At 41.7% G+C, this 136,969-nt stretch overlaps 19 protein-coding genes, 1 long non-coding RNA gene, 1 other non-coding gene and 2 pseudogenes across 36 annotated transcripts in view; 13 read left to right on the top strand and 10 right to left on the bottom strand.

Annotated features, from left to right (window-relative positions):
* The window catches only part of LOC115741562 (UDP-glycosyltransferase 87A1-like), a 1,938-nt gene extending 179 nt beyond the window's left edge, over positions 1–1,759 (top strand). The window contains exons 1-2 of the mRNA XM_030675533.2: positions 1–483; positions 764–1,759. The exon at positions 1–483 is cut by the window's left edge and continues 179 nt beyond it. Of these exons, the coding sequence (XP_030531393.1) occupies positions 1–483; positions 764–1,653 (1,373 nt within the window). The 3' untranslated portion in view covers positions 1,654–1,759. The remainder of the gene's footprint in view (positions 484–763) is intronic.
* Positions 1,760–5,204: 3,445 nt separating this feature from the next.
* LOC115741561 (LRR receptor-like serine/threonine-protein kinase FEI 2) lies at positions 5,205–10,287 on the top strand. 2 transcript variants are annotated; one of them, XR_004015480.2, is made up of 13 exons: positions 5,205–5,550; positions 5,888–6,020; positions 6,122–6,193; positions 6,278–6,349; positions 6,453–6,524; positions 6,675–6,746; positions 6,846–6,917; positions 7,449–7,555; positions 7,669–7,842; positions 7,923–8,255; positions 8,428–8,679; positions 9,466–9,621; positions 9,735–9,876. XR_004015480.2 is itself a non-coding variant. In XM_030675532.2 (13 exons), exons 1-13 carry the CDS (start codon positions 5,469–5,471, stop codon positions 9,957–9,959), a joined length of 1,800 nt encoding a protein of 599 aa, XP_030531392.1. In that variant the 5' UTR covers positions 5,209–5,468; the 3' UTR covers positions 9,960–10,287. The 2 variants fall into 2 exon arrangements, 1 of the variants encoding a protein (XP_030531392.1); XM_030675532.2 differs by having other exon boundaries at positions 5,209–5,550; positions 9,488–9,621; positions 9,735–10,287.
* Positions 10,288–14,718: 4,431 nt separating this feature from the next.
* LOC115741609 ((+)-cis,trans-nepetalactol synthase NEPS2-like) lies at positions 14,719–15,614 on the top strand. Its single transcript, XM_030675596.2, has one exon. The coding sequence runs from the start codon at positions 14,771–14,773 to the stop codon at positions 15,560–15,562; it is 792 nt and encodes a 263-aa protein (XP_030531456.2). The 5' UTR covers positions 14,719–14,770; the 3' UTR covers positions 15,563–15,614.
* Positions 15,615–17,170: 1,556 nt separating this feature from the next.
* LOC115733071 lies at positions 17,171–20,058 on the top strand (annotated as a pseudogene).
* Positions 20,059–23,024: 2,966 nt separating this feature from the next.
* LOC125312492 ((+)-cis,cis-nepetalactol synthase NEPS3-like) lies at positions 23,025–35,119 on the top strand. Its single transcript, XM_048281423.1, has 3 exons — positions 23,025–23,812; positions 33,026–33,034; positions 35,051–35,119. The coding sequence occupies exon 1, from the start codon at positions 23,025–23,027 to the stop codon at positions 23,799–23,801; it is 777 nt and encodes a 258-aa protein (XP_048137380.1). The 3' UTR covers positions 23,802–23,812; positions 33,026–33,034; positions 35,051–35,119.
* Positions 24,906–25,242, top strand: LOC125315668 ((+)-cis,trans-nepetalactol synthase NEPS2-like). The gene has a single exon (XM_048281424.1). It carries the CDS (start codon positions 24,907–24,909, stop codon positions 25,210–25,212), a length of 306 nt encoding a protein of 101 aa, XP_048137381.1. The 5' UTR covers position 24,906; the 3' UTR covers positions 25,213–25,242.
* Positions 34,179–35,058, top strand: LOC115730839 ((+)-cis,cis-nepetalactol synthase NEPS3-like). The gene has a single exon (XM_030661458.2). The coding sequence runs from the start codon at positions 34,236–34,238 to the stop codon at positions 35,010–35,012; it is 777 nt and encodes a 258-aa protein (XP_030517318.1). The 5' UTR covers positions 34,179–34,235; the 3' UTR covers positions 35,013–35,058.
* A 4,995-nt stretch (positions 35,120–40,114) lies between the features above and the next one.
* On the bottom strand, positions 40,115–41,074 carry LOC115730837. Its single transcript, XM_048280633.1, has 3 exons — positions 40,421–41,074; positions 40,260–40,344; positions 40,115–40,165 (listed from the first exon to the last, which is right to left on the bottom strand). The coding sequence occupies exons 1-3, from the start codon at positions 40,810–40,812 to the stop codon at positions 40,115–40,117; spliced, it is 528 nt and encodes a 175-aa protein (XP_048136590.1). The 5' UTR covers positions 40,813–41,074.
* A 1,903-nt stretch (positions 41,075–42,977) lies between these two features.
* Positions 42,978–43,854, top strand: LOC115730838 (annotated as a pseudogene).
* An 8,989-nt stretch (positions 43,855–52,843) lies between these two features.
* Positions 52,844–53,683, top strand: LOC115741476 ((-)-isopiperitenol/(-)-carveol dehydrogenase, mitochondrial-like). Its single transcript, XM_030675402.2, has one exon. It carries the CDS (start codon positions 52,907–52,909, stop codon positions 53,681–53,683), a length of 777 nt encoding a protein of 258 aa, XP_030531262.1. The 5' UTR covers positions 52,844–52,906.
* A 4,130-nt stretch (positions 53,684–57,813) lies between these two features.
* On the top strand, positions 57,814–61,328 carry LOC115741477. The gene is made up of 5 exons (XM_030675404.2): positions 57,814–58,218; positions 59,126–59,259; positions 60,278–60,425; positions 60,529–60,635; positions 60,992–61,328. Exons 1-5 carry the CDS (start codon positions 57,912–57,914, stop codon positions 61,031–61,033), a joined length of 738 nt encoding a protein of 245 aa, XP_030531264.1. The 5' UTR covers positions 57,814–57,911; the 3' UTR covers positions 61,034–61,328.
* A 2,875-nt stretch (positions 61,329–64,203) lies between these two features.
* On the bottom strand, positions 64,204–66,232 carry LOC115741475 (homeobox-leucine zipper protein HAT5-like). Its single transcript, XM_030675400.2, has 3 exons — positions 65,634–66,232; positions 64,965–65,359; positions 64,204–64,863 (listed from the first exon to the last, which is right to left on the bottom strand). The coding sequence occupies exons 1-3, from the start codon at positions 65,746–65,748 to the stop codon at positions 64,426–64,428; spliced, it is 948 nt and encodes a 315-aa protein (XP_030531260.1). The 5' UTR covers positions 65,749–66,232; the 3' UTR covers positions 64,204–64,425.
* Positions 66,233–80,622: 14,390 nt separating this feature from the next.
* Positions 80,623–83,502, bottom strand: LOC115741470. Its single transcript, XR_004015472.2, has 5 exons — positions 83,366–83,502; positions 82,241–82,389; positions 82,064–82,159; positions 80,972–81,343; positions 80,623–80,857 (listed from the first exon to the last, which is right to left on the bottom strand). It is a non-coding gene; the product is annotated as an uncharacterized LOC115741470 (long non-coding RNA).
* Positions 81,247–84,881, top strand: LOC115741464 (protein NRT1/ PTR FAMILY 4.6-like). Of its 5 annotated transcripts, none has more exons than XM_048281204.1 (5): positions 81,247–81,370; positions 82,064–82,114; positions 82,212–82,429; positions 83,396–83,772; positions 83,866–84,881. In XM_048281204.1, exons 1-5 carry the CDS (start codon positions 81,339–81,341, stop codon positions 84,814–84,816), a joined length of 1,629 nt encoding a protein of 542 aa, XP_048137161.1. In that variant the 5' UTR covers positions 81,247–81,338; the 3' UTR covers positions 84,817–84,881. The 5 variants fall into 5 exon arrangements, with proteins under 5 accessions (XP_048137161.1, XP_048137160.1, XP_048137159.1 ...); XM_048281203.1 differs by having other exon boundaries at positions 83,332–83,772; XM_048281202.1 differs by lacking the exon at positions 81,247–81,370 and adding an exon at positions 81,821–81,861 and having other exon boundaries at positions 82,012–82,114.
* A 490-nt stretch (positions 84,882–85,371) lies between these two features.
* Positions 85,372–85,444, top strand: TRNAA-AGC. The gene has a single exon. It is a non-coding gene; the product is annotated as a tRNA-Ala (tRNA).
* Positions 85,445–85,641: 197 nt separating this feature from the next.
* Positions 85,642–86,565, bottom strand: LOC115741469. Its single transcript, XM_030675391.2, has 2 exons — positions 86,273–86,565; positions 85,642–86,152 (listed from the first exon to the last, which is right to left on the bottom strand). The coding sequence occupies exons 1-2, from the start codon at positions 86,411–86,413 to the stop codon at positions 85,709–85,711; spliced, it is 585 nt and encodes a 194-aa protein (XP_030531251.1). The 5' UTR covers positions 86,414–86,565; the 3' UTR covers positions 85,642–85,708.
* Positions 86,566–96,975: 10,410 nt separating this feature from the next.
* LOC115741466 (hypersensitive-induced response protein 1) lies at positions 96,976–100,441 on the top strand. 5 transcript variants are annotated; one of them, XM_030675387.2, is made up of 6 exons: positions 96,976–97,138; positions 98,261–98,461; positions 98,862–98,982; positions 99,066–99,157; positions 99,254–99,350; positions 99,798–100,441. In XM_030675387.2, the coding sequence occupies exons 2-6, from the start codon at positions 98,273–98,275 to the stop codon at positions 100,154–100,156; spliced, it is 858 nt and encodes a 285-aa protein (XP_030531247.1). In that variant the 5' UTR covers positions 96,976–97,138; positions 98,261–98,272; the 3' UTR covers positions 100,157–100,441. The 5 variants fall into 5 exon arrangements, with proteins under 5 accessions (XP_030531247.1, XP_030531248.1, XP_048136457.1 ...); XM_030675388.2 differs by lacking the exon at positions 96,976–97,138 and adding an exon at positions 97,150–97,287; XM_048280500.1 differs by lacking the exon at positions 96,976–97,138 and adding an exon at positions 97,742–97,855.
* Positions 100,442–100,446: 5 nt separating this feature from the next.
* On the bottom strand, positions 100,447–102,653 carry LOC115741468 (mitochondrial outer membrane protein porin of 36 kDa-like). Of its 3 annotated transcripts, XM_030675390.2 has the most exons (5): positions 102,503–102,653; positions 102,302–102,400; positions 101,802–101,863; positions 101,419–101,645; positions 100,447–101,267 (listed from the first exon to the last, which is right to left on the bottom strand). In XM_030675390.2, the coding sequence occupies exons 1-5, from the start codon at positions 102,549–102,551 to the stop codon at positions 100,946–100,948; spliced, it is 759 nt and encodes a 252-aa protein (XP_030531250.1). In that variant the 5' UTR covers positions 102,552–102,653; the 3' UTR covers positions 100,447–100,945. The 3 variants fall into 3 exon arrangements, with proteins under 3 accessions (XP_030531250.1, XP_048136458.1, XP_048136459.1); XM_048280501.1 differs by having other exon boundaries at positions 102,302–102,653; XM_048280502.1 differs by lacking the exon at positions 102,302–102,400.
* LOC115741553 (nucleolar protein 58) lies at positions 101,691–103,896 on the bottom strand. 2 transcript variants are annotated; one of them, XR_007198721.1, is made up of 2 exons: positions 103,096–103,774; positions 101,691–101,848 (listed from the first exon to the last, which is right to left on the bottom strand). XR_007198721.1 is itself a non-coding variant. In XM_030675523.2 (2 exons), exon 2 carries the CDS (start codon positions 103,479–103,481, stop codon positions 103,179–103,181), a length of 303 nt encoding a protein of 100 aa, XP_030531383.1. In that variant the 5' UTR covers positions 103,482–103,531; positions 103,793–103,896; the 3' UTR covers positions 102,917–103,178. The 2 variants fall into 2 exon arrangements, 1 of the variants encoding a protein (XP_030531383.1); XM_030675523.2 differs by lacking the exon at positions 101,691–101,848 and adding an exon at positions 103,793–103,896 and having other exon boundaries at positions 102,917–103,531.
* A 1,407-nt stretch (positions 103,897–105,303) lies between these two features.
* Positions 105,304–108,617, bottom strand: LOC115741567 (protein QUIRKY). The gene is made up of 2 exons (XM_030675540.2): positions 108,580–108,617; positions 105,304–108,536 (listed from the first exon to the last, which is right to left on the bottom strand). Exon 2 carries the CDS (start codon positions 108,484–108,486, stop codon positions 105,337–105,339), a length of 3,150 nt encoding a protein of 1,049 aa, XP_030531400.1. The 5' UTR covers positions 108,487–108,536; positions 108,580–108,617; the 3' UTR covers positions 105,304–105,336.
* Positions 108,618–111,880: 3,263 nt separating this feature from the next.
* Positions 111,881–118,069, bottom strand: LOC115741576 (isochorismate synthase 1, chloroplastic). Of its 2 annotated transcripts, none has more exons than XM_030675556.2 (16): positions 117,923–118,069; positions 117,620–117,832; positions 117,130–117,392; positions 116,693–116,810; positions 116,478–116,594; positions 116,201–116,347; positions 115,919–115,993; positions 115,774–115,842; positions 115,570–115,688; positions 115,406–115,463; positions 114,681–114,791; positions 114,427–114,511; positions 113,938–114,035; positions 113,685–113,777; positions 113,459–113,529; positions 111,881–112,548 (listed from the first exon to the last, which is right to left on the bottom strand). In XM_030675556.2, exons 1-15 carry the CDS (start codon positions 118,067–118,069, stop codon positions 113,476–113,478), a joined length of 1,767 nt encoding a protein of 588 aa, XP_030531416.1. In that variant the 3' UTR covers positions 111,881–112,548; positions 113,459–113,475. The 2 variants fall into 2 exon arrangements, with proteins under 2 accessions (XP_030531416.1, XP_048137455.1); XM_048281498.1 differs by having other exon boundaries at positions 113,449–113,529; positions 117,620–117,814.
* A 914-nt stretch (positions 118,070–118,983) lies between these two features.
* Positions 118,984–127,517, bottom strand: LOC115741429. 2 transcript variants are annotated; one of them, XM_030675315.2, is made up of 13 exons: positions 126,139–127,517; positions 125,862–126,039; positions 125,055–125,167; positions 124,829–124,930; positions 124,363–124,432; positions 123,804–123,859; positions 122,130–122,180; positions 121,837–121,941; positions 121,614–121,658; positions 120,996–121,101; positions 120,034–120,239; positions 119,633–119,719; positions 118,984–119,331 (listed from the first exon to the last, which is right to left on the bottom strand). In XM_030675315.2, the coding sequence occupies exons 1-13, from the start codon at positions 127,330–127,332 to the stop codon at positions 119,161–119,163; spliced, it is 2,484 nt and encodes an 827-aa protein (XP_030531175.1). In that variant the 5' UTR covers positions 127,333–127,517; the 3' UTR covers positions 118,984–119,160. The 2 variants fall into 2 exon arrangements, with proteins under 2 accessions (XP_030531175.1, XP_048137454.1); XM_048281497.1 differs by having other exon boundaries at positions 120,034–120,236.
* A 2,239-nt stretch (positions 127,518–129,756) lies between these two features.
* On the bottom strand, positions 129,757–136,606 carry LOC115741430 (probable aldehyde dehydrogenase). Of its 2 annotated transcripts, none has more exons than XM_030675317.2 (16): positions 136,203–136,606; positions 135,492–135,574; positions 135,028–135,131; positions 134,657–134,724; positions 134,418–134,475; positions 134,213–134,326; positions 133,805–133,888; positions 133,187–133,291; positions 132,773–132,886; positions 132,131–132,262; positions 131,956–132,045; positions 131,655–131,744; positions 131,115–131,324; positions 130,608–130,718; positions 130,354–130,433; positions 129,757–130,249 (listed from the first exon to the last, which is right to left on the bottom strand). In XM_030675317.2, exons 1-16 carry the CDS (start codon positions 136,286–136,288, stop codon positions 130,111–130,113), a joined length of 1,668 nt encoding a protein of 555 aa, XP_030531177.1. In that variant the 5' UTR covers positions 136,289–136,606; the 3' UTR covers positions 129,757–130,110. The 2 variants fall into 2 exon arrangements, with proteins under 2 accessions (XP_030531177.1, XP_030531178.1); XM_030675318.2 differs by having other exon boundaries at positions 135,492–135,571; positions 136,203–136,605.
* Between the last annotated feature and the right edge of the window lie 363 nt (positions 136,607–136,969).

The following is a 136,969-nucleotide window of genomic DNA, read 5'->3' as shown; positions in this document are numbered from 1 at the left end:
TGGAATCGGAGACGACCTCGGTCTGCCACGTGGTGGCCTTGCCTTACCCCGGCCGAGGCCACATCAACCCCATGATGAACCTCTGCAAGCTCCTCGTCTCCAAGAAGCCCGACATCCTCGTCACCTTCGTCGTCACGGAGGAGTGGCTCGGCTTCCTCGGCCCTGAGCTGAAGCCGGCCAACGTCCGCTTCGCCACTGTCCCCAATGTCGTACCGTCGGAGCTCCACCGAGCCGAGAACTTCATCGCCTTCTTCGAAGCTGTCCTCACGAAGCTGGAGGCTCCGGTGGAGCAGCTGCTGGACAGGCTGGAGCTGCCGGTGTCGGCCATTGTAGCGGACACGTACATGGCGTGGGCCGTTGGGGCCGGCAAGCGGAGGAACATCCCGGTGGCCACGCTGTGGACGATGTCGGCGTCGGTGTTTGCAGTTTTCCATCATTTCGAGATGCTTCAGCAGAAGGGCCATTTTCCGGTCGACTTGTCAGGTGCGCTTAAAAATTCACCATTAAAGTTGAAAGCAATACACTGTTTCGCATGTCCTTGATCTCCGAGGCGAGGCCATCGTAATTCGAGAAGGACCGCCTTTCAATGCGGCGGCAAGTGGCTTGATCATACCGAGATCGGATCTGTGCACATGGGTCGTCTTCTAAATTTGACGTTGGGCTGGGCTCCTGCGACTGGTTATGTTTTCTTGATTCTTGAATGGGAAACCAGTGATCGGATTCGCCTGTTTTTCTATCTTTTTCTTTGTTTGTGTGTTGGCAGAGAGGGGAGACGAGGAAGTTGACTACATTCCAGGAGTCGCTAAGATCCGCCTCGCAGATCTTCCTGCGATCTTGAACGAAAATGGGCGCCGGGTATTGGACGGAGTCCTGGAGTCCGTCGCCTGGGCCTCCAAGGCCGACTACTTCCTCTCCACCTCCTTCTACGAGCTCGAATCCCCTGTAATGGACGCCCTCCAATCTCGACTCCCAGCGCCCGCCTATTGCGTCGGCCCCACCATCCCCTTCTTGGACGGCGAGGGAGCCGGCGACGTGGCTTATCTCCGGTGGCTCGACTCTCAGCGTGGAGGGTCGGTCCTGTACGTCTCTTTCGGGAGCTTCCTCTCGGTGTCCAAGGCTCAGATGGAGGAGATGGTGGCCGGGGTGCGGGACAGCGGGGTGCGGTTCCTGTGGGTGGCGCGTGGGGAGACGTCGCTGATCGGAAGCGCATGCGCAGAGGACATTGGCCTGGTGGTGCCCTGGTGCGAGCAGCTAAAGGTCTTGTGCCACCCTTCGGTGGGCGGGTTCTGGACCCACTGCGGGTGGAATTCCACGCTGGAAGCCATCTACGCTGGGGTCCCCATGCTGACGTGTCCTATATTGATGGACCAAGTTCCCAACGGCAAGCAGATCGTGGAGGACTGGAAGATCGGGTTGAGGTTCAAGAAGGAATGCGGCGGCGGCAGCCACGACGGTGGTGTTGAGAATATGGTCACGCGGCAAGAAATTGCACGGCTGGTGAGAAAGCTCATGGATGTGGAGAGCAGCGAGGGGCGAGATATGAGGAAGAGAGCAAGAGAGATGCGAGAGTCATGCAGGCGGGCCGCGGCGAGAGGCGGGTCATCGGATCGGAACTTGGAAGAATTCATCGGTGATATTTCGAGGGCCGAATGAATCCAATTGAATGATTGATATGGTGGGGGTTAAGTTTGTTTTGTATTTCCAAACAACTATTTTATTTTGTTCCACCACACGTCAGGTTTGATTGAACATACGTACAAAAAAAAAAAAGTATCCGATTTACCTTTGATATATAGGGAAAAAGCCCTAACCAATCCACAATGAGACATGAAATAAGTATCGAGAATTATGTCAATTATCAAAAGAGAAATATGATTATGTAATAATATTTGGATGAGTAAAAAAAACAGACTGTTTTGTACCACACAAAATAAATAATTAATAATTATTGTATCCACTTCAAGAATCTGCGGCTCACATTATATTAATATTCTCATGGTCACCCAGACAACATTATGCTTACAAAGCATTTATCAAAATATGAATACTTAGATTTATTCTTTAAGACAGAGACCTACGTACTTCCTCTGTGTGGGATCTCTCACGCTAACATATGCTTCCCCACCATTGAGAATCAAATCTTCAAATCTTAAAAGTTAAGAGACAAAGTCTCATGATTTCCTTTGTCCTCATTATATTGCACCCCATGCCTCTATGTACTAAGCCAATCCAATGGATTTAGCTACATGTAGACACATGCGTACGTGAACTCCTAGAACACTTCGACCGTGAAGGAAATAGACTTTGCGTGGTGGTTGACCGGGTCGATGGCGGTCCTCCCGACGGCGGCGGCATGGCCGATTTGGTGGTGGGACGAGCTGCGATCTGTCGGGCCCGTTGAAGCTTGGATTAGGAAGAGCAATAACAAGCTTCCTTCGGCTAATATGGGATTGCGACCTTTCTCCTTTGGTATTTCAAGATCCTCGGTCGATCCGATGATATAATCAATTCACAAAGCGAAAAGTGACACCGAGATCTCAATTGAATTCACGTCCTTGAACTTTCTCTTTAATATTATTTTTTCGCATGTCGGACGTCCGACATCCATATCAGCAATTTTTGGCTAAAATTGACCAATCCTCAAAAGGTTTATCACTCAATTAGTATAATTGAAAAATATTTAGAATTGAATTGGTATAAATACAATAGCATTTTGGGAAAGGCACAAATGTGCTAGAAAGAATTTAGAAAAGGCCAAAAAAGGCTTATCAAGAAATCGAAAAAGTTTGCGCTTCCGAAGATTTTATTATTTATTGATAGAGTAACATTATGTTGGAAAAATTCCAAACAAGGGTTCAAAGTGTTATTATTTTATCAAATAAGGGCTTAAAGTGAACTTTGTTTTAAATGATGGCCCGAAGTAGCGTGATAGATTCAAATAAGGGCCCGAAATGGCCACAGAGTCTCAAAAAAGGGCCTAACCTAAAGGATATTTTCGTCATTTCACCTTTTTGATTTTTTTAACCTTTTTCTTTGTTTTTTTTTTCCCTTTTTTTCTTTTTTTAGTTAAAAAAGAAATTAAAAAATTGAAAATAAAAAAAAGGAACAAACACAGGCGGGCCGCCGCCCCACCGTCGGACGGGTCCGGATCAAACGGAGGAAGAAGAAGCCAAGGCATTGATTGAAGTTAAGAGAATCAATGGCGAGTGGAGAAGAGAAGAAGAGGAAGACGAAGGATTTGTACGCGGTCCTGGGGTTGAGCAAGGAACGCACAGCTTTCAGAGCTGAGGGACGCTTTTATAAGAAACTCCCTCCGGTTAGAATTACAACGAAGTCTTTTCATTCTGGTCTTCTTTCGAACTAGATGCTCTTTTAATGATAACATGCAAAAAAACAAGTTCGCGGAATCCTCAAAATCCTTCTCCATCATTTACATTCCAATGAAGAACCCGAACATGGTGATTTGGCCAAATAGGAACATCCCTCGAACCATCGGTTCTTTCCTAGGCCGATGAAATTGTTAGTGTGCAATGAAGACAAATGGAGCAGCAAGACGACGATCTCAGGATAGGAAAGAGGGTCGCCGGAAGAACTACGGGAGCGACCCCGCCGGCCTTCGCCGATACCCCCACTGGTGATGGAGCGGCAGCGCTTTTGTCTCTCTCTCTCTTTTTATATATATATAAAGGAAAAGGAAAAGACAAGGAAAAAAAGAAAAAAATGACAAAAATATCCTTGAGATCGGGTCTTTTTTTTAGACTTCATTGCCACGTTAGGCTCTTATTCGACACAAAGTTCACTTCGGACCCTTATTTGAGGGAAAAAAAAGTACTTCAGACCCTTATTTGAAATGATATTCACTTCGGACCCTCATTTGAGGAAAAAAAAAAGGCACTTCAAGCCCTTATTTGAAATAAGATTCACTTCGAGCCCTTATTTGAGAAAATGAAAGCATTTCAGGTCCTTATTTTAAATTTTTCCTATTATGTTTACCAATACTACGGATAAAGATCAAACTTAATTAAGATAAAATGTTTAATTTGGCCAAATATTGATTAAGCATAGCGTGAGGAAGTGGTAACGTGTTAAAAATGGCACGGTCTTCTTAGTTATTTATTTGGTAATTTTCTAAGCATTCTTGTCAATAGACCATTTTCCGTTGGTACTTTTGTTTTTTTTTTTTTTTGGTCGGATGTAAGTAGTGGTATGCCCTTGTCACTGTGTGCTAGACCTTCTCTATCTTGCATTAGGGGGAATAGAAATCATATCGAGACTCGAAATTACATGATCTTTTATGATATAAAAATTCATATTTTCTTATTATTACTTAAACCACCTTGCCCACCGGCCTTGGCCTATTTTGGTAAGGACAGGACCGTGGTCGTCCTTTTCCGGGTGAGGAGACCCAAGGCAGAGAGTCGAACCCACCACATAGGCTTTTTCCTTAGTACTTAATGGCATGATAGAAAAGCGTTAAAAGACTAATTTTATTTTTTTAAATTGTGAGAAATTTTCACATAAGAGCTTGAAATGTCATTATTTTGTTAAATAAGAATCTGGAGTAGAGCTTGTTTCAAATAATGACTTAAAATGTCCTGCTTTTTCAAAAATGTCTAACTAATTGTATTTTCGTAATTTTCATTCTTTGAAATTCTTCTCATTTTTTATTTTTCCTTTCTTTTTCCCCTTTTTTTTTTCCTTCCTTTTCGCCGGTTATTGGTCTCCGGTGATGGCCGAGCACTTGCGAGGGTTGGGCGAGGCAATCCCTCACCCGATCTTGTGAGGGCCGACCTCCCTAGTCATGGGCGAGGGTCGCCTAGCACGCGGCCGGTGAGGGCCCGGTCGAGGCGAACCTCATTGATAGAAACACAAAAAAAAGAAGAAGGGAAAAATGAAAAGAAAAAAGAAAAAATGCAAAAGAATTAAATGACGAATGCCTCTTATTAGGCTATTTTTAAAATAATAGAGGTATTTCAAGCTTATTGATTGAAACAAGATTTATTTCATGCCTTTATCCGAAAAATATGACATTTCAACCCTTATTAGAGTGGAGCAAAAAAAAAAAAAACTTTTTTTGGAATTTTCTCTTAATTTGTCGCAGGGCAACGGCTACTCGCGTCTGCGCGACTATCGATGCTTACTTTCAAATATTTTCTGTCCCTCCCTGGCCGTGCGTGGCCAGTGCTCACAAAAAGAGGAGGGAAAGGGAAAAGCAGACTCTCTCTCTCTCTCTCTCTCTTCGTGCTTCAGATTTCAATTATTAAAGTTTTTACATTGTAATCCTCCATCATCATCGCAACTCCCACCCACCTCCTCCTTCTATCATAGCAGTTTGAAATCTCCCTCTTTCTCTCTCTAGAAAGAGAAAGGAAAGGGGAAAAAAGCGGACTCTTTTCCAACACTCTGCAACAGGGGCCAAGGCTTCTCGGATAAGAGGAATCCTTCGCATTTTCGATCAAGAAACGCAGATGGGGTTTCTTATTTGGCTTTTCTCTGCGACATTTGTAGGAGCTCTCGTTAGCGACGGGTCTCTTGCTTTGACTCAGGATGGTATGACACCCATTTGCTTTCTGAGCTTCTGTTCTTGGGCTTCTGCTGGTCTTCTTGTTTGTTTCCCTTGGTTTCCTTTGAGCTGAGTAAAAGGGGAAGATAAAGAAGAGAAGCTTGAGATTTCGGGTTCCTTTTGCGGGTCTGTTTGAAGTGGAATATTCAAGATTCTTTCTTTTTGCATTTTCACCTTACATTTTGCGGCATTCGTTGTTGGGGTGTTTCGGGTCGACTTTCGCCGTGAATCTTGAGCCGCCAAGACATTGGCTTGTGGGTGCTTTTGGCACTTTTATGCAACGAATTAGGTGCGGGAACACGTTTAAGATCTTTTCGATTTCAGGTGTTACGTTGTTGGAATTGAGGGCCACTCTGAATGACACCAAGAACTTGCTCAGCAACTGGCGAGCTACCGACCAATCTCCCTGTAAATGGACCGGCATATCTTGTCATCCGGATGAGAGAGTCCGCACCATGTACTCGCATCAGTTTGTCTTATTTACTGTGCGGTTGAATCCAAGTTCTTGAATTCTCTCTTTCTAAGTCTAATTTATGTTTCCGAATCTGGGCATTTCAGAAATCTTCCTTACCAGCAATTAGGGGGGATTATATCTCCCAGCATTGGCAAGCTTAGCAGATTGCAAAGACTGTGAGTTAAATAAAGCCCATTGTCTCTAGAGAACTGTAGAAACAGTAGTAATTCAAACAACTGAAAGATGTTATTTTGTGATAGAGCACTTCACTCGAATAGCCTGCACGGTACCATTCCAAGTGAGATTGCCAACTGTGAAGAACTTAGAGCATTGTAAGCGCGAAATGTGTTTTTCTGAGTTGTGAAGTTTCACGGTTTCTTGCATTCTTCATCTGCTATGATTAATGCTTCTAAGCTCTGTCAATTTTTTATTTAGGTACTTGCGAGCTAATTATCTTCAAGGAGGCATTCCGTCGGCCATTGGGAACCTCTCGTCTCTCAACATCCTGTAAACTTACTGTCTATTGTTGGTTATTCTATTTTGCTCTTATTCTGCCTTTCTTGTGGAGGCATCACAAGTTTGGTTTGCTCCTCAACCACGTACATGCTAAATACACTAATGTCCAAATATCCTCCTGAGCATAAGAATTGGATGTAGGGATTTATCAAGCAATTCACTTAAGGGAGCCATACCTGCATCTCTTGGCCGTCTTACGCGACTTCATAGCTTGTACGTTCATTCATTATGACTGTAGAACTTCCTAGAGTTTCATATTGCAACTCTCTCATTGGTAATTCTAACTGGTGCTTAACACCAATCGATTTTCAGGAACTTGTCAACCAACTTCTTCTCAGGTGAAATCCCTGATGTTGGAGTTCTCAGCACTTTTGGACACAGTTCGTAAGTAACTAGACTAAAGTCTCTGACATGCTAATAGTTCATTTAAGAAGTATTGTGTTTGATATGCAAGCACATGCAGTTACCAAGTTAAATGATCTCGTCTCCTGCAACAATGAGTCAAGTGTCTTTCATGTATGCAATAAAAGAAATGAATGAGGGGGGCAAAAATGTACTTGAAATTAGCAGCAATGAGCATTGTGTGACTTAGATAATTCAGGGTAATTTCTATGAAGTGGAGGAGTGTTCTGCCGCTCACCGAGGTTGAAAGATTTCTATTATGCATGGTAATGGAGATGCTTTTCTGCACTATCCAAGCAATAAAAAATGTGTTAGCTGCGGATTTTCAATGTGGTTTCACCTCTCATAGTTACCACCACTAAATATGGTGGACTTGAAAATTATACGTACAAATGCAGATATATGCCACATGATACTCAGTCCTCTGGCCGGGTTGACCTTGGTCAGCCATTTATATGCTTTAGACTCTGTCCATTGAAACATGGTTCTCAAACTGTGCGTTATCTTTTGCAGATTTACTGGAAATTTAGATCTTTGTGGCCAACAAGTGCAGAAGCCATGTCGAACCTCGATGGGATTTCCTGCAGTGCTGCCACATGCTGAGAGTGACGAGGCATCCGGTAACACTCATAGTGTGATTAATAGCTCTTTAGGAGGAAGAGAGATGTTATTTCGATAAGAATATGTTAATGCTGCAAGGTATTCATGAATAACATACTTGGTTTAATTGCAGTCCCTGCTAAGCGATCTTCACATTACATGAAAGGAGTTTTGATTGGTGCCATGTCCATGATGGGTCTTGCACTTGTCATGCTTTTGGCTTTCCTATGGGTTTGTTTGCTAACAAAGAAGGAAAGGGCAGCAAAGAGATATAAAGAAGTTAAAAAACAAGTCGAACCAGAAGCAAGTAAAATTCAATCTCTTGAAATTCAATGTATGCCATTTCTATGTAACTTCTTGCTGTACTGAAACCTCATTCTTCTACAGGCACGAAGCTTATTACTTTCCATGGAGATCTTCCTTATCCCTCGTGCGAAATAATAGAGAAGCTCGAGTCTCTTGATGAAGAGGATGTGGTGGGATCTGGAGGATTTGGCACTGTATACAGAATGGTAATGAATGATTGTGGGACATTTGCTGTTAAAAGGATTGACAGAAGTCGTGAAGGATCCGATCAAGTATTTGAAAGGGAGTTAGAGATACTGGGCAGCATCAAGCACATAAATTTGGTGAACCTGCGTGGATACTGCAGGCTCCCTGCAACAAAGCTTCTTATCTATGATTACTTAGCCATGGGAAGCTTAGATGATCTCTTGCATGGTATGTGACATTTGCTAGACCTCAAAACTTAATCATCTCTTCTCCAAGCCATATTCAGAACTGATTAGGCTGCAAAGGGTGCATTTTTGGCTATTCTTCAGGATTTATGTGGGTCATCTCTTTTGTCATTTCATTTGTCTCATCTCCATCCCTCTGATTTTTTCTGTCCCAGTACACGGGGAAGCACAACCCTTGGAATGGACTTCTCGACTGAAAATTGCTTTAGGTTCAGCTCGAGGGCTTGCATATTTGCACCATGACTGCTGTCCTAAGATCGTGCATCGAGATATAAAGTCCAGCAACATTCTTTTAGATGAAAACTTGGAGCCCCACGTCTCTGATTTTGGACTTGCCAAGCTTCTGGTAGATGAAGAAGCACACGTTACAACTGTAGTTGCTGGCACTTTTGGTTATCTTGCACCTGGTTAGTATCTCTCCTTGTTACTCCATTCATAAAGCAAAAGAACTTATTAGTCCGGCCCTTTTATTTATAGTGCGGATGATAGGTGCTTTAGTACATATTTTATCATGCGTGTTTTGCACGTAGATATCAGGCATGAAATGCATGACTCTGGAAATTTGCATCGTCTAAACAGCATTATTTTTATGGTTATATCATGAAATGTATATGTCTTCTGAATATTTTGTCGTATGTTTCACTGGTTTTCTGCCAAGTTAGCCTAAACTGTAGTTTGTCCACTAATAACTTTTTGATAACAAATGATGGTGCACCTAATTATTCTGGTAGTTCGATGATTGCCTTTAGTTGTCAACTAATTCTCCTTAAATATTTTAATTGGAATGCTTACAACATCTTCTGAGCACACCATGCTGAGTTAGTTCTCATACTACGGACATGGGATGAGCAAGTATCTGAATCTTCTAGTAATTAATGCTCACGTTGAGATAGCATGGGACGAACTGATGCCCAATGAAAATGCATCGTGGCAAGTTCCTGCTTATTTAGTCCCGTGACTTTTGGTTCCTAATTAGCAGCAGAATCCTGCATATTGTCATGTCTTGTTTGCTCTATTGCTTGCTTAGCTTCATTTTGCTTTCTGAAATTAGGCTCTGTAACTATCAGTTGGAAATCAGAATCTTATAGTACATATTAAACTACAAGTTATGTGATAATTTTGCGATCAAGGCTTTCTAGTTAGTGCAATATATATATACCTAGCACTTCTTTTGACAAACTCTCACCGGTTAGGTTGTGACTATTTGGCAATCAGAGTATCTTCAAAGTGGAATAGCTACTGAGAAGTCAGATGTGTACAGCTTTGGAGTTCTGTTGTTGGAGATTGTAACTGGAAAGAGACCAACTGATCCATGTTTTGTGAAGAAAGGCTTGAATGTTGTTGGATGGGTGAGCTTTCTTGATACCTTCTTTGTCCAAAAACTCGAGAAAAGATTACTACTTACTACTGTGTTCTTAATTGCATTTAATGCGTGTAGATAAGTAATGTGTTTCATTTGCAGATGAACACCCTATTGAGAGAGAACAGGCTGGAAGATGTCTTGGATAAGAGATGCCCCGGTGCCGATGCTGAAACTGTAGAAGCAATTCTTGATATAGCTACCAGGTGCACCGATGCAGTCCCAGATGAACGGCCATCAATGAACCAGGTGTTGCAGTTGCTTGAGCAAGAGGTTATGTCACCTTGCCCCAGCGACTTCTACGAGTCACATTCTGATTACTGCTGAATGGCAAGTTAGATGATTGTCACTTCTGGCAACTTGCTTGGATGCTTTGTTGTGCTGTCAATTTTCCCCTCTCTTTGGGGCCTGTAAATTATGTTCTTGAATGCAGTCTAGTGTATGATTCCTTGCAAAGGTAGGCTGGATGTTCAATTTCTCTTTGTTTCCTAAGGATATGGGAACAATATGGAAAGCCTGTCAAGCCGAAGGATTGCTACCTTTCTGAGGGTAGCATGATTCCTCCATCAATTTTTGAAGGTTGACTTGCAGAGTTGGATTGTAGAGTTATTTGAAGCAGTGGAAAAGATATCAACGTTAATATGCTCTACATTCTACAACCTCTGACCCAAGATCTTGCTATTATATCACTTGAGCAGCACCAAACAAAAGCAATGTTTCTTTCTCTATGCCATTGCTGAGGGAGAGTGACATTTCCAGCCTATCCAGTTTCTCAGTGGCAGCAGCACGAAGTTTTATACTCCGGTGTCCGAACGACGCACAACAGAGACTAAGGGTCTGTTTGGCGGTGATTCCGATTCTCTGTTTCTGTTCCTAGAAACAAAAAAAGATCAGAAGCATGTTTGGTAATGGCAAAAAAAATGATTTTGATTCTGGTCCCGGGAACACTTTTGGACCACTTTTGAGAAGCAAAAAAAAGATGATTCCGGTGTTTTGGAACACTTTTGGGGATCACTTTTTTACACAATATACTTATGACTTATTCCTCATACTTATAATTAAAATTTTAATATAAAATGGTATTATTTTAAAAAAAGTCCACGTGGATTTTCAACTTTACATAAATTAAAATAAATTAAAATAAATTAAAATTTAATTTTAAAAATTGCTAAAAACTAATTTTCTTAAATTAAAAATTTTATTTAAGGAAAATTTAATAAAAAAATTTAAAAATTTAAGAAATGGGGGAAATAAAAAATATTTAGATTTTTAATTTAATAATTAAAAAATAATTAAAAAATTTAGATTGAAAATAGCTAAAATTTTAAAAAAAAATTCTCGTCACCAGATTCTTCCCCTCCCCCTCCCCCTTTTTTTCTTAAAAAATTAGTTTTTTTGTAAAATTTTAAGCCTATTTTTAAATTCAAGTTAAATTTATATTTATATTTAAAAAATTAGTTTTTAGAAAATTTTTAAATCTAATTTATTTTTTATATTAAGGGACCTCTAATACGCATTTTTTTTTTGAATTTTTAGCTATTTTATTTTTAATTCTAATTAAGTTTTATTTTTTATTTCCTATTATGTTTTTTCAACTTTTATCTTTTTTTTTTTTTACTAAAGATTGGACCCAACCCTCCGCGTCGTCAACTAAATTTCCATTTTTTCTCCATTTTTTGAGCCGCACAAAAATTTTGTCAAGTCGGGTGAAGCAAAAATCAATGTAGTTGAGTTGCGTGTCTTGTAAGCTTGCACGATGTGTAATTACAAGAGTGTAAAACTATAGGCGGTTGCACAATGAGGAGCTTTTCTTTCATTTTTTATTTGGGTAATTAATCTAATAGTCACGAGAAATAATAACAAACAAATGATTTAGACAAATTATGTAAATGTAATATGAATTACTTTTCAAACAATATAAACGACTACATACTCATGAAAAATCGACAAACAAATTGGGAACGGAAATTTTGTTACTTTTTCTTTTCTTCTTTTTTGCTCCATAATCACTATTTGATTATTTTCCCTCTTTGCCATCAAATGTGATTATATAATTATTTGATTTAAATGAAAAATTAGGAACGGAAATTTTGTGCAGCTACCAAACGCGTTTCTATTCTAGGAACAAAAATTTTAAACATTTACCAAACGCATTTTGATTCTCAAAAAATCATCCAGGGAACGGAATCAAAAAAAGTGATTTTGATCAGTATCATTTTTTTGGAACAGAATCACCGCCAAACAGACCCTAACATGGAAAGCTTCTTCCGAAAATGAGAAACATAAGATGGCTGGTGACCTCTCACTAATAAGGTGATGAAAGATGGTTTGTAAAAATCTCATCTGCAGAAGATCTGGTCATGTGAAAGTCAACTGAGATACATCCGGGGTTTGAAAAACTTTCTAATTGAGCTGGCATTGCTAATCTAACACTAGAAACTCATTTTGTTTTTTTTTCCAAACATCTCAATCAGTGAAAAGACCAAACCAGCCTCCATCTGAATCTTCTCTAGTTTCTTGTATGAAGGGTATCTTCATCTCCCTGACATAACTCAAAAAACCATTTCCATCCTTTATCTCAACCTGAGGGAGAGGATGACAGACCATACATTGAAAAAGGGCAGTGGCAAAGTAGCCACAAATGTGTCCGGATCACTGACATCCGTGGCGGGAGGAGTCCCCATTTGCACCAACATTCATTGCGATGTCTCAGGATGAAGAACAGGTGAAGCCCTTAGAACAGTCGTCCGTTCAATCGCACGATCACCTAGAATTCATGTCCAGCAATGCAGGAGTCTGCAAACTCCATCAAGCAGGACATTTTCGAATTCGACATACTGACTTTCAAGCAACTTTTCCCCGCCAATGTCCGAGGATTGGCCACTTGCGTCAGGCATGGGCCCGTGCCATGGTTAATGGGGGCTCAAGGGAAGCATAATTTGCGCAGCCAGCGTCTCATCATGTCTAAGCATTGCGGCATACACATGAACTGCAAAAGGGTCATGACTCTACAAAAAATTGGACATAAATTGCTCTTCATTGATCGCGAAACCAAAGCTTGAAAGTTCATATCAGCCATCTCCTGCACCATTTCTGGGCACAAAAGAGCAACGTCAGATAGATCGACACAAGCCAAAATCGCTCTAGATATGACCATTAACACGTCTCGAGATGACTCAAATTTTACATGTTTGAATACAAAGTCAAAGTCTTGGCGGTCCAAGGAATCTTTCGTCGATGACAGACTCAAAAAACAGAAAGCCCCGATTTCAGCAGACGGGGAAGGAGGGGAGGGCTATTGGGTCGATCCGACTTCATTTTCGGGTCCAATGGTCCATTTGATTTCTAGACATGTGTATACTTCTTCGGTCCACGAAAAAATTACCAAAAAAGTGATAAACTTTTCAATTATGTCAATTTAGTTTTGAATATTCCAATTTTGTTAATTTAATCCTAAACATTTTGAGGATTTATCAATTTAGTCCTACCGAAATATTTTGACTGCAAATTAATGACGTGACGATTTAGTCAAATCTTGTTGTTCTACGTGACTTGGCTGGCGCCGACATTGATAATATCTTTTTTTCAATTCTTTTAGAATTTTGAATTGCTTCTGATGCCCTCGCTTGGATCCGACGAGGGTGTCGTGGCCCTAGTAGGCAAATGGGCGAGGGCATCTTGGACCTAAGCAAGGGTTAACACCCTCATCTGTGATCGACGAGGGCCACAACGCCCTTACTCGGACCAAGCGAGGGTTGGTCCGCGACCTCCCCAACCTAGGGCTAGGAAAACAAGGAAATAAAAAGAAAACAATAAATAATAACAAATTTTTTTGAAAGAATTAAAAAAATTAAAAAATTATCAATGTCAACGATTTTCAGTCAAAATTGATCGGAATGACTAAATTGACATATCACCAAGATGTTTAAGACTAAATTGATAAACCATAAAGAGATTTAGGACTAAATTGATAAATCATTAATGAGCTTAAGATAAAATTGACATAATTAAAAGGTTTACGATTAAATTGACAAAATTACTGTAATTTTTGGACTTCTTGTAAGTAATTTTCTCACGAACCCACCGAGAAAGTTGTGAAAGTACGTGATTCGAGGCTAACAAATGCACGTGCACATGTGCATGTGCATGTGCATGTGCATGGGGTTGCATGGCTGAGTCCCTACTAAAAGTTAGTACTTAATCTTCTGGGCACGACTACAAAGAAACTAATTTACACGGATCTGATGATCTTTCGTCAAAATGTGCAGGTAATAATGAACAAGACTGAAATTTGCACACCTACCGAAAGATCCCCGTGGCCTTGAACTAATACTTTACCCAGTTTGTCATCTGAAGATCTAAGGCGCGAACATAGTTATAAATGTTAGGATGATGATGTGAGTGAGTTGTGTTAAAAAAAAATCTCACATCAAAGAACTTGTGTAGTGTAGAGCAGTTAATATATCATAGTTGATCCATGACTTGCTATTTTAAGCCTTTGCGTGAAGGTGGCTATTGACGGGCTCGGATTTGAGCTTCATTTTGGCGATCTCTTTGGTGAAGTTATCATGCTTCTACTGCGGTGTGCTTTAACCTTTTGAGTAAAGGTATAGTCCAAATCCTAGTCCATATTAGAATTTATCTGCCTCACTTGCAAGAAAAAGAATTGAAAATTTTCACGATTAATATATGAGAGAAAGAAGGAATAAAGATCCATTTCAAATAGAGAAAAGTTTTCCTGGCAGTACTGTCAAGAACGGTACAATCTCACCAGTAGATTCACACATAATCATCGCATGTTTTGTATAAAGCACTCGTTGATTAGGATATCGTGTGACCATAAATAATTGACGGTGTTGTGTCGGACTATTAGGCTGGCAGCTTCTTTCCAAATATTGGTATCCATGGAGAAAATTTGAAAAAAAAAAAAACACTTTATAACAAGCCATAATCCAAAAACGAGCCCAAATTTGTTTCAACAGAAAGTCAACACCTAAATTTCAACGTCACTTGGTTGGTTACGACTTACGACAAACTCGTCCACTCTCAAGTTCTATTTATGAAGTGACTCTGCATCCTCCTCAGCACAGCTTCACAGGACAATCTTGTGATCAGCTTTCCATCCTCTGCCGGCAGAAATGACGAGCCACGCCTCAAACAAGCTCGACGGCAAAGTAGCCATCGTCACCGGCGGCGCAAGCGGCATAGGCGAGGAGACGGCCCATCGGCTGGCGAGCCACGGTGCGTATGTCGTGATCGCCGACATCCAGGACGAAAAAGGCCGAGACCTCGTGGCGTCCATCGGATCCCACCGGTGCACCTACGTCCATTGCGACGTCACGGATGAGCGTCAGGTGAAGTCCTTGGTGGAATCGACTCTCCGGTCAAGCGGTCACCTGGACATCTTGTTCAGCAATGCGGGCGTAGCGAACAACATCGAGCAAGACATTCTCGAGTTCGACATACCTGCTTTCGAAAGCCTGTTCGCCGTCAATGTTCGGGGAATGGCCGCCTGCGTCAAGCACGCGGCGGGCGCCATGGTGGCGGGGGGCGTGAAGGGAAGCATAATTTGCACGGCGAGCCTCGCAGCCAGCATCGGTAGCGAGAAGCACGTGGACTACGTGATGTCTAAGCACGCCGTGCTGGGTCTGGCGAGGTCAGCGAGCAAGCAACTCGGAGCCTACGGTATACGGGTGAACTGTGTCTCCCCTGGAACGATCGCCACGCCATTGCTCCGTGGAGCGCTCGGCGTGAGCAAGGAGGAAGGCGAGAGGATGTTCGAGTCCAGCTCATGCTTGAAAGGAGTGCTGAAAGCGAAGCATGTGGCCGACGCCGTGGTTTTCCTCGCGTCCGAAGAGGCGGAATTCATCAACGGCCACAATCTGGCGGTCGACGGAGGATGGAATGATGGTCTATCCCAGGGGATCTAGAAATAAAAAGTTGCAGTCTCTTTAACTTGCCTGTGCTTTGTTTGCTGCCGGAGAAAAATAAGTCTAGCTGACGCTATCTTTGTTTGAGAAAGTATCATTTTGCTTTGATCTTTAAATTCGCTATGACGAGTATGCGTTGGTGCCGTTGAATTGCACCGATGGAACAGTCAAAGACCTACTATGCCATGAGGCAATAATTCCCAATATTTTGACTCTATATGTTCCGTCAACATAGTGAGTGAGCAATGTAAAGGACAAAAAGTAATTGGGTCCGTGGAAGTGGTGTAAGGACATTTTATGCTAGGAGTTCTAGGATTGGATAGAATACACCTCCGAAGAGCTCTGAAGGCAATTCCAATACCGAGCAAGGTCCAAATCCATAAATACTTTTTTTAAAAATAATTTCATAAATATTTTTTTGGAAATTTAAATTAGAAAAAAACCCAAGTTTGTGCAGATCTTCTCGGCATGATGGACTAAATAAGCCAATACGACGAAAAAAAGTCGGGAGTCCTTTTTCCTCTTTTTTTTTTTTTTTTTTGTGGAAAAGGCTATGCTGATCGTCCCACCAATTCTAACAGTGACTCGGTCCAATATTGACCACAATTCTTTTTTGGTGAAATCGGATCACTTGTTGATCTCATTTCATTATTTTCATTGCCCAATTTCTTTTTTCTAATTTTAAGCTAGAATTAGAGGATAAAATTATAAGAAGGCCCACACAATTAAAGACAAAAGTGACGGAAGCACGCACATCATATATCCGCGTAATATGCTTGTCGCCTAAAAGTCCACATCTAATATTTACACACCATATATCCACGTGGTATACTTGTCAGTCCAAAATCCATGTCGGATATGTATACACCATATATCCGCACGATATGAAATCCACGTTTGATGTGTACGCACCACATATCCGCATGATATGCTAAAATCCACGTTTAACATGTACGCACTACATATCCTCATGATATGAAATCCACGTTTGATATGTACATATCACGTATCCGCATAATATGCTTGTTAGTTAAAAGTCTATGCCTAACATGTATGTATCACATGTCCGCGTGATATACTTATCAGCCAATAGTCAATAACTTATAATTTTATCTTACGACTAAAAAAAATGAGCAGTCAAAATGATAAAGCTAGATCAATAAGTGATCCGATTTGACCAAAAGAGAATTGATATAAGTATTTGACCGTCCCAGCGGCAGAATTGGTGGGCCGGTCATTATAGCCTAATCCTTCTTTTATTATTATCTTCTGAGAAGTCATTGACCGAAGCTGATAGAAGGAGGCTCAAAAGTAAAACCTCCTGTTTCGTCAGGTGTACAGTCAACATCGATGCTTCATAAAAGGTGAGGAAGCAACCATTGAAAATTCATAATTCTTACGTTTGAACTTGAAAATTCTTACGTTTGAATAATTATCCCAAGTTTGACAAAACACAAAAAATCTCGTTGGACAAGCATTGCTGGCCTATTATATAACTAGAGTTCTGTTTTCCCTCGGCATCATATCTGAAAGTGATCATTAATAATTTCATCTGAATAAGAGCAGCATTCGGCAAGAGATCATTTCCGACGTTGCATACAGAAAGGGATGATGAGCTCTGCCTTGAAAAGGCTACAGGGCAAAGTAGCCATAGTAACCGGCGGCGCGAGTGGCATGGGTGAGGAAACCGCCCGATGCTTCTCCAGTCACGGTGCGAAAGTCATGATTGCTGACATCCAGGATGAGAAAGGCCGAGACCTCGTGGAATCGATCGGCTCCCACTCCTGCACCTACGTTCGCTGCGATGTCGCGGACGAGCAACAGGTGATGTCCTTAGTACAGTCGACCCTTCAATTGTATGGTAAGCTGGACATCATGTTCAGCAATGCGGGAGTGTGCAGTTCTGTCAAACAAGACATTCTCGATTTCGACGTGTCGGCCTTCGAGCGCCTTTTTGCCGTTAACGTCAAAGGCATGGCGTTGTGCGTGAAGCACGGGGCCCGTGCGATGGTCGATAAGGACACAGGGGGAAGCATAATTTGCACGGCGAGCATCCGGGCGACCACCGGGAGCGAGGAGTACATGGACTACACCATGTCTAAGCATGCGGTGCTGGGCTTGGTGAGGTCGGTGAGCAAGCAACTCGGAGCGCACGGCATACGCGTGAACTGCGTGTCTCCGGGATGGGTCGCGACGCCAATGGTATCCAACCACCTCGGCCGGAGCAAAGAGGAAATCGAGAGGCTGTTCGTTATCGCCAACTTCTTCAAATGGTGTTGATGAACCAATAGCACCAAGATCGAGAAGATTATCTGAACTTTATGAAACCACCGAAGAACTCCATCTTGTATGTCTTCTCGCAGACTGTGAACCACTTATTTTCGATGAAGCTGCTAAAGAAGAAAAATGGAGAAAAGCCATGGATGAAGAAATAGAAGCCATCGAAAAGAATCAAACACGGGAACTCATAGACCTTCCGAAGGACAAAAAGGCGATCGATGTCAAATGGGTGTATAAGGCCAAGAAGAACGAGAAAGGAGAAGTCACTCGTTATAAGGCCGGACTAGTCGCAAAGGGCTACAAGCGTAAAGCCGGGATTGACTATGACGAGGTGTTTGCACCTGTCATCCGAATGGAAACCATCCGACTAATGATTTCCATTGCAGCTCAAAATCAATGGTCCATATATCAAATGGATGTCAAATCGGCATTCCCGAATGGTGTTCTTGAAGAAGAAATTTATGTCAAACAACCACTTGGGTTTGTTGTGAAAGGTCATGAAGACAAAGTGCTGAGATTAAAGAAAGCCTTGTATGGGCTTAAGCAAACTCCAAGAGCTTGGAGCTTCAGAATCGATACTTATTTCAAGGCGAATGGCTTCGAACAATGTCCGTACGAACATGCTCTCTACTTGAAGCACGAGAAAGGTGATGTTTTATTGGCATGTTTATACGTTGATGATCTTGTCTTCACAGGAAATACTTTTGGATTGATCGACACTTTTAAAGCGTTGATGGTGAAAGAGTTTGAGATGCCGGATAATGGTCTCATGAATTATTTTCTGGGTATCGAAGTAAAGCAAAATGCAGATGGGATTTTTATTTCCCGTAAAGGATATGCTGAAAATATCCTTGAGAAATTCAACATGAAAAATTGCACTTAGGTTAATACTCCTATGGATTGTGGTGCAAAACCGTCGAAGTTCGATGAAGGTATCGATGTTGATTCGACATATTATAGAAGCTTGATTGGAAGCTTGAGGTATTTGACCCGTACCGCACCGGATATCATGTACAAGTGTCGGAATTGTGAGTCGATATATGGAGAATCCGAAGACATCTCATCTTAAAGCAGCGAAGAGGATACTTCGGTACATCAAAGGTACTATCTCTCTTGGCTTGTATTATTATCAGTCTGAACTATTTCAACTCGGAGGTTATTCAGATAGTGACTATGGGGGAGATGTCGATGACCGAAAGAGCACTACGGGTTTTGTATTTTATCTGGGTGAAACCGCTTTTACATGGTCATCAAAGAAGCAATCCAGTGTTACTCTGTCGACATGTGAAGCGGAGTATGTTGCTGCATCATCGTGTGTATGTCATGCGATATGGTTGAGAAAGTTGCTAAAAGAAATCCATATGGAGCAAAAGGATGCAACGAAAATTTTTGTTGATAATGTTTCTGCCATTGCTTTGGCAAAGAATCCAGTTTTTCATGAGAGGAGCAAGCATATTGATGTTCGATATCATTTTATTCGAGAACAAGTCAGCGACAAACAAATCGAAGTTGTGCATGTGAAGACCGGTGATCAAGTCGCAGATATTTTTACGAAACCTCTCAAGATCGAAGTGTTTCGGAAATTCAGAAGTTTACTTGGAATGATCGACGGAAGAGAACTTGGTTTAAGGGGGAGTTTTGTTGGAAATTAAACCAAATTCATTAAGTATTGCCAAGGTTTCGATGAGTCCATTAGACTCCCAAGGCGCATGCACGCGCTAGTGCATGAATCAAGAATTTCCTTTAATGCTTTGTAGTCTTTCCAAGTGTCTTTTAGAGTTACAATGTTTTGATTAATGCATTTAGTTGTTCTTTATTTATGAGTTGTGTAATTGAAGAGTCATTGTATTATGCCTATATAAAGGCTTGTCTTGTAACCATTTCAGTGTGGGTGAATCGATTGTGAATACAGTATATTGAAAAGTCACCTTTCGTCTCCTCTTCCTTGTGTGAACAAAGTTCCTTTATGAGTGCTTGTTGAGTGCCCCACAGTCGATTTCTCCCATCAGTTCGAGCCGACCTCGAGCTTGAAAGGGGTTTTGAAGGCGAAGCACGTGGCCGATGCCGTGGTGTTTCTTGCTTTTGAGGATTCCAAATTCGTGACCGGCCACAACCTTGTCATCGACGGAGGGCTTAAGACGCAGTAGCCGGCTCCTGCATCCGAGTTTCTATGGATGCTATATTTTCTGCTTTGGCACAAAGAAATATTGCTGTAACGTGGACAATGTTCTCGTGATCGAAATAGACAGAAACTAAAGCAATAAGTTCATGTTAACCAACTACTGCACCATTTCTATGCAATTTGAGATTTTCCATATGGTGTTTCTTAACACATCAGGTAGAAATCTGCTTCAGTTGCGTCGATATCATGTCGCGAGACAACTCGAATTCTACATGTTTGAGTATAGACCCGATGCACGCACGCATTACCCGTACCGTATCACCGATATGAGGCCATTCTTAGATGATACATGTTTAGGTACAGTGCGGATCTCGTGTGTTTTATGTCTGGTTCGATCAGTAGATGGACAAGTAATTTACTTTCTGCAATATGGTCTTGCTAGAAAAATGTAGAACGAGACTCTGTAATCTCGACACAGCGAGAATCGGGGCCAGCACCGGAAACGAGAATTACTTAGAGTATACAATGTCTAAGCATGTCGTGCCGGGTTTTGGTGAGGTCGGCGAGCAAGCAACTTGACCTTAAATGTTCACTAAAGTTTAGAGACAATATTGAATAACTATTGAGCTAACGTTCAAAGAATATGTGTGTCATTATCCCATTTTGCAAGGCAAGTCTTAAAGTGAAAAATGATTATGTGCATATTTAGTTCAGCACTCTCAAGGGGGCTTTGGAGGTATAAAGTCCCTCTTAAACAAACGCAAATGGTGTTTAGTTCGTTTTTTTTTTTCAACTTGGCCCTTATTCAATTTTCATAATTCTGAAAATATCGACAAAAATCTTAACTTCGCCGGCGAAGGCCTCCGCGAGTGGCCAGGGGCCAGCTAAGGCTAAATCTCTTAGATTAGCTGTGAATGACTGAGTAATCATTAGGTTACGCAAAATCATTCGTAGCGCCGGTGACCTTACGCCTCTTTGAAATGACAAATGAACATCATCATCTGACTTTTGATGCCATTGGTTTGCTTTGTCCTCCTCGCAATAATCAAAAGTCCAAGGATAGAAAACGGGTGGAGGCAAATCTTGTCCATACGACCTTTCGACCCCTCCAAAAGCCCACCTTTCGACCGATGTAACTACGTGATGTCTAAGCACGCCGTGCTGGGTCTGGCGAGGTCAGCGAGCAAGCAACTCGGAGCCTACGGTATACGGGTGAACTGTGTCTCCCCTGGAGGGATCGCCACGCCATTGCTCCGTCGAGCGTTCGGCGTGAGCAAGGAGGAAGGCGAGAGGATGTTCGAGTCCAGCTCATGCTTGAAAGGAGTGCTGAAAGCGAAGCATGTGGCTGACGCCGTCGTTTCCTCGCGTCCGAAGAGGCGGAATTCATCAACGGCCACAATCTGGCGGTCGACGGAGGATGGAATGATGGTCTATCCCAGGGGATCTAGAAATAAAAAGTTGCAGTCTCTTTAACTTGCCTGTGCTTTGTTTGCTGCCGGAGAAAAATAAGTCTAGCTGATGCTATCTTTGTTTGAGAAAGTATCATTTTGCTTTGATCTTTAAATTCGCTACGACGAATATGCGTTGGTGCCGTTGAATTGCACCGGTGGAACAGTCAAAGACCTACTATGCCATGAGGCAATAATTCCCAATATTTTGCTCTATATGTTCCGTCAACATAGTGAGTGAGCAATATAAAGGACAAAAAGTAATTAGGTCCGTGGAAGTGGTGTAAGAACAGTTTATGCTAGGAGTTCTAGGATTGGATAGAATACACCTCCGAAGAGCTCTGAAGGCAATTCAATACCGAGCGAGGCCCAAATCCATAAATACTTTTTTTAAAAATAATTTCATAAATATTTTTTTTTGAAATTTAAATTAGAAAAAACCCAAGTTTGTGCAGATCTTCTCGGCATGATGGACTAAATAAGCCAATACGAAGAAAAAAAGTCGGGAGTCCTTTTTCCTCTTTTTTTTTTTTTGGAAAAGGCTATGCTGATCGTCCCACCAATTCTAACGGTGACTCGGTCTAATATTGACCACAATTCTTTTTTGGTGAAATCGGATCACTTGTTGATCTCATTTCATTATTTTCATTGCCCAATTTCTTTTTTCTAATTGTAAGCTAGAATTAGAGGATAAAATTATAAGAGGGCCCACACAATTAAAGACAAAAGTGATGGAAGCACGCACATCATATATCCGCGTAATATGCTTGTCGCCTAAAAGTCCACATCTAATATGTACACACCATATATCCACGTGATATACTTGTCGGTCCAAAATCCACGTCAGATATGTATACACCATATATCTGCACAATATGAAATCCACGTTTGATGTGTACGCACCACATATCCGCATGATATGCTAAAATCCACGTTTAACATGTACGCACTACATATCCTCATGATATGAAATCCACGTTTGACATGTACATATCACGTATCCACATAATATGCTTGTTAGTTAAAAGTCTATGCCTAACATGTATGCATCACATGTCCGCGTGATATATTTATCAGCCAAAAGTCAATGACTTATAATTTTATCTTTTAATTTTATCTTATGACTAAAAAAAATGAGCAGTCAAAATGATAAAACCAGATCAATAAGTGATCCGATTTGACCAAAAGAGAATTGATATAAGTATTTGACCGTCCCACCGTCAGAATTGGTGGGCCGGTCATTATAGCCTAATCCTTCTTTTATTATTATCTTCTGAGAAGTCATTGACCGAAGTTGATAGAAGGAGGCTCAAAAGTAAAACCTCATGTTTCGTCAGGTGTACAGTCAACATCGATGCTTCATAAAAGGTAAGGAAGCAACCATTGAAAATTCATAATTCTTACGTTTGAACTTGAAAATTCTTACGTTTGAATAACTATCCCAAGTTTGACAAAACACAAAAAATCTCGTTGGACAAGCATTGCTAGCCTATTATATAACTGGAGTTCTGTTTTCCCTCGGCATCATATCTGAAAGTGATCATTAATAATTTCATCTGAATAAGAGCAGCATTCGGCAAGTGATCATTTCCGACGTTGCATACGGAAAGGGATGATGAGCTCTGCCTTGAAAAGGCTACAGGGCAAAGTAGCCATAGTAACCGGCGGCGCGAGTGGCATCGGCGAGGAAACCGCCCGATGCTTCTCCAGTCACGGTGCGAAAGTCGTGATTGCTGACATCCAGGATGAGAAAGGCCGAGACCTCGTGGAATCGATCGGCTCCCACTCCTGCACCTACGTTCGCTGCGATGTCGCGGACGAGCAACAGGTGATGTCCTTAGTACAGTCGACCCTTCAATTGTATGGTAAGCTGGACATCATGTTCAGCAATGCGGGAGTGTGCAGTTCTGTCAAACAAGACATTCTCGATTTCGACGTGTCGGCCTTCGAGCGCCTTTTTGCCGTTAACGTCAAAGGCATGGCATTGTGCGTGAAGCACGGGGCCCGTGCGATGGTCGATAAGGACACAGGGGGAAGCATAATTTGCACGGCGAGCATCTGGGCGACCACCGGGAGCGAGGAGTACATGGACTACACCATGTCTAAGCATGCGGTGCTGGGCTTGGTGAGGTCGGCGAGCAAGCAACTCGGAGCGCACGGCATACGCGTGAACTGCGTGTCTCCGGGATGGGTCGCGACACCAATGGTATCCAACTACCTCGGCCGGAGCAAAGAGGAAATCGAGAGGCTGTTCGAGCCGACCTCGAGCTTGAAAGGGGTTTTGAAGGCGAAGCACGTGGCCGATGCCGTGGTGTTTCTTGCTTCTGAGGATTCCGAATTCGTGACCGGCCACAACCTCATCATCGACGGAGGGCCTAACACGCAGTAGCCGGCTCCTGCATCCGAGTTTCTATGGATGCTATATTTTCTGCTTTGGCACAGAGAAATATTACTGTAACGTGGACAATGTTCTCGTGATCGAAATAGACAGAAACTAAAGCAATAAGTTCATGTTAACCAACTACTGCACCATTTCTATGCAATTGGAGATTTTCCATATGATGTTTCTTAAAACATCAGGTAGATATCTGCTTCAGGTACATCGATAACATGTCGCGAGACAACTCGAATTCTACATGTTTGAGTACAGACCCGATGCACGCACGCATTACCCGTGCCGTATCATCGATATGAGGTCGTTCTTAGACGATACAAGTTTAGGTATGGTGCAGAACTGCAGATCTCGTGTGTTTTATGTCCGGTTCGATCAGTAGATGAACGAGCAATTTACTTTCTGCAATATAGTCTTGTTAGAAAAACGTAGAACGAGACTCTGTAATCTCAGCACGGCGAGAATCGGGGCCAGCATCGGAAACGAGAATTACTTTGACTACACAATGTCTAAGCATGCCATGCCGGGTTTTGGTGAGGTCGGCGAGCAAGCAACTTGACCTTAAAAGTTCACTAAAGTTTATAGACAACATTGAATAACTATTGAGCTAATGTTCAAAGAATATGTGTGTCATTATCCCATTTTGTAAGGCGAGTCTTAAAGTGAAAAATAATTATGTGCGTATTTAGTTCAACATTCTCAAGGGGCTTTGGAGGTATAAAGTCACTCTTAAACAAAAGCAAATGGTGTTTAGTTCGTTTTTTTTTTTTTTTCAACTTGGCCCTTATTCAATTTTCATAATTCTGAAAATATCGACAAAAATCTTAACTTTGCCAGCGAAGGCCTCCGCGAGTGGCCGGGGGCCAGCTAAAGCTAAATCTCTTAGATTAGCTGTGAATGACGGAGTAATCATTAGGTTATGCTAAATCATTCGTAGCGCCGGTGACCATACGCATCTTTGAAATGACAAATGAACATCATCATCTGACTTTTGATGCCATTGGTTTGCTTTGTTCTCCTCGCAATAATCAAAAGTCCAAGGATAGGAAACGGGTGGAGGCAAATCTTGTCCATACGACCTTTCGACCGATGGAACTACGTGATGTCTAAGCACGCCGTGCTGGGTCTGGCGAGGTCAGCGAGCAAGCAACTCGGAGCCTATGGTATACGGGTGAACTGTGTCTCCCCTGGAGCGATCGCCACTCCATTGCTCCGTGGAGCGCTCGGCGTGAGCAAGGAGGAAGGCGAGAGGATGTTCGAATCCAGGTCATGCTTGAAAGGAGTGCTGAAAGCGAAGCATGTGGCCGACGCCGTGGTTTTCCTCGCGTCCGAAGAGGCGGAATTCATCAACGGCCACAATCTGGCGGTCGACGGAGGATGTAATGATGGTCTATCCCAGGGGATCTAGAAATAAATGGTTGCAGTCTCTTTAACTTGCCTGCGCTTTGTTTGCTGCTGGAGAAAAATAAGTCTAGCTGATGCTATCTTTGTTTGAGAAAGTATCATTTTGCTTTGATCTTTAAATTCGCCATGACGAATATATGTTGGTGCCGTTGAATTGCACCGATGGAACAGTCAAAGACCTACTATGCCATGAGGCAATAATTCCTAATATTTTGACTCTATATGTTCCGTTGGACTCCGTGATTCTCGTTTGGACATTTTCCAATGTGCTTCCACCAAGCGGTGTTTTTGCCAAAGTTACTTCTTAATGCACTTTTCAATTACAGTTTACGAGATAGCATTTGCTTTTGATGAGAACCCTTTAGGCTAAAATCCTTTGCATTTTTCCAAGTTTTCTCTCAAAAGTGAATTAAACGCAGCGTAAGTTTCTTTGTGCAGCGAATCTCTCATTCTTAAGAGCCCAGCCTGGCTCAATTAGGCCTGCCAAACCCGATTTTCAACTTAGGCTTGAGCTGAATGTAGCAGCGTAGTCCGGATAACCGATTCTCTCGTCCTAAAATTTTCATAAATCCCGGGCCATGCCCGTCGAAACCCACCCATCGATCATCGGTACCTGTCATCACTGACCGTCGGGCTCTTTGCTGTGGCCATACTTGATATTGAAATTGAGATTGCTTCATGAGTCCACCTGCTTGTTGGTGAGTCAATCTTTAGTTTTTTCCTTGCATGATCTGTAAATGACCAGTAATAGGGGGGAGGCTGATTCATTTGCAGCGCAAGTGATCTTGGGCATCTTTGAAAAGGCAAATAAACATCATCCTTGGGTTCAATCGGACAACAAAACTCCAGGAATATTTCATTAGTTAAGAGAGGGCTTGATGCTGCTAGTGGGATCAGAAACACTACCTCGAATGATACTTCCGAATCTATCGAGGACGAGAGTGGGACGCAGCTCGGACGTCGGAGGAGCTGTGGTGATTATGGTTTCGGCCAGATGGTGCCATGACACCAAGGGAGAGGTAACGGCTAGTGCGACTCGCCAAACACCAAGAGGGAACCGGTCAAACAATGGCCCGTTAAGCAATTACCGTGTGATTTCAGAAACCAAACCCCTCCTACCTTCGCGAAAAAGTTTTCATCAGTCTCTTTTTCAGAAATATAACACATAGGTGTCTAGGAGTACAGCTCAAGTTCGAAGCCGAACAGCTGGCAACTTGTTGCTTCCAAAGCTATATGACTTTAATAAATATTTATGCAAGTGTTCACAGTTTAGTAGCCGCGGAGCTATCATCCTCCGGAATGGATCGCTGACCTTTAGCTTCAAAAGATTTCTTTCCTCCAATACCTCCTCAAAGGTGTCTCAAAATACAGGTCGAGTTTGGAGCCCAGAACGCTCGCGACTTCCGGCTTAGAGATATGGTGATTGCCTCTTTCGCGAGTGTACATCGGTTAGCTAAGCCTCGGAGCTTTCACCCTCCGGAACGGATTGCAGCCGATAGCCTTGAAAGAGATTTCTTTTCTTAAACAAGTCCTTCTACGAGTGTGCGTAGGTTAGCATGCCTCTGATCTCCTATATCCGCAAGCGTTCGCAGCCTTTAGCCTTAGAAAGCGACATTAGAATATTTCTTTGGTGAGTCCATAATAGAGGCAATCCTTCTTTGAAATCTTATCTCTTCTGTCCGCCTTAAAAAGTGACATTAAGATATTCATTGTTGATTACTCGATAAAGGACGAAGGATGAGCCAATTCATAGGTTAGCCTCTGTCCTTAAGAGTCAATATCAATCTCAGGGTCCACTTATACCCTCAGAGTCATGCCTATAATCTTAACTTCCCTAGGGTACTCTCATAATGAGTCCTTAGGTATCCTATCAAAGCCACTCACGTCGAGCATTATCCACATGGCCAAGAGGTAAGCTTCGGGTAAACCTCTCTCTAGAGCTCACCCTCACACCATCAGAGCAAATTGAAAATCCGCTCGTCAAAGAGGACTTCTTACCATTTCTTGAAAAGGTTTCTCTTTCCATTTAGAAGCACTCTAGTGTCCTCTAAAACATATGCCTAGGATTTAGGAACTATTCGCAATGCATGCAATTTGATTGATATGAAAGGTCTTTTAAGGGATCGTGATGTCAGGTTCGGTCAAAGGTTTCCAAAGGAGACTTACAGTCGAGTCAAGGCCAATGAATGAAAAATATTTATCTTCTGCTTCAGATTTACAAGTCAAGAAATCTGCAAAATGAGAGAGAAATAATCTTGCTCGTTCTTTTTCGAGCGATGCTTAAAATCATTTTACTCTACGTTAACTCAAGTGTTCTAATCTGAAAAGACTTTCAAAAGTTGTAATGTAGGTTAGCATTGAGGATTGAGGAAGAAAAAGGATGCTTTGGCCCAAAAAATATATGAGGTTGGTTTAATTGTCTATTGTTGATTGATATGTGTGCTTAATATTCCCTTTTAGAGACCATCTGCACTAAAGAAGAAGCACAGTAAATTTCTCAACTCTACTTCTAAAGTTGCCGTGGGAATTTGCTGTTACATTAGACTAAGAGCGTTTGTGCTTGTAAATTGTAAGAGACAAATAAATTTGTTTCAAATGCAAACGAGTGGTGCGGTTCTCTATATGTTGGGTTTAACCGACTTTCTTACAGGGAGGTTTATGCAGTCTCAATAGTGGGCCTTTTCCAACAGCTATTACCAATTTTCTGGATCTGACAAGGCTATAAGTCTCTCGTTGTCGTTGGTGCTTCTTTCTTGTCACGAGTTTGGCTCACTAATTGTGTACCATGTGAATTTGATTCAAGATACTGTTTAGATGCATTGAGGTGTATTAGAGATTGATTAGCCGAACCCGCATTTTTAATTTGGGTCTATGTAGTTCTGAATTTGAGTTGAGTATATGTATCTACATATGATATCATGGTGTCACGGGCCGATAGTTTCGGTAGCAGAATTTAGCCTCACGAGACACCTGGCTAGCCAAGCCAGGCCAGTCTTTCTTTTCTTTTGTCGTTCCATAGAACAGTTAGGCGAATGTCTTTCTCATATCTGGTCATACCAAACCCAGCTTAGCTTGGACTTCTAATACATCAAGCGAGATGAGCATACTACTTCATGTACTACAACCGGTTTCGGCCTGCTTTTGCCTTAATAGGAGAGCGACATCAGCTCCCGATCAGCTTGTACATGGAGGCTTACCCCGCCTTCAGAGCTCCTAGGAGGTGTATTCTATCCAATCCTAGAACTCCTAGCACAAACCGTCCTTACACCACTTCCACGGACCCAATTGCTTTTTGTCCTTTACATTGCTCACTCGCTATGTTGACACCAACAAGTGTCACTTAAAGGTTATATGAGAATGGGAGGACACGGGGACACAATTTATTCGGTCCCCCGCATCATACGAGGGACACAAACTGGTTCATGTCATTCTCCCGGGATAAGTACACCATGAGTGCCATAACTTGTGTTCGGCGTTCACTTGAGTGCCATAACTTTCAAAAATCGTTCACTTGAGTGCCATGTTGGAACAAAATTGTTCACTTGAGTACTACAGTAACTTTTTTGGCTCGTCACGTCAACTTTCCGGCGAGCTACGTCGGCTTTCCGGCGTGCCACGTCAGCTTTTCGGCGAGCCACGTCAGCTTTCCGGCGTGCCACGTCAGCTTTTCTGGTGTCCACTTTAACATGGCACTCAAGTGAACAATTTTTGAAAGTTATGGCACTTAAGTGAACGCCGTACAAAAGTTACGGCACTTCTAGTGTATTTTTCCCTCATTCTCCCCCACTCAATTCCGCAACGCCCTCGTTGCCATGATTTATGTTTGAAGAATCCTTGTCTTATTAGCCTTTTGTCTTTCTCAATTTAACCTAAAGCTGCGTTTGTTTGAGTGAAAGCATTTTTCAGGAATCAATTTTTTGGTCTTTCACCCTTTTGGTCCGCTGAAATTGACTTAATCAACATAAAATACTTTCCAATGAAAATAAAATTGATGCATAAAATTAGAAAAGCCAATTCACAAATCTAAAGACGTAAAAACACTTTTCAAAATTGTTCCTCAAATTTTTTAATATTTTATATCTAACATTTGTTTTTTTATTTTTTTCTTCCTCTATCTTCCACCGCAATCGGCCACCGGTGGCCACGGGGAGCTCGAGCTCTCCGGGATCTAGCGAGCCTCGAGCTTGTCCGCCTAACGAGATCGAGTTCGCCCACTTGACGAGCGAGCTCACCCGTGATTGCTGCCAGCCGGTCGCGGTGTTAGAGTGAAGGAGAAAGGAAGAAAGAAAATAAAATGAAATAAAAAATAGAAAAAATTTAAAAATTCAATTTTTTTTTGTTTCAAATAAAATCATGGTATTGAAATCATTTTCCAAATAAGATCCAAACACTAGAAAATATTTTCATGAAAAGTAATTTCCTTTTAACACAATGTTTTCCGAGAAACAAGTGCGCTCTAAGGAAAGATTTTGTTAGAGAACAGAAAGTATTCTCTGGGCACGTGTATAGGTGTTGGCACCTCACCATCCCAAGCCTGGAATTTTTCGAAGTACGTAATATTGAGTTCATTTGTCCTGAGTAGGCTTGTCCAATCGGTGGATCGGGTCGATGTGGGTGGGATTAAAAATGGTCCATACTAAATTGATCCATATAACCCATATTGACCCCCCCCTTTTTTTTTTTTTTTTTTTTTCATATAATGCAATTTTAGCAACCCACACCCAATCTAATCAAGACCGACTCAACTCATATTACTAAAGCACATTCATATTTTTTTATTTAACTTATGAAAATTCATACCACCTATTTAATGAACTTTAACATGTTCATTTGAATGTGTTATTTCAATAATTTTTTATGTCAAATTGAAAGAGTAAATCAATAAATAAAAAAGATGCTAGTAAATAACATAAAGCATGTAAAAAAAAAAGTTTTAGTAAAAGACGAAAGAAAAGTTCCCTCTCTTTCTCTTCTCTCTCTCGCTCTCTTTTTCACATTAGCTTGGAGTGGATATCTTCCCAATCAATTAAATGTAGCCATTAAATATTAGTGTTTTTTTGTCATACATTAAATATGAGTTAAAATATGAGTTTTTGATCATTTCGTTGCCTCTAACAATTACTTTGCTGACCACATTACCTATTTTAGAAATTCGGATGTCAAAAGAGTCATATACCTATTGTATTAGTATTAATTTAGTCATAAACTTTTCAATTTGACCAATTTAGTGCGAAACCTTTTTGTAATAGTATCAATTTATTTCATCAAGGCAATTTAAGTGAAAAATCACCGACGAGGACTTTGGCCATCTTGCGTGGTGTGGCTAACACTGATGTGGACATTTTTTGATCATTTTTTAAAATGAAAAATCTTTAAATTTACTTTTTTAGGTGTATGGATATGTGTTGATACCTGATTTTTAATTAGTTTTTCTTTTAAAAAATATTTAAAAATTCATAAAAATGAAAAATCAACTTTGGGAACCTTGGCCTAGAATAAGGAACCAATTTTGAACAAAAAATAATTTTTCATATTTTTTTTCATTTTTTTAATATTTTTCGAAAATAGAAAAAATGCTTGAAAAATCACAAAAAAATCATTTGAGGTCTTTTTATTGTTTTTCTTACTTTGAGTCGGTTATGACATTTGATTCTTACACTTTTAATTGCATTTTGGTCCAATAAATTTTTTGGCATTCTAAACACACTGGTGAGGTCAAATTAGCACAGATTAGCCATTAAGTACCCTAATTGGATAGATTTTACATTCGGATTAAACTTGAAATTTGGGGTTTTTGCAAAAAACTGAACCAATCGGACCCAAACTTGTCATTCTTAGATGATGTTCTTGTTCCAGAGACTAATTTTGAGGTTCAATTTCATGGAAAAGGGTCACATTAATGTTGAATTAGGCATGCAAAAAAAAGTGACCCGGTCAACTAGTGGACCATGTCAACAAAGATACGCACTGCAGGTTGTTCCAGCGCACGCCCACGGAGCTCCGGGAATAAACGCACGAATAGAGGAAGACCAGTGAAGCTCGACTGAGTTCAAGAGCTTTCCAAACAACTTCCTGCACGCCAGCTGGCTCGGCCTGTCGCCCAAAACAAAATCTGGCGCCAAAATTTATGTTACGGGAGAAGCGAAAACAAAATCTGTTTTAGAGGGAGGAAGGCCATGGGAGCTGGGGATCAGTTCTACCACTTGACGGGAAGAACACATAGAGAGCTAAAGAGAGTAAGAGAGAGAGAGAGAGAGGAGATCGTGCGCCCGAACCGTCGCTGCCACATCGTCGTATCACCGTCGTATCTCCACCATTCCCGACACTCGAAGGTCTGTCCACACATCTCTTTTGTTCCGTGGGTCGGGGGAGTAGGTGGAGATGGCGACACTATTGTGGACGTGTACATATATGTAGCGATATTTAGAGTGATCCTTGGTAAATTCATTCTTATATAGGAATCACATGTCATTGGATAGGTAACGATTGGAACATTCAAAAAAGAGTACCTGCATTTCGAGTGTTTGATGAAAGGCATACTGCCAATAATATTTATATAATAATTAGACAAATTTTAAAAGAATGTAATTTGATTAATAAAGTTTTTTTCAGTTGGTTTTGATAATGCCACGTCAAATACCGCTTCCATTCCCGATTTAGAAAATATTTGTAAACCCTCTTTTGACGGATAATTTTTTCACATTAGATGTACTTGCCATTTTTTAAATTTATGTGTATAAGATGGTTTACGAACTTTTGAGGCTTCTCTCACCCCAATAAAGAGAGTAATTAAATTTTTATGGAGTCGTCCCCAAGTTATGAAAGAATGGGGAAGATTTTATAAATCACATGGACAAAAATAAAAAATATTTTCAAAAGATGTTCCAACTCATTGGAATTCTACCTACGAGTTGTTTTATCAAATTTTTGCGTATAAAGATTTATTATGTACGTTTATTTCAAATAATATTTTCGAAATTACTTTACTCTCTCAAGATTGGGTTGTTTCCAAAAAAACCTTAGATTTTTTGAAAGTTTTTAATGATGCAACTTATACTTTATCTGATGTTTATTGTCCTACTACGCATTTATTTTTAATAGAGTGTGTTAATATTACTAGTATTTTTTGTGAATATGAGCAAGATGTTCAATTAGCTCCGACTATTATAGCAATGAAAGCAAAATTGTTGCATTACCGTGCTTGCATTTCTCTTATTTATTTGATTGCTATTGTTTTCGATCCACGTACTAAATTAGATGGTTTGTATAATTGTCTGAATGATTATTAGTATGATTGTTTACATTTGAATGAAACAGTAAATATTAAAACTATACAAGTAGAGGTTAAAAACGTTATAGTAGCATTATATAATGAATTTTGCAGTAGATATGGTTTAGGTGATAGTGGATTATCTCAACCTAGTAGCTCACACAAGGAGGAGAGTGGTAGACTTAGTAGAGGGTATAGTCTGCTAATTAATAGACAAAAAGGATAAAAGGGAGCAACATGTAATATTTATGAATTAGAAAATTATTTAGCTATTGCTTTTGAGTTTCGTGATTCCGAACACAGCATAGATTTCAAAATTCTAGAGTGGTGAAAAATTCATTCAACCCAATTCTCAGTCCTCGCTCTCATCGCAAGGCAGATGTTAGTAACCCTTTCTTCAACGGTTGCAATTGAACAAGCATTTAACTCCGGAGGATTAATTTTGAACGACCGCCATTCAAGATTAAATCCAGATGTGATGGAGGCTTAAGCTTGTGTCCATAATTGGATAAAGGCTAACTTTCGACAACAAGAGCTAGATCGAGACGGCGAATTCTTCAATGATGATAGTGGAGATACCACCGCCACGGGTACCACAATGTGTAGCGACAATTGACGACAAGATAAGTTTGGGTTATCAAAGGTAAAAGAACTACATGAGCTTTGATTCTTCTATCTCCAAGAAGATACTTAGGCGCTTAATGATAATTTATTAAGTTCAAGCTCATTCATTCTCTCTTTTTTTCCCCCCAAATTTGATTATATTGTACAATTTGACTATAATTTATAATTGATAATTTTTTTTTTTTTTTAATTTCATAATTTATTATTTAAAATTAAATTTTAAATTCGGAATCGGAATCGAGCCACGAACCGGTCCGGAATTGGCGGTTCCATCGTGGCCACAAATCAAAACCTGCAGTTCACGGCCCGTGGTCACATCTAGTACACACCACATATCCGCGTGATATACTTGTCGGTCCAAAATCCACGTTTGATATATATGCACCACATATCCGCACAATATGAAATCCATGTTTGATGTGTACGCACAACATATCCGCATGATATGTTAAAGTCCATGTCTAATATATACGCACTACATATCCTCATGATATGAAATCTACATTCGACATGTACGTATCACGTATCCGCATAATATGCTTGTTAGTTAAAAGTCCGCATCTAACATGTACGCACCACATATCCGCGTGATATGTATATCAGCTAATAGTCAATGACTTATAATTTTATCTTTTAATTTTATCTTACGACTAAAAAAAAATGAGCACTCAAAATGATAAAACCGGATCAATAAGTGATCTGATTTGACCAAAAGAGAATTGATATAAGTATTTGACCATCTCACCGTCAGAATTGGTGGGCCGGTCATTATAGCCTAATCCTTCTTTTATTATTATCTTCTGAGAAGTCATTGACTGAAGCTGATAGAAGGAGGCTCAAAGTAAAACCTGATGTTTCGTCAGGTGTACAGTCAACGTCGCTGCTTCATAAAAGGCAGCAGCCATTGAAAATTCATAATTCTTACGTTTGAACTTGAAAATTCTTACGTTTGAATAATTATCCCAAGTTTGACAAAACACAAAAAGTCTTGTTGGACAAGCATTGCTAGCCTATTATATAACTAGAGTTCTGTTTTCCCTCGGCATCATATCTGAAAGCGATCATTAATAATTTCATCTGAATAAGAGCAGCATTCGGCAAGTGATCATTTCCGGCTTTGCATACGGAAAGGGATGATGAGCTCTGCCTTGAAAAAGCTAGAGGGCAAAGTAGCCATCGTAACCGGCGGCGCGAGTGGCATGGGCGAGGAAACCGTCCGATGCTTCTCCAGTCACGGTGCGAAAGTCGTGATTGCTGACATCCAGGATGAGAAAGGCCGAGACCTCGTGGAATCGATCGGCTCCCACTCCTGCACCTACGTTCGCTGCGATGTCACGGACGAGCAACAGGTGATGTCCTTAGTACAGTCGACCCTTCAATTGTATGGTAAGCTGGACATCATGTTCAGCAATGCGGGAGTGTTCAGTTCTGTCAAACAAGACATTCTCGATTTCGACGTGTCGGCCTTCGAGCGCCTTTTTGCCGTTAACGTCAAAGGCATGGCGTTGTGCGTGAAGCACGGGGCCCGTGCGATGGTCGATAAGGACACAGGGGGAAGCATAATTTGCACGGCGAGCGTCGTGGCGACCACTGGGAGCAACGAGTACATGGACTACACCATGTCTAAGCATGCGGTGCTGGGCTTGGTGAGGTCGGCGAGCAAGCAACTCGGAGCGCACGGCATACGCGTGAACTGCGTGTCTCCAGGAGGGGTCGCGACACCAATGGTATCCAACTACCTCGGCCGGAGCAAAGAGGAAATCGAGAGGCTGTTAGAGCCGACCTCGAGCTTGAAAGGGGTTTTGAAAGCGAAGCACGTGGCCGATGCCGTGGTGTTTCTTGCTTCTGAGGATTCCGAATTTGTGACCGGCCACAACCTCGTCATCGATGGAGGGTTTAAGACGCAGTAGCCGGCTCCTGCATCCGAGTTTCTATGGATGCTATATTTTCTGCTTTGGCACAAAGAAATATTACTGTAACGTGGACAATGTTCTCGTGATCGAAATGGACAGAAACTAAAGCAATAATTTCATGTTAACCAACTACTGAACCATTTCTATGCAATTGGAGATTTTCCATATGATGTTTCTTAACACATCAGGTAGAAATCTGCTTCAGTTGCGTCGATAACATGTCGCGAGGCAACTCGAATTCTACATGTTTGAGTATAGACCCGATGCACGGACGCATTACCCGTACCGTATCACCGATATGAGGCCATTCTTAGATGATACATGTTTAGGTACAGTGCGGATCTCGTGTGTTTTATGTCTGGTTCGATCAGTAGATGGAAAGTAATTTACTTTCTGCAATATGGTCTTGCTAGAAAAACGTAGAACGAGACTCTGTAATCTCGACACAGCGAGAATTGGGGCCAGCACCGGAAACGAGAATTACTTAGACTACACAATGTCTAAGCACGTCGTGCCGGGTTTTGGTGAGGTCGGCGAGCAAGCAACTTGACCTTAAATGTTCACTAAAGTTTAGAGACAACATTGAATAACTATTGAGCTAACGTTCAAAGAATATGTGTGTCATTATCCCATTTTGCAAGGCAAGTCTTAAAGTGAAAAATGATTATGTGCATATTTAGTTCAGCACTCTCAAGGGGGCTTTGGAGGTATAAAGTCCCTCTTAAACAAACGCAAATGGTGTTTAGTTCGTTTTTTTTTTTCAACTTGGCCCTTATTCAATTTTCATAATTCTGAAAATAACAACAAAAATCTTAACTTCGCCGGCGAAGGCCTCCGCGAGTGGCCGGGGGCCAGCTAAAGCTAAATCTCTTAGATTAGCTGTGAATGACTGAGTAATCATTAGGTTACGCTAAATCATTCGTAGCGCGGGTGACCTTACGCATCTTTGAAATGACAAATGAACATCATCATCTGACTTTTGATGCCATTGGTTTGCTTTGTCCTCCTCGCAATAATCAAAAGTCCAAGGATAGGAAACGGGTGGAGGCAAATCTTGTCCATATGACTTTTCGACCGATGGAACGACGTGATGTCTAAGCACGCCGTGCTGGGTCTGGCGAGGTCAGCGAGCAAGCAACTCGGAGCCTACGGTATACGGGTGAACTGTGTCTCCCCTGGAGCGATCGCCACACCATTGCTCCGTGGAGCGCTCGGCGTGAGCAAGGAGGAAGGCGAGAGGATGTTCGAGTCCAGCTCACGCTTGAAAGGAGTGCTGAAAGCGAAGCATGTGGCCGACGCCGTGGTTTTCCTCGCGTCCGAAGAGGCGGAATTCATCAACGGCCACAATCTGGCAGTCGACGGAGGAAGGAATGATGGTCTATCCCAGGGGATCTAGAAATAAAAGGTTGCAGTCTCTTTAACTTGCCTGCGCTTTGTTTGCTGCTGGAGAAAAATAAGTCTAGCTGATGCTATCTTTGTTTGAGAAAGTATCATTTTGCTTTGATCTTTAAATTCGCCATGCCGAATATGCGTTGGTGCCGTTGAATTGCACCGATGGAACAGTCAAAGACCTACTATGCCATGAGGCAATAATTCCTAATATTTTGACTCTATACGTGATTCTCATTTGGGCATTTTCCAATGTGCTTCCACCAAGCGGTGTTTTTGTCAAAGTTACTTCTTAATGCACTTTTCAATTACAGTTTACGAGATATCATTTGCTTTTGATGAGAACCCTTTAGGCTAAAATCCTTTGCATTTTTCCAAGTTTTCTCTCAAAAGTGAATTAACCACAGCGTAAGTTTCTTTGTGCAGCGAATCTCTCATTCTTAAGAGCCCAGCTTGGCTCAATTAGGTTTGCCAAACCCGATTTTCAACTTAGGCTTGAGCTGAATATAGCAGCGTAGTCCGGATAACCGATTCTCTCGTCCTAAAATTTTCATAAATCCCGGGCCATGCCCGTCGAAACTCGCCCATCGATCATCCGTACCTATCATCACTGACCGCTGGGCTCTTTGCTGTGGCCATACTTGATACTGAAATTGAGATTGCTTCACGAGTCCACCTGCCTGTTGGTGAGTCAATCTTTAGTTTCTTCCTTGCATGATCTGTAAATGACCAGTAATTGGGGGGACGCTGATTCATTTGCAGCGCAGGTGATCTTGGGCATCTTTGAAAAGGCAAATAAACATCATCCTTGGGTTCAATCGGACAACAAAACTCCAGGAATATTTCATTAGTTAAGAGAGGGCTTGATGCTACTAGTAGGATCAGAAACACTACCTCGAAAGATACTTCCGAATCTATCTAGGACAAGAGTGGGACGCAGCTCGGACGTCGGAGGAGCTGTAGTGATTACGGTTTCGGCCAAACGGCGCCATGACACCAAGGGAGAGGTAACGGCTACTGCGACTCGCCAAACATCAAGAGGGAACTGGTCAAACAATGGCCCGTTAAGCAATTACCATGTGATTTCAGAAACCAAACCCCTCCTAACTTCGCGAAAAACTTTTCATCGGTCTCTTTTTCAGAAATATAACATATAGGTGTCTAGAAGCACAGCTCAAGTTCGAAGCCGAACAGCTGGCAACTTGTTGCTTCCAAAGCGATATGATTTTAATAAATCTTTATGCAAGTGTTCACAGGTTAGTAGCCGCGGAGCTATCATCCTCCGGAATGGATCGCTAACCTTTAGCTTCAAAAGATTTCTTTCCCCCAATACCTCCTCAAAGGTGTCTCAAAATACAGGTCGAGTTTGGAGCCACGAACGCTCGCGACTTGCTGCCTAGAGATATGGTGACTGCCTCTTCCGCGAGTGTACATCGGTTAGCCAGGCCTCGGAGCTTTCACCCTTCGGAATGGATTGCAGCCGGTAGCCTCGAAAGAGATTTCTTTTCTTAAACAAGTCCTTCTACGAGAGTGCATGCCTCTGATCTCCTATATCCGCAAGCGTTCGCAGCCTATAGCCTTAGAAAGCGACATTAGATTATTCCTTTGGTGAGTCCATAATAGAGACGATCCTTCTTTGCAATCTTATCTCTTCTGTCGGCCTTAAAAAGTGACATTAAGATATTCATTGTTGATTCCTCGATAAAGGATGAAGGATGATCCAATTCATAGGCTAGGCTTTGTCCTTACAAGTCAATCATAGGTTAAGCTCTGTCCTTACGGGTTTTTTTTCCAATTTAATTTTTTTAAATATTTACGAAATCATTTTAAAAAAAATTATTTACCAATTTGGGCCTCGCTCAGTAGCCCAACTGCCGAGCAGGCCCTTTTGGGCCTGGTCTGGGCTGCTTTGCAGCCCAGCTGCCAAGCGGGCTTTTTTATTATTATTTAAATTTCATTTTTTTAAGAGTTTTAATTATTTATATTTATAATATTTAGTTTATTTCGTATTTTTTTAACATGTTTATATTTATTTTATTTATAATTTTTTTCTTGTGAAGCTTATCTTTATAACATAATTAGCAATAATTAATGTAAAAATTTATTAAGATCTATAATTAATAAATAATGTTGTAATTATGTAATTAATTTAAAATATTCATAAAATAAAATTAGTAAGATAAATGAAAAAAAAATGAGATTTTCATGATATATTCCTCTATTGGATAGACACAAAATATTCACCGTTGGCGGTGACGAACGATGGATTTTTGCGATTCGAGATTGTCTAGATGAGTTTTCCTATTTTTTTAGTATTTTCGGAAAACCGCAGCAAAAGAGTTAAAAATCACATGGAAAGATTAAAAACCACAGCGAAAGAGTGGAAACGAGTAAAGAAAGGGCAAAATTTTGGAAGAAAATATCTCATCACTCGGACGTCCGTTTGAGACGATTTTTTTTTTATTTCACGTAATTTTTCGAGAGGAATCCACCGCAAACAGCCGTAGGTAGTTTGGCTAGACTTTTTCCCCAAAAAATGCCGTTTTCCTTGTCAATTTTGCATTTTCTCCCTTCGATGCCACTTCTCTATATCGAAAGAACCCTCCTTTCCCTATTTCCTCTTTAATTTGGACATGGAAAACTGCCTAGACCCCTTTGCCACTACAAAAGACGTGATTTAATGAGTCCGGCATGGAAAGATTGAAAGAGGAGAGAGGGAAATGGGGTTTCATTCGATATAGAGAAGTGGCACCGGAGGGAGATATTAAAAAAAAAATTCGTCTCAAACGGACGCCCGAGCGATGAGATATGCTCTTCCAAAATTTTGCCTTTTCTTTGCTCGTTTCCACTCTTTCGCTGCGGTTTTTAATCTTTCCATGCGGTTTTTAACTCTTTTACTACGGTTTCTCATCTACCTATTATTGCGGTTTCCAACATATTCCTGCGGCTATATTACATTATATCACAACATTATTTATTAATTATATATCTTAATAAATATTTACATTAATTATTACTAATAATGTTATAAATATAAGCTTCACAAGAAAACAAATTATAAATAAAATAAATATTCTAAGTATCAATAATTAAAAAAAATATGAAATTAAAAAAAAAAAAGGAATCGGGTCGGATTTACGCCTTGCTCGGCAATGGGCCTGCCGAGCGGGCCTCGCTCGACAATTCAACCGCCAAGCTAGGCCCAAATCAGTAAATATTTATTTTTAAAAAATAATTTTGTAAATATTTATTTTAAAAAAATTATTTTGGAAAAAAACCCGTCCTTACGAGTCAATCATGGGTTGTCTCTGTCCTTAAGAGTCAATATCAATCTCAGGGTCCACTTGTACCCTCAGAGTCACCCCCATAGTCTTAACTTCCCTAGGGTGTTCTCATAACGAGTCCTTAGGTATCCTATCAAAGCCACTCACGTCGAGCATTATCCACATGGCCAAGAGGTAAGCTCCGGGTAAACCTCTCTCTAGAGCTCACCCTCACACCATCAGAGCAAATTGAAAATTCGCTTGTCAAAGAGGACTTCTTACAATTTCTTGAAAAGGTTTCTTTTTCCATTTAGAAGCACTCTAGTTTCCTCTAAAATAGGGAAAAGTACACTAGAAGTGTCATAACTTTTGTACGGCGCTAATGTGATCAATTTTTAGTGTTCTATCACCATTGGACATCGATTTGATGAATAAACGATTTAAGTTTCACGAAGTTGTATTCAAACTCGGTTCAAGTTTCACCATAAGAATCAACCACTGGGCACACGAAAAAATCGTCGAAAAAGTCATAGTCTTTTATGCTTTTGTCAATTCGGTCCTTCCGATTAATTTTGACCAAAAAATTATTGACGTGGCCGATCGCGGACGCTCCTTTCAGGGCCGTGAAGTCGAAGCCGTTGGTCAGCATTATTCCGATGTTGAGAACTCCATGTATCCTGCGCAATCAAAGACGTTGGGTTGATTCCGCCGGAAAAATTCGCTAAAGAAAAGAAGGAATTTGATAGTACTCACTTGCCGGAAGGACGGCGAATGCTGACGGCCGTGAAATAAGGGAGTTTGCTATTACCCACGAAATCGGGCCAAGAGAGGACGGTGCTCAGGAGCAGCCGCACGGAGCCGACCAGGTAGTCGCGGATGAACCCGACGGCGTAGATCTCGACGGTGACGCTGGAGGTGTCGCTGGAGAGGAAGTCCGGGCCGACCCAGAAGAAGAACTTGTCATTCCAGGTGGGGTTATCAGAGCCGACCCGGTCGAGGCGGGTACGGAGCTTGGTGGCGGGGTCGACCCAGACGAGGGAGTAAGTCTCGGTGCGGCGCATGTTGGCCGGAGGCGGCTTCACGTTCTGGGCCGAGATCAGGTGGACTTCAAGAATCGCACTTCCGCTAATGCGGTCCCTTTTCATCTCTCTGTCACTCTCTCTCTCTCTGTTCGGGATTTGGAATGCGTGGGTTCTTCAGGAGCTTCTTTATTGATCTTGTTATGGTTAAGTGCGGTTGTGGGGATGGCGGGGAAGAGAGAGAGAGAGAGAGTCAGCCAAGAAGATGGCGGCGAGAACCGCCGGCGAGCGGAGAGAGATCGAGAGAAGAAGAAGTGAGGAAGACGGTTGGAGCTCACGGGTTGCAATAATTTTTGACGGTTTCTTTCGCGGTTCAGGTCAAGTGGTTGTCCATGCTGGCGCACACAGAGAGGGAGAGAGTATAAGAATGGCAGAAACTGCTGCGAGTTGGGCAAAAGTGACATAGACAATCGAACAAAAGCCATTTTAACAGACTATTTTCATAAACATCTTAACTGAATATAGAAGAACTGTAGATGATGCATAATGCATTATTCGAGAATCACCATCCCTCATTGAAATTCACCACTTGCAAACACTTGATCTCTGATTTAGTTCCACAAATTTTTTAGTGTTCTATCACCGTTGGACATCGATTTGGTGAATAAACGATTTAAGTTTCACGAAGTTGTATTCAAACTCGGTTCAAATTTCACCGTAAGAATCAAAGCAAGAAAGTTCAATGTCAGCCACCTCATGCAACATTTCTGTGCACAAGAGAGCAACGTCAGATAGATCGACACAAGCCAAAATCGCTCCAGATATGACCATTAACACGTCTCGAGACGACTCAAATTTTACATGTTTGAATACAAAGTCAAAGTCTTGGCGGTCCAAAGAATCTTTCGTCGATGACAGACTCAAAAAACAGAAAGCCCCGATTTCAGCAGACGGCGAAGGAGGGGAGGGCTATTGTGTCGATCCGACTTCATTTTCGGGTCCAATGGTCCATTTTATTTCTAGACATGTGTATACTTCTTCGGCACACGGAAAAATTACCAAAAAAGTCATAAACTTTTCAATTGTGTCAATTTAGTTTTGAATCTTCCAATTCCATCAATTTATTCTTAAACATTTTGAGAATTTACCAATTTAGTCCATCCGAAATATTTTGATCGGAAATTAATGACATGACGATTTAGTTAGATCTTGTTGTTCTACGTGACTTGGCTGGCGTTGACATTGATAATATCTTTTTTTCAATTCTTTTAGAATTTTGAATTGCTTCTGATGCCCTCGCTTCGATCCGACGAGGGCATCGTGGCCCTAGTAGGCAAATGGACGAGGGCGTCTTGGACATAAGCAAGGGTTAACACCCTCACTTGTGATCGACGAGGGCCACAATGCCCTTACCCAAACCAAACGAGGGTCGGTCCGCAACCTCCCCAACCTAGGGCTAGGAAAACAAGGAAATAAAAAGGCAACAATAAATAATAACAAAATTTTTAGAAAGAACTTAAAAAATTAAAAAAATTGTCAATGTCAATAATTTTCAGTCAAAATTGATCGAAATGATTAAATTGACATATCATCAAGATGTTTAAGACTAAATCGATAAATCATAAAGAGGTTTAAGACTATATTGATAAATCATCAAAGGGCTTAAGGTAAATTTGACATAATTAAAATGTTTACGATTAAATTGACAAAATTACTATAACTTTTGGACTTCTTATGAGTAATTTTCTCACGAACCCACCTAGAAAGTTGTGAAAGTACGTGATTCGAGGCTAACAAATGCATGTGCGCATGTGCACGCACATGTGCACGTGCATGGGGTTGCATGGCTGAGTTCCTACTAAAAGTTAGTATTTAATCTTCCAAGCACGACTACCGTAAAAAGAAACTAATTTACTGGATCTGATGATCTTTCGTCAAACTGTGCAGGTAATAATTAACAAGACTGAAATTTGCACACCTACCGAAAGATCCCCGTGGCCTTGAGCTAATACTTTACCGAGTTTGCCATATGAAGATCTAAGGTGCGAACACAGTTATACATGGTACGATGAATGTGAGTGAGTTGTGTTAGAAAAACCTCACGTTAGAGAGCCGGTATAGTGTAAACTAGTTAATATATCATAATTGGTCCATGATTTATCATAATTGGTTACGACTTACGACAAACTCGTCCTTTCTCAAGTTCTATTTAATGAAGTGGCTCTGCATCCTCCTCGGCACAGCTTCACAGGACAATCTTGTGTTCACCTTTCCATCCTCTGCAGGCAGAAATGACGAGCCACGCCTCAAACAAACTCAACGGCAAAGTAGCCATTGTCACAGGAGGCGCAAGTGGCATCGGTGAGGAGAAGGCCCGTCAGCTGGCGAGCCACGGTGTGTATGTCGCGATCGCCGACGTCCAAGACAAAAAGGGCCGAGACCTCGCGGCGTCCATCGGATCCCACCGGTGCACCTACGTCCATTGCGACGTCACGGATGAGCGTCAGGTGAAGTCCTTGGTGGAATCAACTATCCGGTCAAGCGGCCGCCTGGACATCTTGTTCAGCAATGCGGGCGTAATGAACAACATCGAGCAAGATATTCTCGAGTTTGACATACCTGCCTTCGAAAGCCTGTTCGCCATCAATGTTCGGGGAATGGCTGCCTGCGTCAAGCACGGGGCGCGCGCCATGGTGGCGGGGGCGTGAAGGGAAGCATAATTTGCACAGCGAGCCTCGCAGCCAGCATTGGAAACGAGAAGCGCGTGGACTATGTGATGTCTAAGCACGCCGTGCTGGGTCTGGTGAGGTCAGCGAGCAAGCAACTCGGAGCCTACGGTATACGGGTGAACTGTGTCTCCCTTGGAGCGATCGCCACGCCATTGCTCCGCGGAGCGCTCGGCGTGAGCAAGGAGGAAGGCGAGAGGATGTTCGAGTCCAGCTCATGCTTGAAAGGAGTGTTGAAAGTGAAGCATGTGGCTGACGCCGTGGTTTTCCTCGCGTCCGAAGAGGCGGAATTCATCAATGGCCACAATCTGGCGGTCGACGGAGGATGGAATGATGGTCTATCCCAGGGGATCTAGAAATAAAAAGTTGCAGAGTCTTTAACTTGCCTGTGCTTTGTTTGCTGCTGGAGAAAAAGAAGTCTAGCTGATGCTATCTTTCTTTGGGAAAGTAATAACTATCATTTTGCTTTGATCTTTAAATTCGCTTTGACAAGTATGCGTTAGTGCCGTTGAATTGCACCAATGGAACAGTCAAAGACCCACTATGCCACGAGGCAATAATTCCTAATATTTTGACTCTATATGTTCCGTCGGACTCCATGATTCTCGTTTGGGCATTTTCCAATGTGCTTCCACCGAGCGGCATTTTTGTCAAAGTTGCTTCTTAATGCACTTTTCAATTACAGTTTATGAGATAGCGTTTGCGAGAACCCTTTAAGCTAAAATCCTTTGCATTTTACCGAGTCTTCTCTCAAAAGTGAATTAAACGCAGCCTAAGTTTTTTTATGCAGCGAATCTTTCATTCTTAAGAGCCCAGCCTGGCCCAATTAGGCCTGCCAAACCCGATTTTCAACGTAGGCTTGAGCTGAATATAGCAGCATAGTCCGGATAACCGATTCTCTCGTCCTAAAATTTTCATAAATCCCAGGCCATGCCCGTCGAAACCCGCCCATCGATCATCAGTACCTGTCATCGCTGACCGCCGGGTTCGTTGCTGTGGCCATACTTGATACTGAAATTGAGATTGCTTCACGAGTCCACCTGCTTGTTGGTGGGTCAATCTTTAGTTTCTTCCTTGCATGATCTGTAAATGACCAGTAATTGGGGGGACGCTGATTCATTTGCAGCGCAGGTGATCTTGGGCATCTTTGAAAAGGCAAATAAACATCATCCTTGGGTTCAATCGGACAACAAAACTCCAGGAATATTTCATTAGTTAAGAGAGGGCTTGATGCTACTAGTGGGATCAGAAACGCTACCTCGAATGATACTTCCGAATCTATCGAGGACGAGAGTGGGACGCAGCTCGGACGTCGGAGGAGCTGTGGTGATTACGGTTTCGGCCAAATGGTGCCATGACACCAAGGGAGAGGTAACGGCTAGTGCGACTCGCCAAACACCAAGAGGGAACCGGTCAAACAATGGCCCGTGAAGCAATTACCGTGTGATTTCAGAAACCAAACCCCTCCTAACTTCGCGAAAAAGTTTTCATCAGTCTCTTTTTCATAAATATAACACATAGGTGTCTAGGAGTACAGCTCAAGTTCGAAGCCGAACGGCTCGCAACTTGTTGCTTCCAAAGCGATATGATTTTAATAAATCTTTATGCAAGTGTTCACAAGTTAGTAGCCGCAGAGCTATCATCCTCCAGAACGGATCGTTGACCTTTAGCTTCAAAAGATTTCTTTCCCCCAATACCTCCTCAAAGGTGTCTCAAAATACAGTTCGAGTTTGGAGCCCAGAACGCTCGCGACTTGCTGCCTAGAGATATGGTGACTGCCTCTTCTGCGAGTGTACATCGGTTAGCCAATCCTCGGAGCTTTCACACTTCGGAATGGATTGCAGCCGGTAGCCTCGAAAGAGATTTCTTTTCTTAAACAAGTCCTTCTACGAGTGTGCATAGGTTAGCATGCCTCTGATCTCCTATATCCGCAAGCGTTCGCAGCCTTTAGCCTTAGAAAGTGACATTAGAATATTCCTTTGGTGAGTCCACGATAGAGACGATCCTTCTTTGAAATCTTATCTCTACTGTCCGCCTTAAAAAGTGACATTAATATACTCATTGTTGATTCCTCGATAAAGGACGAAGGATAAGCCAATTCATAGGCTAGGCTCTATCCTTACAAGTCAATCATAGGTTAAGCTCTGTCCTTCCGAGTCAATCATGGGTTGTCTCTGTCCTTAAGAGTCAATATCAATCTCAGAGTCCACTTATACCCTCGGAGTCACGCCTATAATCTTAACTTCCTTAGGGTACTCTCATAATGAGTCCTTAGGTATCCTATCAAAGCCACTCATGTCGAGCATTATCCACATGGCCAAGAGGTAAGCTTCGGGTAAACCTCTCTCCAGAGCTCACCCTCACACCATCGGAGCAAATTGAAAATCCGCTCGTCAAAGAGGACTTCTTCCAATTTCTCGAAAAGGTTTCTTTTTCCATTTAGAAGCACTCTAGTGTCCTCTAAAACATATGCCTAGGATTTAGGAACCATTCGCAATGCATGCAATTTGATTGATATGAAAGGTCTTTTAAGGGATTGTAATGTCAGGTTCGGTCAAAGGTTTCCAAAGGAGACTTACAGTCGAGTCAAGGCCAATGAATGAAAAATATTTATCTTCTGCTTCAGATTTACAAGTCAAGAAATCTGCAAAATGAGAGAGAAATAATCTTGCTCGTTCTTTTTCGAGCGATGCTTAAAATCATTTGACTCTACGTTAACTCAAGTGTTCTAATCTGAAAAGACTTTCAAAAGTTGTAATGTAGGTTAGCATTGAGGATTGAGGAAGAAAAAGGATGCTTTGGCCCAAAAAATATATGAGGTTGGTTTAATTGTCTATTGTTGATTGATATGTGTGCTTAATATTCCCTTTTAGAGACCATCTGCACTAAAGAAGAAGCACAGTAAATTTCTCAACTCTACTTCTAAAGTTGCCGTGGGAATTTGCTGTTACATTAGACTAAGAGCGTTTGTGCTTGTAAATTGTAAGAGACAAATAAATTTGTTTCAAATGCAAATGAGTGGTGCGGTTCTCTATATGTTGGGTTTAACCGACTTTCTTACAGGGAGGTTTATGCAGTCTCAATAGTGGGCCTTTTCCAACAGCTATTACCAATTTTCTGGATCTGACAAGGCTATAAGTCTCTCGTTGTCGTTGGTGCTTCTTTCTTGTCACGAGTCTGGCTCACTAATTGTGTACCATGTGAATTTGATTCAAGATACTGTTTAGATGCATTGAGGTGTATTAGAGATTGATTAGCCGAACCCGCATTTTTAATTTGGGTCTATGTAGTTCTGAATTTGAGTTGAGTATATGTATCTACATATGATATCATGGTGTCACGGACCGATAGTTTCGGTAGCGGAATTTAGCCCCACGAGACACCTGGCTAGCCAAGCCAGGCCAGTCTTTCTTTTCTTTTGTCGTTCCATAGAACAGTTAGGCGAATGTCTTTCTCATATCTGGTCATACCATACCCAGCTTAGCTTGGACTTCTAATACATCAAGCGAGACGAGCATACTACTTCATGTACTACAACCGGTTTCGGCCTGCTTTTGCCTTAATAGGAGAGCGACATCAGCTCCCGATCGGTTTGTACATGGAGGCTTACCCCCCCTTCAGAGCTCCTAGGAAGTGTATTCTATCCAATCCTAGAACTCCTAGCACAAACCGTCCTTACACCACTTCCACGGACCCAATTGCTTTTTGTCATTTACATTGCTTACTCACTATGTTGACACCAACAAGTGTCACTTAAAGGTTATATGAGAATGGGAGGACACGGGGACACAATTTATTCGGTCCCCCGCATCATACGAGGGACACAAACTGGTTCATGTCATTCTCCCGGGATAAGTACACCATGAGTGCCATAACTTATGTTCAGCGTTCACTTGAGTGCCATAACTTTCAAAAATCGTTCACTTGAGTGCCACGTCGGAACAAAATTGTTCACTGGAGTGCTATAGTAACTTTTTCGGCGCGTCACGTTAGCTTTCCGGCGTGCCACGTCATCTTTTCGGCGAGCCACGTCGGCTTTCCGGTGTGCCACGTCGCCTTTTAGAGTGTCCACTTTAACATGACACTCAAGTGAACAATTTTTGAAAGTTATGACACTTAAGTGAACGCCGTACAAAAATTATGACACTTCTAGTGTATTTTTCCCTCATTCTCCCCCACTCAATTTCGCAACGCCCTCGTTGCCATGATTTATGTTTGAAGAATTCTTGTCTTATTAGCCTTTTTTCTTTCTCAATTTAACCTAAGGCTGCGTTTGTTTGAGTGAAAGCATTTTTCAAGAATCAATTTTTTGGTCTTTCACCCTTTTGGTCCGCTGAAATTGACTTAATCAACATAAAATACTTTCCAATGAACATAAAATTGACGCATAAAATTAGAAAAGCCAATTCACAAATCTAAAGAAGTAAAAACACTTATCGAAATTGTTCCTCAAATTTTTTAATATTTTATATCTAACATTTGTTTTTTATTTTTTTCTTCCTCTATCTTCCACTGCAATCGGCCACCGGTGGCCACGGGGAGTTCGAGCTCTCCGGGATCTAGCGAGCCTCGAGCTTGTCCGCCTAACGAGATCGAGTTCGCCCACTTGACGAGCGAGCTCGCCCGTGATTGCCGCCAGCCGGTCGTGGTGTTAGAGGAAGGAGAAAGGAAGAAAGAAAATAAAATGAAATAAAAAAATAGAAAAAATTTAAAAATTCAATTTTTTTTTGTTTCAAATAAAATCACGGTATTGAAATCATTTTCCAAATAAGATCCAAACATTAGAAAATATTTTCATGAAAAGTAATTTCCTTTTAACACAATGTTTTCCGAGAAACAAGTGCGCTCTAAGGAAAGATTTTGTTAGAGAACAGAAAGTATTCTCTGGGCACGTGTATAGGTGTTGGCACCTCACCATCCCAAGCCTGGAATTTTTCGAAGTACGTAATATTGAGTTCATTTGTCCTGAGTAGGCTTGTCAAATCGGTGGATCGGGTCGATGTGGGTGGGATTAAAAATGGTCCATACTAAATTGATCCATATAACCCATATTGACCCCCCCCCCCTTTTCTTTTCTTTTTTTTCATATAATGCAATTTTAGCAACCCACACCCAATCTAATCAAGACCGACTCAACCCATATTACTAAAGCACATTCATATTTTTTATTTAACTTATGAAAATTCATACCACCTATTTAATGAACTTTAACATGTTCATTTGAATGTGTTATTTCAATAATTTTTTATGTCAAATTGAAAGAGTAAATCAATAAATAAAAAAGATGCTAGTAAATAACATAAAGCATGTAAAAAAAAAAATTTAGTAAAAGACGAAAGAAAAGTTCCCTCTCTTTCTCTTCTCTCTCTCGCTCTCTTTTTCACATTAGCTTGGAGTGGATATCTTCCCAATCAATTAAATGTAGCCATTAAATATTAGTGTTTTTTTGTCATACATTAAATATGAGTTAAAATATGAGTTTTTGATCATTTCGTTGCCTCTAACAATTACTTTGCTGACCACATTACCTATTTTAGAAATTCGGATGTCAAAAGAGTCATAAACCTATTGTATTAGTATTAATTTAGTCATAAACTTTTCAATTTGACCAATTTAGTGCGAAACCTTTTTGTAATAGTATCAATTTATTTCATCAAGGCAATTTAAGTGAAAAATCACTGACGAGGACTTTGGCCATCTTGCGTGGTGTGGCTAACACTGATGTGGACATTTTTTGATCATTTTTTAAAATGAAAAATCTTTAAATTTACTTTTTTAGGTGTCCGGATATGTGTTGATACCTGATTTTTAATTAGTTTTTCTTTAAAAAAATATTTAAAAAATTCATAAAAATGAAAAATCAACTTTGGGAACCTTGGCCTAGAATAAGGAACCAATTTTGAACAAAAAATAATTTTTCATTTTTTTTTCATTTTTTTTAATATTTTCCGAAAATAGAAAAAATGCTTGAAAAATCACAAAAAAATCATTTGAGGTCTTTTTATTGTTTTTCTTACTTTGAGTCGGTTATGACATTTGATTGTTACACTTTTAATTGCATTTTGGTCCAATAAATTCCAATTTTTGAGCAAATTGCAAAACGGACTTATTTGCATTTTCAATTTAGTTCTCAATTTTAAAATAAAGTCAAATTGGTCATTTTAAAAGGGAACCCATGCATAGATGAACGTTGACCCATAAATTTTTTGGCATTCTAAACACACTGGTGAGGTCAAATTAGCACAGATTAGCCATTAAGTACCCTAATTGGATAGATTTTACATTCGGATTAAACTTGAAATTTGGGGATTTTGCAAAAAACTGAACCAATCGGACCCAAACTTGTCATTCTTAGATGATGTTCTTGTTCTAGAGACTAATTTTGAGGTTCAATTTCATGGAAAAGGGTCACATTAATGTTGAATTAGGCATGCAAAAGAAAGTGACCCGGTCAACTAGTGGACCATGTCAACAAAGATACGCACTGCAGGTTGTTCCAGCGCACGCCCACGGAGCTCCGGGAATAAACGCACGAATAGAGGAAGACCAGTGAAGCTCGACTGAGTTCAAGAGCTTTCCAAACAACTTCCTGCACGCCAGCTGGCTCGGCCTGTCGCCCAAAACAAAATCTGGCGCCAAAATTTATGTTACGGGAGAAGCGAAAACAAAATCTGTTTTAGAGGGAGGAAGGCCATGGGAGCTGGGGATCAGTTCTACCACTTGACGGGAAGAACACATAGAGAGCTAAAGAGAGTAAGAGAGAGAGAGAGAGAGAGGAGATCGTGCGCCCGAACCGTCGCTGCCACATCGTCGTATCACCGTCGTATCTCCACCATTCCCGACACTCGAAGGTCTGTCCACACATCTCTTTTGTTCCGTGGGTCAGGGGAGTAGGTGGAGATGGCGACACTATTGTGGACGTGTACATATATGTAGCGATATTTAGAGTGATCCTTGGTAAATTCATTCTTATATATGAATCACATGTCATTGGATAGATAACGATTGGAATATTCAAAAAAGAGTACCCGCATTTCGAGTGTTTGATGAAAGGCATACTGCCAATAATATTTATATAGTAATTAGGCAAGTTTTAAAAGAATGTAATTTAATTAATAAAGTTTTTTTCGGTTGGTTTTGATAATGCCACGTCAAATACCGCTTCCATTCCCGATTTAGAAAATATTTGTAAACCCTCTTTTGGCGGACAATTTTGTCACATTAGATGTGCTTGCCATGTTTTAAATTTATGTGTACAAGATGGTTTACAAACTCTTGAGGCTTTTTTCACCCCAATAAAGAGAGCAATTAAATTTTTATGGAGTCGTCCCCAAGTTATGAAAGAATGGGGCAGATTTTATAAATCACATGGACAAAAATAAAAAAGATTTTCAAAAGATGTTCCGACTCATTGGAATTTTACCTACGAGTTGCTTCATCAAATTTTTGAGTATAAAGATTTATTATGTACGTTTATTTCAAATAATATTTTCGAAATTACTTTACTCCCTCAAGATTAGGTTGTTTCCAAAAAAATCTTAGATTTTTTGAAAGTTTTTAATGATGCAACTTATACTTTATCTGGTGTTTATTGTCATACTACGCATTCATTTTTAATATAGTGTGCTAATATTACTAGTATTTTTTGTGAATATGAGCAAGATGATCAATTAGCTCCGATTATTATAGCAATGAAATCAAAATGGCTGCATTATCATGCTTGCATCCTTCTTATTTATTTGGTTGCTATTGTTTTCGATCCACATACTAAATTAGATGGTTTGTATGATTGTCCGAATGATTATTAGTATGATTGTTTACATTTGAATGAAACAAGAAATATTAAAACTATACAAGTAGAGGTTAAAAACGTTATAGTAGCATTATATAATGAATTTTGCAGTAGATATGGTTTAGGTGATAGTGGATTATCTCAACCTAGTAGCTAACACAGGGAGGAGAGTGGTAGACTTAGTAGATGGTATAATCTACTAATTAATAGACAAAAAAGATAAAATAGAGTAACATGTAATATTTCTGAATTAGAAAATTATTTAACTATTGCTTTTGAGTTTCGTGATTCCGAACACAGCGCAGATTTCAAAATTCTGGAGTGGTAAAAAATTCATTCAACCCAATTCTCGGTCCTCGCTCTCATCGCAAGACAGATGTTAGCAACATTTTCTTCAACAGTTGCAATTTAACAAGCATTTAACTCTGGATGATTAATTTTGAACGACCGCCGTTCAAGATTAAATCCGGATGTGGTGGAGGCTTAAGCTTGTGTCCATGATTGGATAAAGGCTAACTTTCGACGACAAGAGCTAGATCGAGACGGCGAATTTTTCAATGATGATAGTGGAGATACCACCGTCAGGGGTACCACAATGGGTAGCGACGATTGACGATGAGGTAAGTTTGGGTTATCAAAGGTAAAAGAACTATATGAGCTTTAATTCTTCTATCTCCAAGAAGATACGTAGACGCTTAATGATAATTTATTAAGTTCAAGCTCATTTCCTCTCCCTTTTTTCTCCCCAAATTTGATTATAATATACAATTTGACTATAATTTATAATTTTTTATTTTTTAATTTCATAATTTATTATTTAAAATTTAAATTTAAATTTGGAATCGAAATCGGGCCTTGAACCGGCTCGGAACCGGCGGTTCCATCGTGGCCACTAACCGACACCAGCGGTTCACGGCCCGTGGTCATATCTAATACACACCACATATCCGCGTGATATACTTGTCGATTCAAAATCCACGTTTGATATATATGCACCACATATCCGCATGAAATGTTAAAGTCCATGTCTAATATATACACACTACATATCCTCATGATATGAAATCTACATTCGACATGTACGTATCACGTATCCGCATAATATGCTTGTTAGTTAAAAGTCCGCATCTAATATGTACGCACCACATATCCGCGTGATATGTATATCGCCTAATAGTCAATGACTTATAATTTTATCTTTTAATTTTATCTTATAACTAAAAAAAAATGAGCAATCAAAATGATAAAACCAGATCAATAAGTGATCCGATTTGACCAAAAGAGAATTGATATAAGTATTTGACCATCCCACCGTCAGAATTGGTGGGCCGGTCATTATAGCCTAATCCTTCTTTTATTATTATCTTCTGAGAAGTCATTGACCGAAGCTGATAGAAGGAGGCTCAAAGTAAAACCTCATGTTTCGTCAGGTGTAAAGTCAACGTCGCTGCTTCATAAAAGGCAGCAGCCATTGAAAATTCATAATTCTTACGTTTGAACTTGAATATTCTTACGTTTGAATAATTACCCCAAGTTTGACAAAACACTAAAAAATCTTGTTGGACAAGCATTGCTAGCCTGTTATATAACTAGAGTTCTGTTTTCCCTCGGGCATCATATCTGAAAGTGATCATTAATAATTTCATCTGAATAAGAGCAGCATTCGGCAAGTGATCATTTCCGGCGTTGCATAAGGAAAGGGATGATGAGCTCTGCCTTGAAAAAGCTCGAGGGCAAAGTAGCCATCGTAACCGGCGGTGCGAGTGGCATGGGTGAGGAAACCGCCCGCTGCTTCTCCAGTCACGGTGCGAAAGTCGTGATTGCTGATATCCAGGATGAGAAGGGCCGAGACCTTGTGGAATCGATCGGCTCCTGCTCCTGCACCTACGTTCGCTGCAATGTCACGGACGAGCAACAGGTGATGTCCTTAGTACAGTCGACCCTTCAATTGTATGGTAAGCTGGACATCATGTTCAGCAATGCGGGAGTGTTCAGTTCTGTCAAACAAGACATTCTCGATTTCGACGTGTCGGCCTTCGAGCGCCTTTTTGCCATTAACGTCAAAGGCATGGCGTTGTGCGTGAAGCACGGGGCCCGTGCGATGGTCAATAAGGACACAGGGGGAAGCATAATTTGCACGGCGAGCATTGCGGCAACCACCGGGAGCGACGAGTACATGGACTACACCATGTCTAAGCATGCGGTGCTGGGCTTGGTGAGGTCGGCGAGCAAGCAACTCGGAGCGCACGGCATACGCGTGAACTGCGTGTCTCCAGGAGGGGTCGCGACGCCAATGGTATCCAACTACCTCGGCCGAAGCAAAGAGGAAATCGAGAGGCTGTTCGAGCCGACCTCGAGCTTGAAAGGGGTTTTGAAGGCGAAGCACGTGGCCGATGCCGTGGTGTTTCTTGCTTCTGAGGATTCTGCATTCGTGACCGGCCACAACCTCGTCATCGACGGAGGGCTTAGCACGCAGTAGCCGCCGGCTCCTGCATCCGAGTTTCTATGGATGCTATATTTTCTGCTTTGGCACAGAGAAATATTACTGTAACATGGACAATGTTCTCGTGATCGAAATAGACAGAAACTAAAGCAATAAGTTCATGTTAACCTACCACTGCTCCATTTCTATGCAATTGGAGATTTTCCGTATGATGATTCTTAAAACATCAGGTAGAAATCTGCTTCAGGTACGTCGATAACATGTCGCGAGACAACTCGAAATCTACATGTTTGAGTACAGACCCCGATGCATGCACACATTAACCGTACCGTATCATCGATATGAGGTCATTCTTAGATGATACAAGTTTAGGTATGGTGCAGATCTCGTGTGTTTTATGTCCGGTTCGATCAGTAGATGAACGAGTAAGTTACTTTCTGCAATATGGTCTTGTTAGAAAAACGTAGAACGAGACTCTGTAATCTTGGCACGGCGAGAATTCGGGCCAGCATCGGAAACGAGAATTACTTTGACTACACAATGTCTAAGCATGCGGTGCTGGGTTTCGGTGAGGTCGGCAAGCAAGCAACTTGACCTTAAAAGTTCACTAAAATTCAGAGACCATACTGAATAACTATTGAGCTAACGTCCAAGGAACATGTGTGTCATTATCCTTTTTGTAAGGCAAGTCTCAAAGTGAAAAATGATTATGTGCGTGTTTAGTTCAGCATTCTCAAAGGGCTTTGGGAGGTGTAAAGTCATTCTTGAACAAATAAAAATGGTGTTTAGTTCTTTTTTGCAGAACTTTACGGAAATGTAATTGCGTTTTCAAAAGTCTTTGGTCCTATGAGACCCGAAAGGTCTTTAGAACGTTTCATTTCTAGGATGTAAATACATTTTCTTTTTTCCCTTTCAACTTTACCCTTATTCAATTTTCATAATTCTGAAAAAAAACGTCTAGAATCTTACCTTCGCCGGCGACGGCGTCCGCGAGCGGCGGCCGAGGGGCCAGCTAAAGCTAAACCTCTTAGGCTGCGTTTGGGAACTACTTTCCCAAGGGGCTTTGGGTGTCCAAAGCTCTTTGGGCTAAAATTTGAGTGTTTGGAAATTTTTTTAAAAGAGGCTTTAAGTGAATGTGAGCTTTCAAAAGGCTGAAAGCCCAAGGCAGCCTTGGCTTTCTAGCATTCTCGGCATGCTGCCGAGAATGCACAGTGCTTTTTTTTTTTAATTTTGCCATTGTTATCCTCACAATCTTACTATAATTCCAAGTTTAACTCTTGCCCTCTCTGAAATCTGAAAACGCGTCGACCTCTAGATCCAGAGCTCCCAAGCGACCAGCCATGACGACCTTTCCGCAATCTAGTGACCCAACCTCAGGTGAGGTGATGCCGAGGTCATACGACCTTAGGCAAGCGATGACGAGGCCGCCCGACCTCACGCGTGCCTCTCTCGACTCCGGCGTTGGGCAAGCCAGGCGCTAGATCCAAACTCCTCGCAGTCAACAAGCAAGGAAGACCCAAAACCGGCTCCGGACCCGACAGCCCGAACTCCTCCCGGTCAACCACCTCTTCCACCGCAGAGCAAGAAGCGACCGCGGGACGCCAATGCCTCCTCCGTTCAGAACTCCAAGTACTTCAAGATGCGCACAGTGCTGAGCGACCTCCATCCCCATTTCGTCTAGGTATAATAAATTCGTTTAGATGGAATTGCGAGTTGCCCTTGAACAAAAAAAATCGCAACTTTATCCGTCGACAAATTTGTTTTCCAATCTTTGGGAACTTTAACTGTTTGATTTTTATTTATTTATTTATCTCTGTTCCGGATCTTTTTGCTTGATGTGTTTCTAGACATACTCAGGTTGAAAGTTTGTCTCTTTGTATGTGAAGTCAGGCGCATCGTGAGATGGTTCATGCAGTCTACTGCTGATGGGAATGGAAGGATTCAGGATCAGATGCCTGCATCTAACCGAGGCTGTCCTGTCTAGCTAATTCATTGTTCTTTTTGGCTAAATTTTGATGGTTCCATTGATTGGTTAATTTTTAGCTTTCATTAAATCATGCTATTGCATTTGCCTGGGCATATGTTTAGACAGGGTGAGTACGTGATCAAACATTGGGATTGGGTTGCAGTAGTTCAAACTCTTGGTCATTTTGTGGCCAATTTCAAGTTCTTGCTGGGATTCTGTGCTTGTTTAGCAACTGAAACAATTTTCAAGCATGTTGTTTTTCCTGGTTCCAACTTGCGAAGGATTATTTGGGCATGCTTTTGGATTTATGTTGAATGCCGGCTTATCAAAGGAGGGGGAAGAAAACCTTGTCTAACCTTGGACCTAACCCTTATCCTTTTCGATCCCTTCTGAAGGTGCTTCGGACCCCAGATTTTCGAAACTGCAAGTCAGCTGAAGAAATCAGAAAACGTCAATTTCTGATCACCCGTATCCTTGTCCTGGTTTCATACGGTAGATGTATTGCAAGAGTAATTTTCAATGTTCCACCATACTAGACGATCAATTTGCTAGATCAGTTTCGTTACGAAAGCCTCTTATGAGGGGGTATTGTGATCTGGTTGTTTTATTAAATTATACACTTGACTGATGTTTTGGTGCTTGAAGGGAAGGGATTTCTCTTTTCTTAGTCAAAGCGAGAGAGAACATCCTGTTCTAACTCTTGTCGATGCTTCGCCTAAGGCTATTCCAGTTCAAATTTGCATCATTGTACCAAATGGATGCGGTTGCTCACTTCTGTCTTGAGTAGTCCAGGGCTTTAACATACCGGAAGTGAATACTTGGTTGAGTCTTTTGGAAGTGTGCTCTGAAACTTATAGTCAAAACTTTATTTTTGGTACAAAAAGTAAAACTAGTGTCACTTATTTTAATTCTTGGTGAATTGTGATATCATAACTATTTTCGTTAAGTAGAATAGTGTTGGTGGAGTCATTTAGTCTACTGCTCTAGTGGCATGCTATAGTACCTGCACATTCGGGATGGTATTTCCTGAACTTTTTGAGAATATGTACCTCGAATGAGAAATAACAAGAAACATCGAACCGATGTTTTCGAAACCAAGAGCAGCATGAAAAAGCGCATTATTTCAGACACTCCCGAGCGATAATTTTAACTTGCCAAAATTTATCTTGCTTTCATAAGAGGTTTACATTTTGTTTGCGTATTTTAATCTTTGGCATTCTTTCTTGCAGAGGTTGAGCTTCTGATGGATCTGTATACTTAGATTACTGGAAATAGCATTCCGTAAGTCTAGCCTTCCACAGCAGAAAACCGGAATGACCAAAAGGCTCCAAATTTCAAGGCTCTAGAGGATTTCATTTGTCAATGAATGTAATCTTAATGGAGCAATGTTTTTCTTTTATCGGGTTCTTGTTTATATTCCTAAATTCTTTGCAAAGAAAGGAGTAGAGTGTGAGGAGCCAAATCTGATGATAAGAAATTACACTTTACCATGGATTTTTTTTTTGGTCGAAAGTGTGGATATTTAGGTGATCATGATTATGGGTTGAATTAATAGTTAAGGAAGTTCGTAATATTAAGGAGAACTAATTTCTATCCTCATGATTCATGTGATCATATTCATTATAATGATCTTTTGATATCGTTGCACGCAAGTAATCATATTTTGACTTTTATAATTTATAAATTTATTAATATGTGCCTTTTAAGTTATTCTCAAAGTGAAAATTTAAAAATTACCATTATTATATTTTTTTTCTAATTTTAAAAGATTTAAAGTTAAAAAAATAAATTGGCACACCAAAGGACTTTCTAAATGTAAATTTATCAAACAACATTTTTCCCAAAGTTACATCTCAATGCACTTTTTATTTTCATTTCACCAAACAGTATTTGCATTTCATCAAATCTCTTTAGCCTAAAGGTGTTTACATTTTTCCAAAGGCTTTCCTCAAAAGCCTTTCTAAACGCAGCCTTAGATTAGCTGTGAATGGCTGAGTAATCATTAGGTCACGCTAAATCATTCGTGGCGCCGGTGACCTTACGCATCTTTGAAATGACAAATGAACGTCATATGACTTTTGATGCCATTGGTTTGCTCTGTCCCTCCTCGCAACAATCAAAAGCCCAAGGATAGGAAACGGGTGGAGGCAAATCTTGTCCGTACGACCTTTCGACCCCTCCAAAAGCCCGCCCTTTCGTTGCCAACAGAGCTTTGAGTCTCGCTCTCTCTCTCCGATTCACACCTTATGTTTGAGCTTCAGCGACTGGGTCGAAGCAGGGAAGAGAGAGAGAGAGAGAATGGGCATGCCAGCGAGTCTTGCGGGTCGCCCATTCTCGACACGTTTGGGTCCGACGCCATCTTCGCCGTCGCGGTGCTCTCCGCAGCTCGATGCTCGCCATTGGGTGGGGAGAACTCTCGGTCTTGGTCTGAATAGACCGGTTGTCGGCGGTGGAGCGCGAGGTAGGAGGCGGAGAAAGAGGAGCGGAAGGTCTGACATCGTGGTGGCGGCGTCGGGCAATGTGGCGGCGCCGTCCTGGGATAGCTGGAAGCCCGACAAGGCTCCGCCGGCGCCCTCTCTCAGCGACATCGCTTGGCCTGCCGCTGGTTAGCATCATCACCTGCTTCCGTCGCCAATTGATAATGTACTATGAAATCTCCATGAACGTTTTTTGCGCAGGCCTAGTTTGGGTACTACTCTTACTGTTCATTGATGTGGGATTGTTTGATTTAGCACAAGTGTAAACAGTAATGTCTTGGATAGAAGGAATCGGCATTCTGCATTATAGCTGAGCTTGCACGTAATTTAGGGAATTTCTGCTCTCGATTGAAGGATCACATTATTGTTTGTTAATGCTGTCTTCGACGGACGCAGTAGAAAAGTTCCTTCCTTTTAGTTTCGTTCTCAGTAGAGATTTCGAGATTGTACGAAATTGAAATCTGTTGTTGATGCCTGTGAGAAGACAGGAGAAGTTTGTTGTTCATGCTGCAATGGGGTTAGGAATTTCACTTGGTCCCTCCAAATTGTTGCTGAGATGGAAATCACTCTCATGAACCTCTCGAAAGTCGAAACTACTGGATGTGCTCCGAGTTCTTGTCCATGGCGGCCCTTTTTCTTTATTCTTTCTTGGTTGTGTTTTTTCCATGAGAAATCGTGGACTGTCATATAGGTCTTTTTCATTTGGTCATGCTTGCCATTGTGCGAACAGATGAACTATCTCTCAAATTTGACGTCTTGTGAAGTAGATTAGATGGAAACCAAGATTACAAATTGACTTTATATTTTCTTGAGGATTTGTGTCTTTGATTGCTCATTTATTGTTGTTCATTTGCATTGCTGAGTTGCCTTAACAGTTTGCGACATTTCAGTCATTTAAATAATGTTATGCACCAACTCAAATTTGTCTGTGTCTTTTTTGTTTGAGCACGCTAATATGATGACTATAAGTGCAGTAATCTGTTATGCGACCTTGAACAAGGTAAGTTTTAATTTTGAACTGTCTTGGTATAATAGGGGCATTTGCTGCAATGGCGATATTTGGAAAGATGGATCAAATTTTAGCACCAAAAGGGATTTCAACTTCAATTGCTCCTCTAGGTTCTGTTTGTGCAGTCCTCTTCGCTACCCCCTCTTCCCCTGCTGCTCGGGTACTCCCTAATCCTCCATTCCTTTCTTTAAGTCTGTTTGCAAGTGTTTTGGTCTCGAAAATCTAGCGGCAGGTGATGAAAAAAGAGACTGATTCTTAGTATCTAATTAACAAAATCTATATTGTAAGGATTGGATTAACACTTTGTCCACCTTAGTTGAACCCAGAAGAATTACACTGACACATTCCGGAGATATTACCATTGTCACGCGGGAAATAGCTGCCAACTTTATGGCATAATGCCGTGACAACTCGTGTTCACAATTTCTCAATTTGAGTACAAATTTACATTTTCCCTAGCAAAGAGAAAGAAAGGGTGGCCTTCATAGTTTAGAAAACTCCAAGTCTGCATTGCAAGTGTTTTTTTGGTCAGACTGCATTGCAAAGTTTGAAAGGTACTTTTATCTTCTTCTATTTGAATTTATCCAATATGAGGAAAATTGCATCGTCAATACTACCCACGAAATCTCTTGGTACCTGGCAATAAAGAAAAACTTGATATCACTCGGGACTATGGTGTCAACTTTGGGAGTAGATCCCTCTCCATATTAATATGCACATTGTTTTCCAGATTAATACCCAATGTGGCACGCTATCATCTATCTCTTGATCATCTACTGTGCCAGAGAGAGGCTTCAAGCTGAATATACATGTCTAGCATAGCAAAGTTCTTATGGTGGTGGAATATAATTTTATCACAAAAGATGACTTTGTTTGGTCCTCTCTTCTTCGGTTTGGTATCTTCAGATTTCATTTGAGAATTGCCTAAATTACACCATTTATTGTTGATTCCCATTATGTATTGGATGATACGTCCCCTGGGTTCTTCCTGCCGGGTCAGAAAACAATTGAGCCTCGAGGAGCCAAAAGATCTCCACATTACTTTGGACATGTCAAGAAGAACCTGCATTTGACGATACCTTTTTGTTTCTTGGAAAGATTGGTGTGGTTACAGTTGCTGCATGGCATGAATTTCTTTCATTTGGACAAGGACTCAATTCTGTTTACCTTCAATGCAGAAATATAACGTGTTCATGGCTCACATAGGATGTGCGGCCATTGGTGTGCTTGCATTTTCCATTTTTGGGCCAGGTTGGCTTGCTCGGAGCACGGGTCTCGCTGCATCTATTGCTTTCATGATCTATACTCGTTCAACACATCCACCGGGTAACCACCTATTTGTGCCCCCATGAGTTCTCATCTCGAGGTACTTTGCATGACATGTGTATTATGTGTTAAAAGATAAACCATTTGTATGAACTGAATGCAGCTGCGAGCTTGCCAATATTGTTCATTGATGCTGCCAAGTTGCACCACTTGAACTTTTGGTATGCCCTGTTCCCGAGTGCTACCGGTTGCATTGTGCTCTGCCTAATTGTAAGTCCCCTTCCTCCTTAATCCCTAGTGTCCTCTGAAAATTCGAGGTACTTCATTGGAAAGCATCCCTCTTAGTTTCTTTTGTTCAGGTTGTGTTTTCGAACTTCGGAGGAGCTTTAGATTGCATATTGCCTGCTATAATAGATAATCTTTCACTAAGCATCCAAGTATATGATATGCGTGAGTGATGGAGTATCTGCTTGACTAGAACAGACGGATCTTAAATGGATATGTTGAACGCCGTACCTCGGAATTTGGCTGGGCGCACCATGCATCTTTAGATTATGTGTATGCGACCATTACGGACTAGCGATCAACCTCTCTTTTATTCCCCCCTGATTATCAATTTGCTGCAGCAAGAGATGGTTTGTTTCTTAAAGGAGAAGGTGAAATTCTGACTTGTACATGGAAGAGGAATTCTTAACTTCGCGAAGCTAGACCTGCACGGAAAGGAAGACCAGGAAATCTGTACAGAGCTTTTATACCTAAATCAACTCGATTCCAGCCGAGAGAAAAGCCCCCGCCGAGGCTCGTTCAGTCAGCAACACAAGGCAAGGTGGTGTTTCGCATTGTCTGTACAGACTATAGATGATGGGGTAGACGATGTTGTAAGCAAGGCGAATGACCTCCTCTGGCTCAATCCATGAGTTTCTCTGATGAATGCAAATTGGTGGAGTGAGTGTGAACTTCGAACTCATAACTAGTTTGTCCTCATTTTACGGGGAACCCATCGCGGTCGATCTCTACATGTCGTATGCGAACAGTGCCGAGCCGGTTGTACACTAAGAATGTGTGCATTGTGCCGTTGCCAAGGCAACTCGGGCCTCCGTTTCCGGGTCGAAATGTCTTTCCGCGCAAGACCATGCTTCTTCAGCTAGTCTTTCGATGAGCGGTCGATCGATGGCATCGATGGTCATTCCATGATGATCATTCGGCCATGGTCTTAGAGCAGGAATGGCGGGAAATCCTTTCGGAGCTTTTATCCCGGTTCAGTTTCATGTCATGAAGCAAAGCCCTTTCATCGTAGTGAATTGAACAGGTTTCGACATCTCCCATTTCTCCACGCCTTCGACCGGTTGACTTTGACCCTCCTGACTCACGTGAGGACCAAAAAAAAAAAAGAAAGAAACTTGTGGCGGGTCTTCGAGTAATCAGAAAAAGGACAAATCTATTTTGTCGAAAATGCTATGTTGCGAACGTCAGCTCGGGTGGGACACGTGTACCGTGGGCCCCACCCACTGGAAGCAACCGAACTGAGCCCCGTGGTGATGTCACCTTCCGGTGGGACAGCTTCGGACAGATGCCTTGTGTCGCCGTCGCGTTGGCGGCTTCTGTGGTGGCGGGACCCGCCGCACCGCAACCCCATCCCCACCACGGAGTCGTCCCTTTTTTGCTTCTCTTCCCCAAGAGAAAACAATTTTCATTGTCTTTTTTCGACAAAATAAAAAACTATTTTCATTTCCTTTCTTAAAATACCATAAAAAAATTTCAAATTATTTATGTCACCAAAAAAATCACAAACTTGCCCAATATGATACAAATATCTCAATTTTTTGTGTCGATATACATATGCTACAAGTCCATCTAATTCTATGGTATATTTGTCCAATGGTCTAAGTCTCGGGTTTTTTTTAATGCAGTTTTTATAGTATTTATATCATGATACACGAGTTTAGGATTTTTCCTGACACAACAAACAATTGAGATATTCTTTACCCAAAAAAAATTGAGATATTTATGCAATAATGAGCATAATTTAGAATTTTTTGTGATATTAATCTTTTTTTTTCATTTCTTCTTATTATACTTAAATCGTATGTCTAATTTCAATAAAACTCGTCCTTATTTGCTTCTCTTCCCTGCAAGAAAACAATTTCATAAAATATCACAGAAAAAACATTCAAGTTATATACATCACCGAAAGTCACAAACTTGCCTCCTGTGACATAAATATCTCAATTTTTTGTGTAGTGATAAAAATCAAATTTATACACGTGACATATATACATCTATTACAATTTCATCTAGGGTATATTTATCCAATGATATAAGTTTTGGGTTTTTTTATGACAGTTATTTTAAGTATTTATGTCACGATAAGCAACTTTGAGATTTTTCGTAACACATCAAAAAAATAGAGATATTTATGTAAGAGCGAGCATTAGTTTAGAATCTTTTGTGGTTTTAATTTTTTTCCTTATTTCTTCCTATTATACTTTGAATTTATTATAAATTTAGAATTTTGGGTCTGTATAGCTAATTTCAATGCGAACAATTTCATAGGTTAAAGATGGTGGGGTTGGACTAACGTCAGGTGGGGCCCCCCATCTGTGATAGCGAGATTAGCTTGGAGTTGCTTGCGGGTGGAAAACACTGGCGGGCCAGATTTACGTACGTGTGAATCGGGCGATCTCAACCGTCGATTGAGTGGGAGCATTAGCCGACGTGTCGAAACGATTTAGGCCCCCCCGTAGGCCGAGTTTTAGATCAGATTTTCAGCTTAGGAAAGCACGTGCGCCGCCGATCCCGACCGTACGCGTGTCCATCGTTAAAAGCCCGACTTCGAGATGGTCGGTAGGTAATCCATAGAAAAGGACGCGACACTTGGCGTCGCTCGAATGGACGGTGGCGTGGCGGTATGTCGTATGGGTAAAGTCACATAAGCCTCTAGCGTATGATAAGTCCAAAATTAGAAGCTACTTAATCTCTCATTTCCAATCTTTTGACTTTTTCTTTGTTTTGCCTTCTTGATACGTTGACTCCAAGGTAAATTACCATGAGGAATATTTATGCAATTTTGGGGTACATTTATTTCGTGAAAACGAATAATTTTTAAAAATATTTTTTAAAAAATAGCAAAAATATTATTTTCATTGTCATATTTTTAATTAATTAATTATTTCAAATGATTATTATTGAGAAACATATATATTTTTTAAATAATTCATCCGGTGCGAAACAAATACGAAACTTGGTCTCTAATGGTGCATGATGTGCAGAATCAATGACATTGTTGACCAACCAAACATTGGCAGCCTCTTTGCCAATCCCCAATTCTCCATTGTCTTCATGACAAGACTTGCTTCGCCCTCTTATATTCATCAGAAAATTGGATGACAAGCAATAATGATCAGCAAAGTCAACTCTTGTTCCGTAGAAAAGTTTCCTCGACAGTGCTTGCCACTAGGAAAGGATCACAATCTCCAAGGATGGGTCGGCCCGGGAGAACTTGAGAACATCTGCATATTTGCTTATCGATAGAGACATTCACCGAGATTGAGAGCTTCATCACATCTTGCCGATCAAGCTGATGAAAGAGAAAACTCTTCCTGTTTCTAAGGCTAGTTAAGCATGTGGGTCGCCCCATATTCGCCTCTACGTTGTCGGGTTCAGTCCCTTTCACCGCCGATTCGGCGGTGCGAGCTCTGGTTTCCGAGTTATTTTCCGGGGCATGAAGGTCTCACTGTGTTGACGGTCCGGTCCATTGCCGGAGCTCCAAGACGAATTTGCAGATCACAGTAAAAACACCATTGGTCTAGCAAAAGCGGGGAACGTGCTGGAGATTATATTGACCAACAAGGTTTTCATTATTTAGATTTACACAGAGAACAGAAGATCCCATTGAAGGAATCTCCAAGAAAAGCCAAACAACTAAAGAAAAGGAAATCACCACAGGTTTGAATTCCTGAGGAAACTCAGCTACAGCAGTCGGATAGATGCTAGCCTATTGGTGACGCTTATTGCATACTACAAGAAACGGGAAGTGACGGGAGAGACGTCCGAGACGCCCTCAGTATGACCAAGACCAGAAGGCGGGATCTTCAGCATGAAATCCAAAGTTGCACGAATTCGCAGGGGGGACGGCGTAATCGCCGCCTTCGAGCTTCGGGTAGATGCACGCGGGCAAAAGGGTCTTGCTCAAGTTATCTTCTTCGTCCTGAGATAGGTCCGACTGGTCGGGTTCGAAGGCGTAGGAAGAATCGCCGGGCTCCAAGAGCGAAGAGTGGCCGGCGTCGGTGTAATGCGGGCTTTCGGAATCGAACATGTCGCTCTTCACCGAGCAAATATCTTCCGGCCGGCACGTAGGAAAAGGAACTCTAGACACTTCGTCCTCGGAGACAGAATCGGCAATGGGGTTCTGGAAAGGCGCTTGAGATGATTTGCTGGACAACTCGGAACTCTCCTTCTCCTTTCCCTTGTCGAGCAGCTTGTCCTTGAGGTTAAGAACCTGGTGAAAGCATTCATCAGTTCATCGAAATCTTCGCCAAAACCACAGTTTTTAGAGGGTTTGAATGCAGAAAGTAGTTTTGAGCTTATCAAGATCCTGACCTCCGCTTTCAGATCATTCCTCTCCTGGACGAGAGCGTCATAGTCCGACTTCAGGGAGTTATAAGAAGCTTGCAAAGCTTCGTAATCCTTCTCTAGCTGCTTTGTCTTCCACCGTGCACGGCGGTTCTGAAACCATATCGCCACCTGTCGTGGCTGCAACCCAAGGTCTTTCGCCAACTGGGTTTTGCGATCCGGCTCGAGCTTGTTCTCCGCTTCAAAACTCTTTTCGAGAAACTGCACCTGCTCAACGGTTAGGCGCCTCTTCTTTTCAGGCTGATGGAAGTAGTCCTCCAGGTCGTCTTCCCCGTTTTCATCGTGATCGATCGGCCGGAAAAACGGTCTGCTCAATCTGTTTCCCCTGTGAGCATCTTCGAAGCTCACCATGGCTCTTGGACCTGTTACCACAATACCACGTCGGTGAGGTAGTGTCCTGTAACGATCATTTGACCCGCTAGGAACTACATGGTCCTAATCACAAGTCATTGCGGAAGATAAACAGACCATACTTCACAAGAAGCTGTACATGCCGAAGAACAATTCTTGAATCTATACTGGTGGATCAGTTGCATCTGCACAGTCTTACACTAGTCTATGTGTTCTATTCCACCAAATGATTGTCCACTATATGAAGTCACAGTAGAGAGAGAGAGAGAGAGAGAGAGAGAGTACCCAGAAAAGGAGAAGACCCAGAAAGGAAAAAGGCATCAGAAGAAGGAGGGGGAGGGACCCTTTGGTGCTGAAGCAGAGTCGTAATAGCTGAAGCCGAAGCACCGCCCGCCATCATCAGCAAAGGTTGCAAAAAAAGAAGAAGAAAAAAGGGGGGTTCTTGACTTCTTGGTCAAAGTCTCACTCAAGCTGCGTCCATGACAGCGGATTCTTCAGACGATTAGCTATGTCTTGTTTCCCTCCGCGTGTCTGTTGAAGGTGGAGAATCTAAGGCTTGTGGCGGAAGAAGCTGGTGATGATGATCTCTGTGATGTGAGAAGTGTGGGAACACCGGCTGCTCACACCCATCACTCAGAAGGACAGAGAAACAAGAATTGAATTATCTCAGGTTGGAGAGAGAGAGAGAGAGTTTTGGTTCTGAAAGGGTGATGAAACTTAGTGCAGAGTTGGAGAAGAGCAGAGGAGCTCCTTCTTCTTTCTCTCTCTGTTTACAGGAGGAGGAGGAGGAGGAGGAGGAAGAAGAACTCTTTCTTGATTCTTGATGATGGGGGTTAATATAGTTTCTCTCTTTTTCTTATCCTCCTTATAGTGGAGAGTGAGGTTGTGTTTATCATGATGCCCTTGTTTAATCTTTGTGCAACCTACAAACATACAAACTTACGAGCATAAACCTTCTTTATATTTATTTCTTTTACTCATGAAGGGTAATTACAAAATACTAAAAAAATTATATCGAAAAATCAAGTTTTTCCATTCGGATATTGTTGTGATTAAGGTTAAAAGACCACACTCGAATGTAATTTATTCTATTGCTTGATCAATTCTTTCGTTACAACTTTTTTCATAGCTCGAGGAGGTCGATTAGATAAGAGTTTCTAATTCGACCACCGAGAATCAAGAATCGGGTGTCTATTAAAGTTCATTAAACTGCCAATGAGTTGTCGATATGATAACTCATGGCTGTCGGTACTTTTTCATGATTCGTCGCATTGTAGATAATTTGGTTAAAGAAAAACCTCACTGCTGATGTGATATTAGACAAGTGAGAATCATGATAAGCGATTTTTTCGAATCCCCAAGAGAAAACTAGAAAAAAATCGACCGACCGGTGTTGTCCTTGAGAAATAAAGTACCATGTGTCTAGGGAAAAAGGACAATATTGAGTTGCGAAAATCAATATCTCCTTAAGATGGGCAAAGAAAACAATTTCCTCAAATGGTGATGCAAAATCAAATCTGCTCTCATATTATGTGGTGGGGGGGGGGGTAAATTCATCAAAGTGCGGGGACACGAGGGGTCTCTTTGCAAGTACTCAAACAAAGAAGGGGCAAATGGGCAAATTCGATAAATTGGCAGAGAGGCAGATGTAGATGACAACGAGGCTAAGGAAGAAAACAAAACCCCCACAAAAAAAAAAATTAAAAGAGAAAAAAAAACAGAGAATCCTGTCCAATCAGTCGCTATTCAACAACGAACAGGTGGCAAGGCTCCCCATAATATAAAATTCAATTTTTTTTTAAAATTAATGAGAAATGCAGGAAAATATTTATTTTGGTATTTAGTGCTTGGAATGTGAAGTGGTGGGGGGCCGGGAGGGCGAGTCAGGAGGCGACACGCGACTCGCCGCCGTTTGACCCGGCGATTCCCATCCCCAACTCAGCGGGGCCTCGGCTCGGCTCGCTCGAGGGGCATAGACGGGCCCCACCGCTGGGCGCGGGGCCCACCGCATCTCTCTCTCTCTCTCTAACACTTGGCTCGTCGCAGGAGGAAAGCGACATCAGAGACGACTCCCATCCAAATTCATATGTGGAGTCGGCCTTCGATAGAGGCCATCACTGGACCCCACCCTTTGGCCTCGGCCTCAAAGTTTAACTTCGTCTCGCCTCTGCTTATCGCCGTCTCTCCACTCCCCACCATTCGATTGCTTCCACGGTACCGATTCCTAATTTCATGGATAGAGATAAGACGCGATGTGAAATTCGGATGAACGGATCGAATCCTGGCATTATTCGTGTTCGAAGGCATCGCCGAGAGAGCATACTTATGCCAATTCAATTTTAAACTTTTTAATTTGATCAATTTCATATTCCGAGATGAGGATGTACCTATGTCAATTCAACCTTAGACCTTTCGATTTGGCTAACTTAATGATGAACCTCGGCCGATGAGAGGACATACTTGTGCCAATTCAATTATAAACATTTGATTTGGCCAGTTTAGTGCCGACCCTCTTGACAATTCGCGAATCGAGTCAATCCGGCCAATTTCTATTGAAATTTGCAAACGTGAATGTCAACCGTCCTAGGTAATCCGGCACGTGGATAATTTTTCATTTAGGAACACGGTTGGAGATGCGAAACCCAAACAGATCAGTCACATGAGCTTTTTGGAGGGGCGTGAATGAATGGTCGATTGTGGAAGTGCGACGGTCCCGGTCACCTTCGTGCATAACCTATGAACGACGAATACCGTGTCTCCGACGTGTCCTAACAACGATGATCTAGAAAAGCCCAATGAGATTAAAGTAGTCTATCTATCGGGCTTGATGTGATCCACAGAAAAATTTTCAGGGAAGGATTTTGAGGCACTGCAAACAATGCACTATAGCCTAATCAAGATGCTTTGGACCGACACGAATTACGAACGCGGTTATGACATGCTAAACTCAATTGCCAGTGAGACCGAGACCAAACCAAGCCTGGCTCGGTTTCTTGGTGATTTTCTTTTTGTCACCGTTTTTCTATTGCGCCGATACAATTCTCTAAGTGCTCCCTCGATATTACATCAGATTGATTCTAGGGGCTTGTTCGGTAACGATTCTAATTATACTCTTCCGGGATAGAAAATGATAAGAAACCTGTTTGATAACATAAATAAAAGCCTTTCCGCTTTATTGGTCTTATTTCTCAAAAGCGATTGTGGAACAAAAATTCAAGAGAGGAGAGAAAGGCACCTCTTAGGACGGAGAGGGGATGTAAAATCTAACGGGGAGAGAGAGATGGGAAGTTTAAAATATTTTGATAGGTGGGACCCTACACGGACGGCGAGAACTGGATGGGAGTAACTTAGCACTGATTTGACGAGATTGGCCTACTTAACAACAAATTTAAAGTTTCCATTTTTAAAGAGGCAATTCTAGTGATTACCATTGAGGCAATTAAGCAAAGCAAAGATAGAAGCATGCCAACGTCACTCGCTAAAAACGAAGGGAGGTTGTACAATTTTTTTTTTTCAAAAGAGAGAGGTTGTACATTAATCGACAATTTTTACCATACAAAATTAAACTACAGTAACTAATAATGATAGAGGAGTTAAAAAAAACTTGCTATTATAACTCGTTTCGACAGATAATTTGTGTTGCAAGTTTCAATTGCGAATCAAAGAGACCTCCACGTATTATCGACGGTTTCTACGAACATTCGATCCACATTTATCACATCATTTTCAAATATGCTCGATGAAAATGGGAAGCGAATGGTAAGCCCTATCGCTTTCGAGAGGGAGTCCACTCTCTCTGACCCTGGCAAGGCCAGAAGGTTTCATGCGCTTAGGCGTCAATTTAGTTCAGATAAATCTCATGAAAACTTCCATAAGCTAAGTATTGTGTAGATGAAGTGTTATAGACAAGTCAATGTAAGGGTGATCGGTTCCCGGTCCGGTCCGGTTCCTCTCAAGAACCGAGAACCGGACCGGTGGTCCCGATTCTCAATTTTTCAAAACCGGAAATCAGACTAACGATCCGGTCCGGTTCCCGAGCGATTCCATTGGATTGGACACATGCAAAAAAAAAAAAAAAATTTTGCACCATTCCCGGACGGTCCCGATCTAGCAAATATAGAGGCTGGACATAAAAAAATTTCGAGTCCATTTCCCGAAACAGGTCTTTCAAGGCAAAAGCCGAGAACTTTTTGCAAGATTGTTTCCAAAATGCACAGGGGATTCAAGCAGAAACGATCTCCCTTCGAGTCAAAAACGGCCCAAGAACCAACCGAGGCAAGATCGAGATGGGGATTTCATTTGGAGACTAAAAAGGCAAGATCGAGAAAACTCCATGCACATGGAGTTTTCTTAATAAAAAAAAAATTTTCGATCGGTCCGGTTCCGGCGGTTCGGTCCCGACGGACCCTAGAACCGGCAACCGAACCGTTCCCTCTAGAACCGGGAACCGGGCTACCGGTCCCGATTCGGGCGGTCCGATTTGCTCACCCCTAAGTCAATGTGACTTACTTGTTTTTCATACCAACTCGTGCTAAATGCAGCAACCATCCAATTTTCAGAGCACGCTTCCATGCCATGAATTCGACAATTTTAGAACAACCCGTTTTAAAAGTGAGGAACTTTCAAGAGTTGGTCCTCATCTTTCAACAAATTTTCCTTCAGTTGCCAAAAGTACAACAAGATTTTCTATTTGCCTACTGCTCCGTCTCACTAATTTTATGCGACTATGTTGTTTAAAGAATCATAAATAATGAAGATAGGTCGTAAATTACCCTTTGGATTCGTGAATATTTTCACTTTGTGGGTTCTAATTCATCAATAGCCATCACTCGTTTTTTTCTTACAATTAGTAATTAGCCATCAAGAAAGATAATGGACCAACTAGCACAGTAAAATGCCACGAATTGTTGTAACTAAGACAAGTATCAAACGGAGTAAACTAAGGTCTAAACCCTAGAATTATTTCCCACTACTGATGACCACCAAACACCACTAGAGCTGGCAACTTCTAACATCGGAATCCCCATTCCATGCATCTTCAGAAGCAGGCGAACCCAGATCCAAAGTTGCTCAGGCCCGGCGACCACCTGTTGAAGTCGTCTAGGCCCGGGGACCCCTGTCAGGCGTCGCCTGACGTCGCTCAGGCTCGACGACCCCCTGTCAAGCGTCGCTTGAAGTCGCCCAAGCTCGGCGACCCCTTGCTTGACGTCGCCAGGCCTGGCGACTCTGTTTCAGGAGTCGCCTGAAGCCGTCCATGCCCGAAGACCCATTTTCGGCATCTCCTGATGTCGGTGGTCGAGGCTCGACCTTTTCTTGTGGTCGCTGGTTGAGGTGCGACCCTCCCTTGGTGGTTGCACGACCATGTGGTGACCTGATGTTGCTAGTTGAGGAGTGATCTCCCTAATGGTCGCTGTTTGAAGGTTCCGTGAAGTGAGTAGTTGCTCGATAGGTGGTGGCAGCGCTGTGCTACGTCTTTGAGTCTATTTTGAATCTTTCTTTGACTTGTTTTGCGTCACTTGGGGACAAACATATGTGTTTTTGAGTCAACTTTGCTTTCTAGTTATTGGTTATCAACAATCTGTGGTCTCAATTCTCTGGGAATTTTGGCATGGCTGCTGCTATACTTGAGGAAGGCAGAGGAATATTGCGGTGATATTGCACGCGTTGGTGCTGATTTGTGGTTGAGAATGTGGTGATTCATCGCTGTCGGTTGTGAATTGGATTGTGGGGTCTCGGCTGTTGATTCTGGAGTCCGGGCTATTGGCTGTTGATGTTGGATTTTTTTTCCTGATTTATGTGAGGTTGAAGGTGCTGATTTAGGACGCGCATAATAACCATTCTATTTCTCTGTTTTTGTTCCAAACATATTTCTGGAATAGGTTTTGAATAGAAGTTTGTTTGGCTGTGAATTTTTTTTTTTTTTTTTTTCTGGAACAAATTTTTGTTCCATAAATATATTTGAAAGAGAAATGAGAAGCTGAAAATTATAGCTTTTTAGTTCATGAAATAGAAATGAGATATAACCTACTATAGCGCTACATTTTTTCTCAAGTCCTTGTCGCACTTTCTCGGTCGCACTTTCTCTATCGCCCTTCCTTTATCGGCCACCGCCCACCACCGCTAATCGCCGCCCTTCGCCAACCTTCGCCTGTCGCCCCGACCCATCGTGACCATCATCAACCCCTGCCACCAGCCAATGACCGCTGCCGCCTAACATCGCGACCATCGGTGAATACTACCAACCGCAGAACTCCGCTAGCCGCCGTCGCCCACCATGGCCCACCGCCGCACGATTGGTCGTTGACCTTTGTTGGCCGCTGCAAACCTCCGTCACCTGTCATCGGCTACGATCATTCGTCGTCACTACCATCGCCAATTGGTGCCGCTCGCCACCGTGACCACCGCCACCGCTCACCGCCAACCACTACCCTCCACCTTTAGAGTAAAACATAAATAATATTTTTAATTAAAAAAATATTTTTTAAAAAATTTAAAAAATGAAGTAGAAAATTTTCGTAGAAAATTTTGCGTTAATAATGTTCCGTAAATAAAAAATTTCAACCATTATCAAACAAATTTCTATTCTAGTAATATAAATTTTATGTCATTATCAAATGTGGTTTTTTGCCCAAAAACTTATCTAGAAACTCGAAATAGAAGCATCTATTTCTGGCTAGAAATTTTTTCCGGAAATAGAATGATTATCATACGCGCCATTAGTTGGTAATTAGTGGTGTTGTGATAGTTTGTGGAGTTTTTTTCTTAATTTGGTGGGAATGTTTGATTTCTAATTTACCAGTCCTAAGATTGCTGTGAAGCTTGGGCTATGGTGAAGGGCAAAGGAGTAGTGACTAAGGTCATGTCTGCATCCTCTTATCGTTTGACGGAGGAAATTTTAGTTAGTGTTATCAATTTCTAGCAATAGAGGAGAATTGTGGTGATGCTATTGACTGAGAGAGAGCAATATCATCATCTAACAGGTGAAAGATCAACCGGTGATACAAAATGGGATACCATAGATGTCGGAATTCTTGGACAAATGTGAAAATTTATGGAATCTCATGTGGCTGCTTTGGTTACACATGTTACTACAGTTAAGGATTTGTGGGATTATTTGAATGTCCTTTTTCTAGACAAAATAATCTTTCAAGGATCTATGAAGTTTTTAAGGATTTCTTTAGAGCTGATAGAAAGGGCGGGCCTCTTGCTCAATTTTTTGCTGATTTTAAAACAATGTATGAGGAGCTTAATTATTTTTTGCCTATTACCTCTAGGTTAAGAAGATGCAGGAGTAGTGGGAACAATTGGCTGTTATGGGATTTTTGGGAGCACTAGGACCGGAGTTTGATGCGGTTCATTCACACATTCTTGAAGGAAACATTGTGGCTTCATTAACGGTGACTTTTTCTTGTGTCTTAAGAGTTTCACGTGAATTATCTAAGGATAGAGTCTCCACAAGTGATAGTTCATCCTTGATAGTCCAAGGGAACTGTATTGGTAGTCGAGGTAGTTGTGGTGGTTGTAATGGTGGTAGTTAACGTGGCTTTGGTAGTGGTGACAGTGGCCGTGGGTTTGGTAGAGGCCAACCACAGCCATATAGTAGTTCTTCCGGTGACACTGGGAGTAACACCAATTTTGCATGGACATGTCATTAACGTGATGTGCCTGGACACATTCAACGCTTTTGTTATAAGCTTCATGGGAGGCCCCCTCATTCGATTGTAGCTAATGTAAAAAATGCGAGAGAGTCGGGAGTTTCATCGCAGTCCTTTGAAGGAGGAATACCGATTAGAATGTCGAAAGAGGAATTTGCTAGGTACAATCGGTTCCAGATTTCTCAGCCAGTTTCCTCCTCCACGGCTACTTTTGCTCAAACAAGTAATGCAACATCATGTTTTCCATCTACCTCTTGCTCCTGGGTCATTGATTCGGGTTCTACCAATCATACGACTGGATCTTCGTGTATCTTTTCTGCTTTTCATGAGTCTATATCCAATGTTACATTAGCTGATGGCTCTCTATCCATAGTAAAAGGGATAAGCATAGTTCCACCGACATTCTCCATGTACCTCCCAAATTTTCCTTTTAACCTTCTGTTTGTTGGTCATCTTACTAAAGAATATAACTGTTCTGTAACCTTCTATCTTGATTCCCATGTTTTTCTAGATTTGAAGATGAAGAAGATGATTGGTAAAGGACACAAGTCAGGGGGGGCTATTTATGTTTGACGATCTTGCTAGTGTTGCTTGTTCAGCAGTCTCTCCACATCAAGTTCATTGTTGCTTGGGACATCCCTCTTTGGGAAGTTTGAAGAAGCAAGATTCCCAATTTCATTCTTTATGTTGTATTGAGTGTGAGTCTTGTCGGTTTGAAAAAGTGCATTGTATTAGTTATAGTCTAAGAGTCAATAAACAGGCTTCTCGCCCATTTGCTTGAGTTCATTCCGATGTTTGGAGTCCATATCCTATTGCTTCAAAGTTGGATTTCAAGGACTTCATTACTTTTGCAGATGACTATTCAAGAGCCACTTGGCTATATTTAATAAAAGGTTGTTTTAAGTTATTCTCTATCTTTTATGCATTTGTTAATGAAGTACATACTCAATTTTCAACTTATGTCTGTATTCTTTGAAGTGATAATGTCAAAGAGTACTTTTCTAAAACTTTCTCTGAATTTAGGTCCCAGTGTGGCATTCTTCATCAATCTCGAACAAAGAGAAAACCGGGGGCTGAGAACTAAGGTGGAGATGAAGAGGGCGTCCCAAGAGCACCAAATCACGGACCAACGTCTTGGCTGCCATTAGGATGACAAGAGTTTGGTCATGAATTGTGAGCTATACTAGAATAAAAATGGCGTTACGCTCTTGTGATGCGATATTGCCTAGCTTCAAAAGAAGGAGTCGGAGAAGCTATTGACGGATTTTTTAGTACCAACGCCCAACAATGATTTGTCAGGAAGCTGTTTCACTGACCAAATTTTGTAGCTCCTCCATCCATTTGAGATTTTTGGAGGAACTTCGCTTGGCAGAGGTACATGGGTAGACGAGAGAGGGGGCCCGTCGTAGGTAGCGGTGGCAGCAGCGACGGGAGTGGCGTAGAGGAGCTCAACTGTGGCCGGAGGCGGTGGGGGCGGCATCCAACAGCGAAGATTGGTTGTCGCAAGGGAGTCGAGTTTGGTGATACGAGAAGAGAAGGGCGTGCTCGGTGTTTCGAACAAGGAGGGCAAATTCGTCTTCTCGCAATAATGACGTCTTCTACAAGGATTATAACGTTCTTATTAGGTAATGGCAATCTCGAAAGGCTCAATCTTGACGGTACAAGGACAAAGGTCAATCTTACTTGCTCTTACTACTCCTTGATAGAAGAATAAAATGAGTCTAGTATCCTTATAAATTCCAACTTTATCTCTTATCCTAATTCTACCTTTAGGCTTATGAAAAATCTCTAACTTTAGGTGTTGTCCTAACTCTACCCTAAACATTTTTTTTATCCAATAAAAAATCCCCAACTTTAGGTCCAATCCCGATTCTAATTTAATTTTTTTATTCCTTGAAAAACTCTCAATTTTTGATCCAGTACCAATTCAACCCTAAACTTTTATTTTCTCATAAAAAAATTTCAATTTTAGGTTCACTTTTAGACTTACTCTAATTTCTATGTCTCATAAAATATCACTAACTTTTACTTGAGTCATAAACCTGCCTCCATTAACCCTATGTCAAAATCGTCTTTAGTGATTTTGCGCTCGATTTTCGATCTCTTGGGTATGGAAATGTTCCATCTCTTGCGATCAGAGAGCTCACGCTCGGGAGACTTGAATAGCTTATGCTTAGGAATTGTCCATTCCTTGGTTATCAAGGATAAATTTGGAATAAAGGACTAATGAGAGTAGATTTGTGACTCAAGTAAAAGTATGTATTTTTTTTTTTTTTTAGATTGTTAAAATTTTAGGGTAAAATTGTGATTGGACAAATTGGGACAAGACCTAAAGTTTGGAATTTTTCATGAAAAAAAAATAAAAGTTCTGGATAGAATTGGGGTGAGACCTAAAGTTGAAGATTTTATATGAGACAAAGAAAAAAATTTAGAGTATAATTGAGATTAGACCTAAAGTTGGAGGTTTCTTATGAGACAAAAGATTGAATTGAGACAACAACTACAGTTGGAGGTCTTTTAGGGTATTAAGCCGGATGAAATGATAATCTTTAAGGCTTTGAGGGATAGATTTTTTTTTCGTAGTTTTTGTTTAATAATGTACTTATTTAACAATGTGTTATATTTTAAAAGGTACCATTTCATATTGTTACTCACACTCATTCACATTTGCCCTAGGAGGCAAATTTTAGTGAGTTGTCGGCTTGTTGGGTTTTAATAATGATGAAATAGTTAAAATATTAAACCACGTCTTCATCCAATAACTTAAACTTTTACAATAGTTGGTAGTGATACCACAAAATCTCACAAAAAGGTAATTATTCGTTATATATTGCATGGTTGAGTTAATATTTCAAATGTGGAGGTCATTAGAATCCCTTTGAGGGTACCGGGTTCACCATGGAAAGCTACTTAATAGTAACTGAAACTTGTAAGATGTTGGTCGTCAGTCGGGAATGTTTATGTTGCAAGTTGCAGAGCTTTTTAATAGTCCGTTGCTTGGATTACGCCATGTTGGTTCTGACAAGTGAGATAAGCAAGCAAACCACGCTTAAATGGTGCATAAATTCATGAAGTAAGAGAACTTGGTAGTGGAGCTCTACCTGCAAAAGAGCATTCTCTACGAAAGGCTTTGCTAGCATAACAGTCTTTGGGTTCTTGTGAAAGTAACGATATGTTATGAACCACAAATTCTCAAAGGAGTGGACCCAATATTAATTTTTAATAATTGTTATTTATTTCTTTGTGACCCAAAATAGACTGTTAATCTTAGAGTAAGCTAAAGACTGTTCTCTTTTACGAATTTAGAGACCCGAGTCTCAACAAGCCATACTGATAAAGACTCCTTCGATATTAGATCGGATCGATTCTATGTGATCTGCCAAACATGAAGTCATTCGTCGAGCAAATCAAATTCATTGGGACTTTTGGAGCTACGCTGTTTTACCTAGTAGCAACACAAACATATTTAAATCTCTCGTTTAGATTCGGAAAAATAATACAAACAGTTTCTACGCTTTTGTTCAATATATAATGTCGTCCCCGAATTTTTAACTTATTCAAGGTGGTCTATGAACTTTAATCTAATGTATAAGGTCGTCCCCGAACTTTTAACTTATTTAATGTGGTTGCTGAACTTTATCGATCGGAGCGATTCTACGTGATCTGCCAAACATGAAGTCATTCATCGAGCAAATCAAATTCATCATGACTTTTGGAGCTATGCTGGTTTTACCTAGTAGCAACACAAACATATTTGAATCTCTCATTTAGATTCAGAAAAATAATACAAGTGGTTTCTACGCTTTGGTTCAATATATAATGTCATCTCCGAATTTTTAACTTATTCAAGGTGGCCTTTGAACTTTAATCCAATGTACAATGTTGTTCCTGAACTTTTAATTTATTTAATGTAGTCACCGAACTTTAGCCCAATATACAGTATCGTTTATGAACTTTTAACTTGTTCAATTTGACCCTTGAACTTTTGGAAAATATTCAATCTAGTCCTCAAACCATGTGAAAATGTTAAATGTTATCCTTCTATTTATTCAAGTAAAAGGAATTTCTTGATATGGCTTTCAATTCAGTAAATTTGAACGGTGGACAAAATAATAATGTTACACGAGGAATATTCACAAGGATGAGCAAAAGGAATCTTTTGAACTGGGAACTGCTTGGACCGGATTGTACCAACCGATTCTAGGGCGGTTCGCAGTTCCCAAAAAGTGAAATCGTGAATATCGATCAAGTTCCCGGTTCGGGTGTGGACCGGACCACCCGAACCGGACCTATACATATATATATACATATATATACATATATATATATGTATATCTAGATCCACTCTTTCTTTTTCAATATAAAAGCCTCAATTACTAATTTTCCCTAGTTCGCTTCACTCTCCTTAATCCTCTCGATAACTCTCACGGCGCGTGCATGGACATAAGTTCAATTCCCTAATTTCCTTCCTAGTTTCTTTGCTCTAAGTCTCAATGTCTCACACATCTCACTCTATCATGACTCCATCAGAACATTTGCATATATTGCTTAGCTATCAGCACATAATCCAAGGGAATGCGCACAACCCCACAATCATTCGCACTTGCCACTCGATCGCACATGCAACATTCGGCTTACAACTTAAACACCGACCTCAAGAACACCATCAATATCCGATCCAGGCGAGGAAGGCCTCGCCAAGCCCTCCATATTCCTTCTCAGGCGCTCCCGGACTTGAGCTATTGCTTCGCCGGCGAGAGCAAACGTGCTCGCCATCGTCGCTTACTTGTGGGGGCACCGGCGACTGACTCTTGTAGTCGACTCGATGGAATCCAAGTGCTTAGACACCATTTGGTGGAAACAGGTAGTCTTCTTCGAGGACTCTCTTGGTTAAGCAGGATCTTTTATTTTGGGTGCTTTTATTGTCAGCGGTAGATGGCCATAATTTTGTGGTTGAGATTTGCTAATTCCCATGACACGGCCTATTCCTAGACCCACCCAAGAACCGGACCAGTCCCTGTTCCCAGGCGGGTCCAAGACTAGGTGGGTGGTTCTAGTTCCACAAATTGGGAACCGAGCCATTGAAAATCGACCACACTTAATTCGTATAAGATATTCAATTCAAATCAAAATATAATTATTCACGTAATCAAATAACATGGATAGTCTTCTTTGAAGTTGAACAAATTAAATAGATTACTATATTTTAATTTGAGTTGGATATCTTACATGGATAATTCATGCGTAACTTTCTTTTTGTCCACCATTCAAATGTACCGGATTAAAAGCCAAATCTACAAATTTCACTAAATTGAATTAATGAAAAGACACCACTAAATATTTTTGTATAATTCAAGAATTGAATTGAACATGTACAAAAAATTCAGGGACTGCATAGAAAAAATTAAAAATTCAGTAACGATATTGCACATTAAACTAAAGTTCAAATACTAATAAGCTCCTTTTTTTTTTCTTTTTTTGTCAAAACATATTAAACAAGTTTAAAAGTTTAAAACCGACATTTTACATCGGGCAAAGCTGGAGAACCATTCGTGCCATTTTCTCTATAAGTTCCGCGTCTTTCGGCATTTCGCACATTTTCATAATTTTATGGAGCAAGGCGTCCGCGTCGACCCGTGCAATCACGACAACCATATGTCAAAACTCAAAACAATTTCTTCATTTCCTTCCCAAAATGGCTACCCTTTTCACGCACGTGGTGATTAGATCAAGCAATCTCCCAAGAGACGGCTCTAGTGGCGGCGGCGGCGGCGGCTAATCTCTGTCAATCAAAAGCCGAGATCCATCTTCCATCCCTATCTCCAATGAAGACCGATCGAGGCCGACTAACATCTTCGAGAAGGGAAAGAACACGTGAGATTGATCCTTTTGGCCACAAGAGTTGGCAAGTTAGCGAGTTTGTCATTGCGAAAATCGGGAAAAACTGTCCAAAAAATCTTGAACATTTCAATCGTGTCAATGTAGTTTTTAACCCTTTTTTGGTTAAAAGAAAGATTCCATTCATTGATTAAAATAATATTTGAGAGGTACATAAAATGCTTTCAAGCTCCCTAATAATTGCAGAAAAAAGTGGATAACAGAAAGCAAGTAAAAAAGCAAATTATGCAGCTAGAAGTATACTATAATCCTTCAAGAATAAATCTGCCACCATAAAATTTCGGCAGCCGATCATCAGATTTAGTGATGAACACATATCGAGAGCTCCTATACTAATTGCAACGGCTTGCAGTGTGAGTCTAGATTCGACGTCCCTACCACTATCGCCAAGCAATAATACCCACATCAGTATGTTGAAAGAGAACAAATCAAACATATGTAAGAGCTTTCATATCTATATCTAGATATAGTTCGAGAGGAAAAATTCCTGAATCTAGACATAAATCTAAATTGAGAGAGGAGAGTGGGATAATGTCGGGGAGTTTATTGACCGACGTCACGAACATCCTCATCAGTGGTTGTCGATTGAACGAAAGGCCGAACTGTGTTCCACGTGTACTCAAGATTAGCTATAGAAAATTATTCACACTTGCAAACTCTCAAAACACAATGGGAGAGAAAAGGAAAGACAAACCAAGCAAGATCAATCGTAGAAAGATAGAATCGGTTGAAAGGTGAGAGGGAGAGGGAGAGAGAGAAATGCGGAAAGCAATTAGTTCTTAATCTTTTGATAATTTACTAATTTAATTCTTAATCTTTTGACGATTTGTCAATGTAGTCATTCTGTCTAAATATCCAAATAGTATGTGTGGGACTAAATTAGCAAATTTTCAAAAGATTTAGGATTAAAGTGATGTAATTGAAAGGTCTATGATCAAATTGATAAATTCTCATAATATTTAGAATTAAATTGGTACGATTGAAAATTTTACAGTTAAATTGGCCTTATGATAGATTTAGGGCTTTGTCGACGAGTTATCTCGAGCCCACACCCGTCTCGAGTCTTTGAGTGCAATTCCAAAAGAAGGAAAGCCCCCCACAACACGCTGAGACTCCACAAGGGATCATTAAAGCAGGCGGTGCGTTTCCACCTCACGGCACCACTACGCTGACCCATGTTGCTTGTACTGTGCTTGCTACCTTATCAGCCTCAAACCAGACAGTGGCTTAGACCGACACAAAAAAAAAAAATAGAAAAGACAGTGGGTCCCACTCTTTTTAACTGTCCTCAAAGGGAGTTTCCGTCTTGAGACTTTGATCCAACTTCTTGTTCTTGTTTGGCGAGCTAAATTGGACTCAGAGAAACTCAGAAAGCTGCTGAATTTTGTAGTAGTATCTCGCGTTTTTATTTTGATCGCACACCGAATTTCATGGAAGCTAATGTAGATTCGTACGGCCGAGGATTACCGTGCGAGAACAACGGGTTCTTAGGCAGCGAATCAAATCGGATTCATCCAAATAGAGTCATTAGTGACCCCTGGCCACCCAAGACTCAACCCCAAAATTTTGGTTGGGAAGGTTCTAATTCCATCCTCAGCAAAACATTGACAGAGACAAGACAAAGCAGCCTGAGTCCCCTGACCCTTCTTGCAACATTACTAACAAAGCAAGACAATAGCTAAGTTGCCTTACGGAACTGTTTACTGTTTTGTGTTCTTTCGTTTCTGGTTGTAGTTTTTCACTGCTTCAGATTAAGCACAAGAGAGAAGAACTAACCGGTTTTTCGATACTCATGTGTGGAGATGGGCGGTGGGATAGGCACTGATCCGTCTCTTTCGGCTCGCAGCCAACCAATGTGGGAGCGCAATTAGACGGATCCAGCACCACCAAGTTGCTTCCAATCGAATTGCATCCACATGTTTCAAGCATCAGGGGAAGAAGGGAACTGCAGATAACCTGAAAGGGAAATTAAAGTACCAGTCAGGAATCCACCATAAAGAGAATAGGCCACTAAATAGATGAGTCTAGTAGCAAGAAGAAGCATCTCCATGGAAAGCTTAGCAACTGTACCTGAACAGACAAACAAAGTGAGCTCGGACGGACAACATCGTGGATCTGGGAACCTAGAAATTTTGTAAGGCAATGGTACCAATAGACACTAAAGAAGGAAGGCTAATATTTAGAGCAAATCCTTATGGCCTTCACAAATTGAATCTGAGGAATGAGGACTCTGCCATGTCGTGGAAGGCACGAGAATAGTGCAGATGATACTCGGTCGATATCTGAAGATACTTGGTTCACAAGCTTTGAGGTCTTCTGGAGCAGTTACTAGCACCGTGGCTCGAGCACTGCTGGAGAGGCAGTGCATGTGAATGTGATGTGGGTGTGGGACACACCGGAAAAAGCCATAAATTAGCACTATCATCAGCAAAGCACCATGATCTGCACCAATCATCAAGCAACTTGCTCATGTAAGGTACTTATCAACCTTGAAAATCCATTTCGTTTTGATGCTTGCGCCAATCATTAACGCATCATCAACCACCAATCGAAGCTTATGAATATAACCTAAACATCAACACCTCTTTGACTTTGAACCCGAGGTACCTCGCAGACAAAGTGATAGCATAACTGGTATGCACCACCAAACAGGCAATGCCTTTAAAACTTCAGCAACGCATGTGCAAGCGGGCATGAAGTGCAGGTACAATCCTTCAGTCAAGAAAGGAGCACAAAGAATGTGCTTGTGGGAGCATTTGTTCCTAAAGATGCCACCTTTTTCTCTCTTTATCTTAAAAGCAAAACAAATCAGAATCAGCAAGAAAAATAAGGTGTCGCCTTCTCAAGAGTCTAGATCTTTCATCTCAGGTTTCACCACCATTTTCTTAGTCTATAAATACGAGCCGAACTGTCAATGCTTGAATTATAAAAAGCACTCCTCAAGAAAATTCAAATGAAAGGGAGAGAAATGGTGTGTCTCCTTTTGTTTTCCTGTTCCCTCCCTCCATCCAAAGTCCTCAAGTTCCCAGCATACTTGATTCATGTTCTTGGCTACTTCTTTTACACATTATCATGATATATATGTACTAAACAGTTTCATCGACTATCAGGGCAATATGCACCAGAGTGGATTGGAAGGATATGTAGATTGGAGGAACAGACCTGCACTCGTAGATCGTCATGGAGGCATGGTGGCTGCTTTCTTTGTCTTAGGTAAGCGGTCAAATAACTATGGGGAGATCATTTTTTTATCTCATCCTGTATATCAAGAGTATAACAGGAGTTAGTGTTGTTCATTTGAGGAACTTAGTTGTGGAGGTGCTGGAGAATTTAGCATACCTGGCCAATGCAAGCAACCTTGTGGTCTACCTGACAAAATTCATGCATTATTCGCCATCCAGTTCCGCCAATATTGTCACCAATTTCATGGGGACAACTTTTCTCCTCGCTCTCCTTGGTGGCTTTCTAGCAGATGCTTACATTACAACCTACAGAATATACCTGATGAGCGCTGCAATAGAATTCTCGGTAAGCATCTTCCAAATCTTCTCATGCTTCCCTTTTTCCACCAGTGGAATTCACCAGTTTATTCAGATTTTCTCTTGTAGCACTCTTTTGTGGTTGATGAGCCATGACAAGGTGTTAGATCATAATCAATCCCCACCAACTATCTTCACGCAGAAACCATCTATTAGAACTCATCAGAATGTGAATAGTCCTCAAATTCCTGTCGAGATGCACCAGATGAAGACTAACATCATCTGATGCGAAGAACATGCAGAAACTCAATGCTGGTCCTAAGCCAAAGGAATTGGTTAAGTTTTCGAAACCCAATGGTGTTAGAAATGTAGAACCGCTTAACTATATTCCTGCTAATATCAACCGGACGCCCCATGTCTCTATGGACTTGAGATTCAACTAGAAAAAGAAAAGAGAGAAGCCCAACTGTGATATGGAACCACATGAAGATGAAGAAGGTCACAAACTCCATCATTATGTCCTGCATGATGTTTCTTAACATCTTTTAGAGGCTCTTCTCTTTCATCAAGGCAAAAACCGAAGGGATTGGGAAATGGTAATAATGACTATCTCCTGAGGCCATAGCGCATAGAGTACGACAAAATGACAAAATGAAGAATCTACTTTCATCTCTATGCTTGAGGCACGGGAAAGCGACTCCCTCTGATTCTTAGACTCTGGCTGCTAAATGGCTCCTATGGCAATTCCGGAATCCTAAGTTACTATGTACTTATGGTGACCAAAAGAAAGAATCTACATTCATCTTTGCGCTCTGTACCCTTACTTTGAAACTCTACTCCTGCAGGACTTCTGACTAGTTCAATGTTATCTAGCGTTTTATCGGTAATTGACAACCAAAGGAAATTTTGATGTTATCACCATCAAAATCTTACTAGTGTTGAATAGCACAGGGGTTGCTAGTCCTCACAATTCAAGCTCGCATACCTTCATTGAAAACACCAAGTTGCGTTTCAGCCAGCGCCCATTCTCCATGTCAAGAGCTTGTCGGTGCAAAAGCAGTGATATTGTTTGCAGGCCTCTATCTGGTGGCTTTAGGAGTTGGCGGGATAAAAGGCTCACTACCTCCACATGGGGCTGAGCAATTTGATGAGACTACCCCAGAAGGCAGGAAGCAGAGATCAGCCTTTTTCAACTATTACATTTTCAGCCTCTCTTTTGGGGCCCTGATGGCTGTCACCTGTGTGGTTTGGATTGAAGATAACATAGGTTGGCAGTGGGGCTTCGCGATATCGGCTGCAACAATTCTGATCTCCATCCCGGTCTTCCTCCTCGGTTCTTCTACCTATAGGGTCAAAACACCCACAGGAAGCCCCATCACAACCATGTTCAAGGTAATTACACATCTTTATAACACAGTACAAAACTTACGGACTACAAGCCACACATAAAGAATGACAAACCAAAATTTTCCTGGTGTCCAATAGGTGCTGGCAGCATCGATCTTTAACTCTTGTAAATCTAGGAAACCAACAAATGCTGTTGTAGTGAGCATGGCAACAAGCCCATCTCACAGAGAACCAGAGGATGCAGAAGCCAAGGGAAAGGAGCCAAGTCAGACCCTGACAGTACATCTCGGATTCCTGAACAGAGCAGCAATGAAAAATCCCAGCTACCCGATGCTCCAATGCACTGTAAATCAAGTGGAAAGCGTCAAGACGGTGATAAAGATTCTCCCGATCTTCATGTCGACCATAATTTTGAACTGCTGCCTTGCCCAACTTTCGACCTTTTCAGTCCAACAAGCAGCCACCATGAACACCAAGCTAGGCTCCCTGAGAGTCCCACCGGCTTCCCTCCCCATCTTCCCAGTCCTCTTCATGATGATATTAGCACCAGTCTACAACCACCTAGTCATACCATTTGCAAGAAGAACCAATAAAACCGAAATGGGCATCACTCATCTTCAGCGGATCGGGACAGGGTTAGTTCTGTCCATAATGGCAATGGCGGTGGCAGCTTTGGTCGAAGTCAAGAGAAAGAAAGTTGCCGCGGAATCGGGGACAATAGATTCTGCCGGACCACTGCCGATCACCTTCTTGTGGATAGCACTGCAATACCTGTTCCTGGGATCGGCCGACCTATTCACACTGGCAGGCATGATGGAGTTCTTCTTCACAGAAACACCGCGAAGCATGCGGTCCTTGGCCACAGCGCTCTCCTGGGCATCATTGGCCATGGGCTACTACCTGAGCTCGGCACTCGTCTCCATAGTCAACAACATCACCGGCACATTTTCTGCAACGCCTTGGATGTCCGGCAGCAACTTGAATTGCTACCGCCTGGAGGGGTTTTACTGGCTGCTCTGCGTGCTGAGCGGAATCAATTTCTTGAATTACCTCTTCTGGGCTACCCGCTACAGCTACAGATCAACATAAGATACTAATCGGAATAAATACAGAAGCACTAGACTAGTAACAATAGAGACCTACATGCTGAGTAATTTTTTCCTTCCAAGAAAGCGTCGGGTCAAGCCTTCCTGGAGAGAAAAATCTCAGGCTCTCCTTGCAGAGTCGACTAAATCTATGTAGCTCAGTACTAGGAATCATGAGTCGTCCGACATTATTGTCACTCGGGGATGTTCTACCTCCTCGCTCCCTATGTATATTCGCCTAGACAGATTAAATGCAGTTGCATAAGATCTCCCTGTTGTCTCTTCACCTATTCCCCGACTTCATCACCGGAGGAAATCCAAAACCGGTCGCTCAATGCGGTTCTAATGTTAACTGACCTAATCGCAACTGCAGTAACTTGCTGAAAGAGGAAAAGTTACACGTCCTCACCAATCCAAACGCTTGATACTTGTAAGAAAATTCTCCATTAGTCCGACCAATAAGCTCGAAGACGTTGTCCAGGTCAGGAAGATGGCCGGGGGTAGTCCAAAATTATTGTTTTATGTAATTATAAAATTTCCGTATACGAAGCACGTGACGGGGGATGTAGCTCAGATGGTAGAGCGCTCGCTTAGCATGCGAGAGGTACGGGGATCGATACCCCGCATCTCCAATTAGTGAATCTAATTTTGCTCTTTTCCTCTTCTGTTTTGGTTTCCTCGACCTTCACTTCATCTTCCTCGTGCTAGCTCGCTGCAACTTCGATCTTTTCCATGCGATGCTTCTCAGCTTCACCGACATCTCAGTGATTATTCTCTCTGTTTCGCTGTAGTTCTGGTCATGCAATGATCAAGATCGAGAGAGAGAGAGAGAGAGAGAGAGGGGGGAAAACGTTTTGGATTCATCATTTTTACAACACTAGCGCTAAGGAATGAATTCAATCGGCCTCTTGCAACTCGCCGATCACGACGGACCCCACGAGCAGCCCCGCCGCCCCCACCACGAGCCCCCCGGCGACCACCGCCTGCACCGCGACGAGCCCCGCCGAGTCGTCCGGGATCAGCACCACCGCTGCGAGGGCCGCCACCAGGATGGGCAGCGAGGCGGAGGCCAGCGCCGAGGGAGAGGCCGCCGCGGCCCTCTCGAGCAGGCTGAGCAGACCCAGCTCCTCCGCCTTGGAGAAGACCCCTAGCTTCTCGATGGAGGAGAGGGTGAGCCCCAGCTCCTCCGCCTTGGAGAGCAGGCCCGCTTTCTCGACGTTGCTGAGGACCTTGCGCTTCTCGAGCTTCTTGAACACGTCCACCTCCACCTCCTCGCTCCCTTCGAAGAAGATCCCCGGCCCGTACCACTCCTTCTTCCAGTTCTCGTCCAACTTGTTCACCTGCGCACAGAGACATCAATGGCGCCGATTCATTCTCCCTCAGTCCTCTCATCCGCGCAAAATTCCAAGCCTCTTTACCAGTACCGACCACGAACAGAGCAACGAGGGCATGAGAAGTACCTTCTTCTTCGGGGCCATGGCGACGATGGTCAGGGCTTTTCTGGCGGGGAAGGAAGCGGCGGCAGAGCGGGAGGAGGACAGGGAGTTCCGGCGCCTGAGCCCGGAGAGGTAAGCAGCCGGCGACGGAGCAGCGACCGCCATTGGTGGTGGTTCAGCGATCGATTCCAGAGAGAGCGAGATTGTGGTCGGCGGCGACGGGGGAGGGAGAGCGGGCGAGTGAATCGGATGGCGGTGCGGTGCGCCACGTAGGATGGTAGTTAGAGGCCGCGCAGCCAGAAAATCTCATTCGGCGCGCCTTCCGTGACTCCCATTGGTCGCTCATTTATCCTCCCTGCCTCCTCAAGGAAGATAAAACAGAAATTGAAAAAAGAAAAAAAAAGTCATCATTTATATTTCTTTAGCTGAAAATTCGAGGAAAATGGTCGGTTTTCTTTTATTCAGCGGTGCGCTGAAAAAAAAAATGTGGCTGAAAACATAAAATTCAAGAAAAATTGTTTGTATTATGCTTGGAAAAATGATTTCCTCTATTTCAAAATTGGAATTTCGTCACCCGTTAATAAAAGACGCATCGTGAATAATCTATACATATGCATATAAATATAAACGAAATGGAATGTCGGCCTCTAAACTTCTCTCGAGACAATAAGTTTTTTTGAAAGCACTGCGTAAATAACTTTGCTAGTTGTTTGTTTGTAAACGAATAACGTGGTGCCTTTTCTTGCCCCACATAGAAAAGATGGGAGAATATGGGCCAATATGCGTGGATGTCTTCTATCGTGACAAATGAAGGCAATGGGTTGGGCTGGATTCTACTATATTCACGTGCGGGTACGCAATTATGAGACACACTTAGCACTTGGTATGTTTGTGCGCAGGTGGATCAAATTTGGTACTAATGAACTATTATTTTTTATTATTACATTGCGCCTTTTTTTAACATTGCACGGTAGGCGTTATCGTTGTTAGCGGTCTGCCCTAGGAACTAATCAAGGTTGATACTCTAATATTAGTTGTGGATTAGGTTATGTTGAAAAATGACATTCACTATACTTAAGTAATCATAATGTGTTGTTAGAGACCGCTTATGACTTGTGGGCTCAAAAGAGTTTTGAGTACACTGCTAATATTTAGTGAATCTACAGGGTCGCACACAAAAGGGAAATGAGTTCACATTTTCTCTCCGACTTGATCTACTTAAGAAGTAAATTTTAATTTAGTCTTCTATTTTAAATATTTACGCGATCGTGCATGTTATGAGATAACAATTAAACGCACGATTGAAAATAGATGGTTTGGCGGGACCGAATCGCCCGGCCCCACTTCTTTTATTACGCGTAAATATTTAGGCTATATATAGACGTGGAAAAACCCTAGAAACAATGAAGTGAATTAAGAGAGTCTTATTCCGAATAAGAAACACTCGGAGAATCATTCTATGTTCTTAGATCTTTGAGAGAGTCTCGAAGATCAAAGGCAATCAAGCAAGAAGAGCTCTAAGATTTGTAAGCTAGCACTTGGATCGTTAGAGACTTCGGTTCGTGTGTATGGATACCGGTAGAGGTGCAATACTTGGGGCGTTAATCCAGACATAACCAATTGTCAATTTATCTTCGATTCGCAAAAGGTACGTCTTAAACTCCTATTGATTTCAATATACACATGAATCATGTCCAGGGTTTTGGTTTATAAATACATTTTGTTGCGTTTTGACAATCTCAAAACCCCATCACATCTCATAATATTGCCAAAGTAAAATAGCACAATGACGAGGAGTGTCACCATATGTGGCAATGTGTTCATGATTTGAATCTCTACCTTTACTTTCCTCCTTAATCTTTTTTTAATAGAAGTTCGGTTTACGTGTTCTATGTAAGAGAGACTCTTCTCCTAGGTTTCTCCACCAAGTTTTTGTTTAAGACTTTGGTGGAAGGGTCTCTTGGATCTTACGAAGCATGGACCATACTTCTGACAAAAGATCTTAATAACCCTCCGAGTTGCTCAAGGCCAAGAATGAAAAACAACATTCCAAAAAAAATAAAAATAACTCCGTAATTGCCTCGAGCGTTTCTACAAAAAATCAAACAACTAGATCTGACTTTCACAAGCCAATAATAACAAGACTTGCGTAATTTATTTATCTTAGATATTTTACAAGACCTTTTCATAAAGACATGAGTACAACATAGGATACAACTGTAGTGTGCTTGCAACTTGAACACAGAATAGCAGATGAGACATATATGCTTTATTGCTAGAGTTTATTACTAAGACGGAGGTGAAGCACATAACTTACTAAATTTGTAATCTTCAAATCTAATTTTTCAATCCTTAAGTTGAACTTGAGCACCTCAGCTCCGACCGCATTCGTTGACAAGATGATATGTAGCTTACTTCAAGCACACACTACAATCAGATTGTGACAGTGCCCCGTTACACACTCCATGGCCGTAACAGTCCTAGCACTGAACGTAATAATCGTAACCAGAGATTGGTGTCAGATTACATAGATCATCCAAAACACAATCTTTGTTTATGACATAGTCCTCTACTAGAGCGAACTGCCTTCCATTGCATATATGATAAATCTCTGGTATGCCAACACATCTCACAACACTGCCAGAGCAAAACAACCATATGACGAGGAGTGTCCCCATATGTGGCAACGTGTTCGTGATTCGACTCTTTACCTTTTTTCTTCATAAATTTTTCTTGATGAAAGCTCGATTCTCATGATCTATATAAGAGACATTCTTCTCATAGGTTTCTCCACCAAGTTTTCATTTATGATTTCAGTGGAAGGCTCTTTTGGATCTTACGAAGCATGGACCTGCATTTTTAACAAAAATGTTAATTACTCTTCGAGCTACTCGAGGGAAAAGACACACACATATTTGTATATATTATAGAGACTCGTCCCATTGATAACGTGTTGAAATAACAGATCAAGTTATAATGTTGGAAATTGTGAAAATTCACATGCATTTGTTTAATAATAAATTGAGTAAATGATTTCTCTTCTCTAGATGTTACTTGTCTCTCCATTTGCATACAATTTCGGCTATCAATATTATATATAACTTGAGATATTACATCAAGGTCTTCTCTCTCACACACACACAAAAATATTTGTTACGTCCATTTTAAAGCACGCAGAACATACGATTTGTCATTTGTTCCATGGAAAACGAAAACTTAGTGCCTTGGCTCCACAATAGAAAAAAGTGTGAATTTAAACATATAAGTTACCATCGATGACTCCAAATAAGAATATATTAACATATCTATATTCGTAGATAGATTTAAGACATGTCACAAAAAAATAAAAACTGTTGCAGAAAAAAGCAATCGATCTATGAGATAAATAGAAAAAGCAAATAAATTGAATACCAAATTTTTGAGATTCGATCGAGGTAACCTATGTCCACGGGGAAAGCAACAAAGAATTTTGTTATAGATCAAGCGATAAAACAGAGACTATAACCACACTCGAGTCACTCAAACACTCTCAGTATTTCCTAGCCTCCAATTACAGTCAATAATTCAATAATTCATACAATGTTTAGCCCCACAATTTTTTAGGAAATAATATCTCACAATTCTTACTATAAGATTTCATCGGCTTCAACACTCAAATTATTGGTGTAAGTTCATGAAGAATATCCATCACCATAAAACCAACGCTAAACACTTGGTCAAAACGGCGTTTCACCAATTCTTCGTGTCCAACAGAGCAACCCACAAGCACATATTTCAATATTATGCACTCTACCCATCAAAAAGCAAAATCCCTAAGAGCCACACATTAAATATTATGAAACAAAAATAGGAAATTTTGTTTCCTTCTACGACTTGACTCCAATATTGACTTTTATTTTTATGGTCCGTCCACAAATATTCAACTTTCAGGCTTATCTTTAATTCATGTTCGGTCATATTTCGTTCGAGGGCTCAAACTCGAGACGTACTTTTAAAAATCTCCACCTTAACTTGATTCACAATCATTTTCCTGAAAAAATTCGAACTTTCCTACTACTCTCCCGTAGCCCTTAGACATCTTCCAAGTCCAAGCATCGCTTGAACTTGGCCAAAATTGTGGACCTAATTAGAACACCAACTCCACTTGCACATTTAAATGTTCCACAAAAAATTTCTAATATAACCTTCTCGACCACGGATGAAGCAAAAAACCATCATTGCATCCATATCTATCAGGAGATAGAATACGCACTTTGTCAATATCAAACGTACAACAAATGTTGTCTCCATAGGCTTTACCTCGTTACAAGCACCATTTGTGTCGATTCCTTTGCCAATACCCCACCTTGACATTAACAATACCCAAATCCGTATAAACATTGTTATAATAACTCCAAGTCAGAAGTACGGGAGACTCGTCAAATGTAACTTCTCTGCTGTCAATATGTAAATATAATTTCAAGTACCACAACCTATAGCCCCGCTCACCTTATGCATGACCTAGGAACACACACTTTCTTGCCTCTCATCAAGCTTACTATCTCGCATTTGAATAGACCATGAGCAATCAAATATTCTAAGAATAGAATAATTAGCAATGTTGTTTGACCACATTGCTTCAAGAGTTCGACATCCAATCGCAGACGATGAGATGTGTTCATTAGGTAGCTCGCCGACTTAAGCCCATTTGCCAGGAATATCCTAGCAATACCAGCACCAAAGAGCATTTTATGTGTTGTCTCTAGTAATGTTCTTCTTACCAATTTTACAACATATTGTGATTTACTAGCACTAGTGCGGTGTCTCACTATGACTTTCTTCATGTGGAATTGGTTTAACAACTACGAGCAAAAATCCATACTACTGTCTTGACACCTATATTTTAGTTTTTTATTCAATCGTTTAGTGCATAAAATTAAGGGACTAGTCTTAATTCCTAACAAAAATAATTAAACATTTCTATATAGTTTGCATATAAGATAGTTTAATTTTCTACATTCATGCATCACATTTACATTTAATCAGATTGGCAATGGAAACGGACCCGAAACAGGCATGGGGATGGGCCAAAACCCATAGGGAAATTCGACTAGCAGGGAAGAAGGGTTAGTAAAAATTCGTAAGGGCCTTAGGCCGAACTTAATTCAATCCATTAAAGTTAATTAATCAAATGGGCTTTTAGTTAAAGCATTATTAAATAGGAAAAAGCCCAAAGTTAAGCCTAGAAAGAACAAATAAGCCCACAATTGGTGCCATAGGCCGGCCAAGCCCATTCAATGGGTTGGCCGACCAATTGCGGATTAGATTGAAAAGAAATCTTTCTCGAGGGACCAAATTATGAATCCCAAGAACCTACGTAAGAAGCTCTCTATTTTCATTTTTACTCGAGAGGTCGTCTCTTTCAGGAAGACATGGCCACGAGCCGGTTTGGGCCCGGAATCCACCCGTTGATCTAGATCGCCGATTCCGAACCGAAATGGGCCTGGCCCCTTACATGCCGGTTACAGTTTAAAAAATTTCGAAACCAACAGCCAAAAAAAAAAAAAGGGGCGGCTCTTTCCCCAACGGCCCCAAATTGGGTCATTGCAATGCAATGGCTATTACACCTCCTCCCCTTTTTTTTTCTTCTTAAATTTTCTATAAATATCATTTTCCCTTTTTCATTTTTTCTCACAATTTCTCACAATTTCTCTCAATTCTCTCAATTCTCAATTCTCTTAATCCCGGCTCAATTCTACCAATTTTCTGAATCGGCTTTCTACTCAATTCTCTGACAAAAATGGCAAGTAGAAGCGGAGCTGGCAATAGGGGAAAGAGCTCGATGTAGATGGGGATGGGAGAATCCGATTATCCTCAACCTCATGATCAATATGATACTCGTGAGTTTACATGTTGTGTAGATATTGATGATAATATCAACTATATTCCCAACGTCAAGCATATCCCAAAGCAAGAAAGTCTTCATCCTCCTACCAACGTTGAAAAAACGTCGACAGCAAAGAAGCTGGAATGGCAAACCCAGGAGAGTACATCTAGCTTATGGCAATACTTCGATAAGTTACATGTAGGCGGAGATAAGTACAAGATAAACTATAAATATTGTACGAAATCATACAATTTTAATAAATGAGACGGTTATGAAACATACCGTCAGCATCTAACGCAAAAACATGCAACGCAAATAAGGATCGACACCAAGCAATAATAAATTTCTGGGTACGCCAATCCTAACATTTCTCCTTTATTTCATTTCAATAACGAACTTTATAAAGAAACATTAGCTCAATATGTTGCCATTGAACATTTACCGTTTAGTACTAGTGAAAAATTTGGTTTGAATTTTTTGATAAACACCACATGTACTCTGCAAGCAAAACCCGTTACGAGAACTACTTTTAAACGCAAACTTTTTAGGGTTTATAAAAAACAAAAAAGGCTTTGCAAATTTTTTTTTTTACGGATTTCAATGGACGTGTGTATATAGGTAGCGACAAATGGAGTTATCCTTGGCGAATTCATTCTTATATGGGTATCACATGTCATTGGATAAGTGAATATTGGAACATTCAAAAAAGAGTACTTGCATTTCGAGTGTTTGATGAAAGGCATACTGCTAATAATATTTATAGAATAATTAGGCAAGTTATAGAAGAATATAATTTAATTAATAAATTTTTTTCAGTTGGTTTTGATAATACCGCGTCAAATACCGCTTCCATTCTCAAGTTAGAAAATATTTGTAAATCCTCTTTTGGCAAAATTTTTTTCACATTAGATGTGTTTGCCACATTTTAAATTTATGTGTACAAGATGGTTTACGAACTCCTAAAGGCTTTTCTCACCCCCAATAAAGAGAGCAATTTAATTTTTATGGAGTCATTACCGAATTATGAAAGAATGGGGCGGATTTTGTAAATCACATGGATAAAAACCAAAAAGACTTTCAAAAGATGTTCCAACTTGTTGGAATTCTACCTACGAGTTGTTTCATCAATCTTTTGCTTATAAATATTTTTTATGTCCGTTTATTTTGAATAATGTTTCTGAAATAAGTTTACTCCCGCAAGATTGGGTTATTTGCAAAAAAAATTTAAATTTTTTGAAAGTTTTTAATGATGCAAATTATATTTGATCAGGTGTTTATTATCCTACTACGCATTTATTTTTAATAGAGTGCGTTAACATTGCTGATGTTTTTTGTGAATATAAAAATGATGCTCATTTAACTCCGACTATTATAGTAATGAAAGCAAAATGGTTGCATTATTATGCCTGCATTCCTATTGTTTATTTGGTTGCTATTATTTTTTATTCACGTACTAAATTATATAGTTTGTATGATTATCTGAAGAATTAGTATTATGATTGTTTACATTTGAATGAAACAGTAGATAATAAAACTATATGGGTAGAAATTAAATACGCTATAGTAGCATTATATAATGAATTTTGTAATAGATATGGCTTAGGTGATAATGGATCTTCTCAATCTAGTATCTCATAAAGGGAGGTGAGTGGTAGACTTAGTAGATGATATAATATGTTTATTAGTAGGCAAAAAAGATCAAAGGGACCAACATGTAATATTTTCGAATTAGAAAACTATTTAACCATTGCTTTTGAGTTCCGTGATTCCGAACATAGCACAGATTTCAAAATTTTAGATTGGTGGAAGACTCATTTAACCGAATTCTCAGTCCTTGCTCTCATCGCAAGATAGATGTTAGCAACCCCTTCTTTAACAGTTGCAGTTGACCAAGCATTAGTGCTGGAAGATTAATTTTGGACGACCGCCGTTTAAGATTAAATCCGGATGTTGTGGAGGCTTAAGCTTATATCGATAATTGGACAAAGGCTAAATTTCGACAATAAGAGCTGGATCGAGATGATGAATTCTTCAATGATGATAGTGGAGATACCACCACCACGGGTACCACAACGGATAGGGACGATTGACGATGAGGTAAGTTGGGGTTATCAAAGGTAAAAGAACTACATGGGCTTTGATTCTTCTATCCCCAGGAAGATATGTAGACACTTAATGATAATTCATTAAGTTCAAGTCCCTTCCCTCTCCTTTTTTTTCCCCAAATTTGATTACAATGTACAATTTGATTATAATTTATAATTGATAATTTATTATTTTTCATTTCATAATTTATTTTTTTAAATTAAATTTAAAATTCGGAACCGGAACCGATCATTGAACCGGCCCGAAACCGGAACCACCGGTTCATGAACAGGAACCGGTGGTTCACAGCCCGTGGCCATGTCTACTTTTAGGTATCCAAGAGAAGTTGAAGATTTGCATTCATATCTACGCGTATTCCTCACCGCAGAGCAAAACCCCATTAAAGCACAAACAAGACAAGAACAAAAAAGGAGAACGCACATCATAGGTTATCTCGCAACCCGATCAATCGTGACAAATCATAAACAAGAACTCATCCGAGTGCATATATAGATACAAAGGAATGCCCTTGCCCACCGCCAACGAGGCCCGGCCATGGCTAGGGAAGGGAAGAGGGATAAAAAAAGAAAATTTAAAAAAATTAAAATATATATATGTATTTAGAATTTTTTGACTAAAATGCACCTTCTCCAGTGGTGGAAATAATCTCATGGTCGATGGTTGGCCAAAAGACCTTATTTGAGACAATTTGGCCACTTCATACCCTTATTTAAGACAGTTTAGCTACTTGAGGCCTTTATGTGAGAAATTGAGGACACTTTAGACTCTTATTAGAATTTTTCTAAAGTTTTGAGTTCGGCTCAAATTATACAACATTATAGAAATTTCCGCTGATCATTTCCGTAGATTTTCCAGAGCAATCGCATCATCGGGTGGCCTCGGATTTTTTCTTTATTTATGTTTGCACTTTCCTTTTTGCTATAATAATATGTAGCAAGTCTTAAAACTTACCAAAATTGCAATCAAATATTAAAATTTTTAAAATTGACAATCAAGTCATCTTGTTAACTCTTTCCAACTTGATTAACGGATAATGCCGATGTTACTTTTGTTTAGTGTTTTCCCTCTCCTATGTAGACATGATACACAGTTAAAACATTGAACATAATGCTAAGACAACGTCGTTTTGGTTCAAATATAATTATTAATACATAAGTATTTTTTTTAAAGGAAAGAAACGTGAGAAACCAAGCGACGAGTGCTACAAATTTTAATATGATTTTTATACAGCCCTTACCGCCACTACCACGCGATCTCTAGGAAAGGTTGACAAGGGTTGGGGATGGCCGAGGGTCACCACTGGCCCCTAGTGGCAGCCCTCTACCAGATCCGGGCAAGGGTCGGCGACCCTTGCTTGATCTGGGTGAGGAGCGCCGGCCATCCCCCACCCTCATCGGCCCTTCCCAGCAATAATGGGGCGGTGGCGGCAAGAGCTGGTTTCTTACATCTCCTTCTTTTCTTTTTGTAATCTAGCTTATTTTTAATGTTTAAAACAAATGAATTTATATCGAAAATTACATATGGACATTTTAGCCACATAAGAGAGAGAAAGTGTTTCAAAAATCCATGTCAGCTTTTTCTATAAACCGAGTTTGATGGAGTTAACGGAAAGACTCAACGGCACCAATTTGACAAGTTTTCATGATAGGTTTTGAAACTTCCAATACACTTATTAAAAATATAACATGCACTTATATCCTCCATAAATTTTCCTGCCTCTCTCTAACTTTGGTGGGCTTCAAGATGTGAACTCGTTTGGTTAAGTCAACCCATCACCTCAATTTCAAAAAATTTCGCCAAAAAAACAAAAAAGCATTTTCTTTTGAAACCAAGTTGAGGGTTTTTTCTTTTTCTAATGATAGGGAGAAAGTTCATCTTTGGTCACCAATTTTGCATTAGTTTCTTATCGTGTCCTCAATTTTGTAAGTCGTGTAATTAATCCCGTGAACCAGTAGAGTTCTTGCAAGCAGAGTCCTCACAGGTCACAAACTTTGGCAAATAGATGTCTGTCAATGCTTAACGTTAACGAAGATTTACTACGCTAAGGACAATCGATTTTCATTGGACCTATACAAGAACAAGAACTCAATACACAGCTATGCAAATTTTAAATGTTATTTCCGCATAGAATGGATTATTTTAAGGTAGGATTCTTAGCTAGCACCCATCAACCCATTAGTTTCAATTTTCTGATATTGGTGACAGAGAGAATTGCTTGAAAATATTTGACGAGTTCAAGGACTTCAATTGTACGATATTACAAGATCAAGGAACATATCGAAAAGAATAACACAAGATCAAGGACTAAAATGCGGACATTTTTCCTTATGAGCGACGGAGCATGAAAGTGCACAAAATTTTATCTTCGGAGTTGAGCTTATTAAGAAAAAAAATAGTGACACGCATAGCCTTTGGACTTTGGTCAATTGTGCAATGAGATCCATGAACTTTTAATTTTTTTAATGCGATCATGTACTTTTAGTTAATATTCAAAATAATCATTATATGATATTGAAATATCTATTATTCTTTCGTTAATTTAGTCCAAGAATAACATAGAATATTTTTATACGATAAATGGACAAATTTGAGTACCGTGTCAAAATTTTATGGATGCATTCAGCAAATTAAAAATTTAGGGACAATGTTATATATTGAGTTAAATTAATAAATCACATTAGATAAATTAAAAATTTTAAGGACGACCGGGCATAATGGATCAAACTTACTGTACCATTTGGCTCATTTTCCTTATAAAAAACAAAAGACAGGTCGCGGGAAACGTTGGTTTGGTCCCCGATCGCGATCGACCAAGTCGTCCGTTCTTCTTATCTTCGGCTGTGTCATTTTCGGATCATTTCTGGTGAGAATCAAGATGGAACCTTGAAACCCCCTCCGTCCACAGGAACAGAAAACAGGTAATTCTTCTTATCCTCGAGTGCGCGAATCGACAGGTCATTTCTGGTTGATTTCTCTATTTCTTCGGTGAGAACGAAGAGAAACAAACGAGGTTCGGAAGAAAAACCCAGTGGGCACCTTGCGACAGGAATCCGACCTTGTTACTCTGGTTGGTTTCTTGCTTCTTGTTGCGCTCAGAAAACAGTATTGGGTCAATTTGCTTTATGGGTTCTTGTTTCTTGACGTGATTTTCGATGTTTGAAAGGTGATTAGCAGAAAGAAAGTCGTGATCCAAATCGAGATGCGACGTTGCGAATTTGTTCTTCTCTGTGAATGCAAGTCGTCGTTTTTTAAGCGTGTGAAGCTTCGTGAGCTTGTCCCTTAATCTTCTTCTGGTGCAGCTGGTATTTGGGTATTCTTGTTCATTCCAGGTTAAGAAATGAGACTTTCACCGGCCAACGCTAGTTTGCTGTCCATATATTTATGATCTCTATAGGGAATGAATCATTTTTTGCCAAAATTATAATTAGTCAACTCGTGGGTTGCGTATAAAAAGCTCTTCTTGTATTGAGTTGTCATTCTAATCTTACTATCAACATTCTTTAGTGTTTGCTCCAGAACCTATTGCTGCGGTAGTCTCTCTCTCTCTCTCTCTCTCTCTCTCTCTCAGTTTCATAAATAGTCATACGTTATATACCATCCTATAGTTGTTCTTTGAGGAACAGAAAGATTTGAGGGTAGGTCGGTCGTTCTCTTAAGTCCTTTCCATTTTTGTTTGTGTTCTTTACGATTCACTGGAATAGCATGGATTCTTAGTTTCAAGTTTCAGTCCTGTTTGAGTATCTTGCTGTAGAATTTGAATACAATTTATGCTTGCTCTAGTGTTGATCGGCATAGACAAGGTTGGTACAAGTACTCATGAGGAGTCACAGAAATTTGTTGTGGAAGTTGATGAGTAGATAAGAGCAAACTTCTCAGTCAAATTCACGATTGCCTGAGTTTATGCTGTAGATGATACTGTTATTTTTGATAGAATTCCCTGCTTTCAAGGTTCTTGTATCCCGTATGAGAAGCATTATTTGTTTTCATTTTCTCTCTGCCAACAACTTGATGATCTGAATTCTCCTCTTTTTGATGCGTAGCGTGGAGATAACATGGGGAATCTGTTTTGCTGTGTCCAAGTTGATCAATCCACAGTAGCTATCAAGGAGACATTTGGCAAGTTTGATGACGTACTTCAACCGGGATGCCATTGCCTTCCTTGGTTTCTTGGAAGCCAGCTAGCGGGGCATCTCTCACTTCGAGTGCAGCAGTTGGATGTGCGATGTGAAACCAAGACAAAAGTATGTGTCTCTGTTCACTCTGTGTGAGAATTTCACAAACTTCACTGGTCTAGAAGTTATGATTTGCACATTAAATTGAATCACTGTCTAGCTGAAAAGTGAAATCATCTTTTTCTGCTTGTGATATTTGCAAGTCGATAAGTCCTGCTGCTAATTTATTACTCATTGAAGCCCCGAGTAAGGCTGAGTCTGTGACCACGATTATGAAAATAGCTAAGTTTTAGTAGTTCTTATGAGATTGCTATCAGCCTAATAGACTCCACTAGATCGTGTGCCTCTCCTTTTGGAGAAACTTTGAACTCGGTAGATTTTCCATATAGAGCTAAAAGCCCCATATCAGTTTCATCTTCGCGGAATAGCCTAATAAGCTTGTTTGGCTTCATGGACATTTCCACTGCAGGACAATGTGTTTGTCAATGTTGTTGCATCCATACAATATCGTGCTCTTGCAAATCAAGCAAGCGACGCCTTTTACAAACTTAGCAATACAAAGGGTCAAATTCAAGCCTATGTGTTTGATGGTATGTTCCGAATGTGACATTATTGTTGCATGTATAAACACTGTGATTTGTAATATCCCTTACCTTTCCTTTGATTGATTTAGTGATAAGAGCAACTGTTCCAAGACTCGATTTGGATGATGTTTTTGAGCAGAAAAATGACATAGCCAAAGCAGTTGAAGATGAACTTGAGAAGGTAATGTACAGAATGCGGAAGTATGTTTGTTTGTGATTTTGTGAAAATGAACCATGGACTTCACTTGGTTTAACTTCTGATCATTGACTTTTATAGGCTATGTCCACATATGGGTATGAGATTGTGCAAACGCTGATTGTTGATATTGAACCAGATGAGCATGTAAAGCGAGCTATGAATGAGATTAACGCTGGTAAGAATCACAAACATTAGGAGATCTCGTACTCCATTTTCTGCACATTTTGTAGTCCTTGTAAAAAATTGTTGATGGAACCTTTGTTCTTGTCTTCAGGAAGGGTGCTTTTCTACTTTTGCATCTCTTTCTTCAAGCATTTGGATCAACATTTACTAGATTTTAGAAGATGCTCTAAATTGTTTTAAGAGGCCAAGATTCAGAAGATTTTATTAGTCATTGATAATTGATCCCATTCTTCCATACAGCAGCAAGTACTTGTCTTTCCAGTAATGAAGCATATTTAAAGCACACAAGACGGCTCTTCCAGTTAACATAGAATGAAACTTTGTAGAAGTTTATATGTTTGCTGAATTTGTATCCCAGCTTAACCATATGCAACATCTTGGTCAAACTTCTAATATTCTTATGTATCCAAATGTCATCATATGATATTGTACTTCTCAGCTGCGAGACTAAGGGTGGCAGCTACTGAGAAGGCTGAAGCAGAGAAGATTCTGCAAATCAAGAGAGCTGAAGGTGAGGCTGAGTCGAAGTATCTCGCGGGGCTTGGTATCGCCCGCCAGCGTCAGGCGATTGTGGATGGTTTGAGAGATAGCGTACTGGGCTTCTCGGAAAACGTGCCTGGGACCACTGCCAAGGATGTCATGGACATGGTTCTCGTCACCCAGTACTTCGACACCATGAGGGAAATTGGTGCTGCATCTAAAGCCTCTACTGTGTTCATTCCCCATGGTCCTGGTGCCGTTCGCGATGTTGCCTCTCAGATTCGTGAGGGACTTCTTCAAGCTTCCTCCGTCAGCTAGTTGCACATCGGAGTCTACTCGAAATAAGGATGAAGCCCGAAAAAGGAAGGGGAGAAGCTTTCTTTGGCTTTCTATGTAAACGTTTCTGTGTGCATTTGCTGGTGATGTCTTCTGAATGTCCGTTTTGTTTGACCTTTTGGAGTGATGGTTTAAGCACTGTGTATATGAATCTTGAAGGTGTTCCTAAAACAGTCTTCATGCTTCTGCACGGAGATACTGTTGTAAGTTGCTTGTTTGAATATTGTCTTGGATTTGCTATAATCAAGGATAGTGTCAGTGTGTCTAAAGTGGTTACAGTTTTGCAGCTGTTATTTCCTTATTTGACTGGAATTCTGGTGCATAAAACATGGTAGAAAGCTATCATTCAATTAATCCAGCACGCTACCATCATCTCTAGGATGCACGCGGTGCCTTCCAAACAACTCACCATCCGCACATGAAAGGAAAAGGAAGAAAAGGGAAAGAAACATTTTTCTCTGGAGCGGAAGCATCTTAGGGACCCAGTTAACAAATTGGCAAAAATAAATTCTCGCAATTTGGTCTTTTGTCAGGTGTATTCATGCTTATCCGATCTGAAATATTTGATTGCGCTTGGCTATGGTAGTGATAGAATTTCATTTCCCAGTATATAACTTGTCAATGTGATACAAGTTCATAAAGATCTCTGCGGATTGCATGATTTGCCTCACCATAGGTAGCACTAACAGGGAAGCAAGTATATGAAGTATTTGACTATAGCCAGTTCTGAGCTAGAGGCAAGCGGGTGCTATTCTCTTTCATTTCCCTATTCTATGGCCTCATTGAAAAAGTCATTCCTATCTTTGGTATCCAGTCTAAGGAATTTCGGGAATTTCGGCGAAATTCCAGCTCTCCGGCAATGCTCAAATAGAGCTTTTGCAAGCACTTTTGCTGAATAAGAGCACCCAGTTTACCTTTCGTGTCTACTCGAGCCTTCACTAATGTAGAAGTGGATATTGCCTGCTGTGTTCCCATGGTGATGCTCGTGTAACTGGTCGAAAAGCCGTGTTTCAGTTCGGCTGCGACTGCAGTTTGGGTCAGGGGATTCACTGTGTGGTAACATGAAGCTCTCAGAGTGTCTAGCTTGTCATTTCTGCATATTTGGCAACTTCGCTATTTAGATAACTGAGTCTTATCTTAGCTAATAGAAATTGTCTAGTAAAGTTGAAATGAAATTAAAATTTTTTTTTTGAATCATCATGACTATTTTCTCTTTCCAGAAAATTTCAATTGGGATTGCTCACAGGGTCAAGGAAGCTTCAAGGAAAGGGAATCTGAGGCTTAGACCGGCATCAATTCTGTTGAATGCTCTTGCTGATATGTTGAACACAATATCAGTGCCAAGAAAAACTTGAGTGCTTCCTACCACCCCGGAAAAGCTTATCATCGGGTCATATCCTCTGGAAGCATTCGCTATTACTCCGGTGCCTGCTGTAATCGCAGCATAGTCGTGTAAATATTGCAGTTCCACCTGTCACCGCACATACATTGCAAGTGTGAACCAATCGTGCTGAGATGTAAGTGGAAATATAATGGGATACTTCTATTCTCGCCAATGCTAGGCATTGATGTCGAAATTAGTGAGAATGGAAAAGATCAAACTTGGTAAGAAACTGAGAGCTCTTACTTTGCCGCTGTAAGGAGCAATGAGTCTGAAAGCCGTTCCTAAACCAGGTACGATTTCTTTAACTGTTGCAATCAGGATGGAGATAGTTGCTGTTATAAGTTGGTAGACAATTTAGATCTGGACTAGGTTCGTAAAAAGATGTAATATATTTGTTAATGGACATTCCTGAGGGAAGAATGAAGATGTTTGCAACTATAAGATGAACTATGTCGAGGAAATGTCAAGAGATGAGTGAAGATACGCAAGCTTCAAGAACTTTATGAAACGTTGAAGTTTTTGTTTTTCAACTCTCGTGTAAAGTTTCACTAACTTCCATCAATTTGATCACCAAGATGACATTGCAGTAGCATTTAACTGTCATATAAATTGGTTTATCCTATCATTCTCATTGTTTTTTGAAAAAAGAGCTGCTCCCTTTCTGAGAATGCAACATGCCTAGTTACAGAACATCTCGCTCTGCGAAAACATCAGTGAAAATTAGATTTGTAGGAGGGAATTACTCCGGCAGGTGACATCACAACTCAAGTCACAGTTGATGTCGATAAATTGTTGGTGAAAATGAACTGGAGGTTGTTGGCCATAACCCTTGTAAAGAAGATCTGACAACATTACCAAAAAAAAAGGGAATATGTAATGAAATGTTCTAATAATTAGCATAACACTAAAAAATTTAGCAGAAGGGGAGATGATAGCGCATGAACCTCTGGCCTCTTTGCCGATATTGATGTATGAACCTGGGCACTTGCTCATTGTAATGGAGTGGGATATATGGAGCTATAGGCGATGTAAGTTGATTGGTGGCATGAATACTTGGCCAGATATATGTATTGGCCCCAAGAGAGAAGGGGCCAACAAGGAAGTTTCCTTCTGTATGTTATGACCTGCTCTGGATTATAGTGAAGCTTCCAAGAACTCTTTTTCACTTTAGTTTGCTTGAACTTCTTGTGGAAATTTGGCTAGACTGTGGTACGCGTGCGATGTTGGAATTCGCAAGAAAAACCGGGACATGGAGATGTTGAGTAAATTGGCTGATCAGCGGCGGAGATTTCGGGAGCACTGAAAAGCAGTACGTCACAGCGCATTGTTTCTTTACCCTGCCTCTGTCGATGCATTCTTGATTATTTTATGAAGTGTGATTACACGATAAACAGTTACAGTTTAGGTATTAAATTCAACTTCGTGACTATTATTATGTTGTGGCAATGCTACTCTTCGAGACGTATGCTGCATATTTGACACTAGTATTCATGAGTACAGCATCTAAGTTCTTACACTCCAAAATCTCTACCCCTATTTATGCAGGTATTTTGTTCTTCCTCTCAATCAAGTTCTGTACACCTTATGCATCGGCGTCTCCATCTGGCCTTGAGATGCGTGTTAAGAGATTGCGGCCGGCATGGCTTCCCCACCGGCAGCCTTGGCCTTCTGCTCGGCTTCCTGAATCGACTTCAGAATCTCTTCTCGTTTCGCTGCCAGAGCCTGCATCTTGGCATCGACCTTCTCGAGCTTCTGCCTCAGCTTTTGCGGGTCATTCTTGTCTTCAGGGTTCTTTTCCTTCTTGCACTCCTTGCCCTTCTTTTTCTCCTTTTTCTCCTCTTTTCCATGTTCAGCATCCTTGTGCTTGTCCTCCTTCGGGCACTTGTCCTTCTTCTCGCTCTTGGCTTCTTCTGTTCCACCCATGTCGCTCTCCAAAAATATATGTTATGGCAATGCAGGGGATCGTTGCTAACCTAGTAGAAGGACAAAAACCATGCAAATTGATGAGAGTTGAAATGGCCAGCAAAACAGAGACATGCATCAGAAGAAGGTTCAGTCAGGCTTTTTCCTAGCTTAGTTGAATTTTGTTGCAGGTCCCCTTCTCTTTCACTATTCCCACCTAGGTCCCCCGGCTTCGGTTGCTTCGGCCAAGTTTACGCATCGAATGCTCAAAGATTTAAACAAAGAAAAGCAAGATTTTTCGCCCAGGGAGAGGAGAGGAAAAATGAACAGACCTCAAAGTTTGGATGGCTTTGGATCTTCTTTGGGGATGTGAAATATTCAAAGTTCTCTTCAAAATCTGAATCATTTATAGACATCACCAAGGGGATAACTTCTGTCGTTCCAAGCCCAAGATGCGACCTGAAACGTTGGGAGCCAAAAGGAGGAGGGCATGAATTAGAGGCCAGGGATGAAGCTGCCTTCTCGAGAAACATGATACTCCACTAGTAGTACACGGGGACAAAAACAAGGACTAGCTCTAAATTTAGACATGCGTATGTGTCCTCGGCTCAGGACATGAGAAACCTCATCGGATGGCCGCAAATCCTGTTGCTTTTCAAGGCCAGGAAAAGGTGCTGTGAATCCCCCGTGAACAATAGCAAGGCGAGGGGCGCACCACGGCGCCGCCACGGGCACGAAAAACTCACGGGACATAAATCGGCAGGTGTTTAGAGAAAAAAACGTCGCACGCCATGACATATTAAATAAAATTTAGGATTAATATCACAAAAAATCTTAAATTTGTACATTTATGAAAAATTTATCCAAAATTAATTTTTTAACCACTGAAAATTTTAAAACATCCGTTAGTTCATCGTTAAATTCAAATTGCTGAGTTAGATGAGACGTGACGTATCAATTTGAAATTTTTACCCTCCGTTTGTTACATGCATACTAATTTGAGGTACGATTTTAAGAAAATTCACGGAGAGTAAATTCGTCACGGATGTATCGATTTGGAGTTTTGTATTGTTACAATATTAATTTTGAATAAATTTGCCACAGGTGTACAAGTTTGAAATTTTTCGTAGTATTAACCCTAGTAAAAATTATGCCAAGAATCAAATAAGCAGGAAGAAAGGGATGGTGGCCCTCGCCGATCCCCTCAATCCGGGGTTTGCCTTAACCCGAGAGGCTTATCTCTCTCTCTCTCTCTCGTGCACGCGTGCGCGCGCACACACGTAAAACAAAATGGATATGTTCAATAACAACGGGAAAGGAGAGATAAGCTGCATTTACACTTTACAGGGCTCACGAGCCTCAAATGAACAAAAGTGAAAACGGGGAATTGGAGAAGGCAATCTCTCTCTCTTTTCCATTTAACAATGTCAGAAACCATGTCAATGGGTTGACACCTTTTCGTAGACAGCAAAACCGCACTTGCCCTATTTTCAAATTGTCTGTACCTTCATTCTGCCAAAAACAATCAAAATTAAAAATAAATAAATAAATAAAAAAAGGGAAAAACACCCAATTCAATTTTTCTTTTCCCAATTACACCCCTATTTTCACTGCCTCTCCCTCCCCCACTGCTTTCTCTTATTCCAAAGCTTTGAATAGGGTTAGTCAATCAATTGGGACACGACCCGCGAAAAAGAACATCATTCAACTCTCCCCCTTACAAACAACGTTATTCTAGGACAAACTTTTTCCAACCCGAAAACAGTGCCCCCCCACCTTGTCTCTTCCCCTTCCAAAAAAAAAAATAATAATAATCATAAAGCTAAATTCTAACCGAGTGTTTTTCAATTTTTTTGGTTTCCAAGACTCTACTAATCTACATTAGCCGATCTGAGAGACTCGGAAGTCTCCGGAAAAAGTTTAGGCTCGCCGGCGGCATCGGGTCCCTGAACATCGGGTGGCGGAGGTAGTAGAAACCTAGAGCCACCGCCACCATCTTCGGCGGCACCGCGTACAATGTCAGCGTGATGGCCAGGCACACTCCTATGAACAGCTTCGTCGCTCTCGGGTCCCTCCAGCTCACCAAGGCCTGTACCCTCTCTCCTTGGGTCGCGAAATCCCCGAGAACCGTCTGCACCCTGGCTGCCAGCAGCCGTAACCGGTCGTACCTGGCCCGGATGACGTCCGGCGGTTTCGAGCTAGGTATCGTGTCGAACTCCTCGTCCAGTTCGTCCGGGTCTACCGACTCGGCCTGCGAGAGCCTAGTGTCCATCCCGGCCGGTATCCTTGGCCTGAATCTGTAGTACCACACTCCGATCAAGAACACGTATAAGAAGCCTGTGGGCACGATCAAATCCGGGTACCACACAAGCACTAGGTACAAGACGTGAACTAGGACGGTCGTGACCGGGTTCCGCCACCTCCTTATGTCATCCAACCATTTCGCCAACCCGACCGCCCATGCTAGCACGGCCACGATCCTGAACCAGTTCGCCTTGCTCTTTCTCATGCTCCATGTATGCGAATCAGCATCCAACATGTACCGGACCACTTCCTGCCCGAGTGGTGGCTCCGACCTCGCGAGCCATGCAGCTACCATCTTGGTGGCGGCCCCTCGCAGCGCCTCCTGTTGGGCCACCCCGAGCGGGCGGAGATAGTGCATCCGCGGCAACAAGGGCTGACCATAGACCATGCAAGTATCCGGAAGCAAAGACGGGCAAGCAAACCGGATTGCCAATTCGATCTCGCCCATTTTCTTCAACCCGGCCGTTGTCAACACCAACAGCGGATACGAATTGGTGTACACCTTGTTACTCTCCAATGTGGATACCCGAATACGGATCTTCCCAATGCGGCAATCCGGCTTGTCCTCGGACGGGTCGGCAAACATCCGCCAGTTGTCGAAGACCCCCGCGGTGAGCACGGTACAGGGGTCGTAGACCTGCCACGTGTACTGCTCGTTCCACCGCGGATCGAAGCTGTCCGTGATGGTCCGGGTCCGAACCCACTTCTTGCCGTACTTGGCCACGCAGTAGGCGTCCGTGGACCCTTTGCCGGGGGCTTTGGACTTCATGGGCAAAAGTCCGCGCGCTCCGAGGATCCCCAGCTCCAGGATTCCGACCGCCGGCTTCCACAGCTGCTTCGCCGTGGGCCGGAAGTCGCTGCACACGTGCGCGGCCTCATCAAGCACGTGATAACCGCCTTCCAAGCACAGCCTCAGACACAATCTGCCGAAGTAAGCCCCGCCTCCGCCGGCGCCGCCCTCGAGCGCAAACCACTTGGCAGCCACGTGCCTCTCGTCTATTCGCTGTTCGATCGAGCTCACTGGAATCATAATGTGCCCGAGGAGCTGAGTCTCCTTGTTCGAACGGTCCTCCACAAGCAAAATGAGCGAGTCCTCCAGTGGCTCGCCGGCGACGAGTATGAGGTCCTCGTTCCAGTGGAATGACGACGCGTGGTTGCTCATGGACCCTCGCCGAGTCCGCACGGACTGGAACCCCAGCTGCGCCTTGACCCTGACCTCCGGCGCCGTCAGCGGCGGCAGATTTGGAGCGATGTGGAGGTCCTGAGCTTCGATCACCGTCACCCGCAGGTACCACAGCTTCGGAGACTGGTAGACCTTAGAGCGCGTGTGAGCCACATAAGGCGCGTCCGAGCTCCACGCCTCGGGGAAAGCATCGTCAGCCTGGGTGCCAATCCAGACGGACAGCTGGATGTCGCCGGACACGGGGCTCTTCTCCGCCGGGTCGCTGCCCTCGAGGCGGTACCATAGGGGAGCCAGCGGGCTGTCGGGCGGATCGCGGACGGGCACGTCGGAGAGGTCGAAGCAGACGCCGCCGAGGAAGGTCTCCGACGGCGAGTCCCAGACGGAGATCTCCAGCGTGGAGCTCGCCGACTCAGGCTTGTTGTGGCCGAGCGCGAAGACCTGGTGCCAATCCGGCGCGTCGGTCGGCTCGCCGGGACGGTGAATCGCCGGCTTCGAACGGACGTAGTGAGTGGACGTGCGGACCTTCGCGTATGGGCTCTTGTTGTGAGCGAGACCTCGGGCCTTGACGATCCTGATGAACAGGTACTGCATTGGCTCTACCAGATCGTACGGATGGGTCCTCTCTGTCTCGGACGCGAATCTCTGGTGCGACGATATCACCCTCGGCGCGAAATCGCCGCTCGGAGGCCGCCTCAGAACCCTGACTCTCTCTCCGACTCTCGCGCCCTGCATCTTCATCACCTCCGGCGGAGGATGCTGCATCGCCGCCTCGGCCGTCGGGGGAGCGGCCGCCGCATGCGGTGCCGGCATCGCCTCGGGCTGGGGCTCGTGGCGGAAGTGCACCACCTGGGGCGGCGGCCGCGGCGACTCCTCGATGACCACCAGGGGAGGGGAGGGCGATCTGTCTCGGCGCCGGAGCGGAGGCGGCGGACAGCATTCCATCGCGACGGCCCCTGGCGGCATCTCAAAGACCCTGCCCTCCTCCACCACCATCACCGGCGGAGGCTTCATCGCCGCCGTGTCGGAGGGCTTCGGATGAGGAGGCGGCGCCTCCGCCTCGTCCTGCGGCGGCGCGGGGGGCTGCTCCCCCACTAGCTCGTCGTAGTAACAGATCCTGAGCCCAATCTCGCCTCGTATCCAGGTGAACACGCTCTTCTTCTCCAGCTGGTAGTACACCAGGCCCTCCTCGCCCCGCCTCATGAACTGCGTGCCGTAGAGCTTGACCCTCCCGAGGAAGTGGTTCTTCCGGGCCCCGGCGCCGGCGGAGAATTTCTTGTCGTTGAAGACCTCGACGTCGAGCTCCTCGTACTCCATGTTCTCCGGGTCGGAGACGAGGAACTCGAGGGTCTCGTTCCATGCGGGGTTGAGGTCGCGGTATTTGGTGGCGGTGCGATTCTTCTGGTTGTCGAACTCGACGATGACGTAAGGGCTGGAGCTGCCCTGACCGTCCTTGGGGAGTAGGTCCCGCGCGTCGACGACCTCGACGAGGAGCTTGCGCACGGTGCTGGGCGGCGGCGGCGTCGGCGTCGTCGTCGTCATGGCGTCATCCTCGTGCGGCGCTTAACCGGGTCGGGTTTTGGTGGGTCCTCTTCAGGGTCTCTCCGCCCGCGGAGAGGAAGGAAGGAAGGAAGAAGAAGAAGAAGAAGAGAGCGTTGATGGCGGAGGAGAAGGTGGGGGGGTGTTCCTTTATGAGGTAAAAGCTTTCTGCAAAATCTTTCTCCTCATGACTGTCCAATTTGGCTCTATTTTTCTTCCTGAATTTACATTTTATTTTTATTTAATAATTAATTAAATTTTTATTTTTTTTATTTTTTTATTTTTTTGGGTGGGGAGGCGGGGAGAGGAATGTTGTTTTGCTGGGTGGGTTGGGTTGGGGAGTGGAGTGAGGTCGAGAGATTCCAAACTGAAAGGAGAAGGAAGTTTTGTTTGTTTGGGCCGTCACCTTTTCGGCTCCTCTCCTTTTATTTATTCTCCTCATTATTTATTCATTTTTTATAAATATTTATTTATCGTGTTTATTATATATATATCAAATAATTAAATGAGGGATTGATTGTAAATCTAGGGTTTGATATATTCGATACCTTTCCCCTCCTATGGTTTCGGATAGTGTGTCAGGCTGTCTGTTTTTGTCAAATTCGGATGATCCTTGTCGTGTCTTTGGAAGAGGAAATGCGGGGACGTCGGATCCAAAAACTCAGCCGAGAAATAAAATCGGGGCAGAATTTCGGCTCGGTGTGTGCCTGGCGCACGAAAGCTTTAAGCCGATAGGTGGAGGGGACGCGTGCTTCCAAAGTGCGTATAAATCTCGTGGATAGGCGACGGCGTGAGATGATTTGACTCGAAATGACATTTAGTACTCGTTGATTGTCGTGAATAGGCCACCGCGGGATTGAAGGCCGTGCAAACGCAAGCGAGGCGAGGGGGCCGAAAATTCAAGTTCAACACACACACACCCAAGAGATGTCTTGCGCCTTTTTCGGGCACGCGGGCTGTTTTCATTTCGCGTCGTGCGAATCGAACCCCGAGGAGATCGAAATCAAATACGTGGGTGAACGAAAGGACACTCGTACGATTAGATACAATGACACGAGCATGTGGAATCAGTACACCGAGTGACACGATATGTGCTAAGAACAAATTATTTTAAAAAAGTGGGTTGAGTTTATCGATCAAATTTGTGGTATATGCAGGCATCAGATACAATGTTATAAGGAAAATTATCCAAAAAGTCACAAATCTATTGCGATTTTGCCTATTGAATCTTAAACCTTTTAATTTTGCTAATTGAGTCATAAACATTTACAATTTTTGTTAATTGAGTTCATACTACCAATTTTCACAAGAAATTACTAACATGGACATTAACCACCCTATATGATATGATTGGCAATGACGTGAAAATTTCTTAATGATTTTTTAATACTTTTCAATTTTTTATTTATATTTTTCTTCCCTTTTTCCTCTAGCCGGGTCTCGGCGATGGCCGACGATCGCCTAGCGGCAAGGGCGGGCTAGGTCGACCTCGCTAGCTCGAGGACGTCATTAGGTGAGTTGAACTCGCAAGTGGCAGGGGGAGGCTTGCCCTTGCCGGTCGCCAAGAAGAACAATCTTCGCGAGAGGCCGGCGAAGTCGTCCTCGCCTCTAGCCGGTCGTCGAGGCCTGGCGACCTATTAGAGGAAGAAGAGAAGGAAACAAAAAAAAGGAAAATTTTGAAAAAGATGTGCGAATATTATTGAAAATTGTTAACATCGGTGTCAATCGCGCTACATAGGACAAATGACTTGCACATCCGCGATTTCCGATCAAAATTGGTCGAGTAGACTCAATTGACAAGATTAAAAGGTTTAGGATTGAATTGATAAAAATGCAAATATCTTCAAAAATATATGGGAATACATGTGTGTGGGAAGGCGACATTACCTAGTCGTACCGCAAAATAGAACAGGACGAGATGCTGAGGAGTCCTGGCGTGGGCAGGGCACATGATTCCGCAGGGCAACCGCAACCCACCAAGGGGACTCAAACTCCTTTTCGTCCAAAGCTCCGACATCCTTTCGAATTAAAGCGCTCTCTCTCTCTCTCTCTCTCTCTCTCTCTCTCTCCGCCACTTCAAAAGCATACTCCACCTTTTATTTCTTTGGGGGTCCCCTCTCATTTTTTTGCCCCGCACGCACCTCATGCTCGACGAGAGATGTCACGATTCCGCGACTTACCCATTCGGTGGCTTATCCTAACCATCGGACTGTCGCGCCCGTGCACCTTCACCTGATCTTCGGTCCAAATGGTAAGATCGGCGGCGGCGACCTCGATGATATACCGATACGGGGCGCCGTGGGAATCTCCCTGCCCCGAACCGGCTTCGGGTGATCCTCAAAATCCTAAAAGGGTCCCCCTCACTTTTTGCTGGCACGATACACGGCATTTTCACCATTACATTAGCACCGTTTAACTAGGACTAGATCTTTTTTGTTTTGTGGGTCCACTCGTTCGACATTTGGAATATTCGAATGAAAGGATTGGCATCCCAAGAGAATCGAAGCAGGGGGGGAGGGATTTGAAAAAAGTTATGCTCTTCATTTCTGGAGGAGCTTATTAGGGGAAGCTTCGCTCTTGCCCGTACATAATAGCCTCTCGGGATTACAAGCTTTATTGTTCCTATCTTGCTCATCGCTCATCAATGGATCGAGTACATGTCTCTCTCTCGCTCTCTCGAATCGCGAATGGGACCGTATTGATCTCGAAATTGAAGCTTTTGGGCACTGATCCCTCAGAAGCTTCTCCTTCCCACTTCGGAGACGTCTCGTGGTTGGACAAGTCTCTTTCCTTCGGTGGCCTTTATGGAATCAGATCCCTTTTAGATGAAAGTGGATTTTAGAACATATGCCGCCCACCCTCCTCTCTTCTTCGGCCCTTTTTCCCCGTCCTTTTCTCACCTTATGCTTAGCCACCCGCGGATGAGAGCTGTTGCAAAAGGCCCCGGTTTTAGAATACTGGCCACCAATGGTGTGGTTTTTTGGAAGGTCTAGAAATGGATAGCGTTCTTGCACTTGCGATCATTGAACACTTCAGTTACAGTCCACCTATTCTAGATCCAAAAGAGCGTTGTTTTGGGAAAATCTATCGCATCGAGCTGATTGGGTGCGTGCTCGCTCAACCGTCTTTAACCCGTGTGTTCGACTTCAGTCATTTCAGGCTGTTGTGAATACGAAAACCAGCGTCTTCCAAGTCCAATGCGGCTGAATGAAAATGTAAACCAACTAGGAAGGAAATCGAGACAGAGTAGTCTTTCGACTAAAACAGAGCACGGATCTATTTAGGTACCACGGGGTATGAGGATGCTGGATTCACAAGCCCAGTCCACGCTTGACATGACAATATTCACACTTGACAGTGAAAAAATGCCTAGAACGAAAGTGGGGCGATGGCCTCTCGGAAATCGGATTCAAATTGTTTTCTCAGATCCATATTGAACTGACAAATGGAGTACACCGCAGGTCGTCTGATTTTGGAGGTAGCAATAGCTAATCCTACGATGCAACCTAAGAACCAAATGAAGCTTCCAAACGAGTCGCCCAGGGACTGGTCCGGATGATGCCAAGGTGTTGAGGGGTTCTATTCTTGTGGTTAATGATTGACTAACCTCATTGCCTCCGGCATTCCATAGTTAGAATAGAAGCTGACCTTCTATTTTACCAGGGTAACAGATCATTGCCCTCCAAATCCAGATTGCAAGGCTGTAATGCTATTTCTTCGATCATCTGCTAGAAATCAACTAAGAATGAAAAAATGAATTCGCATATATAAAGACGATGTCAGACACTGCATGCATGTACATTTTATGTGATTCCGATTTTCCACACAAAATAAATGCTCGATACTAAATGAATAAATATGGAATGCCAACTATGTCTCTTATTTGGGTGCCCGAGAGGGACTCTGCACCAGAAAGTGTGGTCGTATGGAGATCCGAGAAAGACCTAACATCAAATGGAGCCTTCTTTGCTGAATCTGAAAGTCTAGAAATGTGAATGAGAAGGATGCAATGTGAGCAGAGCCAGTGACATTAGTAACCAGACTCATGCACTTCACAGCTCTCATCTTCACAAAGACTGAAACATGTAAAGCAATATACTTACAATCGCACATAAACAACATCGACAAAGAAAGCAAGAGCCTCTCTGTAAATAGAGGTTGGAGATAAAGGTTCAGGAGCGCAATAGATTGGTGTTGCTACTTCTGCTCTATGATTAGAAGACAATGTCGGACGAATGCAGATGCCATGGTCAGTCATCTTCTGGTGATATTGATAAAGTTATTCCAGAAGGTATATTTTGTTTGACATTGCCTCTGGAGAAATATCCTTTAACAAAGGCTGAAGATTATACTGGTGGTGCTGCCGAGAGTAGACAGTAAGTGGCAACAATATGTCATACTGTGGGAAGTAAAAGATACCCAAAAAAGACCCAAGCTGGGAGGATCATTTTGTGAAAGAGCTAGGAACAGATCAATCACTTGAAGAGGCAACAAGATGGGCAGAAGTGGCAGAACAAAAACTAAAGAACATTTACAACTTAGTAACGATAACCTCCATCAGAAACCCAGTGGTCTTCAGTACGTTAGTTGTCACAGAGAGCATGAAACAAACCCTACTCAGCATTCCCTTAAAAAAATGTATAGGAAACTGGAATACATGTGATGAAGTCATTAACATAGCAAGAACATATATCCCCTAATATTCAGACAGACACGTGGATGATGCACAAGAGAAGGTACTTCTGTCCATTTAAACTCACTTTTTGAGCCAATGACAGTCATTGCCCCATCTCACTTCACCCTCAAAACACCTAGTTAGGAGGTTGCTAATGGTGGTTCTCAAAACACATCGGACTATGATATACTCTTATTATGAATCATGAACACAGCCAACTTGATCACAATTTCGTACTTATAGTTGCAAAACATGATTCACAAAGAAAATGGAAGAAATGGAGAGCTTACAGTCACTCACCTTTAGTATCCTCATCCCTAAGTCATCAACCGTTGTTGTGAAGGCACCTCAAGTTTGAGCAATTTTTTAAACTGCATAAATAAATATGAAAATCCTGATATTCTTGGAACATTAATTTAGTGATGCTAGGAAATCACCTCTCGGAGAGTTCTTTTTCGTCTACAATGTCAAGCTTTAAAAGTTGTCAACGAAGTCAAATAGACCGGAGAGCATATGCATCACATACCTGAGATATCTTGATTTCCAGTTCATCCCATTCGGAAGATGGATTGCTTCCTTCCACTATGCCGGTCCCAGCATAAATTAAAGCACCAAGACCCTAAAACCCAGCATAGCATTCAAGATTTTAGGTTATTTCCACTCATTTTCACTAGATAAACCAAAACAAAGAAGCATTTGGATCCAGGGCACCAGAAGAATAGTTTCGCTCAAAGAATATGCATCTAGTTTAAAAAAAAAGAAAGGGAGGGGGGGATCACCTTTCCAACCAAAGCTGACCTAATACCAACAGCAAACTCACTCTCTCCTCCTCCAAACCAGCCCACAGGTCCAGCATACATTCCTCGGTCAAATACCTCTGCGAAAAAAGCATCAGGGGAGAATAAAACCTAGTAGTTTGGAGGTTCTCCTAAAGTGGTTTAGAGACAGAAGTTAGCCAGGCAATATTCTCATTCAGGCTGCCAGACACCAGACCACTAGAGCGTTCTCTTAGTCAATAGTGATAAAGAATGAGCAAACATTCCGAAAGAAGTATCAGATAGTAGTGTAGTGCGTGCTTTAAATTTGTGAAACTAATTCAATCTTTCTATGGAAAATTCCCTGTTTCAATTTACTAAGTCAAGACTTCCAACAATCTTAGCAAAACACTGATTTTACATCATATTCACACCTTTGAAGATTCAAAGCTGCCGCACAAATTAGAGGAATGAAATCAAAATATGCAACGCTTGGGTTTCAAATGAAGTTACCAGTTTCAGCAATTAAAAGCCTTGCTTCTTCTGTTGGAAATCCACAAACTGCTGGACTTGGGTGGAGAGAAGACAGAATGTCAAACTGGCAAAGCAATAGTCAGATAAATTTGTGTAAAAGTCACCCCAAAAAATGAAAAAAAAAAAAAAAAGGTAAATTAAACTCCATCAGAACACTCATCACCATGAGATGATAGCAGACATCTACAGATCAATCAGGGAAGTTTGATTACGTAAGGCGGCCAGACTCTTACCTCATCACCTTCACTTCTCAATTTACCAGCCAGTACAGCATGTAGATGCTGAACTCTAGAAAGTTTTCGAATTGCTTTTCTTGGTTCTACAACCACTCCACTACATACAGCCTAAAAAATAGCAATAGAAGTGAATATACTCTTTCAGACCACGAACGGATATATTATAAATATGTCCTCAGAGAGAGTTCATCACTGCAGTAGCAAAATCACAGTACAGACTACTTCCTCTGAGATCATAATCATGAAGACAAGTAGAAAAACTAGCTTAAGCACTCTCCAGAAAAGGATCCTTTTATCAGTGTAAATCGTCAACGCTCTGTTTTACCGGTTACATGGTCATGCTAGTATGGAGTGAGGATATGAGGAAACTGAGCTCCCTTCCTGGCTCATTGAAGGAAAATTTATAGATAGTGAGCAAGAAAGAAACATGAGTGTCCTTTTGCTCCTCTCTCCATAAACAGCATGTACACATCCTGCATGAGCCCTCAGCAAATGTGAGGATCTTTTAAAATATCTCCTCTCTTCATAAACAGCATGTCAACTTCCTGCATCCGCCCTCATTAGTGTTGGCAATGATGGCTTCGGGTCATCCGCACAAGAGACTTTGAAAGGCCCATTGGCATGTAAAGCTACTTTCTAACTTTGAGTACAAGTGACTAGTTATTGGAAAAACTCACATCATAAACAAGGAACAGCTCAAAAGGAGAATACAAAAGACTTGCCTCTAATTTTCTTCTTATGCTCTCCCTTACTATAGTAAACTCAAGATGGTCCTTTGGACTGAAAATTACGAATAAGAGGAAAATGAGAGAGAAATTAGACAGAATGCACATCTAAAAAGTAGAATGTCAGTGCTGAAAGGTCTATTCATGTAGCGAAAATAGACCTTGAAAGCAAGTCAAGTTCTATTTGGAGATCCGAAGCCACTGATTCACCTCTCGCACGTGTTCCAGCTAGAGCCTCACTGCTGATACTAAGCCTGGTTCTGTGAAATAGTTGCTCTGGCTATTCACAAAGTTTATCCAAGTCAAAAATAGAACGCCCATAAATCACAAAGGTAGAAACTAAAATTGAAGGTAACCGTAACTACCGTGTTTCCAATGAATGCTGGAGCATTAGGTGGCTGAAGACAAAACTGATAAGCATTTTCCCCTTCAATCTAAAAAATTGGTTTTGACATAAGCATCCTGACTGATGAATAAGCCATGATCTAAGGCCAATATGCAAAATAGTACCTGTAAACAAGCGAGCCATGTAATAGGATCTATGTCTGTAGCAGTAAGGAATCTGCTGCTTCGTGCTAGCACAACCTATATTCAGAGAGATACATTGAAAAACCAACAAGATTCCGGTGAAAGGAGAATAAGATGCGTTTCTAGGGAGAAAAGACAGTAAATCAGAACAAAGATGATGGTTGACAAGGAACAAGAGGAATGGTAGGCCCTGATGGTACGAGTAGAAGAACGTGACAGTCTCGATAACCACTGACCACAGCAATGATGTGTATCATTCTTTACCTTAATGAGGGCAGATTCATCACCATTAATCATCTGCAAAGCTCTCTTCACTGCAAGATCCCAGTAGTTCTTGCTGGGAACGTGATTATTACTTAAGATGAATGCTTTAGGCACTTGCTTTCTTAACTTCATTACAAGCAACGACACCTACAAAATTCAAAACCAATGCAGTCATCAGATGCACTGTCCTTGCATCTATACAGTGCGAATGTAGACAGAACAAGTAATCAGTCGTCCTGGAAGTATTATTTGTTATATCACTAAGACGGAGATAGACCTGATTTATTGTAGCTTCCAGTGAATTTATGGCCTTTTCCCAAGTCCAAGAAAGAGCATTGTCCCATGCAATAGTAGCCGCAAGCATAGAGCTCTCTTCGAGCTCATCCAACTCAACCTGCCATTAACTAGAAGAGTCTACACTTAGTACTCAGAAGAAGGCGAATTGACTCCATTATCTGAAATCGATGGTTCCTAACGTTGGCACTAGTTTACCTGAGGAACAATAAAGTAGAATGAACCAAAAGCCTCCCACTCTGGTGACACATTCGATCTCGCATCAAACCGAATCGCTCCATAAGCACGGATTAAAGGGCAGCTTGTGCAGAGAAACCTATTAATTTTACGGAAAGGAACTCTCAATTAAGTTCAAACGCGAATAGCTTCCGCAAACCCTAGGAAAACAATTTTACTATCAATTTGACCCATTTACCAATTCCCCAATCACTCTTTTCCTGAAGCTTCCCCTAGCTGAACTTAGTTCATGGAATAGAGGAAAAAATCGAAGCATCCGGACTAGTTTCTCATTGGAGTACATTAGAATTGCGATATATACAGCACAGATTGACTTTGTTCATGCGCTCTAGACTGCATCGAAACATGCATAAGACGAACAACAAGGAGACGAAACACGAGCCGCAAACCGGTGTCACCTTTTGATGGACAACCAATCTTCGTAGGAGAAGGGGCGAACGTGGCGAAAGAACACCGCGGATCCGACGCCGGCGACGCTGACCAGCTTGTGCTCCGTCCGGCGGCGAAGATGCCCATTGCCGTTGCCGTTGGCGACCGAGAACGGCTCGAGAAAGTAATCGGAGTTGCCGCTGGGGTTCCGGCCGGAGAAGAAGCAGCGAGGGAGGAGCTGGTGCTGAGAGTGAAGCCAGTCGATCGCTTCGATCTTTTCGTGAATTGGCACCTTCAGCAGAGAGAGAATCGCAGCGTGAGAGACGACGAAAATTGCGCGGGAAGAAGTGGGACATCGAATATAATCCCGAGGAACCAATCCCAGTCGAACACGTGGCCAAACCCCCCGAAATTTCCCAGGATTTTATCAAGAATGTTATCCATTGTCAACTGTGACAACGTTGCTAGCCAGTTACAGCGGAAGAGGCAACAACGCAAGGAAAAAAGCCTTTGACTTGCCTGAAGACGGATAATGCCGGAGCCGAAACCCGGCGGGCTAGCCTTGAGGCTGGCCACGGCGGAGCTGAGGCGGTCCACGGCGAGGCCAGGCGTCGCCACGGCCGGGAAGCTGCGGGTCTCGGCATTGCCGATGGGGGACGTGGGGTCCCCTCCTTCGCAGCCGTTCATGGACAATGAGCATGAACTCTGGTACTTCTGCAATCGAAAGAAACGCTAAACTTCAACTAAAGTCGCAGAGTTAGAACTGGAGAACGATAAACAGAAAAAAAAGCGGAAAGCGGACGAGCATCATGAAGTTCATACGTAAGCGTGGAAGTGGAAAGAGAGTCGAGAGGCCATGGATGGACCAGAAGCAGAGGACTTTGTGGATGAGGATGACGACCCTGATGAGTCGACGAGACGTGCAAGGAAGCGCCCTCCTCCTCGTCCTCCTCCAGCAGCAACCGCCATGGGAGAAGAGAGAGTGAGAGAGAGAAGAACGTCTTCTTGTTTGTGCTCTGCTATTGGCTTGTGGCGATGTTATAATCTAGTGCCACAAAGAGGAAATGCCCCTCCCTCCCTCCCTCCCTCCCTCCCTCTCTCTGGGTAACATGTGAATATGGTTTTTGCTTCTTTTTACTGCTGTTTTTTCCATTGATGTAGGAAAGAGTCTTGTCCGATTATCCGACATGTGATGTGCGCCGCCCATAATTCCACCCCGTTGCTCCAACTTATGCGTGGCTCGTCGGCACCTTCAGCGACGGCCATGGACGAGCGTGATGAAGCCGGGCATCTTTTTTTCCTTTAATATCGTCCTCGTTGTTTCAGCCATGCTCGGACTCGATCCCAACGAAAAAGGACTGCGAGGAGTTGTCGCCTGGCAGGGATATTGACCCGTGCTCTGTAGGACGAAAGCACAATTTTTCCATCAAATACACAGCACCAGCGATAGAACTTCGTGTGAAATTTTCGACCTTTCTTAAAGTTAGGTGTAGGAAATTTTCAGATGTGTCGCCTTCGCTAATCAACTGATGGTTACAACGACGAAGTTGTTCAATCATAGTAGTCAAGAAACCCACCTCACAGCTCACCGGCTAGAGGGACAATGTCATCTGTAGTACACGACAGTTTGCGGCCTCTGAACCATACATAGGGCACACTTTGGGCTCCTGCAAGCCGTAAAGATTGGCCCATGAGCCTCGCCATTCCTGTGAAAGAAGGTGTGGCATCGCCTTCTTTGGATTTATGGCAAAATCGAACAAATTAGTAGCTGACAATCGCCCAAGGCGATTTCTCATTCACACAAGATGCTATGGTTCATGGGCAAGTGCCTGCCGGAGATGATACGGTTCGACGCAGAGAAAAAATGAACGATATGAGCCAACTTAGGGAGGAGAAAATATTTACTTCATCAATTTTGAGCGAGGACTTCCCCTGCTACAGCGAAAAAATTCAGGGCAAGCCAAGTTACAGTGTTACTAATCTACAACAAATGCCACTAAGTTACTGCCTAGCAAAGAGGCAACATAAGAATTCAGGGGCTTAAGTAGTTCCATTGTTCTCTATTCCTCCTCCAAATCAAGCCCACCGATCCGATGACGTCTCCTGTCAAATACTACTTTGAATGACTCACGTTCCGCCCTAATTCGCTCCTGGAATGTGCTCCTCTGTCTCTTCAGTTCACCTCTATGGCTTGCCATCAAATTATCGTCTTCAGGCAACGGGTTCGACTTCTGCAGTTGCAGGACCCATACACAAGAAGATTCAAGAATCAGCTAATGAAAGTAAATAAAAAGATGACAAGTACATACGACATTATTCGGGATGCACCAAGGGGAAAAAATAGCATTTTAATGGACCTCAAGAAAACAAGTTGAACCAATCATTAAGCAACACACGTGCAGCCCTATGGCTATTTACTTGCATCTGAAGGAACTAAAAGGGAAGTGACAGGCAAAACAAAATAATTTGTTTCCCTCTACTACATTTCAAACTGTTCGATATCTGAAAGGTGATCAAGGCCAATGTACCCACCAAGTTGTATCCAGCACCCGATCCAATCACCAAAGACAATACATTTGCCTTCTTTGCAGCACCGATCAAGAACCCAGTATTGCCAGCCTGGAGTTCATAACGTCCATGTAGCAAAAAGTGAGATGTAGAAGAGACAAGAAAATGCAGAAAAAGCAGAAGGAAATCTAAATTCGCATTTTCAGTTATCCTAAAAAATGTAAATATCTGAAAATAGCAGTATTTCAGGAAAGACATACTAAGAGACTATCACATTTAGGGACAAAAATAGAGATGCAGTTCCCCAGTGCATTGAGAATTATTGACTATGAGATTGCAACTAACTTTATGGCTTGGCCAGCTAAAAATAACCTCTTCCAACTGTACTTATTCAGGAAACAATCATATGAAAAATTGAAAGACACCTGGTCTCCCCAGCGTACAGATTTTCCTCCCTTGCCATATGTTTGAACCAAGCCAGAAAGAGCAGATGCGCTGGTTTGCCTTTCGACCTTTTCGTCATTTTCATGTTCTTCTAGGTTCTCTGACCACTTACTCCTACCTAATTCTCTAACTTCTGTTATATGGTCTCCTCCTCCATCCCCTATCTCCCCAACTTTGGAGAAATCTTCTGAAAATATTGGGGAAACGAGGCAAGCAATAAAACCATCAAAACTGGGAACTCACGGAAAAGAAAGGCATGGTACATTAGCAGCAAAATGCAAGCACAACAATAGCTTCTGAAATAGTAAAATCAACCAAGCTCCCCTCAGATCTGGAAACAATGACGCATCATTTCAGAAAAGGCTGCCATAACAAATTTCTTTAAGTGCATAATGGGCGCATCATTTCTAATTTTACTGATAAATCTTACCCCCTTTGGTACAGACCAGGTCAATGACATGATATCAGAACATCTGAAAACAATTTCTACTCCAGTAGTAGTATCATCAACACAATAAGGAGTTATGACTTCCGAATTATATTAGATTGCCACAAACAAAAAACTACTTTTAGACGTGATAAATCAAACAACTCCAGATTGAATCCCGAAACAAAAAAAATCAGCTTCACATTGGAAACCAATTTTCATGAAAAGGACTCACATTCATGCTCCTAAAAAAATCAAAAACTCTTAACACGACATTTAGATGAACGGTTGACCTTCACATTGAAAACCACTTTTCATCACAAGGACTTAGGAGTATGCTCCCAACAGAGAGAATACTCTGACATGATAGTATGAATAGATGCATGCATATGAAATGTTTGTCAGGTGAAACAGATCGAATTAAGAAGGGCTTCCAAATCCAAAGCTCAGAATTTTAGACTAATCTTTCCTGAATCAATAAATTAGAAGAACCATGAGAGTGAACTGGAAGCATACCATTTGTTGCATCACCATCAGGAGGAGGTCCCTTGGGATTCTCTAATTTTTTTCCATCTACTGCGGGTAGACTCTCATCATGGTCATCCCCCATATCCATGTCCACCTGGAACACGGGAAACTATATGAGATTCCCAGTACTACCCAATCTCCCAACGACGTAGAATTCATAATATTCTCCAGAAAGTCATCATCTAACAAATACAACATGATTGGTCTTCCAGAAGAGTGGTGTTCCAAACTAAATTCCACTAATGGAAGATCATTTACGTCTATAAATCGAGGGAGCACACTGAAGACAAATACTACCCAACCAAACCTTTAGCAGTATTTCAGAATGGTCCGAGCCTATACAGATTAAGCCTACACAGATTAAGTATATTAAGAAAGTATCAATTCACAGCTGAAAGACGTGTAATCAGCAAAAGTATTGATTCACAACAACTGAAAGACTCGTGATTGGCAAACTTGCATGAAAGACGGCTTCACATACTATGTGAAATACATATATCTTTTCCATTCACATAGCATAGATTGCTATTTGGTGCATCAAGCATGTCAACGCACATTATGTCGATCCCACAGAGTGCAATCAAACACAACTGCATGTTATATTACCTCTTGAATCCCACTTTCCTTGAGATCATCTCCACGGAATAATGACTGCCATGCAATAGAATGACACAAGTTAATTGTATTTCATGATCACAAATATGTGATAAATAATCTATTGTATTTCATGAACACAAACATGTTAGAAATAACCTTAATTCACACAGCTCACAAATCGTGTGCATACTCTACAAAAATTAGGATCAAGGGAAATTAAAGGCTCTCAAACCTTAACATCCAGTTGCCAATATAAGGCTGGAGCTTCTTCCCACTGTCCTCTCATCTTTTGTATGTCATCAAGGGTAAAACCATGGACATTCCTAGCAGCACAGCCCTAAATTCAAGACAAGGCAAGTATATTATGCAAGAAGCCAGGCAGGAATAACCAGACCTATGTAGGCCATACTCTTGACACAGAGGGCCCCGACCGCCCAGCCTCAATAAAAGCTAGTATATTTGGGATTTCTCTAGGAATTCTAAGCATGATATTCTGAATGGAACAAAGCTAATGCAGAAATTCACCTCCGGGTCCTTGTATCCTGCTTCTAAAATGTAAACTTCATAGCCTGATGTCTGAAAAGGACAAGGAAAAATATATTAGAAAAACCAGAAGAGAACATGAACATCACATGGTGATGGAGCTACCATCACTTATAATAATTAGAGAAAATAAAGAGGGATCAGTTTTAACATGAGCATTTCCCACTTCTCCAAAACCATGCTCTCTTCCATATTCTCCTCTCCCAGTCTATCAACTGATGCCTCTAAGATCGTAAACTAGGAGCCTTGCTAGAGATGCTGATCGAGCATGAAGATTAAGAGAAGGAAAAGTGCAAAGTGTTGCAAAACCTCACAAATTGCACAAAATGTTGGCCATCACCTTTTCCTTAGGCAGGACTTGAGATTTTTCTGGATTGACTTTTGCTTTTTGCTTAACTAAAACCCGGTAACTCACACACTTGACTTTAATTGAATCCGAAACTCCTGACACTTACATCAAATATTGATACGTATATTACCCTATAATCTTTTCATCATTTTTTTTCCATTTGAATCATAATTTTGGCAAAAAAGTAAAAAGGTATTTTTTGCTCTTTTTAAGTGTAAACAAACAGGCCCTTAAGATCTCCATAAGAAGAGAATTAGCGAACCAAAGGACAAGTCAGGAAAGATAGCTGTAGTTTGGTCGACTGCATATCTAGATTCATCGACAAAGAAAGACCAAAATTCTTGAGAGACTCCAACAAGTAAATATTCTCAACATCATTGTCCCACACGTACTTCTCATATTACTTTCAGAGACTTCATTTGAAATTTATGAGATGCCGCTCCAAAAAGTATGTTGCCTAGCCTTTGCAAGACCCAGTGGCCCTGGCCTTTGCAAGACCCAGTGGCCCTGAGTTAAGGCCTTAAACCTCCCACCCAACCCCTCTTCTCTTTCTTTACCCCGCAATTGCTTATGAAAAAGTGAAGGTGAACCTTTACATTCCGCACCCACTATATTTGCCAACCCCAAAAGCAAATCTAAATGCTGCTGTGAGAGAGGAGAGGGAGAAAGGAAAAGAGGATGATTCAGTAAAAGTAGCAGCAGTTGGACAGGGAAAATAATGTTTCAGCCTCCAGCTTTCACACTCAATCTTCGTACATTGGAAAACTAGAATTTTTTGAGCAGGCCTTGTGAGGCTGGAATATAGGCGATTAAAATCATTCTTTTCAGAATCTCTTATTTTAGCAGACCCTGTCTGGTCTCTATAGTTTACTTTTTAAGATCAGGACGGGGAAATTATGAAGCTTTTGTGTTTTTAATCAGTACTTCATGCACTTCAAAAGTCCAGCAGGAAAAGGAGGACAAGATTATCTGGCAAACTATCAGTAGAGCTCCCTCAAACTAGCCCACCAAATATTTTTCCTTTTTCCGATCTCAAAATGGTCCTATTAGGAATAGAGCTGCATTAGGACACCCAGCTCCAAGATGTAAGACGTAGACCACTGTAGCACTCGTGACACTAGACTGAATCCTAAGAGAATAACTGTGATTTAAGTGAAGACGGCAACGAAAACACAGAAACATAATCCAGGCAAATCACAAGAAATGTCACATACACAAGGACCGGGAGCCCTAGAATATCCCAAGGAAACACGACATGTGAATGCAAATACTCGCAGGGGTGGTGAGATAAGAGATTGAAGGTATACCTTCCCAATTGCCCAAAATTGAGCAAAATCAGCAACCCGCAGATTGCGGTCATCCACTAAGACCAGGCACACATACCAGCAAGAAAAGGGTCAATTGCCGAACCATAAACTGCATTGGTGGTTAGTTAAAATGAAGGCAGTGCATCGACACTGCATCCACTTAATGTACAATCAAACTGTCAATTATTGGTCGCATGATGGTGAAACTAGCAACTCTTTTTGAGATGTACGAAACTAGAGCAACTTACAAGGTCTTCAATTATTAACTGATCCTTAAGGTGCAACATCCTTACGTGTAAAAGCATAATTCAGTTTTCTGCCAGCGACATCACAGACATAGCAGAATACACTAGCATTTCTCCATTGCTACTACAGGCATCAAACAATCTAATCAAAGAATAGGGCCAAGCCTCCATCATCTTTAGCTTTCATCTTAATAGAACTTGAGCTATAAATATTTGCCTCGACGGCACATAAAAAGACAAAATTGAAGTAGATATTTAAAATGAAACGACTCCAAATTTCTATGGCTGCACAAACCAGAATAGAATATTCATACCAATTACAAAGTTGAAATTTCCCTCCTCAACGGTCTTTTTGTATGCTTTCAGCATGCTTGACCGGTAAGCCTAAAATTAAAACAAATAGAGATCAACAACCTTCCAAATGACTTGAGATAGAATAATATAAAGCAAAACAGGAATATCCTAGAAAAAGTTCATGATTGCAGATATATAATTTACAGGAGAAATTCAAGCCAAATCCAATTGAACTGGCATTCCTCCATTCAATTACATCTCCCACATCCACAATTCAAAGCATTATCAAGAGGTCAGGAACAGGCCTGACAGAGATGATGGAACAGCTTCAGATTGATCTATTTCTGAAAGTTTTTTGTCTCCATTCTCACTTTTCTACACTCTCGATTGCATACAACAAATTCTAAGACTGTCTTGTCTTCTTCCTATAAAATTTCTTCGTCACCAGAAATAATAAGCTCTTCGTCATACAGACTAGTGCTTTACCTCCTCCATTTCAGGTTCATAACAATACTCCATCACTTTTTTAACAGCTGTCTTCTTGCCTTTGATTGCAGCCGAAGACTTCGAAGCTCCATTCTCATCACTCTGGAAAGCAGATGAAGATTATGAAGTTCTTCGCAAAAAGAAAACCATGCAATGCCTTAAATAAAAGGCCAAAACATAAAAGTCAGGACAAACATAGCATCCGAAAACTATAGAAATTCCAAACCTTTTCGACTTCGGTCATGAAATAATCATCGATAGCATAAATTCGTGGAGCACTACCACCATTTTCAACCTCAAGGTCCCGTAGCATCTTGGCTAAGTAACTCTTTCCACTTCCTGGCATGAATAAACACATCAACCATAAATATGTTTTCCAATTGACTGTAGGAGTGTGACCAATCGCATCCCTCTGCTCAAATTTTCATGTTGACAGCATACAATAACATACATGACACATTGCAATAATTTTTTTCCCTTTTTCAGCCAAAACACATAGCAATGGTTAATATCTACATATGCTGGATGAAAGTGATCAAGGCTGACAGATTTCTCAACCCAGCCTCTGCAGCATCTACCTCAACACTTTCCAGATAATTTACTAAATTTCACAAATCTTTCTCAACCCCCACTATTGAGAACATAAATGACCACACAACCAACCATCTGACAAACATCAGTTAACACATTTCCGTTGAATTTGACATCTGTGAGATATAAATAAGTATGACAACCTGGAAAATCAAATGGCTGGTCTGTATCAGAAAAGTATCACATTGTTGGCCCTTACTGAATTCGCCAATTGGATGTTTTCACAAATTTCACTACGTATGTGAAACTCAAAACCGTACAGTGACCTGTTTATTCCAATTCATAGAATATCACTAGCCACAACACATACGACGACAACATGGTTTCAAGTTCAACAAATCAGAAGCAGGTATTCATGACTGAATTTTAGTACAATTACACTAAAAAAGCGATCAACTTAAAATAAAGGTAAAAAGAGCAGAATTAAGATCGTCTATTTTACCCGGAAACCCTCTAAGAATTATGACAAAATGATCAGGTCGACCAATTTTATGAGGTGGCTTAAAAATATGGGAAGCATCGACAATTTTTGGCTTCTGCAAAGGCAATTGCTGTGATGAAAGCTGTGGACCCTGCCCAGCATACTGCCTCAATGAGTTCCCTTGCATGGCCTTATATTCCTTCAAAAGTACCAAAGAATAGATAACACCACCTGATCAGCATTAGACGGGCTAACATGATTGAAAAACATGTAAAGAAAGGACAAATAAAAACCATACCTCTGGGACAAAGCCAGCAGACACAATTGGAGTTTGTCCACCACGGTAATAGTTTTGCCGAAGGTGGTGATTTCCAGGTGCTGGAGGATACGGAGGAGACACTCTAGAAGAGCTCGAAGGCAAGGGAAAAAGAGAACTAGGCGGTGCCAATGGCAATGGTGAATGTGCCTTCTGTTCTAATGAACTGTAACCCAGTGGATCAAGCGGCAGGGGTGGCGGAGGAGATGGAGGGAGAGGAGGGCGAGCGACATTCATGCCGAGCCCGGCAGGATGCAGTGAGTAACCTCCTCCTGCACCTAAACTCGGAGCACCATATGGAGCCATCCCAGGGAAACTCTGATACCCAACTGGACCATGATTGGCATGATATGGCTGGTTAGCGTCTCTTATATCAGCATGTGTCAAGTTATTTTGCACCTGCCCTGATTGAATTGCATGAGGTTGATGTGGTGGCTGATAGTTACGACCATAATCGTCCCTTGAAACACCACCACTCTGGCCACTATACATTCTCTTCATGCCTGGAACTTCGGCCTGATACTCATTTGCACTTTTCTGCAGATAGTATTGCTGTTCACTGTCGGCTTCTCCAAAAACAAACGGGACATTCCCATTACCATAGCTCTTCTGCATTTTTTTCACGGCCAATTCGCTTGTCCCATCCCTGCTATTATCAAAACCATACCCTGCGTTCACTCCAGAAGGCGGCCCACCCACCACAGCCCCATGATCCCGAATCAGCTTCAATCGACGCTCGTCATCAAACGAAGCCCTAGAAAAAACATCCTGATTCCCATTGGCATAACCACTTAAACTTGGATCACTCGACTCCGCCACTCTCATCTTCTTGTAGCTCCTTTCACCCTCGCCAACAAACCCATTGGCACCGCCATAACCGTTAGGCCTCGGCCCGAAACCATCTTGGCGAAACTCATTCGGGTACTGTCCGAGATCATCTCTACCGTAATTGGGGTATCCGTGCCACTGGTTTCTCGGATCACCGAACCCCTGAGCGTAATGTGGAGCAACGGGTCGGTACCCGTTGAGGTGATGGTCGGGGTGGGCGGAGGGAAACCTGGGGCTTGGATTGAAAACGGGAGGCGAAGGGCAGAATGGGAAATGTGGGACGGAGCAAACTGGGCAGATGTTACCTTGACCTGGCACGGGACGCCATCCATGGTGATTCTGATCCATCCTCGGGGTAGAGTGAGGGTATTTGCCTAGATGACTTCTTCTTCTTCTTCTTCTTGAGAGAGAAAGAGAGCTTAGGGTTTCCGAGAGAAGCCGAAGCGCGAAGAAGACCGGGGCTTCTGGTCTGGCGAGGACGAAGAAGAAAGACTCCAGCGTCCTTGTTCCGGATGCAACCAGATGCCGACAGATCTTGACCGTCGGATCACATTATTTTCTCTTTACATTTTGCTTTTATGAAAAACGTCACAAAGAATCACAACATATGACCATTTTTTTTTTTTTTTTGTATCGCTAAAAGCTCCAAATTAATGTCAGGGATATACTATGTAGTTCGGTCCGAAGTTGCGTCTTATAAAGATTGAAAAATGTAAAACCTAGAAAGGCCCTAGTGGAAAGGAAATCAAATGAGAGGAGAGCGAAATTGCCGATGGCCGGAGAGCCACCATGAGGGGCGACCGCCACGGGCCATGAACCCCTGCGGGCAAGCGAAGCTTGACCCAGATGGGGTCGAGCTTGAGCGGCGTGCGGCCGAGCTTATAGAGATCTGATCCACGTGGCAGTGTCGGCAACACCGGAAACAATTTTCTTGAGCAACAATTCAAGTATGGGCTGAGCGCGGAGATTGTCCTGCCCCGATATTTTCAACCCCACCACCTACACTCGCTCAAGACTCTCGTCAACTCTCAAGCCTTATTTCATGTTGCATTAGCCTCCATGCCAAGCTTCGAGCCCGAGTGGCCAAAGAAATGCGAGCTTTGAACCCAGATTTGATCTCAAAGCCCACGGGTGTTATGGCCATCGAGACTGTAAAAGGCTTATTTGGCAACAATTCCGATTCTATGATTCTATTTTTCAGAACAAACAAAAAAAAAACTATTTACTAAGGTAAATGATTTTGATCTTAAAATTTTCTAATTCTGTTCCCAAGAACACATTTGGAGCAGAAATAAGAATAAAAAAATTGATTTTTTTATCCTATAATCACTTTTGAGAAACGATACGCTTTGTTCCGCCCGCCGTTGTTCGTCGTCGACCATCGCCACCGATCACTAGAGAAAAAAGGAAAAATAAAAATAAAAAATAATTTGTAAAAAATAGTAAAAACAATAATTTTCAAGTAAAAATAAAATAATTTAATTTAAAATTAATTTTTAAAAATATATTTTTGTTTAGAAAAGACTACAAATAAATTTAAAAAAATATATAGATTTCTATTGCATTCTTAGCAAATTATAATAAACAAATATGCCATAATTTGATTAAACATATGAGTGTTTAAGTAATACGGATCGGGTCAAGCATGTGTTTGGTTAAATATAAAAGTGTTTAAGTGCAAATTCATGGTAAAAATTCAAGTGCAAATTACCTATTAAGTTTATGTTCTTTTTAAGGATCTTGCACGTGTCTTTATGCTTCACGAAATAAATAGACTAATTATGGACTTTGCATAATATGTATTTATTTTATTAGTGATACTATATAGGTTGGTTTTGTAGTAACAATAGGTATTTATTTGATTTAAATGAAAAAAAAATTGAAAAAGAAATTATTCTTGAGAACATAAATTATGTGCAGTTACCAAACCCGTTTCTATTTTAGAAATAGAAATTTTGTGTAGTTACCAAATACGTTCTGATTATCTAAAACTCATATAAGGATCAAAATCAGAAAAAGTCATTTATGATTAGAATTGATTTTTTGAATGAGAATTGTTACCAAACACACCATAAATTACTATCTTCAAGAAACTCACTCCTCCTAATACACTTGCGCAAACCTAAAACCCCATATCTAAAAGCATGGGCCGACAAATTCTGCCAGAAATCTAGATGGCAATGGATTCCGACAAACGAGAGTCCTAGGATGAACAGTAAATTACCTTGTTATATAGTCAACTGAGACACGTAAGATAGCAATCGATAACCAAATTATTAAATAGTCAACCGAGACACATAGGATAGCCGACAATAATCAAACTGGTGAATTCAATTCTTAACGGTGACTTTATAAGGAATCGTGACAGAGGACTTATATGTCATGTCTCACGAAGATAAATTTAGAGTTCTTCATGCCATGGTTACAAATTTCATGTCATACTAGGCATAACTCGTTCCCTATTTTGTTAAAGGTCCTGGCGATGGCGGGTATGGACTCGGGTAGTTCATTGAAGGATTGGGCCAACGAAATATTTCAGAAAAGGGGCCGGGCCGGAACTGGGTAATAATCTGATTGTACAAACGATTGATCTCTATCAAAAGGCCAGCGCAATTCTTCCTTCTTTTTTTTTTTGGAAAAACAATTCTTCCTAGTTGATCCAGCTCTCTTTATCCTTCTAACTCGAGAACTGTCCTCGGTTGAGAGATAGTTAATCATAAGACATACCACGATGACTACTGAGTGGATTGTGGTATTACCGAACCTTAAACCTTAGCAGATGAGCACAAATTGGATTTCTTTCCAGTGATTCAGTTCTCAATCATCAAAGAGAAGCCACAACAACCGCCCCATAAGGCGGATGTTCGACCCGTGCGTGATCGCACACTCCCAATATGGCAGAAGGCTTCCCATTTCGCGGGGCGTCATCTCCAAATTTTTACAGTTATCAGCAGATATTATCGAATGTTACCTGGGGCGCCGACCCAAAACTACTTCCTATCCTGAACAAGAGAGAAAACTGCAGTGTCTTTGGAGGACATTCCTCGGCCGTACCAGTGTTCGCGGAGATGTACTCAGCGCACGGTTCTCATCGTGCACTTTATGTCTTCCTTCTTGTAGCGAAAATCAGGTAGGCGGTGGGACTTCCCAGTGCTTTGGCAGCGGGCCAAAGTCATATATGATCTCCCTGTGGCAAGACCACACAAGCTTTATAGCTTCAGGTGTACCAATTCCCGCTCCCCTCGGGTCTCCGGCAGGCCCAAACCTGAAGCAAAACATATGATGAGTTAACTGTATCGGCACGCACGAGTTCTTAAGATGTTGATTGAAACGCGAAAAAATGTTCTGTGGCTTCAATTTTCTACCTACCAGTGATTTTGAGGAGCTCCGGTCGTTCTTGCCCTCAGCCCAGCATACGTAGTCCCGTTTACTGTTTTTCCAATGACCTCCTGCAAAACGGCTTTCGCAAATCAAAACTAGAGAAAGGCGCATTCATGAGCAGGGACTAAAGGGGAAAGAAAAGGAGGGTTTTCGAGCGTTATCCAAATATTTGTACTGAACAATAAGAAGAGAACCAAAAGTTTGTGAAGTCAAGGAGTATGAGATTAGGGACAGATATTTGCCTGAAGAAAGAGGGGATCGTTTGAAACCACAGCCGCCGTCAAATGTGCGTGCATCTGCTCAAGAGCATCGAGAATCTTTGGCAGTTGATCATCCTTATACTCGGTGACAATCTTCAATGATTGATGAGCGTTAGAAGCATTAGAAATCGGACAACAAGTAGCATTGGCAAAGACGAATTTCTCATTCCAACTACTGCATTGCTCCATTCGGACGACAGAAATGGCCATGTGTAATCCTAGGGTTAAACTACATATATTCTGTGCCGCTTGAAGAAGATAAGCGGTGAACAATTATACCACTACGCATCCCAATAGATCGACTAGGATCTCCATTTTTCGATCAATAAGTTACCTAACAAAGCATTGACCTTTTTCCCAAGATTTCTCCAAATAAATCTGACTAGAAATGTTGAACAACTTTAGACAAGTGAACCAGACACTATTACTCACCCCAAAAAGAAAGCAGACTATTTCAGTCAAATTAATTCATACGTAAACGCTGAATACCTGGAACGGTCCAAATATTTCTCTTGTGACAAGCTCGAAGTTTTCTTCCTTCAACATTTCATCAATCGGAATATAAACTGCTGTTGGCTTTAGGGCACCATATACATGTGGTATAGAATGATTCACCAAAGGTTCGCCGCCAAACAGCAGCTTTGAACCCGGTATGCAAAGCAACTTACTCATATGATCTAACATTTCTCCGGTCGTAAACTGCAACAAATGCAAGAAATTTACTCAACCAATGATTTATTGATGAACATGAAGAGAAGTTGTATGGAGAAACATCAGAATAGCTGACATGTCAAAAACCTAGATCCAAACATCACAATCTAATTTGAGTGAATTCATCCATCCAATTTTGCTAAAAAAATCAGCATGCCAAGTTTCTAATTAAAAAAATGCAGTCATATTTTATCGATCGCCTCAAACAAAGGCCAGCCGGCTGATCAATTAATTCAGTGTGGTTCCATAAAGAGACACAGATAAATAAAATCTACCGAGAAAAGATTATTCTCCATAAAGCACGCCTATCATACTTACAGTGAGGACAGGGCCAATAGTTAAATCCTCTAACTTCCGTCTTTGGGCAAGAACTTTCATTTTCGATATAAGTGGAGATTTGGACCAGTTCTGCATAAAAGCCAAATGAAGCAAGAGTAATATGAAAGCCTGGCCAAACACCAAAATTCAATACCGCTTTATCCACACACAATAATTTTCTCAACAAGATGCACAATTAGGTCAAAAGCATGTCTGAATTTATTTTCTGTGCTTGAGTATGCGTGCGCCTCCAAGTGTATAACTGCCCCATCATATGAGAACAATTATCTGAAAAACTAACCTCATGCATAAAAAGTATTGACTGAGCAGAGCATTTCTGACCGCTACATGCGTATGCATCCTGATCACAAACCCATGCTACATAGTCCACCTTCCAAAAAGCAACAAAACAAAGTAAGCAGACTGTTTGAATAACAGAAGTTCCATTACTGAATATTTCAACAGCTCGCTCAAACCTCTTGAACATCAGGCCCCAGAACTTTCCAGTCAAACCCTGCATCTTCCAACTTTATGCGACCCTTCAGATCAGTTGCCAACTTTTCAGCTACTCTCGAGCTACCAGTGAAAAGAGTCATGCGGGGATTTGCCTATAGAATCAATTCAAAGGAAAAAAGTCGTTCCAAGAGCATGAAATTAAAACAAGTTAAAAACCCTAATTCCGTCATCAGCCTTTTAAGGATTTTGTATTCATGATAAGCCAATCATAATAACCAATCATTTTTGTCAGAATTCTATTAGCATTGTCAGCTTTTTCCTTCTCATTAGACCAAGAAATGAAGAGCATGGACAGAAGTATCCATTTCCAGAAGTATACATTTCCAGATTTGCTTGCTGATTAAGCCCATTTTTGGTGCATTCATCTCCATCATTACATTTGGCCCAAAAAAAAAAAAAAAAAAAAAATCCATCATTACATCATGACTAAGAACAATGGAAAACATTCCCTCACACAACGAGATACAACCAAGAGAAAGCATCAGCATATTTTCCATCTGCATGCCGCAAAAGGTCATCTCTGCTCTCACGCTACTTTATATGGATTTAAGCATAAAAAGCACTCTGAATCTGAGGGATGAAAAACTTTTCTGAGAACTAACCTCTAATAAGAGCCTGTTCATCGTCTTTCCATCAGAATTGATAAAGTCAACATCTTCAACTGGTAGCCCACAGTGATGAAGCAATCGCATCATTTGCTCCATAACAATACTCACCTAACAAAATAAATCCCGATGAACAAATTTTAACAAAGCATCACATCAAAGAAGCAGCAAAAGTAAAAACAGATATGGACAGGGTTCATAAACAGGCTAGTCCCCCAACGCTCCCGCTAATTCCCTATCGCCTTGGCCCCACTCCTCCTACGTAGACAGACAGAGTTCGCTGGAACTTGTGGAGATCGTAACTCCAATATTATGTGAATTCCCCCAATTAGTATTTTCAGATAGATGAATTCATCTCTTGGATTGTTTGACCTTGTTACAGCAATATCCATTAGCATGAGATCAACTTACCTTGCTGTCAACTTTAAGAACAGGTTTGTTGCCCATATAGAGCGCACCCATCAACTGCAGAACAGGGATCTCTAGCGGGAAGTTGAAGGGAGTGACAATGGCAACCTACAGGCACATGAAGAATTGCTCATAACGAATAGTCTCATTGGCAAAGTGAAGATACTGCAATATTCTCTACGCATGAACATATGTTTCATGTGCTGGAATCAACATTTTAACATCACCAGCCAGACACCTCATAAGAACCCTTTTCCTTCTTAAGAGTCACTGGAGCTCAGAAATCAAGTTAGCACTCTGAGAAGGAAAAGGACCATGCAAATGTCCATGATCTGTGTATGTGCACGTGCATACACGATTGCCTCTCAGATCTTGACCGTGCTAGTGGCTTCTAATTGGGAAAATGAGCTCAGGAATTTTATCTATACTGAATGTATCACTCAAGTACTTGTGGCTCGATAATCATTTCCAGTTAACTATTCTTGATGATGCAACTCCTACTGCTTACACCAAAAATTATCTCTGCAGTCTGTTGTAAAGCTAACTCAAACCACACTATCCGCCAGATGATAATATTTTATTGAGGAAGATGAAATCATATGACAGAAGAAAATTCCTTACAGGGCCATATGGCCAGCGGAAACCATGACTTTGCTGTCCAAGGTGATTTCCTGGTACCCCAAAGGACCTTGCTAGGAAACGAACCTGCCAGGAGAAAAAAAGGGAAAAAAAGAAAGGACAAACATAGATATAATTAGAAGAGAGTGTTTTCATGTTCTAAAATAAAATAACTTCAGTGACATATACTACATGTCTTCAGCCAGTAACTTCCATATGAGAAATCTAATACGACCGTTCATCTATTGTTCAACATTTTGGCAGGTCAAACAAAAAAGAAAAACAAGGGTAATTAAGGAGGGCAAAAATTAGCTACTTCAGCAGAAATAAGGCATTGTAAGGTTTTATTATGCATTTAAAATTATGCTCTTCCTGCTATGTTAATGAGCAGCATATTTGGTCAAATCCTACCTGATCCCCAGAAAAATTCTCCAGAAACTTCTGTGTAACGTGAACTTCACCAAAAGCCTGCTGGTAGCTCTTTGGCACGACTCTTTGTATTAAACGGGTAAAGAAATCAGAGACCTGCAGTCATAAGTACAACTCTCGCATTAAGATCACTCTACAGGAATTGATATCTCAAAAACTTGTTTTAATTATATAAACAAAATGGAACCTTTGGCTGTGCAAGCATGTGAGCTGCTTTAGCTGATATATCTCCATACAAAAGGTACCTATGCAAAACAAAGCAGTTACCAACCTTTATAACATTCTACTCTCAGTTCCCAAATAAACAGTGAAAAGGGGACAGAACTTCAATAATATTTTCTGTTGATAATCAGTGAAATACCTTTCCAAGACCATCTGTTTTCATATGGCAAACCAGAAATTAGAAGTGAGGACAAGCGAGCGTACCTCTCTGGTGCTTTAAAGGGATTGTGTAAACCATGTTTTGGGCACTTGGATAAGCTCTCCACAAATGGCTGCACAAGCAGCTCAATAGGTTAAGAGAAATGCCATATGTATGGTACAAAAGCAACTTGTTTAGGTCTCCGTGGTTGAACTCGTATCGACGAGAGTGTGGGAACCGTGGATAATACAAAACTGGCAAACTCGTGTTTGAAAGTAAACAACAAGGATATGTGAAAGTCTGGTTCTAGTCAGTGTTTACACCCGAACAAACAACAAGTGACACACTTTCACCTGATTTGCTTTGTCAAGATAGTTGATTTTCAGCAGGAGAAGAAATTAATACAAGATCAGAACAATAAGATAAAACTGTGGACCTGAATTCCTTTTTCATCCACCTCAGCAACTTTAATGAAAGGTTCTCCATTTAGAGGATCCAAAATCTCATTCCAATTTTTCGATTTGATCCAGTTACCCTGCACTAAAGGTAAAGAAATTCTACATTAGACAGCAAGTGGTAAACAATCAGCCAAACATTCAAAGAAAGGTCTGCTGAAAAAGATCCATATCCCTGATGCCATTGATAACAAGTGGGACCAAATAAGATTGAATTAGGTCTCAAGAAGAAAATCGGTGTAGTCAAGGTTAAAGGAAGATGTTCATTGCTAAAGCATGACCACAAAAATCCAGAAAAAGTCCCATGTGACTAAAGACAAACGGCAACTGCCTTATTTCATTGAGTGTGAATTTGCTTCATGCCTCATTCCTGAGACGAAAGGCAAAACGCTTTTGATGGAATATGCTAGTGACGATGATACGAAGTCCGAGTATTACTACCTACCAAAATTTTCTACTTCAGCAGGTCGCGAACCCGATATTTCCTCCGCATTTACTGTTGCGAAAGGTATAGAATGGAGAGATCTGCTGTGGAAAAGCAATAACATCCACACATGAGAAACTCAGGAAATCAGCTTTAATCTGAAATCAAAAGCAATTTTGTGGAATTTCTGGGGGATGTGACGTTGCAGGACTTATAACACGTGGATCCGATATAAGATTGAAGACCACATGGCCTTCTTGAAATCTTGGTTCATAATACAGGACTACATGCATTTAGGAGCCAACATCTTGCCACGCAATGGAACAGGACAATTTACTCACACAGACACCAGAACAGAAATAGCATTGGAGTATCTCAATGCAGAAACCCATACTAGATCATGAATAAAAAGCTCTTGTAGAACAATGCTAATCCGACTTGTCACTATGGCAAGCAACAAAACAAGCAAACTTGAGGATGTGATGACTGATGATGGTCATGGAGACAAAATCTCAAGAAACAGAGAATACTACTAAAGCGATACAGACCCACTCTCAATTATTGCAAGAAATCTTGCAAGAAAGTCAAGAAACTGTCGACGAATCCAACCCCACAAAGGGAATCAACCGATAGTCAGACATATGACCAACCCAGGAACTGAAACCCAATATAAAAAAGAAAGAACGGAACTTTCTTGCGGGAAAACAAGGGGGAGTCAAGGAAAAGATTTGCCTCGAGAGATGGAAGGAACCGAGCCAACTCAGAGCGCTCTTCGGACCTCTGGTTCCCGCTTGCCTGAAGAGTACGCGCGAATTCATGGCTGGTGCTGCCAATGAATGGGAGAAATCGAACTGGGCGGGCGCGAGAGGAAGGATTCTCTCCGATCAGGAGCTTCGCCTAAATCCCAAGTACTACCTTCGCAAAAACTGATGGCACGCGCATAAAAGACGGTCACTCACTCTCGTTCTTGGGATTACGCCAAGCATGCTACGTCAGATTTATACGGAAGCAGCTGCGTCTCTTGACTCCTTCGAGCGTGTTCCACCTAGTTCGGCCAGAAAGTGGTAAGAGCGCCACTTCATTTCCCCAATAATGACGTCGCAGTCCTCATCCATCCAATCCTCGAAAGCAGCTTTCCTTCTCTGAGATTTTGCTGTTTCTTCATCATGCGGCGGGCTCCACCTGTCTTGATCAGTCTCTCGGGCCTGCGGATGATGTTTTGTGGGCCTGGAGCGTGGACCATGTTTTCGGTTCCCCGTGCGTCGGATGAAATAGCTTTGATCTCGGTCTTGGGCAAATACCCAGAGTCCACGTGGACTGCGTCTATCGTGGCTGTTGATCCTGTCGACCTCGCATGCGGAACTCACGTGATCAACGGCAGTGATCATTTTGGATCCATGGACCTTAGTTAGGCAAGCCATTCCGTCTTTTCTGGGCCGTAGAGTCTACATGTCTCGATGAATCACTATTTGCTAGAAAACAAAAATACGATGGTTTCT

This window comes from Rhodamnia argentea, chromosome 6, assembly GCF_020921035.1.
Source record: "Rhodamnia argentea isolate NSW1041297 chromosome 6, ASM2092103v1, whole genome shotgun sequence".
In the NCBI taxonomy this organism is placed as follows: domain Eukaryota; kingdom Viridiplantae; phylum Streptophyta; class Magnoliopsida; order Myrtales; family Myrtaceae; genus Rhodamnia; species Rhodamnia argentea.
Note: the sequence above shows the minus strand (reverse complement) of the source record. Positions and strands in the feature narration are given on the sequence as shown.

Coding starts and splice junctions, on each gene's coding strand:
- LOC115741567 (XM_030675540.2), bottom strand. CDS start 108,486: ATGACGACGACGACGCCGACGCCGCCGCCGCCCAGCACCGTGCGCAAG.
- LOC115730839 (XM_030661458.2), top strand. CDS start 34,236: ATGATGAGCTCTGCCTTGAAAAAGCTAGAGGGCAAAGTAGCCATCGTA.
- LOC125312492 (XM_048281423.1), top strand. CDS start 23,025: ATGATGAGCTCTGCCTTGAAAAGGCTACAGGGCAAAGTAGCCATAGTA.
- LOC115741468 (XM_048280501.1), bottom strand. CDS start 102,551: ATGAGCAAGTGCCCAGGTTCATACATCAATATCGGCAAAGAGGCCAGA. Junction 101,864..102,301: donor TTGTGATGTCACCTGCCGGA/GTAATTCCCTCC, acceptor TGATTGCAACAG/TTAAAGAAATCGTACCTGGT. Junction 101,268..101,418: donor CTTGAAGCTTCCTTGACCCT/GTGAGCAATCCC, acceptor CCAAATATGCAG/AAATGACAAGCTAGACACTC.
- LOC115741576 (XM_030675556.2), bottom strand. CDS start 118,069: ATGGCGGTTGCTGCTGGAGGAGGACGAGGAGGAGGGCGCTTCCTTGCA. Junction 115,464..115,569: donor GAACTTGACTTGCTTTCAAG/GTCTATTTTCGC, acceptor CGTAATTTTCAG/TCCAAAGGACCATCTTGAGT. Junction 113,530..113,684: donor TGGAAATCAAGATATCTCAG/GTATGTGATGCA, acceptor TTATTTATGCAG/TTTAAAAAATTGCTCAAACT.
- LOC115741466 (XM_030675385.2), top strand. CDS start 98,130: ATGATACTGTTATTTTTGATAGAATTCCCTGCTTTCAAG. Junction 98,169..98,260: donor TAGAATTCCCTGCTTTCAAG/GTTCTTGTATCC, acceptor TTTGATGCGTAG/CGTGGAGATAACATGGGGAA. Junction 98,983..99,065: donor TCAAGCCTATGTGTTTGATG/GTATGTTCCGAA, acceptor TGATTGATTTAG/TGATAAGAGCAACTGTTCCA.
- LOC125315668 (XM_048281424.1), top strand. CDS start 24,907: ATGTCTAAGCACGCCGTGCTGGGTCTGGCGAGGTCAGCGAGCAAGCAA.
- LOC115730837 (XM_048280633.1), bottom strand. CDS start 40,812: ATGAAAAGGGACCGCATTAGCGGAAGTGCGATTCTTGAAGTCCACCTG. Junction 40,345..40,420: donor ATTCGCCGTCCTTCCGGCAA/GTGAGTACTATC, acceptor TTGATTGCGCAG/GATACATGGAGTTCTCAACA. Junction 40,166..40,259: donor GAGCGTCCGCGATCGGCCAC/GTCAATAATTTT, acceptor TCGTGTGCCCAG/TGGTTGATTCTTATGGTGAA.
- LOC115741429 (XM_030675315.2), bottom strand. CDS start 127,332: ATGGATCAGAATCACCATGGATGGCGTCCCGTGCCAGGTCAAGGTAAC. Junction 124,433..124,828: donor ATGAACCTGAAATGGAGGAG/GTAAAGCACTAG, acceptor TTTTAATTTTAG/GCTTACCGGTCAAGCATGCT. Junction 123,860..124,362: donor AAATTTCAACTTTGTAATTG/GTATGAATATTC, acceptor GCCTGGTCTTAG/TGGATGACCGCAATCTGCGG.
- LOC115741609 (XM_030675596.2), top strand. CDS start 14,771: ATGACGAGCCACGCCTCAAACAAGCTCGACGGCAAAGTAGCCATCGTC.
- LOC115741476 (XM_030675402.2), top strand. CDS start 52,907: ATGATGAGCTCTGCCTTGAAAAAGCTCGAGGGCAAAGTAGCCATCGTA.
- LOC115741469 (XM_030675391.2), bottom strand. CDS start 86,413: ATGGCGGTCGCTGCTCCGTCGCCGGCTGCTTACCTCTCCGGGCTCAGG. Junction 86,153..86,272: donor CCATGGCCCCGAAGAAGAAG/GTACTTCTCATG, acceptor CTCTGTGCGCAG/GTGAACAAGTTGGACGAGAA.
- LOC115741430 (XM_030675317.2), bottom strand. CDS start 136,288: ATGAATTCGCGCGTACTCTTCAGGCAAGCGGGAACCAGAGGTCCGAAG. Junction 133,889..134,212: donor AGAATTTTTCTGGGGATCAG/GTAGGATTTGAC, acceptor TTCTCCTGGCAG/GTTCGTTTCCTAGCAAGGTC. Junction 132,887..133,186: donor TTCTTAAAGTTGACAGCAAG/GTAAGTTGATCT, acceptor TTATTTTGTTAG/GTGAGTATTGTTATGGAGCA.
- LOC115741477 (XM_030675404.2), top strand. CDS start 57,912: ATGGGCATGCCAGCGAGTCTTGCGGGTCGCCCATTCTCGACACGTTTG. Junction 58,219..59,125: donor CATCGCTTGGCCTGCCGCTG/GTTAGCATCATC, acceptor TTGGTATAATAG/GGGCATTTGCTGCAATGGCG. Junction 60,426..60,528: donor TCGTTCAACACATCCACCGG/GTAACCACCTAT, acceptor AACTGAATGCAG/CTGCGAGCTTGCCAATATTG.
- LOC115741475 (XM_030675400.2), bottom strand. CDS start 65,748: ATGATGGCGGGCGGTGCTTCGGCTTCAGCTATTACGACTCTGCTTCAG. Junction 65,360..65,633: donor TGGGTCTTCTCCTTTTCTGG/GTACTCTCTCTC, acceptor TTGTGGTAACAG/GTCCAAGAGCCATGGTGAGC. Junction 64,864..64,964: donor GGAATGATCTGAAAGCGGAG/GTCAGGATCTTG, acceptor TGCTTTCACCAG/GTTCTTAACCTCAAGGACAA.
- LOC115741561 (XM_030675532.2), top strand. CDS start 5,469: ATGGGGTTTCTTATTTGGCTTTTCTCTGCGACATTTGTAGGAGCTCTC. Junction 6,021..6,121: donor GATGAGAGAGTCCGCACCAT/GTACTCGCATCA, acceptor TGGGCATTTCAG/AAATCTTCCTTACCAGCAAT. Junction 8,256..8,427: donor CTTAGATGATCTCTTGCATG/GTATGTGACATT, acceptor TTTCTGTCCCAG/TACACGGGGAAGCACAACCC.
- LOC115741464 (XM_030675383.2), top strand. Junction 82,115..82,211: donor GGCTGCTTTCTTTGTCTTAG/GTAAGCGGTCAA, acceptor TGAGGAACTTAG/TTGTGGAGGTGCTGGAGAAT. Junction 83,773..83,865: donor CCATCACAACCATGTTCAAG/GTAATTACACAT, acceptor GGTGTCCAATAG/GTGCTGGCAGCATCGATCTT.
- LOC115741553 (XM_030675523.2), bottom strand. CDS start 103,481: ATGGGTGGAACAGAAGAAGCCAAGAGCGAGAAGAAGGACAAGTGCCCG.